The 144,179-nt window shown below is 42.0% G+C and overlaps 3 protein-coding genes across 3 annotated transcripts; 2 read left to right on the top strand and 1 right to left on the bottom strand.

Moving 5' to 3' along the window:
• Positions 1-4,220: 4,220 nt before the first annotated feature.
• LOC133215968 (uncharacterized) lies at positions 4,221-6,499 on the top strand. The gene is made up of 4 exons (XM_061360344.1): positions 4,221-4,545; positions 4,935-5,067; positions 5,719-5,780; positions 6,326-6,499. Exons 1-4 carry the CDS (start codon positions 4,225-4,227, stop codon positions 6,497-6,499), a joined length of 690 nt encoding a protein of 229 aa, XP_061216328.1. The 5' UTR covers positions 4,221-4,224.
• Positions 5,450-8,798, top strand: LOC133215969 (SUN domain-containing protein 2-like). Its single transcript, XM_061360346.1, has 5 exons — positions 5,450-6,616; positions 6,973-7,073; positions 7,624-7,791; positions 8,150-8,239; positions 8,515-8,798. The coding sequence occupies exons 1-5, from the start codon at positions 6,559-6,561 to the stop codon at positions 8,668-8,670; spliced, it is 573 nt and encodes a 190-aa protein (XP_061216330.1). The 5' UTR covers positions 5,450-6,558; the 3' UTR covers positions 8,671-8,798.
• A 15,945-nt stretch (positions 8,799-24,743) lies between these two features.
• SH3GL2 (SH3 domain containing GRB2 like 2, endophilin A1) lies at positions 24,744-111,971 on the bottom strand. Its single transcript, XM_061360343.1, has 9 exons — positions 111,876-111,971; positions 44,925-44,993; positions 42,546-42,618; positions 35,835-35,978; positions 33,906-34,039; positions 33,234-33,392; positions 31,658-31,761; positions 28,771-28,901; positions 24,744-26,221 (listed from the first exon to the last, which is right to left on the bottom strand). Exons 1-9 carry the CDS (start codon positions 111,918-111,920, stop codon positions 26,022-26,024), a joined length of 1,059 nt encoding a protein of 352 aa, XP_061216327.1. The 5' UTR covers positions 111,921-111,971; the 3' UTR covers positions 24,744-26,021.
• Between the last annotated feature and the right edge of the window lie 32,208 nt (positions 111,972-144,179).

The raw sequence follows: 144,179 nt of genomic DNA, 5'->3' as shown, positions 1-144,179 counted from the left end.
CTTTGCCTTGTTGAATCTCATACCATTGGCCACAGCCCATTGATCCAGCCTGTCCAGATCCCTCTGCAGAGCCTTCCTACCCTCCACCAGATCAACACTCCCAGCCAAATTGGTGTCATCCACAAATGTACTGAGGGTGCACTCAATCTCTTCATCCAGATAATCAGTGAAGACAGTAATCAGAACTGGCCCTAATACCAAGCCCTGAGGGACACCATTAGTGACCAGTCACCAACTAGATGTGACCCATTTGCCACCAGTCTTTGGGCTTTGCCATCCAGCCAGTTTTCAACCCGGTGATGAATTATCCTATCCAGGCCATGAGACCCCAGTTTCTCCAGGAGAACACTGTGGGAGATGGTGTCAAAGGCTTTACTTAAGTCGGGCGGGTCAGCTTATCGTAGAAGGAGATCAGTTTGGTCAAGCAGGACCTGCCCTTCATGACCCCATGCTGACTGGGCCTGATCTCTCCATTGTCCCACACGTGCTTTATGATGTCACTTAGGATCATCTGCTCTAGGGCCTTCCCCGGCACTGGGGTCAGGGTGACAGGCCTGTAGTTCTCGGGGTCTTCCTTCCTGCCCTTTTTGTAGTTAAGCATCACATTGGCCGCCTTCCAATTCTCTGGGACCTGCCCAGTAGACCAGGACTGCTGATAAGACGATGGAGAGTGGCTTAGCAAGGTCCTCTGCCAGCTGCTTCAGCACTCCTCGGTGTAACCCATGCAGCCCCATAGACTTGTATACATCTAAGTGGAGCAGGAGATCACTGTTTCCTCCTAGTTTCTGTGGACTCAATCAACTAAAATACATAGTAATATGGAGTATTTTCACACTGATTCTGTGCCAGAAAATTGAAACTGCAGAAAAAGCAACACTCTCCAGCTGCTCCATGGCGGTGTCTTCATGGGGGCTTAGCAGGAAGTGTTTTATTCATTCCATCTGGGGTCCTCTGATTCTGCGTGGTGCCAAATGTCCACGTACCAGCTTTCCCAAACTCTATTACGCCATCTGAAACTGATACACAACGATATTGCACTAGGCCTTTCCAGCAGTTTCAGGTGCTCTTTTCCTGCCACTTGTTGATAATCCCCCTCAGTTCTTGCCTGCTTGCTTGCCTGTCAGCCATGGGTAATATTACTTAGTAACTTACTTATAATCAGGGCAAAAGTTGTGATACTTTAGCAGCAAATAAAAAAAATTTTGGAGACAAAAATGCCAAATTAAACATTTGGGAAGGAATGAAAGCTTAAATAGCCTCCTACCAAAACTGCTCTTCCCCTTCTTCAGACCAGCTCCACCAGCCCCCCGCTAGAACTGGCCTACAAACGTGGGTCCCAAGTCATGTGTAGCTTTCCTGGGTTTAGCAGTGGCAGTCATTTTTCTCTTTCTTGGTAGCTGGTGCAGTGCTGTGTTTTGACTTTCAGCTGGGAACAGAGCTGAAAAACAATGATGTTTTGGTTTGGCCAAGGACTTTGTGAGCCTCATGCTCTGCCAGGGAGGAGGGGAAGCCGGGAGGAAGCAGAGACAGGACACCTGACCCAAACTGACCACAGAGGTATCCCATACCACAGCACGTCATGCCCAGGGGGTAACTGGGAGGTCCCCGGGTGGGGCTAGGTGGACTGCAGGGTTGGAGGAGGTATCGGTCGGTGCTTGGTCGGGCTGGGGGGAGCAAGTTATCGGTCGCCTGGTGATGGGGTGTTGTATTCTCTTCCCTTGTTATTTCCTTTATCATTACTATTATTGGTGGTAGCAGTAGTGATTTGTGTTATACCTTAGTTACTAAACTGTTCTTATCTCAACCCGTGGGAGTTGCATTCTTTTTTATTCTCCTCTCCGGCCCTCCGAGAGTAGGGGGAGGGCAAGAAGGGGGGGGGAGTGAGTGAGTGAAAGCTGTCTGGTTGTGGTGAAACCACGACAGTTCTTTTTGGCGCCCAACGTGGGGCCCGAGAGGTTGAGATAACGACAGATCTGACCGTCACAATGCTGATTTACTGGATATCAGAGATTCAGAATGTTGTAACTTACTTGGAGCCGGTATTTGCTGTGTTAGTGTTTATCAACTGTGGGGCTTGGGCTAAAGTTCCTGTCTCACTGTACCTTATGGCAATGACTTGTAATACGGGCGAGCTCCAGCAGCAGGGCGGGACAGCCGTGGCCGTGGACTGGTCCCTGGCCGTCCGGCTGCTCCTCACCGTCCTGGCCCTCGCCCTCACCTCCGTCTGCGTGAGGCTCTGGGGAGCCGAGGGGGGGCGGCCCCGGGAGCCGGCGGCTGCTGAAGCGGCCCGGGAGAGCGGCCCCGGGCACCAAGCGGGAGCGGGACCGGAGGCCGCGAGGGGACGGCTGCCGGTGGAGGAGGTCGGGGAGGTCGAGGAGCGGGAGGAGGCGGCTGCCGAGCAGCGGGAGAAGGCGGCGGAGGAGCCGAGCACCGCAGAGGAGCCGAGCCCCGCGGCCGAGCCCAGACCCGCGACGGCCGAGAGCATTCCCCGGAAGCCTCCCGCCGAGCCCCAGGAGGACGCAGGAGACCCCGCAGCATTTCCCAGCAAGGCAGAGGAGGAAGAGCTGGACTCAGGAAAAGAGAAGCTGGTGGTGGGAGAGCCGGCAAGCACAGCAGCTACACCAGCCCCAGTGACAAGCACAGCAGCTGCACCAGCCCCAGTGACAAGTACAGCAGCATTGTTTGAGAGTTCTGAAGGTTTTGAATGGCCTTTGGGTACCCTTGGGACCTGCCTGCTGATTGTGATGGTGTTCACTATGTTGGCACATATGCAGAGTGTGTTTTACCCACCACCATTGTGTATGATCCCAGAATTTAAGCAGAGTCGGGTGTGGGTCTTGTCTGGGGTTAGACAACAATATAGGAGGACCAAGAGATTTCCCCCAAGGCTGGAGAGTCATGAGTGGCAGGGCATGTGGGACAGTATGGGCAAGTATCTAGTCCACTGGGCCCCTCCAGTGCTTTGGAAGCATTGGAGATGGAAGGACAGTGAATTATTTTGAGCCTGGTGGGCCCATGACCCTTAAGGCCAACAGAGCAGAGATGCAACATAGAGATGGACTCATGATCGAGGGGTGGACTTAGCAATGGACACTATTGCCCATGTTATTCATGTGTGTGAGCACTGCACATAGCCTCTCGTGCTCTGAAAGACTGTTACAAGAGGTGGAGCCTGACATCATGGACCAGATGCACTCAGCAGCTTTATAGGGACTGGTCCATGCACTGCGATGAGAGTGCACTTAGATAAGAGTGATGGTATATTGAAAATGTGGGATCTGAGCATGACGTGAATGGTATGGAATAAGGGGTGGATAATGTCCTGGGTTTAGCAGTGGCAGTCATTTTTCTCTTTCTTGGTAGCTGGTGCAGTGCTGTGTTTTGACTTTCAGCTGGGAACAGAGCTGAAAAACAATGATGTTTTGGTTTGGCCAAGGACTTTGTGAGCCTCATGCTGTGCCAGGGAGGAGGGGAAGCCGGGAGGAAGCAGAGACAGGACACCTGACCCAAACTGACCACAGAGGTATCCCATACCACAGCACGTCATGCCCAGGGGGTAACTGGGAGGTCCCCGGGAGGGGCTAGGTGGACTGCAGGGTTGGAGTAGGTATCGGTCGGTGCTTGGTCGGGCTGGGGGGAGCAAGTTATCGGTTGCCTGGTGATGGGGTGTTGTATTCTCTTCCCTTGTTATTTCCTTTATCATTACTATTATTGGTGGTAGCAGGAGTGATTTGTGTTATACCTTAGTTACTAAACTGTTCTTATCTCAACCCGTGGGAGTTGCATTCTTTTTTATTCTCCTCTCCGGCCCTCCGAGAGTAGGGGGAGGGCAAGAAGGGGGGGGGGGAGTGAGTGAGTGAAAGCTGTCTGGTTGTGGTGAAACCACGACAGTAGCTAGTTCTCCCAAGAGCTTCCTGAGGGGGCCTATGTTCTCCCTAGTCTGTTTTATATTTGCTCCAGTCTCTTTGCCATCTTACTGGCTCATTGTTGAACTCTTTTCAGTAGCTCTGCAGCCTTCTTGTACTGCGGAGTGGAGAACTGGGCACAGTTCTCTAGGAACTGGAATCCTGTTCCACAACACTGGATCCACTGCACACCTCTAGGGTACATCTTGCCCCAGGAAGGTGTAGGATATGCAAAACACACCACCAAGTGAGCTGTGGAGTCTTTCTCCACACCCCCCAGACACTGCACCCACCCTATCACTTCATCGAACATCGCACTATGACATCACAACACGCAGGGGGAGAGTCTGTGAGGTTGGGCACTGTGGGCGTGGTGGAACTCACAGGGTTCTGGGGGCTGAGTGCCACTGGCAAGCAAGCTCTTGGCTGTCTTCAGGAGCTCGTCTGCCCACACAGACGAACTCTTGCAGCTTGCAGAAGCTGTAATTTCTCACCAGGATGGCGCAGAGGAGGGCTCGTTCACCAGCACGGGTGTCTGCCCGGGCAGGGAGAACAGCTAGCCGCAGCAGGCAAAGTTGTTCGAAGGCTCGGGGCACCCAACGGCAGAGGTCTGCCCACCGCACTGCTGCGGAAAATGAGGGTGAGTTCAGCGCTGCCTTTCACCCTGTGTTTGCACCAAGCCTGCCCGACTTGGCCAGGCCCAACAGCGCTGCAGAAGCAGCACCATCCTCCTGCCTGGGCCCACTGTGGCTATGTGACGATGAAGGAGCTGGGATACTGTAGTTCCTAGGGGGCACCCCAGGACTTGTGCCACCCTCCCTCCCCAAATACGGCGCATGTACCCTGCCTGCGAGGGGATCCTGCCTGGCCTTCCATTCCACACTCTCAGCTTCCCCTCTATAGGCCATAGCTACAGCCCTTGCCCCATCCCCAGAGAGGGACTGCACAGGAGCAGCACCCACCTGCCTGCAGCTATCTGGCATGTACTCAAAGAGGATCCTGAGACTTTTCTCTGATTTCTTTGCCCAGGGTTGCTCTGCAGGGTGGTATCGGCCATGGTCTTCCTGCAGAGGTGCATTTGCTCAGGAATTTCCACCATGTGAGTACAGCACGTGCTCAGTAACATCACAGGGACAAGAAGCGCGGAGCGCTCAGGGCAAGCGTAGGGAGGCTGGTGGAGGGGGGTGGGGCTGGTCGTGCTCCCCACCAGGAGCTTTCTGGCTACTTCAGGATTACTGCTCCTCAGCTTGTAAGACAAAATCCCCCATGTGCAGGGCTCTGCCCTGGATCATTGCTGCCAGCCCAACTCCCTCTTTTCCAGGAAAGGGCTCATCACCTTGGTAAAGAGGAGGATCTTCACAATCCTCTTCCTGATGATCCTAGGGGCTTTTGGTGAGTATCTGCCTGTTGCCAGTGGAGGCACGGGGGCAGGAATGCGAGCTTCAGAGTGAGAGAGAGGTGCTGGTGGGGCCCTTCCAACTCCTCCATGTCTGAATGTTAGGGAGCTTCTGAGATGTCCATGATGCAACCAGCCCGAGAGCCAGCAGCAGAAACGGGTGCAGATTCTATGATGCTCACCACAGATGGGAGGGGAAAGGGTTTGTAGCTCTGGGGCTCCAAGCACACCTGGAAACCAGGAGTGTGCAGAGCCCTCCAGCATGGGGAGAGGGTCCCCACTTGGAGTGACAGCCGTTCTCTGCATCCCCATGTCCTCAGCCAGCCTCTTGCCACCCTGCTGTGGGAGGAGACCGTGTGACTACAGGGATCATTAGAAACCCTGATAAAATATCTCTTTTGGTGACGTGAACTACAGGTGCTGCCTTCGGTGGGACCTCCATGGTGGTACGGATGCTGTGGACAGCGGGTGTGCCACAGGTCAGTGATTGCAGTTGTGGGACCGGAAAGTCCCACAAAGGAGCACTGGTGGAGGTGGGTGCATGGGTAAATAGCCCAGTCCCTCCAGTTCTAGGCAGTGACACAGAGAATCAGCCGTAGCTTCTGCCGTGACTCTGGAAGGCCCTAGCAGTTCTGGCACTCAAGAGCCTTTTCCTTTCAGGTGCTGCTGGGGGAGCCTGCAGCTGACCTGGAGTCCCTGCGGTAAGAGCCCTCTCCTCTCGCCTGACCTGCATGCAACACGTTTCATGGGGTAGTGGCAGATGAGCTCCTGCTATTTGCATTCACTTTCGTAGTGCCCAAAGCTTGTATCTTGTGCTCCTGCCTGGGCCTTTTGCTAAACCTGGAGGGGAAGGAAGTGTTCACAAGCCAGGGAAAGAGAAAAAGAGGCTGGAGCTTTGCTGCCTCTGTTCCTCCCAAGCTTGGAGGCTTTGGGAGGGGCTGGGCAACTCTCTGACAAGATCTGCTTTCCTGCTGACTGCAGAAATACACTTGCTCTGTCCTGGAAAAAAATGGAAAACTTGCAGCATCTGAGAGATGAACTGGCAAGCCTGGCTGCAGAGATCGACGCTGTGAAGAAGGTGATCCTGTACTTTGGGAAACAGGGCCGGGCCCTGTCTGGGCAGCTGGTGGGCTTTTGTGGCTCAGCCCACACACCCCATCCGTTGCCAGGGGATGCTGGTCATGCTTCTCCACCGTAAAGCCCCTTCTGGCCAGCTTGTGACGTGGTTGTTCGTGTTTTTCCCAGGAAGCTCAGCAAATGAGAGAAGCAATGTCTGCGATCACACAGATGTCTGGCTGGGCTGTGAAAAACGCAGGTACAGGAAGGCAGGGCTGTCATCGCACTGAGCTTCTGCTTAGCGCTCCCAAAAGGAGGCTGTGAGGCAGCCTCAGCTCTCTGAGGCACAGGGACATGGAACAAAACCACGGCATGCAAGAGCATGACTGCGACTGAGCAAGTCTCATGGGGTTTGCTGTCTCCCAGCACTCACAGACCTCCTGTTGTGTGTCTGAGAGAGAAATGCTGTCACCGGGCATGGGGTTCACCTTCTTTTCCTGGTGCACCCACAAAGGTGTGGTGCTGCATATGGAGGCTGGCAGGCATCCTTGGAAATAGCCTGCAGCCACCAGGTCCTTGGCACATGGAGCCTCTTGCACTCTCTTTTCCCTCCAGGGACTGCCATCAACCTGCAGAGATCATCCAGCAGCTCTCCATGGCTCTACAGGCTGTTTTGGTTCCTGTGGATTCCACCCATTCAGGAAACCTTTGTGCAGGTAGAGTAGCAGAAACTGTCAGTGCTGCTTCTCTTGCCTCTTACAAAGTTGGTTGCAAGCCCTGGGCTATCTCCCCTCAAGCCAGTGGTGTTGCTGAAGGGCATGGCATGGGTCCGGTCCCTGACACCTGAGGTCTCACAGAGGGCTTGGATCCCTCCAGTTTTGGAGGCAGTGGCCACAGAAGTGACTGTGCTGACCCAAGCTTCTTGCTCACCATCCCAGGTCACCTCTGTGTATTTCCCCATTTCCCTGCCACAGCTTGACTGTCCCTCTCCTGACTGGACAGTGAAGGGTGGGGAGAGGCTTCGGAGCTGCTGTGCAAAAAGACAGGTTTCTTTAAAGGCCTGACTCAGGTGCAGGTATCAGACGTTTCCCACTGACAGGCTATTTTCCTTTTTCCCCGGTTAGGAAGATTTATGGGGAAGTGGACAAACGCCATTCGTTTTGAGATTTTCCCACAGGTGCAGTGCCGCCTATGGTTCTGGCTGCACAGGAGAGCAGTGGGCCACATCATGCTCTCACTTTCATCGATCTTGTCGTCCGCTTTCAGCCTGATTCTTCCCCGGGATACTGCTGGCCTTTCCAAGGGTCTCAGAGTGAGGTGCTAATCCAGTTGCCTGCAAAGATACGACCAACAGCCATCACCATACAGCACACCTTAAAGGCAGACTCTCCGCTGAGGACTATCAGCAGTGCCCCGCGAGATTTCACCGTCTCTGTGAGTCTGCTGAGCACTAGGGGCTGGGACCCGGCTATGTGGGAGAGCTGTAACAGGGACTTGCTGGTCTCCGCGCACCTGCTGATATTCTTGTGCTCCCAAGCACTGCCATCCTCTGAGGGGACATTTCAAGGGACATGTGGAATGGTGTCACCCCACGCCTTGCTCAGTGCATTTTGGCCCGGCACCTCTAGGCTCTTGAGTAACACGTGACAGGGAGACTCAGTCCCACTGCATCCTGCACCAGACTGTGCGGGAGCTGCAGGAGCTGGAGGGAAACCACATTCCCAGATCTGGCACGAGCGTTTCCTCATGGCTATGTTGAGCCTGAACTGCTCCCGTGTGCTTTATCTCCAAGGGACTGGATGAAGAAGGCAAAGATGAAACTCTGCTTGGGACATTCACCTACGCCGCACAGGAAGAGGTTATCCAGACCTTCCCTTTGCAGGTACAGTGCAGCAGAATTTTCCCCAGGACCCGTTTTCTGAGGCCATCAAGCCTCAGGTTTCCAGAGCTGCCTGCCTCGCTCTCTGAGGCCAGGCTTCTGAGCTGCAGGGGCACAGGGGTCCTTTGGTGCGAGGGTGGGAGAGGGGAAGAAGGGAGAAACTGCCACCTCAGCCAGTGCAGAAGCTGGTCCTGGAGCCACACCTGGCTGGCAGAGGAAAACGGGCGGAGCCTGCTTTCACTCCCAACCCCCCAGGAGTGACCCTGGGTTCTTTGCAGGATAAGATGAGAGATTTCCGTTTCTTGAACCTCGTTGTACAGAGCAACTGGGGAAAACCAGGGTACACCTGTATTTACCGAGTGCAGGTGCACGGGAAGGTGGATGGAACCAGTGCTGACAGCCAGATTTCAGATGTGAAGAATTCACTTCAGTAAGAATTAAAGAGGAAAATGGAGAAACGAGGAGAGTGATTGGCTGTTACTCTGGGGCACAGCAATGTCGTTTCAGTGGCCTGCTCACAGCTGCCAGCTACTGCCTTTCACAGGCCAAGGCCATCCTCAAGCATCTCTCCGATACATCCATGCATGTCTTTTACTGAGGAACCCAGAACTGGGCACAGGACTCCACATGTAGCTTTACCAGTGCTGAGTAGAGGTGAAGGGTCACCTCTCTCGGCCTGCTCAAAATCCTTTGTTTAATGCAGCCCAGGATATAATTTGTTTTCTTTATGGCAAGGGTGCATTGCTGGCTCATGGTCAAGTTCATGTCCACCAAGACCCCCAAGTCCTGCCAAGCTGCTTTCTAGGATATATTGGTGCCTGGGGCTTTTCCTCCTCAGGTACAGCATTGTGCAATTCTGTCAGCTCATTTCTCCAGCCTGTTGAGATCCATCTGGATGGCACCTGCTGGTGTTATCTGCCACTCTTCTCTGTTTTGTGTGCCCTTGCTGAGGGTACACTCAGCCCCTTCATCCAGACCATACCTGGAGATGTTAAAACAGCATTGGACCCAGTACTGACTTCTGGGGTACACTGCTAATTACTGGCCTCCAAAATAGTCTTCGCACATGGAGGACAGCGGGGTGATTTGAGACAGTGTGGCTTCACCAGGGGCATGTCGTGTGTGACCAACCTAGCTGCCTTCTATGATGTCCATTATTTCAGTATAAATTCAGCGTTACTGTCTGTTGTAGTTTAAACCCAGACAGACAGCTTGTTACCCACTCCCCCCCTTCTTGCCCTCCCCCTACTCCTGGGGGAACGGAGAGGAGAATCAGAAAGAATGCAACTCCCACGGGTTGAGATAAGAACAGTTTAGTAACTAAGGTATAACACAAATCACTACTGCTGCCACCAATAATAGTAATGATAAAGGAAATAACAAGGGAAGAGAATACAACACCCCATCACCAGGCGACCAATAACTTGCCCCCCAGCCCGATCAAGCACCGACCGATACCTCCTCCAACCCCGCAGGCCCTCTAGCCCCTTCCGGGTAACTCCCCAGTTACATCCAGGGCATGACGTGCTGTGGTATGGAATACCTCTTTGCTCAGTTTGGGTCAGGTGTCCTGTCTCTGCTTCCTCCCGGCTTCCCTCCTCCCTGGCAGAGCATGAGGCTCACAGAGTCCTTGGCCAAACCAAACCATCATTGGTTTTCAGCTCTGTTCCCTGCTGAAAGTCAAAACACAGCACTGCACCAGCTACCATGAAAGAGAAAAATGACTGCCACTGCTAAACCCAGGACATTATCCACCCCTTATTCCATACCATTCACGTCATGCTCCGATCCCGCATTTTCAATATACCATCGCTCTTATCTAAGTGCACTCTCATCGTAGTGCATGGACCAGTCCCTATAAAGCTGCTGAGTCCATCTGGTCCATGATGTCAGGCTCCATCTCTTGTAACAATCTTTCAGAGCACGAGAGGCTATGTGCAGTGCTCACACACATGAATAACATGGGCAATAGTGTCCATTGCTAAGTCCACCCCTCGATCATGAGTCCATCTCTATGTTGCATCTCTGCTCTGTTGGCCTTAAGGGTCATGGGCTCACCAGGCTCAAAATAATTCACTGTCCCATTCAGCAGTTTCTGCAGCTTGTTGCTGGGGACTCCATACAGCTGCCTTCCATCTCCAATGCTTCCAAAGCACTGGAGGGGCCCAGTGGACTAGATACTTGCCCATACTGTCCCACATGCCCTGCCACTCATGGCTGTCCAAGCCTTGGGGGAAACCTCTTGGTCCTCCCATATTGTTGTCTAATCCCAGACAAGACCCAGACCTGACTCTGCTTAACTTCTGAGATCAGACAAAATGGTGGTGGGTAAAACACACTCTGTGTGTGTGCCAACATGCTGATCCCCATCACAATCAGCAGGCAGGTCCCAAGGATACCCAAAGGCCATCCAAAACCTTCAGAACTCTCAAACAATGCTGCTGTACTTGTCACTGGGGCTGGTGCAGCTGCTGTGCTTGCCGGCTCTCCCACCACCAGCTTCTCTTTTCCTGAGTGCAGATCTTCCTCCTCTGCCTTGCTGGGAAATGCTGCGGGGTCTCCTGCGTCCTCCTGGGGCTCGGCGGGAGGCTTCCGGGGAATGCTCTCGGCCGTCGCGGGGCTGCGCGCGGCCGCGGGGCTCGGCTCCTCCGCCGCCTCCTCCCGCTCCTCGACCTCCCCGACCTCCTCCACCGGCAGCCGCTCCTTGCCGGCCTCGGATCCCGCTCCCGCTTGGTGCCCGGGGCCGCTCTCCCGGGCCGCTTCAGCAGCCGCCAGCTCCCGGGACAGCGCCCCCTCGGCTCCCCGCGGCCTCACGCAGCCGGAGGCGAGGGCGAGGGCCAGGACGGTGAGGAGCAGCCGGACGGCCAGGGACCAGTCCACGGCCACGTCCGTCCCTCCCTGCTGCTGGAGGCCGCCCGTATTACAAGTCATTGCCATAAAGTACAGTGAGACAGAAACCTTAGCCCAAGCACCACACTTGATAAACACTAACACAGCAAATACCGGCTGTAAGTAAGTTACAACATTCTGAAGCTGTGAGATCAAGAGGAACAACTCTGAGAGCCAATAAATCAGCATTGTGACGGTCAGATCTGTCGTTACCTCAACCCCTCGTGCCCCACGTTGGGCGCCAAAAAGAACTGTTGTAGTTTAAACCCAGACAGACAGCTTGTTACCCACTCCCCCCCTTCTTGCCCTCCCCCTACTCCTGGGGGAACGGAGAGGAGAATCAGAAAGAATGCAACTCCCACGGGTTGAGATAAGAACAGTTTAGTAACTAAGGTATAACACAAATCACTACTGCTGCCACCAATAATAGTAATGATAAAGGAAATAACAAGGGAAGAGAATACAACACCCCATCACCAGGCGACCAATAACTTGCCCCCCAGCCCGATCAAGCACCAACCGATACCTCCTCCAACCCCGCAGGCCCTCTAGCCCCTTCCGGGTAACTCCCCAGTTACATCCAGGGCATGACGTGCTGTGGTATGGAATACCTCTTTGCTCAGTTTGGGTCAGGTGTCCTGTCTCTGCTTCCTCCCGGCTTCCCTCCTCCCTGGCAGAGCATGAGGCTCACAGAGTCCTTGGCCAAACCAAACCATCATTGGTTTTCAGCTCTGTTCCCTGCTGAAAGTCAAAACACAGCACTGCACCAGCTACCATGAAAGAGAAAAATGACTGCCACTGCTAAACCCAGGACACTGTCTAAATGAATGAATTGGTGCACACTGTAACAGATTCCGTGGTTTTGGTGGCACCAAAATAATTTTAGTCACGGCACAGCAAGCTTGTGGTAAGAGCAATGACAGAAAATGCTGTGGTAACTATCACACAGTCAGCAGGTCTTTTACCAGGATTGGTATTATTATTGCTATTTCATTAACAAGCGTTATTAAGGTATGCAGAGAGTACAGATTTTGCTGAGGTGCACAAAGGGAGTCTCATCAACTCTGAATACAAATCCGCCTCATCAATTAGGAAATAAATGAGCAGAATAGAGAGACAATGCTCAGTACTTTGCAGCAGTGAACAGTGCTAGAATCATTAAGATAAACAATACATTGGTTTTACCTTAAAAGAAGAGTAGATCATAAAAATTTCATGAAGTCTGGATTTTTATAGTTTTCTGTCCATGCAGTTGAATAATAATTCTGATTTTAAGATGCATAGAATACGTAGGAAAACTTAAAAGTATTTCAAAGGGACAGACAATAAAGAAAGTTTGAGTCATCAGATACCATATACTGCAATGCAGGCTCTAGCAGAGAATTTGGTGCAGCCAGTAAATCAGACTAAGGACTCTGGACATTTTCTTTCTCCTGAACTCTTATCAGTGGCTCTCTACCTCCAACCTTTTTGGCTCAAATTTATCTTTTCACGGCCACTTTTGAAATGCTTAGAAGCATGACATTCAGTGTATTAAGGATTAAGTAAATAAAACTCCGTAATAGGTGTTTTCTGAGAAGAAATTAAAAACATTAAGCAACTTGTTGAAGATTTCCAAACACAAACAGCGTTTCCCTCATCATCACCAAGATTCTTCTCAGTTTATTGTTTAGCTGGATCCCTGATGTCCGAATATCTACCACAAAATTAAAACTCCACAACGTTAAGTATACGAGGCCAAATGCAAAAGTTAGAGAGGCTATTCTGATATGTAGCCAAAAGATGTGAAAAGGTGTAGCTATTTTGAGACACATCTGAAACATGAGCAGATCCACGGTGTTTACAGTGAATACACAGGAGAGATGTAATGACAGGAAAAAAAATGAATGTGCAAAGAATAACCTTGATAACAGAGATTCAGAAGTTGGTATTGCTTGTATTATCTGCATCAAAATTACCTCCTTCGGGACAAACTCCTTAACAACTAGGTGTGCATCCTCTACATAAACAAGACTTATCCTGTATATAAACATGGGAAAAAAAAAAAAAAAAGAGGCTGTTGAATCAGTCTGTAGACTGGAAATCAAGTACAGGGGGCAAAGACATGGTGCAAGCTGTCCACTAATTTTGCATATCAAAACAGCTGTAGATGCCATCTTACATAACACCCAGTTTATCTTAATCTTGGCCAAAGAAGTCTTCTTGTAGCTAGGCAACATCTCCGAATTACAGAGATACTCAAAAGCTAATTAAAAAATTGTAGGCCAAATATTGTTTTTATCAGAAAAAAATGCCATGACTTTTTAATTACAAATTTTTTCCAGAGACATTTTTCTTAGATTACAAACTCAGAATACAATACCTGAAGAGTATGAAAGTTTAAAAAACTGTTTTCTAAAACAATAAACTTTACTATATTTTTAAGGTTTTTTGTTTCACATGCTTTCTTTTTTACTAAAACCTCTGTAAAACATGATATATGAAATGTATAACTGAGAGAAAGTAGCAGTCATTTTACTTCAGAGTGTATTGGAGTTCAGAACATTAAAGCTCTTTACTCTTCATATTCGCTAAAAAGCAAGAGCTTACCAAAAACAAACAAAAGAGTCTCCAGTGCTGAGATATTTACAGAAACCATTTTAAAAGAAAGAGTAAGCTGTAGTCCCTTGCAATGAGGGAGAAGATACTTTGAAGCAAGGTAACTTTTGTTCTTTGCTAATAATATAATGTCACGGGGGAAAAGGAACACCAGGTAACATGACATGCTTGAGCTGACTTTCTTAAGTGACCAAAAATGTGGGACAGGCTGCGTTAGGTAATGACTGTGCACACATGCACACATATGCGTGTGCACACACAGACACACACAGAGTTAACACAGTATAGGGGGACGATCACTTCTCTGGCCCTGCTAGCTATGCTATTTTTGATAAAAGCCAGGATGCCATTAGCTTTGTTGGCTGCCTGGGCACAAGCTGGCTGACCAACACCCCCAGGTCATTTTCCACTGGGCAGCTTTCCAGCCACCTTTCCCTAAATCTGTAATGTTGCATAGGGTTGTTGTGGCCCAAGTGCAGGACCTGGCACTTTGCCTTGTTGAATCTCATACCATTGGCCACAGCCCATTGATCCAGCCTGTCCAGATCCCTCTGCAGAGCCTTCCTACCCTCCACCAGATCAACACTCCCAGCCAAATTGGTGTCATCCACAAATGTACTGAGGGTGCACTCAATCTCTTCATCCAGATAATCAGTGAAGACAGTAATCAGAACTGGCCCTAATACCAAGCCCTGAGGGACACCATTAGTGACCAGTCACCAACTAGATGTGACCCATTTGCCACCAGTCTTTGGGCTTTGCCATCCAGCCAGTTTTCAACCCGGTGATGAATTATCCTATCCAGGCCATGAGACCCCAGTTTCTCCAGGAGAACACTGTGGGAGATGGTGTCAAAGGCTTTACTTAAGTCGGGCGGGTCAGCTTATCGTAGAAGGAGATCAGTTTGGTCAAGCAGGACCTGCCCTTCATGACCCCATGCTGACTGGGCCTGATCTCTCCATTGTCCCACACGTGCTTTATGATGTCACTTAGGATCATCTGCTCTAGGGCCTTCCCCGGCACTGGGGTCAGGGTGACAGGCCTGTAGTTCTCGGGGTCTTCCTTCCTGCCCTTTTTGTAGTTAAGCATCACATTGGCCGCCTTCCAATTCTCTGGGACCTGCCCAGTAGACCAGGACTGCTGATAAGACGATGGAGAGTGGCTTAGCAAGGTCCTCTGCCAGCTGCTTCAGCACTCCTCGGTGTAACCCATGCAGCCCCATAGACTTGTATACATCTAAGTGGAGCAGGAGATCACTGTTTCCTCCTAGTTTCTGTGGACTCAATCAACTAAAATACATAGTAATATGGAGTATTTTCACACTGATTCTGTGCCAGAAAATTGAAACTGCAGAAAAAGCAACACTCTCCAGCTGCTCCATGGCGGTGTCTTCATGGGGGCTTAGCAGGAAGTGTTTTATTCATTCCATCTGGGGTCCTCTGATTCTGCGTGGTGCCAAATGTCCACTTACCAGCTTTCCCAAACTCTATTATGCTGTGAAACTGATACACGATATTACACTAGGCCTTTCCAGCAGTTTCAGGTGCTCTTTTCCTGCCACTTGTTGATAATCCCCCTCAGTTCTTGCCTGCTTGCTTGCCTGTCAGCCATGGGTAATTATACTTAGTAACTTACTTATAATCAGGGCAAAAGTTGTGATACTTTAGCAGCAAATAAAAAAAATTTTGGAGACAAAAATGCCAAATTAAACATTTGGGAAGGAATGAAAGCTTAAACAGCCTATGAAAATTGTTTGCTTTCATCATATTTTGCTGACTGCATTGTCCTAAGTTTTGGAAATCTGTCACAACACAGAATATCCAAATAATTTGGCATTAGGACTGCTTAGTCCTTGGAAAATCTGTGTTTTGTAATCCTGATGGGTTTAACTTTAAAGAGCTTCCCTAGGTCTTCAGGAACAAAGTACTAGCTGAAGCAACTGCTGTCGCTAATGACCCTTTGAAAGGACCCAGGAATAAAGACAGCAATGATTGGTTACTAAAAGGGATTTTCCAGAGCTCACCAACAAAACATTTCTAATTTGCACATTAAAGATACTTGCAAGTAATGTGCTGACACTGTCATGCCTGCAGCACAGCTTGTCAGCCTTTACAGCAACAGCGCTGTACAGGTGGAACCAGAAGCTTTATCATCCATGGAGCTCCGTCCCCACCCTGGTGTTCCTTGCTTATTTTCTATTCCAGTGAGATAACACACACACACTCACACACACACCCTTGCTTCTGTTTGCCTGAGACTTTTGTTTTCTTTTAACCTAATTTTAAAGGATCAAAACAATAGCAAGCATGATGAAAGTCTCAGGAAGAAGTGTCTCTGTTGGCTCTTGGTCAAAAGCACATTTTACAAAGCACTGGCATTGCTGATAACATTAGCTCAGCTCTGTGGTGGTGCCATGCAGGGCACACATAGCAGTGATTTGCCGTCGCTGCTCCTACAGCTTTGATACGCTGAGTCCTCTCTGCCTTGTCTGTACCAAGCCCATAATGCCTCAGGTTATTATCCTCTTGTCCCACACAATGTCTTCTTTTGCATGTAATGCATGAGTTTGATACTCTTTTATGGTTTTGAGGGTGGGTTTAAGATTACACATGAATAGTACTTGTTTCAGCACCTTTAACAGGCACTTTCAGCTTAGCTGTTTACCAATATGAGTAACTTTTATCTCTGGAAGACCTATCTTTACTCCTGAAAACACTTTTTGATCATTATTCTTGTACTTATCTCTTACAGTCAAGTTACAGGTTAAGACCTTAGATGTTATTAGCTCCCACACCTCCTCTTACTCCTAATACAGTTTTAGAGAAACAAAATAAAACACATTTGAAATTGCTGTCATTTTACAGTGAAGAACAATCAGGCACTTATTTAGCTACTGCAGGACACGCTTTGGAAAGTATGTAATCATGTCTGCCTCAAGGGCTCAAATGTAAACTGGGTACAATAAAAAAAAAAGATTTTGCTACAAGAAGGAACCTCAATTAATATACATAAAGTATTTGAGGAACTTCAGATGAAAGCTGCTATGAACTGTCAAAACATTCATATTCTAATATATTCCCTGAGACAGTTTGGCCCAAAGTAAGGGTAACTCTCCTCCCAGCTAAAGGCTGACAGATGTTCTTCATGATGAATAGTTCACGCTTGAATGAATAATTTCAGAAGGTATTCTGATTTTTTTATTATTATTTTGTGTTTTCTGAAGGTGAGCGTCTGCAATTCTGTTCCTATAAGGGGGAGAAAAAGCTACATCTAAGCACTACATCTAAGCATGTGTGTGCATGATAGATATTATAAAGCTTTGTGCTGGAGGGATCTGCAGCTTGATGACAGCCAAAAATAATTTTATTCAGGACAGATGGGTGATGTGGGTATGTGGGTGCTAAAAAACTTACTATTCAATCCTTATGTGTGCTTTATTAACCCATTCTGAAGGTCCACATGAAAAAACAATTGTCTACATTTTGAAAATATGATACATGAAAGTAGATAAGGTGAGCTTTAGCAATTTCCCCAGCTTGGGCTTTTGGGGTGTTTGGGGTTTTTCTAAGTTTTCCTGTTCAGGGTTGGGTGATACTGAAAAAGCAAGTTTCCACAATTAGCTTTGCACAATGTCCATTAAAGGAATTTCTGTTTGCTAACAGTATGCTTTAAAACTTTGAATTTCAGAACGGAAAAGTGTGTATTTAAAAGTTAATATTAAAATTAAATGCCAGGGTGCCCTCTACTGATTCACGGCATTAACACCAAACAGTAAAAAAACCCAGATATTTGTAACCCTGCAGGAAACATGGCCCGAAGTCTAAGAGATTACCAGATGCATTTAGATTGGAACATGCTGGACTTTTAAAACAGATTTGTATCCCTCCCAAGTCTTGAAAGGCTGGTGGCAACATATGCTCTATGCGGCATTAAGAAATTCACTGGCTTATTCAGTGGCTGCCAACCGCATGGTAGACAAAACCACTTTCATACTGCAGCAGAGGGGCTGCAGTGCTATGCATCATCAGTTGAAAAAATGCTTTCCAGGGATATGAAAATAGAAGCAAAGCATGTCCTGTTGCATTTTCTTACAGCTTGTCAGGGCCCACACATTCAACAGGGATTATGAAATTCCTGATGCTTCACAGTCCTTCACTGCTCCAGGGAGCTATGACAGAAGTGGGCTGCTGGACTCTGTTAAGTTTAGAAACACAACTGGTAGTTGCACTCTGTCAAGAGGGGGCTTTTCACATGAGACCAAGTAAGAAGCTTCTTGTGGAAACTGGAAATTCTTGCTCAGAGGTGGCAGCAGGTGATTGTTAACCTTCAGGAGGAGTATTTAATAGCTGTCTGTGCCTCCAGTTTAACCCCCTGGTAGTCTTTAGGAGTGTGTATGCAATGCTGCAAGCCAGATCTGCAGACTTGTTTCTTCATACCTTTTCATACTGCAGTATTGCAAAGAGCAGCAGGAAGTGAGAGCTTTTCTTGGATTACAGGGAATTTTTGAATTCCAGAAACTTCCTTTAGACATAAAGGAATGAAAAATATATAAAATAATGGGATTATTTATTACATTTTCAGGCTGAGAAAAAGAATGGTAAAAGAACCACTGATGCTGGTTGGACTAGTACTTGATAGGCCCTCTGACATGAGGGCATGAAGGACCACATCTATAGTTAACTTCACAGTCTAGTGAAATGCTGAAGTTGTGACCTCCAGACACCTACTTATGAAACTGCAGTGCATTAATACCCCCAGTTGCCAAACGTCATCCCACTATTTAGTGGATGATACCTTCAGCTTAATTCCATTTTCAGACTCACAACAGAAGGTTAGAGTTATTAATACTGGCCTTGGGTAAAAGCAGAAATTTTTATTTGACTGGATTAATTTGTACAGAGCAAGACGAACAAATTTTTCCTCAAGTGTACAGTAAAATCTGAGAGCTTCATGCAATTGTTTCTGGCAACAATTCCCTGCCAGCACTGGAAATCAAGTCTATGCTGAGTCCATCCTAGGATTTGGAAAGAGGTATAAGGTGTTCCTTCAGTGACTTTGGGAACCCCATGAGACCCTGCTAAAATTCCAGGCTGAAGAAAATAACTTCATGATACTCTAAAGTGAAATCAAAGAGCAGTTTCTGGGAGAAGGAATGTTGAGAACGTGATCAATTTATCTATAATGTCCCATGCCTCTTGAAGCGTTCTCCTTTTAAGCAGCTTCCTCAGCTTTACATGTAACGAAGTGTAGCAGATGTTGCTCTTTTCTAATGGTCACTGTGGGTCTCACTTATTTCCGTGCGGTGTACCAGGCTTTTTATCCGCCTGCTCAGAAGTGTTAAAATGATGGCATAAACAGTCCAGCTGCCTTCTATTTAATTGATATCTGTAATTCATTCTGCTGTTTGAAGGCCCAGCTTTAAAGTGGCAGCTTACAAACTTGAAGGAGCTGATACGCTGGCTCAGCATTACCCTTACCTCTATCCCACTCATCACACAGGACCTCGGTACAACACTGGATTAAAAGATTGATGCAGGATTGAAGGGTAACGCTGGCTCAGCATTACCCTTACCTCTATCCCACTCATCACACAGGACCTCGGTACAACATTGGATTAAAAGATTGATGTAGAATTGATGAAGATGATGCACCTGCACTTTCCTTTGGACATCACCACTGATGTGTGCTGATGTCTATCAACATACTATATCTTTTTCTGATGCTCAAGTTTTCATTATAGTAACTGTGAGCTGCTAACAAGCTACTTTGGCCTACTGCAAAAGGACTGTCAGAGGCCTCCTCCTTCTCTCATGCTGAAGAAGTAAAGTTCAACATCTGCACCAAAGTTAGTCTAGATGAGAACCATGAAAATGGTCAGAAGACCATGTCTGCTATGAAGAGAGGCTGAGAGAGTTAAGGTTGTTCAGCTTGGAGAAAAGAAGGCCTAGGGAAGGCTTTATAGCAGCCTTTCAGTATACAAAGAGGGCTTATAATAAAAACACAGAGATGCTTTTTACCAGGGCCTGTAGTGACAGGACGAAGAACAACTGTTTTAAAATGAAAAAGGGTAGATATAGATTGAATGTAAGAATGAGGTTGTTTTACTGGGACAGGTTGCCTAGGGAAGTTGTGGATGCCTCATCATTGGAGGTGTTCAAAGTCAGGTTGGACTGGATTTTCAGCAACCTAATACAGTGAAAAATGTCCCTGGCCATTGCAGGGTAGGGGGTTTTAGCTAGTCCAGACCATTAGATGACACTATGTTTCTATGACTAATGGTCTGAAAAGTAACACAGACTACACCCTCCATAATTCTGCAGATGATACAAGACAGGAAGGAGCAGCTGATACACAGGGCTCTGCTAGCATTCAGGGGGATCAGAGCAGGCTGGAGAAATGGGCTTACAGGAACTTCATGTACTTCAGCAATGGGAAATGCCAGGCCCTACCCCTGAGATGAAATTTTAGTGTGAAGGTTACATGTCATAGTAGAGGTCTGCAGTTGGAATGAGAAATGAATTTGGGTGTAGGCAGTAGATGGGTATGTGGTTTCAGACCAAAGTATGTGGTCTTTGTGGAGCAGAACCACAGCACTTTAGAGTACGGCTAACAGGGTCCTGTGAGAGATCTCTCTCATGGCCCATGGTGCCTGGTGTTGGTGCTTACAATATCAGGGAGAAAAAAAAGGGAATTAGCTGTGGGGTGCTGTGCCCGCCCATAGTCCAGGGATGTCCCCAGGGTATGATCAAATGGTCCCCATTTGGAGCCATACCCTCTCTCTGCACCCATTCTCCATATTCTCAGCAAACCTTTCGCCACTCTGGTGTGGAAGGCAACAGAGTGGTTATGGGGATCATTAGAAAAGCTAGTAAAATAACTCTGGCAATACACTTTGCAGCTGGTGTGTATTTGAGGACCTCACTGCTCGCATGGATGCTCTGAGCAAAGCGTGTGCCACACAGGTCAGTGACCACTGAGGGACAGGAAAGTCCCATAGATGAGCACTGTTGGTGAGCTGGTGAATTTCTGAATCTTCCAGTTTCAGGCAGTGACCAGCAGAGAAACACTGGTGTGTTTCTGCAGGTACCTGGAAAGCAGATCTTGTCTGAGAGCTTCACAAGCCTCTCGTGGAGCCTTCCAGCTCACGGACAAGCTCCCTTTTCTTTCCGTGCTTTGTTAGTGTTTCTTTTAACTCCAGGCTTCACAAAAGGTAAGAGCGAAAGGCACAAGTATAAGAGCGTAAGGCTGGCTGCTATTATCCTGCCAAATTTGCCTCGGGCCAGGAAGAATGCTTTTACTGTGGGGACTTCAGCTTGTCCACAGTCCACAGCCCCAGCAGCATATGAAAGGTTAATGTTCTGTGCTAATGTTCTGTGGTTGAGTCCCAGAGCTGCCAGGGCTTTCTAGAACCAGTAGCTGTAAGGAGGCATGGCAGAAGCTGCTGCTTCTTTGACCTGCTCCCCTGTGCTTTATCTCCAAGGAGATACTATTAAAGGTAAATAGCATAGAATGTATCTGTACTTTACTGTGCACAGCAAGAATATATCACAAAGCTGTTCCCATCTTCTGCAATTATTTTAGGCCAAATGGTAACGAAACACAGCAAAGCCTTCTGGAAATTTCAAGTCTGTGTTTGAACTACCAGACTGCTATGAGTTTAAAAGTAAGAAGATAGTTACAGAGTATTCTAGAAATTCTAAGCTTAAGTCTAAGAGAACCTACTGCGCTTTAGAGAAAATGAAGATCCAGTTAATTTCTGTAGAATGCACTCGAGTTTATACAGTGTTTATACATGGGAATCTGCCCTAATTCATTACTTCATTTGCCCATCAGCCTATTTCTATGCTGGGAAGAAGACCCATCTGCACACTGATCTACACAGATCCTGTACCCTGCCTTTATGAGTCTAGCCAGTTTCCTCAGCTTGTAGATACGGCAAGCCTAGGATACATCCTGGAGCAGAACTAGTGCTCAACAAAGCAGTAGCCAGAAAGATTTGAAAGACTTAAACCATGAAAGACTTAAACCAAGAAAAAAGTCCACATAGCAGTTTTCAAGTCTTGCCCATGTACTTCCTGTGAGAAAAGCAGTATGATTACCTGTAGTGTTGTCTGTACAATCCCTAAGCCAAGATCCAAATACAAAATTCTGAGTATGACTACAATCTTTTTTCCTTTCTGGAGCAAAGAGGCTGTTTTAAAAGAGGAAAAACCCTCATTTGGTTTAATCACGTCTTTATTTAAATGGAATAGTTCAGGAAACTGTTGGGTTTTTTGCTGTACTTTTCAGTTTCACTTTGCAATAAGTGAAAGTCTAAGAAGGTGAAAGCTTCATGAAACCTTATGGCTCAAAAGAACTGAGAAAAAAAAAAAAAAAAAAAGAAAAAACCCCAAACAAATAAAACCAGAACAGAAAACCATCAAACTTAAAAACATTTAGCTGTATTTGGCAGCTGACAGCCCAGGGCTGGAAGACTTCCTAATTTCCTCTGTAAGAAGGAAAAGCAGTTCTACAGCCAAGTTTGGTAATTAGGAACCCATGTCACACTTCTGAAATGTTTCTGAAAGCATACACCTTAGGAAGCAAGATGACAGAAGTTGTAAATCTGACAGTGGAAAAAGGATACTGCCTCCATCAACATGTCTTACGTGCTTCTAAAAGGGAATAGTCACAGGGCTCTGTAGCCAAAGCTTTGAACTGCCTGAGACATAAAAGCAAACAGCCTTCTGCTTTCTTCCAATCCATGAATCACACCCTTCATCCTAGCACTGAAGCTTTAGATGCAAACTTTTATCAGCCACAGGAATCTCTGTTTTGGCCAAGTCAGATTTTGGTCTTACCACCTGAGCAATGAAGTGTTCTTCAGGGATTACCTGTACAGAGAACAGAGCACTACGGAAATGCCAAGAATTTCATAACATGTCAAGCCTGGGCCCATGTCATCAAGTGATGGCATGTAACAGTTTTTGACTATTCTGTGCATTCCTTCTGTCCCCGTTTGTTGAAAGGCAAACATTTCCCTACACCTTAAAAATCACTCAGCAGAGTGGGGCAGCACTGCACACAAGTTATCCTTTTGCTTTAAACCATGTAAAATTATCTCTAAGATAGTTGCCTTATGTTTGCATGCCTTCCACAGACACTACAAAATAATAATCTGATAAAACTGAGGTATGCTAGGGGGAAGAGCACCTGCTAAGCCTTCAAAATTAACATAATTAACTGTAACACAGTTAACTGTAGTAGATCACCATTAATGCATGTTAGAACTTTCAGGGCCATCTGGTTTGAAACACACTTCCAGTCACTTACAGAAACTGAACTGTGGCCAATCTTAGGATTTAGGCCAGAACTGTAATGAAAAGTGATGAGTCCTGTATCTATCTATCTATCTATCCCTCTGTCTATCATCTATCTAATCTATCTATCTTTAATAGTTTGGGTTGGAAGGAACCTTTCAAGGTCACCTACTCCAAACTCCCATACAATGAGAAGGGACATCAGGTTGCTCAGTGCCCCATCCAACCTGACCTTGAACTGAGCCGTGAATGAGGCTCTTGTCAGAGCCTCTGTCAGTGTTCATAGGGACATCCCTTTGCTAGGCCTGTGGCGTTATGTGACAAGGCACTGGCAATGGGGGCTGCTGGACAGCCTCTGTGAGAGGCTGGACCTGCCTCATGCTGGACACAGCTGGACCCAGCAGACCCACCACAGCACATGGCTGAGCCCCTCAAGCAAAATAGTGGCACCTCAGAAAAAAACTTGAAAAAGGGTAAAACTCACTGGGCAGAGTGATAAGGAGGGGAAAAATAAGAACGAGAAACACGAGGAGGAACACCAAGGTCAATAAAGGATGCTGAGGAGGCATTAGCAGGGACCCACTGCTGGACGAAGACAAAACTGTAAGGAGTGTCCTGGTTTTGGCTGGCATAGAGTTCATTTTCTTCTTAGCGCTGGTGCAGTGCTGTATTTTAGCTTTAGTTTGAGAACAATGCTGGTAACACACTGACATTTCAGTTGTTGCTCAGTAGCACTTACTCTGATCAAGGACTTTCAGTCTCATGCTCTACCAGTGAGGAGGAGCACAAGAAACTTGGAGGAAGCAGAGACAGGACATCTGACCTGAATTAGCCAAAGGGGTATTCCATACCACATCACGTCATGCCCAGTTTATTCCCCCTGCCCCCCCCCTTTTCATTTTTTGTATATTCTTTTTTAGTTATTTCAATCATTAAACTGTTCTTATCTCAACCCACAAGCTTTACCTTTTTTTCTGATTTTCCTCCACCATCCCATTAGGGAGGAGCAGCTGAGCAAGTGGCTGTGTGGTACTAAGTTGCTGTCTGGGGTTAAACCATGACAAAGAGGAAGGAATAGCAGAGAGGAACTGTTATGCAATGACCATAAACCTCCATCTTCCTGCACTGCTTAGGAGTTAGGAGTGAAGGAGTGAATTTGAGCTTGAGAAATGTGGCTGGAAAGGAACTATTTTAATGTTTGCCTTTTTACATAAATCTACTTTAATTGGTAATAAATTAGTTTTCCCCCAGTCACGTCTGTTTTGCTTGTGACAGTGACTGGTAAACAATCTCCCTGTCATTATCTCAACCCCTGGGCCTTCTTACCCTTCCACTAAGGAGGAGCAGTGAGTGAGCAGATGGGTGGGTGTTTGGCTCTTTGCCGCGGCTAACCCACCACAGTATGTGTACAACAAACAAAATAAAATGCTGTGTCATATGAAAGAAAAATAATTCCAAGTTACCATGCCTTTACGCTTTACTAGGGGGTTTGTGAACACCAGCATTCTTTAACGAGAAACAAACTGCATCCACAAGATTGCATTCTGGTCATCATGACATTAACTTTATGTGCTCAGTGTCTGCTCAGGAGGGCTGTTATATGTATGAGTTTTAACTGACTGAATGACAAAGTATTTTTCACATTTGCAGGAAATGAGGCATTTCTGTTTGCTGAAGTCAGCATGACAGATTTGAAAGCAATAAAGAAATAATCCACAACATTATCCTAGTTATTCTCTCAGCATTTATTTGAAATATCAATACTTTCCATAATATAGTTTATGCACTAAGCAGTGGGGAATTGTATTCACTTCACATCATCCAGTACTGAAGTGGTACATTCGAAGCAGCACATTAAACTTCTGGAAGAGACTGTACAATTTAGATAAATAGAACTCTGGATAACTAAACTAACAGAACTTCTGCAACCATTACCAAAAGAATGCCAAGAAGCTAGGCACAGCACTGTACACACAAAGTGCAGGAAGGAGGAACACCAGAGAACCAACTAAACATATGGGGGGAAATGTTTTTGCATATATGGCCACATGTTTTTAATTGGTCAACTCAAAAAGGTAACACACTTCATTTAGTCCTCATTGAGGAGAGAATGTGCATGAATGATGTTCGAAGAACACATGGTAGACAGAAACAAATTAAGTGAGTGGCATGTTTGGTTGGTTATTGTATTCCTCGGTGAATGAGTTTACAAAGGATATCTGGTGCTTAAGCAGCATCATTTTGTGCCAAGACTTGACAAGAAACAGTTAACAAATGCCAGTTTTATTCCCCATCTTGCCCTCTTACTGGCATTTTGGTGAGCATGCTCTAAGTACCTGAAGGGCAAATTCAGGTGGTTTGTGTCCAAGGTTTTTACTACAGGAATCCCCATTTTATGGTTTAAAATTTACCTGTGGATGGAAACAGACCTTTTAACAATAATTTAAGACTATAAGAATGAGCAGAGATCAGCAGAACACACAGTATAGTGGTTCACTTTCTGAGAAACCAGGTCTACATTTACGCCATCTCTGTGAGAACAAGCCAATTTGGTTGGAAGATACAATTCTGGTTAGTCAATGTTAGACCTGTGTGAACTGTATCATTAGGAAGGGAAAGATCAAATAGCAAGAACTCTTCTTTTTATAGAGAGCTAAGACTCAAAAGTAATACAATGGTGATAGGCATTATCTTCCCAAAACCTCCTGCTACTTCACTATGAATTACCTGCTTTGTTTGCCATCATCTTACCAGCTTCAACTCCATAATGCCTCTGGTTACCACCAGGCCAGCATGGCCAATAAACTAACCCACACTATGCTGACTCAGAAGATACCATGCATCACCACCATGTAGTATGACAACACACAAACCAAAGATGCTCAGTGGGAATCAGTAACTCTATCCACTGCAGTTTTCACTTGTAAGGTGTAAGAAGCAGCATTTTGAAGCAGTGGTACTGCACAACTATCTGGGTCGCAAGTGGTGGATCAGCCATCCTAATTGGGCAATGGAACTAGAATATCAACATAATTGATGGGAAAGAAACCTGACTGGCCATGAAGCATCCCCTCATACCAGTTTTCATCAATCTGGTTAGTGAGGGTAATGATATCACCCTCTTTAAATCCCAGCTCCCCTTCGTTTTCTGGTTCAAAGTCATAGAGAGCTCGGCAGCATGGCTGATCCATGTGAACACCTATGGAGAAGAAACACAAGGAAAACATGTGCTTAAAAATCTCAACAGTTGTATCATTTTTACCACTGTTACCTACTGGCGTTGCTGTTTCTGCTGTCACTCACATGCCAATGACCGTTCTCTGGTAACATCTAAATTTGAACTGCTAAACTTCATTAGGAGAAAGCTATCAGCTTTTGGCAGCCTTTAGTTTTCATACGTGACTACCAGTAGATGTTTGAGAATACTGAAACAACAAATGTAAAGGGTAATGGGTTAAAACTTAAACAGAGGAAGTTTAGACTGGGTATAAGGAAGAAATTCTTTCCTGTTAGGGTGGTGAGGCACTGGAATGGGTTGCCCAGGGAGGTTGTGAATGCAGTGTTCAAGGCCAGGTTGAACGAGGCCTTGGGTGAGATGGTTTAGTGTGAGGTGTCTCTGCCCATGGCAGGGTGATCGGAACTTGATCTTAGGATCCTTCCCAACCGTAACTATACTATGATTCTATGAAGATACAATCAAACCACACCTAAAAGCATGGCCACAGGCAGTATGGAATAAAAAAAAAAAAAAAAACCCAACAAAAAAACCAACAAGAGAGAAGCAAAAGCTGTAATATATTTCCACTTTTACTGGCACGGAGATGCTTTGTCTATTTACCTCAGGTAAGTAGCGTAAGGGGCAGCTTAAAATGACAATGAAGTTGTAACTGTGTCCTTGTCCTTGTATTGAAAATGTACAGTTACACTGTAAACCACTGTATATGCTCCTAATCCTCCGAATTTTAATATGAGATTTTCAAAGACCTTTTCTCCCCATCCCCACAAACACTTGATTGCAAGGCCACCACAGGGCAGATTCAAAACAAGTTTGAAATTAAAAGCTTTCTAATATGCTAGTTCATGAACATCTGAAAATAAACCCATTAGAATGGCTAATGGATAAGTTATTAGTTAGGTTAGATTTTCAGGCATTACATATAATTAATAAATAGCCCCTCCACCCCCAAGACTCTATAGTTAGTATTTCAGCTATTTCGTGTATACTAGCTTCAGGATGAGTAAGTTTCAGATTTTAACTTCCTGCATATTCATTTCAACCTCATTGTGGCTAGAAAGCCCATGTTTGAGATATTTTAAGACAAAAAATATTACACTTCTGTAGATCTCAGTAGAGCAATTACCAGATTTAATTTATTAAATTCTGTAGTGAAACCTTTTTCATTCCTTTAACTATCACTTAAGTGTATTTTGCTTTATTTGTCATGAAGACTATCTTGCTGGCATCAACAAGACTTACAACATGTGTTTGGTATCTCTGTTGCTGTAAGCTGAAATTTAGAAGACCTTAACAAATAAATTCCAATGACCAGACTGCAGCTTTGAATGAGCCCAAAAATATTTTAAAGAAATTTCAAAGAAGGTGTTTGTCTGAAACTGTTAAACACTTCAAAAGAAAGAGCCCCCATTGAAGAAAATGCTAAATACAGCTCTCTGAAGAGGAAAACATGAATGCTGCAGACACACACAGGAACATAAGTCTGCCCTGCCTTAGCACAGACAAGTGTTCATTACAGTGTGTCATGTAAGTGAAGGTGACAATTACTGGTGGTACGAGAAGAGCTTTAGCATGCAAGACTCAAACCCACGCTCATGTACAAGGAATCTCCAGTGTATCACCCTCGTCATTAGCATAGTTTACTAGGAACTTGCATGATTATCTAAGACAATTTCCAGCTGCAGGTGCCACATGGAGATATTGTTTCTGCCTGTATCTGGGAGAGCATCAAACATCAGGATGTGATCAGAAGGAAGGAAATCCTGATTAAAGATGTAGTGAAAAAAATCCAGTCTTGTAAGGTGGAGTGTGCTAGAAATTGTCACTGAAGTAAACTGGAATAACTGAGGTCAGGATTCTACAGAGGACAGCTCTCACCATGTCATGGAGTAAAAAGCCATTACAGTGAGAAACAAACAATAATGCTTTTTTATTATGTGCTGATATGAAATAGACACTACCTTAAGATAATAATTATGCAGTCATAAAAATGCTTAATCTTGCTTGCACTGCTCTCAGTTGGGCAAAGAAAATAACTTTGATAGCTTTGTTTTTCTTTTTAGTGATTTTCACTTTCAGGCTCTTCCTGTTGTACTACCTGGTTTTAAAAAGCAGGATAAGGTTCTAGGGGCTTGGGAATGGTTCAGGGTTCTGCATTTTCACAGAAAACTTCCCATTGTTCTTCCAGATTCCTAGATGTCTTTTTTATAAAGTTCTATATTTTGAGGTAAATTTAAGTAAGGCAGCATCTATTTGAGCTTCTAGGACTAAGGAAATTTTTCATGCAAAGACACATTTAAAGCAGTGGATAATCCATTCCTGTTCTCCTGCCTGAGGATGTGAGCACATCACAAAAAAACAAAGAACATTTCTAACAGCTCTCTCCTATACTGTCTTCATTCTCATTATCTCTCACTATGAAAGAATTAATCTCTAGAAGAAAGCATGGAACTTCAGCATTGTAGCAAAACTTCAGAGTTGGCTTTTCTCCTCATATTGATACTGCCTTTTACCTGATGGTTTAGGTGTAGTGGCATGGGATATTCCTCCATTGTGCTGAGTATTATCACCAGTTGTGAATTCCAGGCTCATACGGGGTTTGGGCTGGTATTCTCTCCTGGGCTGAGATGATGCCTCTTTTATTCTGCAAAAACATGAAGTTAAGTGTCAAGAATTAGCTTCTTTTTAACAGATGAGATACACCAAACTTCTTTATTTCCACGGCTGAAGTTTTGATGCACTGCTCATTCAGACTAAACAAGTTTGGGCATTTGGAGTAGTTTTTTGTTTACAGCATTAGTTTAAATTACAAAAAAACACCTGATGTGACTATGCCATGAGGCTGTTAATTTTAACTTCCCTCTAAGAACCTAGCATTTTGCCTGGCTTCCTTTTGCCTGACAATAACAAATTGCTACTAAAGGGGAAAAACTTGTTACATGATTAGCCATGCCTGAAGAAGGGCTGTACAAATATCTCTCTGCCCCAATTTTTAGCATGGTTTTTGCTTCCATCCCTGGCAAGCCTTAACTGTTCAGCTGGCTGATGCCAACTCTTGTCATTTTATGAGGAGACTGTGTGGGAATGTACTGACTTGAGCTGCAGGCTTAAATAATTTGTAATCTGGAATACTTGTTTCACAGAGGTATATAACTTCCTGACTCTCAAAATAAAAATACTATGCACCATTCATTTCAACTTATTTTTCTAATTGAGAAATCTAGAATTTCTAGGAAAGGGTACATTTTCAGATTCCAGGGTAAAATTCAGGGGTAGGATGATGACAGAATCAGAGTAGGTTGTGCAGAACAACTGCCACATATATTTCTAATACTGCACATGGGAGAACACTCGAGCTAAGACCTCCATATTTAAAGCACAAGTTGGTTTTTCTAACCTTCTCTAGATCTGCCGTACACTTGTTGTTGGCAGCACATTTTGATTTATCTATTGAAAAGATCTGCTTTTAAATTAATCAATTTTGGTATTGATGACAAGTGTTTCTGTACTGTCCAAAATATTACATGTTAGTCAGTCCCCAGAGATCACTTTTCTTCTTAACAAACAAAACCATAAGCATAGTAGAAACAGAAATTAATGTTTTTAACAGTTAACATGAATTGTCAAAATAAACTTAAATAAAAAGGCTTTGCTGTGTTTCACTCATTAACAGAAGTTACTTTTTCAAAACAGCAAAGTTTTGAAGCAAGAAATACTCTGTTTATTATACTTAATGAAACAAACACCATGAAACAAACACCAGATATGAACTAGAAGGCACCAGTTCTACTGACTTGCTAAAAATTACCCAAAAGCTCAGCATAAGCCATGTTTCTTAAGAAAAGAAACATCTCCAAGGAAACCATCCGTTTCCCAGCTGCTCTGTCACAGAACTCTGTCTTGAAAACTGCAGACTCCTTTTGCCTGATGAAAAGAGTTTAAAAGGAAAAGCCTTTACTGACCTTCCAGATTTTACTTATTTTATCGCAAGTCTACCAATGTTTGCTAAGTTTCTGCAGTCCCTGGAATCATGGCATTTTAAGGAACCTTATGCCTTCATGCAAAAGATTTTCTTCAGCTGATCTGTGACAGCAGTCTGACAATAAGGTTCTTGAAAAGCTAAAATGATTCAGAGCTGAAACTTAAAGAAACGATACTGAACATTTAGCAGAAGTTTCAAAAGGGCAAAGGATTATCTGAATTGATACAGGAAGAGAAATCTGTTGCAGAGAGGTATGTTCACTGCAATGAATAACTTACGGACTACAGAACATCTCATCTGCTTGCTCCCAAGGATTCTTTTGTAAAGTGAATTGCAGCATTCATTTGGAAGTGCTGAAAATCACTCTGTGAGCTGTTCAGGCAGTACTGCAAACTGCCTTCAGAAACAGCCTTCTGGGCAGCCTACCTACGAAACAAATTCTGCTCCTAATCACAAAGAAATGTTAAGACTTAGAATTGGATGAGGTTTTACAGACTGTGTGCTCTAAGAAAATAAACACTGACAGACCCAGTAGTACCAGAAACTAGATCTGCACTAAAGACATCATAAAACTGGAAGGAGTCATGGATGATTAAAAAATTGCCTTCACACAGTATGTGAACATTATCTGCTCTTGTGAATTACATGCAGCTTTAAGGAAGTCTTCTAGAAGTATGTGAACTAAGCAAATCTTTCCTGGATTTTATGTTTCTTTGAAGAAGAACATGTGTGTAGGAAGCTGATGAACTCTTACAAACATTATTTTCCTCACTTCATGGGGGTACAATCTGTTTTTTATGGATAGAAAAAAAAACAAGAAGTTCTAAAATATTCTAAAATGCTATTAGAAAGATATTATGTTGTACCAATTCTGAGATGGCACTTGCAGTTCCAGAAAAGGGGATGGAAGAGGTAAATTCAGTTGAGCCTTGTATCAAGTTTGATCTGGTAATTAAGCTGGAAAAAAGGTGTATCCAGTAAGGTGGCAACTGATGGGGGTCTCACTAAATGGCTCGGGAAGTTGTTCATGTAGTTGTAACGATCAATCTTTAACGCCTTCTCCTGGAATGACTGCTATGAATGCATGCAGGAATGGGAAGGAATCCAAAGTTGAAAGTCCCACTGACTTCCCATAGTTATAAGCACTTCCTTTCATTTAAATCACATTTCGCATCTTTTCTGAGCTGACATGCTTTCCTGAACACAGTTCTCATTCAGTCATGCTCAGACATACATGTATCTCTAAAACATACAAACCTCAGCTTCCAATTCCCTAATGAAATGATCCTTGTTTTCATATACATACAGTTATCAAGTTGCACAAAGCAACAGCTTTGCATCTTACTCATATGTTTACTGCCTCTGTAAAACAGAAAAACCCAACCCAACAATCAACAAAATTACACAAAGTGCATTACCTGTCTTCCAGCTTAGAAGTAACTCGCTGTAGGATCTGTGTGGCCTGTTTGTGGTACTCCAGCTGGGCTTGTACAAGAGCAGAAAGCTGGCTCACTTGTTCAATCTGAGGATTGACAACAGAACACCAGATCTTAGGCGAGAACAACAGCGAGTAAAGACCACTGTCTCAGTGACACTGAAAAGGCAGTTTTACTTATCTCTCTAAAAACTTGATTTTCATATTTGTAGTTTGTAAATAGTTACATACCAGACTTTATTCATACCCGTGTCTGTTTATGACCTGATCTGGAATGGTAACTGCAGCTCTTCTCTGCTGATGAGCTCCATGGCAGATTTGGAATGAACAGCATCCTACAGACCTACCTCATTCAGCAGAAGCTATGAAAGTAATAATGAGACTAATGATAGCACAATATACCATTTCCCTCCCTGCTTTTGAGGGGCACAAGACCAGAGTGACTATAGTCATGCTTCTGGCCTGTGAAGCAAACCAAAACATGAAGATACTACATACTCTTCGATACAGAGTATTTGTAGTGAAGGCAGATAGTATTCTACTTCATGAGGGAAGAAACATCCAAAACTTTTGTGTGGGAATGAAATTACTAGCAGTTTCCAAAATACACAATGCAGCAATGGTATAATGCAGGCCAGCACTATCTGACCCTAGAGCACTGGATGTTACTACAAGGATTAAAACTACTATCTTGGTATACTTCTTTCATTTCAGCACAGTTACATTTAATTTCTAGCATGCAAATATTTTTAGGTTTGTCATGGCCCCTCTACAGCAATCTGGTAATGAAGAATTAAATTAGGTGTATATTTAAACTTTAAATAAATCAAATCATTTACTTCAATAGAAATATTTAAACTGAGTTTCTTCTGACCAGGTATTCTATAACACAGATTTCAGCTGAAATGTTTTTTTCTGACAAAAGAAATAAATTTTTCTTTTTTCTTGATTTTATAATCTCAATATTAATTATAAACAGAAGAGCTAAAATATCTAATAGATGCTCAATTCTAAATGAGCCTGTAAGCAAAAAATAAGCTACAGAGTCAGATTTGAGCAGTCATATTAACTTCAGCTTTCCTATTCACTATTGCAGCTGATTACAGCAGAGACCATGTAGATGTGAGTTCGTCATCTCTGATCTTTACCAATCCTCTCAGGAGCCCACACACCTGAGCAAACATCTTGGCTCAAACCTTAAAACCACAGCTAAGTAAAAGTCATGACTTATATTTATACAACTCTAAGAAGGAAGTTAAATTGGTTTTTAAGTAACACTACACAGGAAGCACAAATGATGCTACAAAGGATTTATGTTCTTTAGCTCAGCTACCTATAAAATTCAGCTACCTATAAAAGTCCTACATGTGCATGCTGTACATTACTATAGCTTCAGAGCCTCTCACTGAGTCAAACAAGGAAGCAAGTGCTTCCCCATTGTACAGTGACAGGAATCTGTGTTGTGAAGTATTTTATAAGGCTTTCTGGTTTTAGACTGCTTTAGATTGCCTTCACTGCTCTTTTTCAGATTCAGCTCAAAGATTGACAAGGGATCTCACATCCATCTCCAAAAGGTTGAACATGCTTGACTCAGCAATTTCTTTTGATTCATCAAATTTCTCCAGAGCCTGGCGAAGTTCTTCATCAGGGAGCTTGCCCTGTCTTTTCTTCTTGTAATCGAAATCCAGGCGTCGGCCCTCCATTTTCTTTAGGTGATGCTGAAAAACAAGAACAGAAATACAAGCAAAGAATAAAGGATGTTCCCCAACTTTCTTTTACTGCATTGTAATCAGGTAGTTCACTAACATTTGCAAGCGTGTGCTGTTTGCTGAGTATCAACGCTTCCCCACAGGGAAGAAATACAGATCAATGAAATAGGTCATTTTACATATCATTTAAGAAGTGATGGTGTGCTGCTAACATTAAAAAAAGGCCATGCAGAATGTGTAACTGCAACTGCCATCTGTATAGTATATACACGAGTTTATAGCTTTTTAACTCTGATGCACAATTACCTGAACACTATGTTTTTTCCCAACATGTTTAAAATAAAACTGTTAAAAGCAGTTTTGCAACAGAACCGAAAAGTAAAACTCAAGTCAAAAGAGATTATAATTAGATCATCTCTAATTCTGAAAGCCCATTTTAAAACACACAACTAACATAAAACTTTTAACATATACACAGTTTGCACATTTGGTATTATTAAAATGCCACATTGAGGGCAATACCTGTATTTCTCTAAGATCTTTGTCATGCAGATTCTGAAGTGGGTCAATGAAGTTTTGTTTCACTTCCATGTCGAGAGAGTCCTTGACCTCAGAAAGCTCCTTCATAGCTTCTCCGACATCTGCAAGTGCTGGCCCTGGAAGAATATATGTCCAGCTTGTTTCGAAATAAAGTTACAAACCACTTTAGAATGAAACTGAGTCATACCATTTCCCAAGTTTATCAAAGAAAAGAGTATAATACACTTTGAAAGGACAACATGGATTTTACATGTCAGCAGCCCCCAGAGTTTATACCTTGCAACACAATTGAACTTGAGGATCTATGCTGCATCAAGACAGCTTTCTCCACACCCCATGGAAGGGTTGTATTCTATTCCTTCCTCACTCTAGTGAAGCAAACATGCTAAAACAGAATTATCTTTATTTGCTCCAGCGCTGCCATCACCAGACACTTAAAGCACACAGGAAAACAGCTCTAATGCAAGTTTAGGTCTCCCTGTTTCTATGAGTGAGACTGGTGACAATATCAAATATAAAAATTCTTCACAATTTCACAGAATTATTTAATGAAAGGTTTTTTTATTAAACTGTTGATGTCATTCACCTACTCAAGTTCATAAACTTCAAAAGCAGTTAGCTGCTGAGTTTGCCTCCAAGATTGAAGGCCATAAATATTACCACTCTGCACAAATTTACGTCCTCTGCATAAAAACAAAAGCAAGAGGCTCAAAAATACCCTCCTGGTTTGAGATGTAGGTTGGTGGGGGAAAAAAACCCACATTTTCAAAGAATACAAAGGGTCTTAAAACCTAGAAATGTGAGAAATCAGGAGTTTTGTCTCTCAAGCAGGGGATACCAGCAATGCACTGCAAAACTAGAGAGCTTGCCAGACCCAGATGAAGAGTGACAAACAGCCATAATAGCTGCTATTAGTTAAGGACATGAAAATGGTTGTCCTATATATTCTGCTGCATGCTACTGCAATCCGGGGATATACAGTTCTTCATTTTCCCTTTAAAAATGTGTTTGAAATTTAGAAAATGAGAGGCAAACAATAAAAAAATCAGTAGTCTTTAGCACAAATCAACCCATATTTGCCAAGCTAACTAGTAAATTATATAAAACAAACAAGAAAATATATTTTCCACTGCAGACATCTTTATACCAGGAGCAACACGTTATGAAGATTTAAATAGGAAATGGAATTTTCACAGACTTGAAGGTCCTGCGTATTGCTGTATAAAAATTTGGCCACAGAAATCTGTGTGAGAAAAGCTCATACAGAAAGACAAAGGATCCAGCCATGTATGTCATAGCTTTCAGTTGGACCTCTACTGTTGAAGAACACAGTGTTAAATCTCAGTTTAACATTTCTAACTCGGGTAGCTATAAACTTATTCAAGGCTTGGAGGGAGGAGTGGTTGACAGATAAGACAGGAGTATTCACTAGAACCTTAAAGTGTAGCATTTCATCAGAAGAAAGGTTTAAGTATATTAAAAATATATCAGCCTTTATTCTTTGCCTATAATGACAATAACATTTATTATAAGGATTCTGAGGACAAAAGGTTTTATTGTACAAATGCATAGACAATATTACAAATTTCTGAACACAGGCATCTTTAATCCCAATACAACCCCAGTAGTGTAGTCCATGGCAGAATGCCTGAAGCCTACATGGATATGGGTCCAAATGGAAACGATTTTACTTTCATCCACAATAAAAAAATCTCTAGTCCAAATCCACAAAAGATATTCAAAGGCCTACTCCTAGTTTCTCCTTAAAGGAGAAGTCTGGTGAAGCATAACTCTGATGCTTCTTGCAGAAGCTGTTCTTTGTAGGAGCACAACACGTCAATAATGACAGTTATATTAAATGTTGCTACCATTTTTATTGCATTATTATGGAAGGTGAAGTAATAAAGTTACCAAAGTTGCAGTCTTCTCCAAGCTCTCGTCCAAATTTGAGCATTGCATCTGCCAGCAAGGCTTCAGCCTGAGGGTAACCTGGTCCCTTCTCCTGGCCTCGAATTTTTGACATAGTGTTGATCATGCTGAGCTTAGCTCTGGAAGCTGAAGCAGGCAAGTGACAGAGGTTACAAGCATGCAATACTTTGACTGCACAGAGAGGAATGCACTCCTTAGATTTCTACGAGCTACCTACAGTGTATTTGAAGGACATTATCTAAGTTTATGACTATGCTTTGTTTTTCATCTATTATTTTTAGAGCAAAGGAATGAAGTGGTGTTGGTCTGACTTTTTTTATTTCTGCCTGTAGACCAGAGAGGACGCTGTGTCCTCAACTTTAAGTCAAAGCTTCCCTTGAAATCACTTAGACAGAGAAAGCCCAGGAACACTTTGAAGATAACACATTCAACATGTGCTTCAACTCACGTAGAAAAACCTGTAATTCCCCAAAGCCTATCTTAAAATTCTCAGGTACCAGATGGATAGCAGGTTGAGCAAGCCTTGCTTTGAAGAAAACTTCAGACTAACCTGGAATTTAATCCAAGAATAAACTGCGGTGCCCTATATGTTTTAAATGTTTGAAAGCAATGTTAAATAAAACTCATATTCCCAAACATGATGTCCAACAACCTCTGAAACTGTTCTTGCTTTTTATGGGGATCTGGGGAAACTCCACTTCAGTACAGTTTTCAATTGCATTTTAGCCTTGTATTTTATTTCAGATGCACAAATGCAGATCAAAAGAAAGCACGCAATTATCATAACTGATGAAAAACAAAGCAAACATAAACGAACAAATTTGTTTGCTGATGTGCTTTAGCGAATTTTTGCAAGTACAGAATGTGAATGGCCTGCTGAGAGTGAATTAATTAGCAGCACTTGACTTCAGATTTTGGCAGGTAAATCCTACTGCCAGCAAAGCTGATGCAGTGAGTGTTTCTACTTACATTACTGTGTGTGCTACAGTGGGGCAGCTACAAATGCATCTACCTTCCTTTTTGCAAAGGCCTGACTTACTTAGTTGCTCTTAGTATTTCTGCTTACAACACATTAGTAGCTCACACTTTCGTGTGCTGATTTCACTGGTCAGAATTCAACCTTGTACACATTTCTGCAGCAAAACATAACACTAGCAGTCTGGAGTCAACAAGTTCTTGCTCTTAATTTTTTGTGTATCAAGAGAGGGTTCTTGTTGCTGAGTATGTTTTACTTTGTGGCATACAAGTATAGAAACAGACACAGGGAAATCAGGCAAATGTCATAGTACTTATTTTGCCTGAGAAACACCTACGAAAGGATAACATTTTTTTGACATACAGTAAATATATTTTTGTAAGCTTTTTCACTACCCTTGAGTGCCACCAGATCATGCTTTTCAGCATCTGAATTTCTTGATGCCTTCTGTTTCAACTCACTATAAAACTACAATCAGCAGACTGGCTGACTGTTCAGTACAAGCAACTGCATTTTAATGAAGTGTCTGGCTTTCAAAAATGGGATCAAAGTTATGGTGGCAATTAAAAAATACAGAAGTGCAAAAGAAACTAAAAAGCAAACAAAATCAGTCAGGGTAATGAAGTCAGCAAGCTTAATTAAAACAGGAATAAACGAGAGTATTTTCAGAAATAAAATAAAAAATACTTTCCCAAAAGAGGGACTATAAAAAAATTAAGTGGCTATGTTCTGGACAGGTAAGCAAGAGTAGAAAGAAAAAGGAACAGAGAAGAAAGAAAGATGAAAGGATAGTAAGGGAAGGGCAAGAAATAAATCATAAAGAAAGGCATGCATGAAAAATTCAATGATTCATCTAATCATTTAATAATGATTACATCAGAAACCTGATTTAGTAGGAAATCTTAGAATACATCTACCAGTGGTCTAATTTCACTTTTAGAATCATAGAAGTTAGGGTTAGAAAGGACCTTAAGATCATCCAGTTCCGAACCCCCCGCCATGGGCAGGGACACCTCGCTCTACACTGTATCACCCAAGGCCTCGTCCAACCTGGCCTTGAACACTGCCAGGGATGAAGCATTCACAACCTCCTTGGGCAACCTATTCCAGTGCCTCACCACCCTAACAGGAAAGAATTTCTTCCTTATATCCAATCTAAAATTCCCCTGTTTAAGTTTTAACCTATTACCCCTTGTCCTATCACTACAGTCCCTAATGAAGCATCCCTTCTCTTAAGGTTGTTTCCAGGAACTTCCTTGGGAGCAGAGGTGTTGTGCTCAGTCAATCACGAAATCCTGTCTGAGCCCTTTCATTTCCATTGCTTTATTGTGGTACTGTATGTGCTTTCTTCCCTAAGTTATGCTTCTATTTGAGTGAGGATAGGCAGAGATCCACAAAACACCACATGGAAGTGACATCAATACTTGGGGTTTTTCCAGTTGTGGCCCCCCTCCTTTACATTGGTTTTCATGGTCTCACCAATGATTCACCTTAATATGAAGTGTTAACAGCACCATAGCAAATCATAAGACTATTGCCAGAAGAGTTTGAAAGAAACTTTAGCAGTAGGTTCAACTGATCATTCTTTGTATTTTCAATCTTGCTCAACATTCACCCTCTTTTTCTTGAAATCATGGTCACATACATCTGAATGGAAAGTCTCTGAGCCTTCAACATGTTCAATTTTAGTTACTTTCAGGTTTTGGGTGGGTTTTTTTGTTTGTTGGGGGGGGGGTGTTTGGTTTTGCTTTTTTTTTTTTTAATTGATAGGTCTACAAAGCTATATTTTCAGTCACACTGGCCTCAGCCCAAAATATCTTTCAATAAATTCACCTTTGTCTCTAATATCCTTTCCCTTCTTTCCCCTACCCTTTCTCCTTACCCCTTCCTTTTTCTTTCCAGCATTCGTAAGTTAGACAATGCTGAATACTTCATTTATTAATCCTTCAAAACACCAATGAGCTAATTATCTTTAGCACTGCAGAACTGTGTTATCCAAGAATACTGGTGTTTTCAGGGCACATGCTGTTATCAAGGAGTGTATTGGCTACTGTAATAGAAGGAAACCGAGCTGACAGTTGATTCCTGCTCATGACAGAGAGACATTAACAAAGTGTTTTTCACCAAAGTATATTCAGTACAGCATGTATCTTTATGTTTATCATGATAATTTGTTGGAAAGAGCCAGGAAAACATAGGTGCGCAGTTGTTCTATGACCTTTGTACTTGGCTGTACTGGGGAGCCTGGCCAAAGCTCTTGGTACAAACAGCTGCAGCAGGGCTTCCCAGCTTGAAGTGTGGGCTCGGATGATGATTTGGTGGTAATTGATGACATATTTCTTCTTAATCTCTGTTCTCACTATGCAGTGATTGTTTGATGCATTCCTGATTTTCCTCTGTGCTTTATTTATGTATGTATCTCTCCGAATTGCTGTAGTGTACTTATTCACTATAGAGACACATAACCTGATTTGCGCTAGCATGCTTGTTTACTTTAGTGTGCTTGTTTAACAAACTGTGCACATTATACAGCTAGCGTAGGGTCGTTTTGTTGAATACACTGCCTGTTTGCAGAACAGCTACATCCCAAACACTCTTCTCCTTGCGAAAGCTAGGTAAACTTTTAAGTAAGACAATCTTCTGTTAAATATTGCTGTTAAATAATTTTTTTTCATTACATTTCTCCCTTTTCGCAGTGATGCTTCTGGTTTTTATGAGAATGAGAAGGTAAACAGGAAATACTGGAAATCAGCATTTTTGGTGCCCCCAAGTAAACACCAAGATAGTAGGGAGTTTTTTAAAAAGGAATTTTTTTATTTTACTGAAAATATTAGTAATTTTCCACACAATTCTTGACACTATAGAGCCGTTTTGCAATTGGCATAAAACAATCTAAGATCAGGTGATAGCTGAAAAGGATCAGTCCTACTTTCCTCTTACTCCATCTGCTGTGTTAGCCCAGCTGTGGAATGAGTAACATAATCTCATTTGATATGCAAGAAATTAGATCTTCCTCCTGCCTATTACAGTTTTAGTTTCCTGATTCTACTTGCACATGTCACAAGCAGATGATGAGATGTATAGCTAGAGTATGGAAACTGCTCTTTTCTGCAGCACTGCAAACTTACCTCAGCCTCAGATGACTGAAATCACACCCTTAACTACTTCCAGAAATTCAACTTTCTGCTGTTGCTGTGAGCCTCCTCCATGATTCACAGCAATCATAACCACTCAGCTGTGTCAGGAAGGCAGCCAGAGAAGCACTAAATAGCCAAAGCTTATTACTGAGTCTATACGATGATGCACCACAGCAGCTTCAGAGTAGTTAACAATTTTATCACTAGCCCCATGTTTGTCAATCCTATGGCTTTTCCTGCAGAGTGCTTGTTGACAATGAGCAATGAATCTGCAGAGTCAAGTCATAAACAGTATTTCATCTGTTGACATAGAAACTGTTCTAGTCATCCTTATTTTCTTTCTAGCAGTTCTTGCACTTGTAAATATTATTCTTCCTTTTTTCAATCTGCTGGCAACAACATCAATTTATCCTTTTTCCCTCTGTTTCCAGCTATGAGGAAACAAATTCTTTACAGTGAATGAAAATCTGGTCTATACTTCCATGAAACTCTAAGATACTTATGGTAGGTAGAGGGCCCCATCTTACCTTCACATTGTATCTGTTGACCCCATCACTGAAGACAGCATTGACTTATTGGACCCTTATGCTCCTACATCACTACTCTTGAATTTAATGGTTTACATGATTACAAGAGTTCCAGATCCCAGCTCCTTGTAGGGATTCTTTGCCAAGAGAGAAGCATGCACCACTCTCTCAGCCCAATCACAAAAAACCTTCCTTCATAGAAACCATTCATTTACTTCTATTGTGAAGGTTCAATTTAGGCATAGAATCATTGAATCATAGAATAGTTAGGGTTGGAAAGAACCTTAAGATCATCAAGTTCCAACCCCCCTGCCATGGGCAGGGACACCTTGCTCTAAACCATATCACCCAAGGCCTCGTCCAACCTGGCCTTGAACACTGCCAGGGATGGAGCATTCACAACCTCCCTGGGCAACCTATTCCAGTGCCTCACCACCCTAACAGGAAAGAATTTCCTCCTTATATCCAATCTAAACTTCCCCTATTTAAGTTTTAATCCATTACCCCTTGTCCTGTCACTACAGTCCCTAATGAAGAGTCTCTCCCCAGCATCCCTGTAGGCCCCCTTCAGATACTGGAAGGCTGCTATGAGGTCTCCACGCAGCCTTCTCTTCTCCAGGCTGAACAGCCCCAACTTTCTCAGCCTATCTTCATATGGGAGGTGCTCCAGTCCCCTGATCATTCTCGTGGCCCTCCTCTGGACTTGTTCCAACAGATCCATGTCCTTTTTATGTTGAGGACACCAGAACTGCACACAATACTCCAAGTGAGGTCTCACGAGAGCAGAGTAAAGGGGCAGGATCACCTCCTTCGACCTGCTGGTCACGCTCCTTTTGATGCAGCCCAGGATACGGTTGGCTTTCTGGGCTGCGCACACTGCTGGCTCATGTTCATTTTCTCATCGACCAGCACCCCCAAGTCCTTCTCCTCAGGGCTGCTCTGAACCTCTTCTCTGCCCAGCCTGTAGCTGTGTCTGGGATTGCTCTGACCCAGGTGTAGGACCTTGCACTTGGCATGGTTAAACTTCATGAGGTTGGCATCAGCCCACCTCACAAGCTTGTCAAGGTCCCTCTGGATGGCATTCCTTCCCTCCAGCGTATCAACCGAACCACACAGCTTGGTGTCATCGGCAAACTTGCTGAGGGCGCACTCAATCCCACTGTCCATGTCAGCAACAAAGACGTTGAACAAGACCGGTCCCAACACCGATCCCTGAGGGACACCACTCGTTACAGGTCTCCAGCTGGACATTGAGCCATTGACCACAACTGTTTGTGTGCGGCCCTCCAGCCAGTTCTTTATCCACCGAGTGGTCCATTCATCAAATTGATGTCTCTCCAATTTAGAGACAAGGATGTTGTGTGGGACAATGTCGAACACTTTACACAAATCCAGGTAGGTTACATCATTTGACATCATCTTTGATTATGTTCTTTTATATGCCTTTTTCTCCAGTTCAACAACTCTTTTGCATGCTACCTTTTAGCTCCCTCCTTAGTAACTCTGATGACAATAGGAAATCTCTAGAGGACTTGGTAAAAACTCTTGTTATGCCTCCTCCTGCACCCTGGAGGAAGTTGCTTCACAACTTTGTCTTTATTCTCATCGTCTGCAAGGACTGCCTGCTCCTTTTCCCTCACACAAGGACTGCAGAATGCCTCATGCAGACACCCTCACTGTGCCTGATCCTAATCCCCAACTGCAGGCTGATGGCTTCATCCTGTTCCCATATCTAGGCTGGTGCTTGATGCCCAGGGCTGTTGCTGCACCAGTACTCCCCGCTGCCTGGCTGGAGGAGTGGAATCTGCCCTGGCTGCAAGGCACTGCCCTGCTTCCCCTGAGGAGTCCATAGCCACCTCCAGCTCCCAAGGAGTCCCACACTGCTCACAGTGCTGACATTCAGATGTCTGCAAGTAAATACACCTATTTCACCAATTTTGTCTTGATCTTGACTGCACCAGTGGGGATGAGATCATTCAGACTATATATACTGGTGAGACAGAGTGTTTTCAAAAAGTGCTGCAAGTACTGTAAGACTGTGAAATTACATTACCTGGATTGGGCTGAAGATACTCTATTGTCTTTGCCATTATCTCCATAACTGCCCTGCTGGTAACATCCACTTTCTAAATGAGAGTTAAACAAAAAGAAACAGGAAAAGACATGTTAAGCAAAAGGAAGCCTTTTTTCTTCTTTTTTTTTTTTTTTTAATAAATTCTTATAAATACTTTTGACTTAATTTCTGTGTCCCTAAGAAATGCCCCACTACCAGAATGGTGATAATATCAGGAAAACTACCAAAGTATGAGTTCATCATTTCAGTTCATAGCAGATCCATTCTCAAGTGAAGACATTAGTACAGAGTACCTCAGGATGTGTTGGGAACTTGATGTGACTTATTGTACAGTGCTGATACTTTCCATAACCTTGGGAAACATCCACAACATGGAAATTTTTTTGATAGAACAGTCACAAAAAACTATTTGAAGAATTAACCATCCTTGATCTTCCCCCCAGAAAAACCTGGCAAAACGAGAGGAAAGCCTGTATCAATCAAAACCAACCGCCAGTGATAAAATTAGCTTTCTAACTCTTCCAGAGCAAGTTCTGGTAGAACTGGGTCAAGGAAGACTAGGTATCACTCAGTTTCCAGTTTCAAGAAACCTATCAGCATAGATGCTCTGGCCATTGATTTCCCCTGGCTGACTCCATGAAGAAGTTATTTTATATTTAGAAATGTAAAATACTTAAACCTGAAAAGCAGTTTTTTTACTTTCTTCTATTGTAATAGGAATTCTTGTTTTCTTAAGAAGTACTCTGCATCAGCTTCCTCTTCTCCATCAGCGAAGTATGCAACTATTCTCCCTCTCAGAATCAGGCCTCAAAGAAAAAAATGTTGCTTTGGCAGGTTTGGGGCTCCCTGTAACCTGTTCTGTACTCTGCATTTATGAAGTCATATTGCATTTCTCTGCAGGGTAGCTTGTGTCCTGTAGGGTGAACTCCTTTACCATAATGGCAAGTTCCTACTTTAAAAAAGAACACCTGAGACAGGTTGTTTGCAGCACACTGTGAGTGACGTCTTTCGCGTTTCCTCTTGCCACTGCCATCTGCCAGGTCTTGCCCTCTGCTTTACACAAAGAAGCAGAAGAGGTCTGCCAGCCCTGGATGAGTAAGTAGCTGAACTGCCTGGTAGAGAGCCCAGAAATGGCTAGGAGGCTGCACAGGAGAGTGGGGGTGGGGAAACAGAAGGCCAGGGACAGGCAGAAGGAGCATGGCCACTGCCTGCAGAAACACTGGAAAGGAACACCTGGCCAGGTGGGGAGTGTGGAGGAAAGCGATGAGTTTACTCCACTCTCTTCCCAACTCTCAGTGCTTTCACCTCCTGGGCTGCCAACCCATGCCACCCACCACCACTATGTGGGACTCACCCCTGGCTGTTGCAGGGTCCTATTTTCCACTCTACACCTTCGACCAGTTTTCTGAATCTTTGTTAACATCTTCCAGTTTTGACAGCAGTGCCTATACTTGTGACACATTCTAAGGGAAGCTGGGCAGAAGGGGGGAAATCAACTGTGCAGCACTTTCACAGGAAGAAGTACAAAGCATATGACCTTCTCCTTTATTTTTTATCCAAGCTTTTTTCCCCATCTCACTATATAAATGTGCAAATAGCTTCTGTTTCTCTTGATCAGTTATGCAACACATACCTACCCTACAAGTCACCTAGCAGTAACTTGTGTTACAAGATTTGACAGGACCTGTCAAAGTCGAAGCCAGAAAAAAACTGTCCATATTTATCCTTCCAACTGAAATATTATCACCATCATACCCAGCTGTTGCTTTTTCCCTGCCTGCTCCACAGAAACACTTAAGTGCTACCACTGCCAGCTTCACCAGGCACTATGCTGGGGTTAACCTGATCTACCCATGTAACTTTGCCAGTGGAGGGTGCCTAAGAAGATCTATGAACGTCTGAGTGAATATGCCACTGAGACTGTCAACCCTCTTTGGCAGACAACTCTTTCTCCTCTTGACTGATGCTTGAGGAGCTGAGAATTCCAGGCACCCTTTACCAGTGAAATTACCATCGTAAGCAGGCTCTTTTTCAGAGATCCTCTCTTTTGAGGTCCCTTCCAATCTCTAACATACTGTGATACTGTGATACTGTGATACACTGTTTTGACCAAAGCTAATTTGTAGCTGATGTCTGCCTCAATCTCTGAATAAAATACTGGCATTACAAAGAGTGGCATATATTACATATGCCTTGGTTAGAAAAAAACACACATAAGAAATACAAACCTCAGTCTGGCTGAATAAAAGTTCAGTCTTTAAATACTATTTGAGTGATTCAGGGACAGAAACTTTGGAATTCCTGTCCTAGAAAGGAAACTGAATGGTAATGGATATACCCTAACACATTTAGACTTACCCTTTCCATTTCTTTGAAGTCATCATCTAGCTTGGTTCCTTCTGCACCTCCTACTTTTTCACTCACTTTCTGCAGTTAAAAAAAAAAAGAACAAAAATCACATTAAGCAATAACTTAAAAATCTAGCCACTGTGCTTTCCTGGGGAAATGTTTTGAATTTTTCTGTAAGTTAGTACAACAGTCAGACATATTATTCTTTCTGAAAAACTTATTTCAAACTCACTTTAAACTACTTTAGATTGGATATAAGGAGGAAATTCTTTCCTGTTAGGGTGGTGAGGCACTGGAAAAGGTTGCCCAGGGAGGTTGTGAATGCTCCATCCCTGGCAGTGTTCAAGGCCAGGTTGGACGAGGCCTTGGGTAATATGGTTTAGAGCGAGGTGTCCCTGCCCATGGCAGGGGGGTTGGAACTTGATGATCTTAAGGTCCTTTCCAACCCTAACTATTCTGTGATTCTACACAATGAGAAAATAATATGTTACTGCTTAAGTTTCAGAGACCCAATCTCCTGCTGGTGTCAGAAGTACATTATTATCATGTCTTTGCAAGATCACACCTCTATTTCTCTGTTGAATGAATGTTTGTATCTTGGAACTTATCAAGCAATTAATCATCAATGACGAATCTGGAGTCAGCAGACAGAAATATCCATGGTCACATGTAATAACGAAAAAAGGAGGTGCTCTGACATAATAAACTGGGGAAGGAATCAAGGCTATAAAAAATTTCTCATCAGAGCTGAAAAATGGCCCAGCTGCTTTGCCCAATGTGTACCAATGCAACACCAACAGTAATACTCATGTCTAAGCACAGAGCAAGAAGCTTCCAAGGCTGGACTCCAGCCACTCAGAAGACAACAGACACCCAGAACCCCACGACTAAGAGCTCTCAGAAATGTAACTGACTTAAGCCACTACCAAACCTTCACCATTAAGAACTGAGTTTCTAAGTAAAAGTAACAGATACAAAAAAACTCTACGGACCATGCAAGACCTTGAGGTACACATGAGTTATATATAAAATACCCATTTGACAGCTCTATTAGAAAGAACCAAAGGGACCTTTGGTTTCATGTCTTTAGAAAATACTCTTTTTTTAATAAAATACTCAGTTTGATAACTAATTGGAAAATGAACCTGTGCTACTGCTTCATTTCCCTGATTCAGTGGAACACAATGAACTGAGTTTCCACTTACTGTCAGTAAAAGTGACAGTAACAGACTTGAACAGTAACTGCTATGCAGCACCATTCAAAATGGATTATAGCAACTGCATTGTCAGTCACAGTGTTGTAGTGGTGTAATTCCACAACTAAGTCAGGTGCATATGATCCAGTGAATGGACTGATCTTTCACTGGGTTGTCATAAGAAATTCATTAGACTTATGATTTTCTGTTTTCTGTCCATTTATAGTTCTTTGTAGTGAACGCCATGTAATTCTTCAAACTTTCCTAGGTGTCTCTGAATCATCTTTAGAATGTTGTAATGAAGGGCAACTACTGATTTCACTGAAGTGACTCCTGCAATAAAACAGGAGAAACAAAAGAAAAATCGCCATTATTCCCCCTGGTTTCAACCACTGTGTTAACTTTTCTTTAGCTTTCTTTTTGCATGAAAAGGAGGGAAGACTCAGTTCATGATTCAAATGCCATTAATAAAGTCCAGACATTTGGTTAATTTTAAATTCAAACTTCATTTCACTCCAACAAAGCTGCAAGTGCAGCATGGGTAAGCATTTACTCATGCAGGCTATAATTATCTGTGCAATAGGAAATGGCTATCAGCTCTGTTTATTTTCTGTCAGCTCCTCGCAGATTAGTAGCCAAAACGGAGCATTAATGAGACCGGTATTATAAAACATCCTGAAAAAAAAAACAAAACCCAAACAGCACACAAAGACTTTTACTTATCCCTTTTTCCTGTACAGAAGAGATGTGCAAACCCATGCGGACACTCTCTGAATGCAGATGAGTTTGCATGGTCTGTATTACTGAGTTTGTGCCTTGCAAGGTTAGTGAAGTGCCACAAAAAAAACACAGATTTCAAACTCAGCACTGTTAGGAACAATTCTGCAGTGGCAAAGTGATAGATTCAGCGTCCTGAAAGGTGCTATTCATTTGCAGTTTCTGTGAAAAAATGGTAGACAAATAAATCATAGAAGATCAGAGGCTTTCTTCACCAGCCCTTGAATGAACCTTCTGCAAATGAACCCTATTCAGACAATATGGCAAAATCTGCACAAAAGCTTTCTACCACCAGGATTTCATGTCCTGAAAACAACACTAGTACTTACATATTCAAACTAGATTTTAAATAACTAAACTTAAACTCTAAAGGATACAAAGTCCCAAAAGGTAATTAATGTTCCAGCCCTTTTTCAGCTGTAGCTTTACTTCTCATCACTTTGAGGTTCTCTCATAGTTGATGAGGATTTGCAAAGTAATTGCAATTGTAATCCCCACAGATGCCCTGAAGTTCCCATCTCACATCTACAAACCACAGCAATTATTCCTTCCTTTCATATTCATCATTATTTAGGTGAGGAATGTATGGCACTATTAACAATGCAGATCTTTAGTCTGTTGGAATAGTCACTGCTGTGTCAGAAAGTCACATGTCATGGGTTAAGCCTAGTTGGCAACCCAGAGAAAAACATGCAGCCACTCTCTCACCACCACCACCCCCTTTCCTCCCCCAGCTCCCAGATGGATGGGGAGGAGAATCGAAAGAATGTAACTCCCATGGGTTGTGATAAGAACAGTCCAGTAACTGCGGTGTAACACAAACCACTGCTGCTACCATCAATAATAATAATGATAAGGGAAATAACAAGGGGAGAGAATACAACTGCTCACCACCCGCCGACTGATACCCAGCCCGACCCTGGCAGTGATCTAACCCTTCCAGGTAACTGCCCCCAGTTTTACATCCTGGGCATGACGTGCTGTGGTATGGAATACCTCTTTGGCTAGTTTGGGTCAGGTGTCCTGTCTCTGCTTCCTCCCAGCTTCCCCTCCTCCCTGGCAGAGCATGAGGCTCACAAAGTCCTTGATCAGAGTAAACATTACTGAGCAGCAACTGAAAACATCAGTGTTATCAGTGCTGTTCCCAAGTCAAAACCACTGCACTGCACCAGCTACTAAGAAGGACAAAAATGACTGATACTGCTGAACTCAGGACAGCAGGTCATCCTTCTAAACATGCTATAGATTTTTGGTCACTTTGTCAATATTAGCCTCATAATCATCATTGTGAGTCACTCATTTAAGGTTACTAACAGAACTATATACTAGCAAGAAAATTCATTTGTAAAGCTCTGGGTCAAGTACTGTTACAGGCAAAATAGGTGAATCAAAGAAGAGAGACAAGCTGTAAAGTCTTCAGTTCTGGAGCTGAGTGACTCATCTTTCAAGGTAGTTACACCATAGGCCCTCAAAGAAGTACCTTCACCTCCATTATCCAGGCAAAAATCGGGTTTGGGAAAGCACTGACAGACTACAGGAAAGAGTTGAAACAAAATCCCACTTGAAAATTTAAACTCAGCACTCAGAAATAAGAACTCAAATTAAGGGTTCAAATATAAGAAAACAAAAATCCTCAAAAGTTTCTGCCTCTTAGGTTAGGGAAAATCTCTTTGCAAGGCCATAATCTAAAGTGGGCAGTTGGGAGCAGTGGGCCTGAGAAAGGCAGTCTAAAGAGTGTTTAATTTGCAACAGAGCCCACATCTATGTCCATCACTGTACTAACTAAATTTAGAGATATTCTGCAGCCCATTTATATCCATCCTCCAAATCAACTGTTAAAGCATTTAATTAAGGCTACCGCTCTTACCATTCTCTAAGATTGCCAGATTTGATTACAAGAGGTCATGAAGCTATGCCAGTTTCATCAGCTGAGGATCTGCTCCTGCTCCGAAGATTCAGCAGCAGTCTAACACAGCCAGCTAACAATTACAGCTAGCCAGAAAACAAACTGTCCTTTGCTATGTCATTTGAGTCAAGGTTTCAACATTTTGGTTCTTGCTTTAAAAGAACCAAACAGCAGAATGAAAATTAGACCCTTTGAAAATGGTAATACTACATCTCAGTCTGGTCATATGGAAGAATTAAGACCCAATCTGATACCACAGCCAACATTATTATTTTGTGATCATGCCTTCTCTTCTGATGTTGATTACCTATTCCATCTTGCCCCCGAAAAGCCTTTGCAACAAAATTATCATTAAAATATCAGTATATTTTAATGAAAAATAACAGATTCAACATCCAAACATTGAATAAGTGTTGCTGTGCTCTGTATTTGGAGCTATGAATGCATGCCATAAAGGAGAAGAGACTGTTACTCTCTCAGTCTCACCATGGTGTGACTGCTTTGCAAACAGCACATTCAATTTGCATCATAGGGGAGGGCAGTGTATTGTGGTGGCAATCTACTCAAAGCTGGTTTTCTGCTTCCGTATAAAAGCAAACGGCCTTCTGTACATGCTGCCAAACTTTCATGAAATTAATAGAGCTGCAGTCTCAGGTGACTACTATTTGTAGTTTAATGATGATCTTGCTGCATTTCTGTACTGTGCTAGCCTTTCTGGTAGCAGTTTGAACTGTGAGTTGCTCAGAAGGCACTCCAGTACAATGCAGTACCATAGTACTGAATCTCACAGAATAGCTATATAATCCACATTTGATTTACATTAGTATCTTGCAAACAGTGACAGACAGCAGCATCAGGTTGATATTATCAGTTAGAGGACTGCTGTATGGGATACTGTACAAGTGATTATCAGTGTGTATTATAAAAGGCAACTGGAATTTTCAGCATATTTGTAGTGACTGCACAAGCATATTTTTGTCCTGTGTGACATGCTGAATGATGACACAGCATTACAAAAAAATAAGGTTAATTGCACAACTATATGAAAATGGAACAAACAGCTCCGTAAGTAAGACCTACTAGTTTTTTTTGTTTCATGTGAAATCCATTTACCAAACCATACTCCTGTCCCTATGGCTTATATTTCGGATCCTGTCAGTCAAAAACCTGCCTTTTTAATATGGTCTACCAGGAAAGAAACAAGCTTCTTTTTTCTCCTGAGTGTAGGATTTATGCAACTTTTGTTGCCCCTACTGAAGCATTCTGACCAGCAGATGTTAATATTCTGCCTAGGTGGAAATGGTATCTTTATAAAATTGGAGTTTACTCTAAAGCACATAGCACTTGTTTTCAGTCACATAAAATATTGAGAACTCAACTGTAAAACATGACATTGTTACGTGTAAAAAAGATCTGTATATTTATGATGCACAAAAAGGTATTAATTACATCTTTTCCCCCCCACAGAAGTCTGTACACTTAGTGAAGGTTTGCCAACACTGTAGGCTTTTCAGAAGGAGAAAAGAACATCTATAAAAAGCACAGTCTCTAATCAAGAGTATGCATTTTTTTTATTATTATTCTGTCACTTCACATGCTAGAGTAAGACAAAACCTCCAGACTGTTTGATCCTGCAGAGTTTGGCATTTATGGTATCAGAAATTGTTACCTCAGAACACATGTGAAATCTGAAAATCATGTTTATGGTCATATAGCGCTGGTTCTTTGCAGATAATGAAACATACTTCCTTGAGCCAAAGGAATTATTCAGCATAGCATCAAGAGAGAAGTTTTTTTCTGATTTCAGATAAATCAGAATAAGGACTAAAAGAAAAATCCACCTCAAAAGCATATGTAAATGAGCTGTATTTTAGACTCCTCCAAGTAACACCAGAATATAAAATAAAAGAAGGACATTTTCCAAGTTAGTCTGGAGGTAGCTTATCTTCAAAAACATGAAGAGGCTGTAGAAAATATCAGTGTTGGTTCACAACACCTTATCCTGTACTGGAAAGCAAACTGACGTGTAATTTCCAGTGAGGCAGAGTGATCTTGATGAAGCATTTACGGAACAGCTTATTTACCAGCTGATCCAGTATCATTAGTATTGGAGAGCTACAGGAAACTCAACAGATGTGAGAAATCTCACCAGAAGCCAGAAATGCCTGCTAAGCCTCACACTTACACTGCACTAATTTCTTAGAGCAAAACCCACACTTCCATTAAACACAAAAGATTTCACGAGAGAGGAAAGCTATCACCCAGTCTCTTGCATTTAAAATTCTTTGAATTTTATTCTATTTCTCTGTTAGTTTGTAAACACCTTGTGCAAAATCATGACTGTCAATAGGACATGCCATGAGAATGTAGAACAAGTCACTTCAGCAGTAAAACAAACATAGGATCCAAGCTTAATATACATTTAAGATACAGTAATGCCCATTTACACTTCACCGGTAAATTTCTCTCCTTCAGTGGGATGACTACAAGAACAGACCACAATGCAGTCTGGAGGTCATCAGCACAAGATCCTTCCCTTGCCGAACTGAGGAACACAGTGACTCCAACTGAGGAGGACAGCTACCAAGGTCACGAAGGGTTCATGAAGACAGTGTAAAATGCAAAAGGGAAAGAACGAGAGAGCCAGGAATCTCCAGAGAACTCCCCTGTTTAGCTCATGTTTGCACTGAGACTTTGATTATGCCATGGAAGCTTTGCTTTCTCCTTGGCAGAATGAAGAAATACACTTGCCTACCACATGGGAAAATTGTGAGCATTAATTTGCACCTGCTACTGCTTGCCATCAGGAGTGTATCTAACAAATGTTTGTGATGTGGTTTAGGTAAGCATCTGCCAGACAAGCCTGAGATTATCTTTTCCCTTCTGTCACTCAGCAGATACATTTAATCAGGCAATAATATACTCCCTCCCCCGAAAGCACTGAAATAACTTTCTTCCTGCTAGAAATGCTTGTTGGCTGGCTTGTTCCACCACATCAGCCACAGGCTGGGTAGGTTTATTCTCGCTTAAAAGTTCCCTTGACTCTGCTGTTGCATGCAGAATGTCAACAAAAAAGTACACTATTCAAAGATCAGGAAGTGAACTGAATTTTGGAAACTCAAGAGAAAAGGAAAGGGTATGACTGGACTCTTAAAAGGCTTGCCTTAATCTTTCACAAAGGATCTTCTAATTACCCTTTACATGTATATATACAATAGCTTGGTCTTGCTAGTCCTCACAGCAGCTAGTAGCAGGGCACATAGCCCTGTTAATAGCTACACAGTCTGAAGGCACACCAGAAAGACAGGAAAGCTGGCTATAGATGTGACATACATACAACACAGGAACTGCGTTGTATGCCAAAGACAAACCCATTGCTAAAGCTTGTCAAGTCATGAAGGAAATTCTTCAGGGGATAGGATCTTCAGCAGCACAATATAGCCAAGTGGAACTATTTCTCCCCAAGGATAAAAAGAGATCAGTATCCCAACCCCCAGCACTGATGCAGTGTTACAAATACGTGTTGTGAACCTGTCCTGTATTCTTACTCTCCTCATTTAGAACCAATCCCCAATTTGCCTTTTTTTTTTTTTTTCCTTTCATTTTCAGCTAAAGCTGCCGGGGGGTGGGGGTGGGGGGGCGGGAAGGGGGGGTAAGGGGGGGAAGGAGGGTGTCTGGATCAATCCTTTCTTCAACCAGTCCAATATAGCATTTTGCTTTCTGACTACTAGCAAGGACCACACTGCAGAATTCCTGCAGTTCCAGCATCACAGGGAGTCATTCAAATTCAGCACTAGCACATATGAAAGTATGCTGCAAGCGTCTGCACTGACAGGAGTTACTGCAGAGTCTCTGCTGCAATGCCACTGCATTACATTGGAGGCTGTCCATTGGTAAGTGAAATAAAGCAGGGTGAGAGGAGGAGAAGAACTGCTGATGAAGTGCTGGTGTAGTAGTGCCCTGCTCTGCAGAGACACCCACCATGACAGATGAGGTAAGCATTACCCACAGCAGGCAAAAATTTTAATCAGTATCACGCATTCCAGTAACAGAGATGTGCTGATAGCTGACACACTGCAATGCACTCACAATAACCAAGATAATCCATTTCATGCATTTAAACTTATTTACTGAAGTTTCACATGTTTTACCAAGCATATACTTTGGGATGCTGGTTCTTTGCAAAGTTTAAGTTCAGCCAGAAGCTGGTCACAACCCCAGCAAACAGAAACTGGCAAGAACTCAAAAGCTGCCAGAGCTGAGGACCATCAGAACACTGTGTGCTTTTTTAACACTCTCTGTCCCCAGCAAGCCACCAGTATGAGAAACAGGGAAGAAATTGGCATTTAAAAGGTGGCTGTGTTAGCTAAATGTGCCAATGTCTGCTGTTTTTTTTTTTTTTTTTGCAGTACAGAAAAAGAGCAGGGAATCTGTTCCCATATGTTGTCTTTTCCCACATGGTATTTCGTCTTATGACTAGCATAACCTAGTCCCTTCAGTGGACCTGTAGGCAATAAGATGCTCCCAAGGTTTTCACTCCTGTGCAAAAGGACCTGGATTCAAACCCACAGTTATTACAGGCTGTCCACACAACAGTAGTGGGAACTCTGCCCTATGCTGCAGGGCCACTGAGAAAGAGGACATCTGTGCTGTTTGTTTCCCTGAGTGACAAAAAATTTGGTAGCTGCGTGAGTATCTCTTCAGTGCAAGTGGCTCAATCAGCTGGGTGGCAAGAAAACTCGGAGAGGAGCAAAACTAATACCAGAAGGCTAAGAGTTTTGGGGATTCTCAAATTTCTTGCCTAGAGAGGTGCTCAGCACCAGCTTTCTCCTCTGGAGTGCTATCAGTTGCCAGCTCTTGAGCTGTCACACTGTGTTACTATATTATTTATTCAAATAATGTTTCTGTATTTTAGAAGGAGAGTGTAAACCATGAAATTACGTATTTGTTCACACTTTTATACTTCTCTGTCTCCAAAGCAATTTGTTTTAAGCTTAAAGGGGAAGATGCTTCCTCTGGTAGACAGAACTGCAGTGTTAAATTCAAATGCTGCACTTTCAGGTAGGTAAGCTGTGGATCTAAAAGGAAAAAAGAGGGAAAGACAACAGCATGTATCCATCCAGCTAGTATCCTAATCTGGAGACCATGTACAGTAAGCTTGTGGATCATGACTCATTTTATCTCAACTACATACATTAACACATGCTAGCCCCATCTACAAGGGTTCTAAGTTCAGCAGAAACAATGATCTCTGCCTTCCTACTGCTTCACTTGGCACGTACAAGCGTGCCTCACCACACAGCAGATCATATCTGGGTAGACGTGACAGGTGGCTTAAACCACCCCATAGTTTCTTAACTATGCCACCAGGCTCCTGGAGCTCACCTATGCCATTTCAACACGAAACCCTGTTTCCTGCAGCACTGGTTTCAGTTGCCAGCTGGGAGGCAGAGTTCACATTCACTCCTCATGAAGAGTAACATTCAGTCTTGGCTACTGATCCAGCTAACTTATATGCACTGAATGCCAATTCTGAGAAACATTTGAGCATTTCACATGGCACGTATGGCAAGTGAGGAGCAATAGTGCACAGTTTACACCCGGCTATGATCTCCACGAAACATGAAGTCAAAATATCTGATCAATACTATGCAAGCCAACCACACAGTGATGTAGTGTTGCTTGGTAAAGCAGACTCTACTACACATAACTTTGTTTAGCAAAACAACTACTCATTTTAACTGAATATTAAAGCTTTGGGGGCATTGTAATTTAATTTTCTCAGTACAGGAATAAATTTTAAGTTCAGCAGAAATAAATAGGGCATACTCAGACCCCCCAAAATGGCAAAATAACAGCACAAGAAATTTGCAGCAATTAAATCCCACTTAAGGCATAATTCATAACTCTGCATAACGTATACCACTCTACATGCCTTTTGCTGGGTGGGTATCAGTCTAGTCCTTAACATCTGGAAATGCGGGAATGCCAGGAACATTCAGAAACTGTTAGAGGCCAAGAAATCAAAAAATGGCTTAAATATGATTCATTGGTTTAACAGCTGTAGAAACTGCATTATTGTGAATTTTTCCCTTCTGAATTTGAAAGTGCATTTGCTGGAATCTGTCAGTGAATTAATTTCTGTGTGCCAAAGGCAGGTCATCAAAGATAGTCTGTGAAAGAAAGCATGTCTATATGCTGTTGCTGGTACAGACGTACATTTTATTTCCAGTGTGCCTATTGCCATATGCCTAAAATGTTGCAGTCTGTAAAGCACAAAAAAGTGCCTGTCCAAATTATTTGTATATTTTCTTATGCTACTGGCAATGTTGATAATTTATTAATTATATATGGAGCAACCCAAAGCTATCCACTACTTCCAGTCTGATAGCAGAGCATTTAGAAATTGCTGAGATCTGCTTTAAGCTTTAGCTTTTTTACACGAGCACTACATAAACTAAGCTGAATGCCCTTTCCTTAAACTCACATCCTGTGCCTCACTGTATAAAGGCAGTATGTGCCAAAGCACTGTAACCAGGGGCAGGACAGGACTACAAAAGAACTGTAACACTCAGACAAGCTCTGGGTATCTCTGAGGTGATGCCCTTGATTGACTGAAATGACTTTTTTCACTTCTGAGATGTATGCAAATGAGAAAGGAGAAGAGAAAGGGGACTGGATGAGTTATGACAGAATGAGACATACTCAGATAAAAGAAGAAAATGGCACAGAGGTCACCACTTAGGCTGACACTGTTCTGTGTATGAGCACGCTGCACATCACAATGGCCAGGGGCAGATGCAGCTTTGCTTCTCCATTTGCAGCAAGGTCAGCAGGGGGACCCTGTCAGAGTCCCTGGCAGGGAGAAGGAGCAACCCCTTCCAGCCGCAGCCCTCATGGATTAATATTTTAATTTGCAGACGACAGTTTTCCTCCTTTCACCATCGTGTGTACCTGCTACCAGTGACAAAGACTTTTTAAATGTAAGGAAACAAAGCCTTCATGAAAGAGACCCCAGACTCAGCTCTGACCTAAACGACAATACGGCGATTCACCAGCAGCGTCCCTGAAGTCCAGTTACACAAACATGCCTCCATCAAGAAAAAGCAGAGCTGAGCCCACTGCTCTCTCCCACTTACTTAGAAATGCTAAGAGGTACCAGAGAAATGAGAAAAATGACTATAATATCCCCTGGGAAACAAACTGTACTGTAGCAATGATCTCACTAAGCATCTTATGACCAGTGCCAGGACTGATTATAAAACATCATGGATCGACACAACAAACTCTGCTTTAGATGCACTAATAATACGTGGCTGTGGTACTAGCTGGGATTCAAGATACTGATGCTTTAAGAAGGGTCCTGTGACAAAGGGAAATTAAAATATTTTGCTGTTTTTTTCACCAAATTTACAAAGCAGTGTCTCATTATCTGAAGGGATACAGAGATTTTTGAGAGATAACAATGAAATAACTCACAACTGGTTTGAATGGTGAAATACAGATGAAAATAAAATAAAAAAAATGATGTTTGGCTTGGTAAAAGGCCCTGTGACCAGCTCAAAAACTGTCAATATTTTCACCTTTGACTATCTCAAGATATTTACAGTCTTTTAAGGTCTTTTACAACCAGTCTTCCAGTCTTTTACAGCAGCCAAAGCTCTGAGCTTCGGAATACATACATACCTGAAATTTCACAGAGAAGAGAAGAGAAATGCTCCTCGTAGAATGCAAATTCAGCTGTTTTTTGCCAGGTTATACCCCCTGTAATTTTAACATCATATGAGAATAAACTATTGCACTGTCTTGGAAGTGTTCTTAATCTGATGTAAAAATTCTCCAGAAATCTTAAATATTTAACACTGCTGTTTCTTGCTTTAAAATACTTTGCTTGAATTATTAACCAATAGTGACATACAGGCAGAAATTATACACAAAGGAGGTTGACTTGAAATGTGTAAATATGTTTTGCTAGTCTCGACCTGTCTTAGGGCACCTTCCAATCTACAGAAGATCCCAGACGAGCCTGCACAAAACATTCAGTGGCAGTCAGAAGCCCCTGGAACTCATCACAATACCACCTTCAGTTTACCGAGACTCTGAGCAGCACAGATTTTTCACTGTTACCTGTTTATGATGGTGCACTACATGTCATAGTTTTAAAGATACTGTAAACTCATGTATCCTCACAGCTTGGTAGAAAGCCAGCAAATGAGGAAAGTCCATATTACAAGTGATATCATACCCATACAGACAGCTTCAGACACCACTTCTGCTCATCTATGGATGGGTCTCTGTTACACCAACAGCTTTATAGCTTTTTTCCAGCAGTTTGTCTCAGTGACTGAGCATGACCTATGCCAAGTCATTTAATCACCTGTGATCACATTTCAGCATATTTGCATTTTCCCTACACCACATCAGCAGAAGGGTGGATTAATCAGCTGGGATCCCAGGAGCCACTATGCCTTGGAGTTAAGAATGTTTGCAAAGTACCAATCATTTTTTTGGTAGAACGGCAGCAAAACTTGCTTCTTGGCAACCATGCGAGTGCTTCCAGAGCTGATCCTTTACCACAGAAATCAGCAGAAAAATTGCCATTGGCTTTACTGAGACAGGATCAGCTAAAGCAGCAGAAATTATGAGGTTTTAAACACCTGACCTGCTCAGAGGACAAGGGAAAGGCTGTGGATGTTGTTTACCTGGACTTAGTAAAACCCTTGACACCGCTTTCCACAGCATTCTCCTAGAGAAATGGGCTGCTCATGGCTTGGATGGGTATACTCTTTGATGGGTAAAAAACAGGCTAGAAGGCCGAGACCCAAACAGTATTGATGAATGGAATTAAATTCAGCTAGCAAGGTCACAACTGGTGTTCCCCAGGGCTCAGAATTGGGCCCAGTTCTGTTTGTATCAATGATCTGGATGAGGGGATCAAGCGCACCCTCAGGAAGTTTGCAGATGATACCAAGCTGGATAGTAGTATTGATCCAAAGAGGCCAACAGCATCCTGGCCTGTAACAGCAACAGAGTGGCCAGCAGGGCTGCGGTACTGAACATCTGTTTACTGTACTGGGCATTGGTGAGGCAGCACCTCAAATCCTGTGTTCAGTTCTGGGCCCCTCACTGCAAGAAAGACGTTGAGGTGCTGGAGAGTGTCCAAAGGAGACCAGATTTCAGGAATACCAGCCCAAAACAGAACAGTAATGTCAGACATTTTGAAAGAAACTTTTAACGATATGTCAACCTTGTAGTGGTTTTGCATTTCATTATTATCAGCTGCTGTATAACAATTGTACTTAAAAACTGTAAGTGCAGTACTTAAAGCCATTAGTCTCTTTGCTCTAAGCACCACTGTAATTGGTTAATAAGAATACATAAAAGCTTTGCCTACTCTAGGGAGTCTTCTGCAAAAACAACTCCTTTACGGCTAGGAATACCCTGGCTCCAGCAGGCCTTCCAATGCGGGGAGTATGCTGCTGACAACTGGAACAATGCTGTTTCCAACCCTGTTCAGAAATGGTTTTCACTCTGCAAAGCCTGGTGACCTACCTACACCTGGTCTCTCAGTACAGTCAGCAAGGTGGAATTCAAACAGTTTAACACTTCCGTTTTGTTAGATTAAATAAAGTAAGGATAATTTAGACTTGAAGACGGCTGCTGGAATTTAAAAAAGCAGTAGCATAAAGGCATGCTGAATTACACCTACTTTTCCACATGGAAGGTGAGAAAAAAGGAATGAGTAAAAATATAGCAACTCTTTAACTATGAACATCTTAAATATTCAAATAAAGGCATTTTGGTCCTCTAAATTAAGTGCAAATGTGGAAGAGTGGAAATTACGCAAAATCCAATACTATCACCATGACAGTATGCCACCTGTTTCCTAGGGGAATCATTCTTAATAGTTAGCTTTACAGGATAATGGCATTACTGTATCCAAAGAAAATGTGTTTCTTCTGCTTCAGAATAAAAACTATTTGTGTCTTGAGCTTCTATATTGCCAACATTAATTTGGTGTGAAATCTGCAGCGTAGGTGTACATCATGTAGTCACATCCGCACACAGGCATTACAATACATATGAGTACAGGTGAAGTTTGGTTGGTTGTTTTTTTTTAAATTATAAAACCCCATAAATAAATATGAGTATTTAAATGAAGACATGCAAGTGCTAATATTTCTTTCCTTCACCATTAGCAATGCAAAACTGAGGATTTTATCAGTTGAAAAGTATCTAGAACTGAAGCAGGGAATATGGAGTCAAAGAAGAAGTCATAGGAGTTTTTGCAATATCTCATTTTTCATACTTCAGTTATACCAAATATATCACTTACTCTGAAGTTCTGTAAAATGGTGGACAACAGATAAGCCATGTTGTGAATAATCATGAACCTGTGAATATCATTTTCTCAATGTCCCAGATCCTTAGCTACTGCGTAAAATTGTAATACCCAGAATAATAAACTGGTTTTACATCTCTCCTTAACGTATGCATGAGCTATGATGTGATCTACAAATCAGTCATGGTTTCCCTTCTGATTATGATCCAGTAATCTCATATTCCAGCTACCCTATGCCAACATAAGCATGAACAAACACTAAACAAGAGCTATGGAAAGATTTTTGACAAAATCTAGCAGCACTTTTCAAAAGCCAGAAGAACACCACACACAAGTGACACTGTGAAAATAAGGTTGGTACACACAATCTGACAAATCACAGCAGATCAAAAAAATTGTATGGGTACACATATTAGTGGTGTTCTCAAGAAAGACTTTTTACCCACTTCTTACCCTCAGGGAAGTCTCAGGTTCTCCGTTACCAGTATGGTGGACAAGACAAGGTGGGCCATGACCCACTGAATTCTGTATTAGGACTTTCAAAAGAGCCACATGGGAAAAAAAGGTATGACCTTAGCAGTGGTGTGGAAACAGCAGCCTGGAGAACACCACAGCACCACAGAAATATTCAGTAAGACAACTGGTACTGCCACCATGCTTCTGAAAGGGGACAGCATCTGGGGGTGGATTAGGAAAATAAAGACTAACAGCATGTCCTTTTAAAGATGCCAAAAATGCACAGGCCAAAGTCTTCTTTCTAAGAGAAGAAAAGCTACCCCCAGCTATACACCATCTCCTGCTTTTCACCAAAAACACGAGGCACTATCTAGCAGTGAAACTGTCAGAAAAATTGCTATCGGCTCTTGTGGCCACCCAACCATTTGCTATCATTTCCTATCAGTGCACACCACACTAGAGTCTGTCCATGAATGAATTCTGCCACGAGCCACCCTGACTTTGTATTTTTATGGTTTCAGTATCAGTACAACTGGAGTTCTTTGCTGAGATAACCTAGCAGTGCACTCCACTCTTGTGACTTACGACCTATTTTATTTAGCAAAAAGTGAGACCGTGAGAAGGCTTTGCTGCTCTAGTTTCCATTTCATTCTAAAGCTTATCTTACCACAGCACAGACACTCTGTGGGATAATGCTACTTTGAATTACGGAGAAAATTGAAGAATTACTGTCCTTAATGCAAAAAAGCATGTAACTGCTCTTATAACAAGCAGTGTACTGATCGGAAGGAGCAACTGATTAAGTTTCTAATTCTTCTTTTCTGTATAATGTTCACTTGCAAAGTTGGGTTCTTCCAGTTCACTTTTCCCTTAACACATGAAGTTGTTTCTGTCAAAGAGAGCAAAATGAATGGTTAGAATTGCAAATCACAGAATGGTTTGGGTCAGAAGGGACATTAAAGCTCATCGAGTTCCACCTCCCCTGGCAGGGGCAGGGACACCTTCTGCTAGACCAGACTGCTCAAAGCACTATCCAACCTGGCCTTGAACACTGACAGGGATGGGGCATCCACAGCTTCTCTTGGCAACCTGTTCCATTGTTTTACCAATCTCAGTGAAGAATTTCTTCCTAGTGTCTAATCTAAATCTTGCCTCTGTCAGTTTAAAACCATTGTGAAAAGTCGCTCTCCATCTTTCCTGTAGGACCGGTTTTAAGTACTGAAAGCTGTTCTAAGGTCTCCCCAGTGTCTTCTCCAGACTGAACAACCCCAGCTCTCTTAGCCTGTCAAAAGTCACCATTGCAACTGCTGAGCCTGACAGGAAATACATTTCTAGCATCTACTGGCAACTGGCAAGGTAACAGATACAGACTACATTTTTTAAAGTTCAGAGACCTAATAAGTGTTTTCTTCTCTTATAATGTGTGAGTATCAGTGAAAAGAAACACCAAAACAGCCAGTTTAAAGTAAGGACATTATGACCTGAATAACTTGCCAACAATAAATTTTATAATCATCACAGAATTTGAAGCTGGAAAAATAACACAAAACAATCTTCCGATTTTGCTGTCTTGACACAGGAAAAAAATCCTGTTTGAAATCCAAAGAAATTTTACCTCTGAGAGACTGCCGGACTAGGACTAGATGCACTAAGTATACAAGCTGACAGAGCTAGTCATTTCTTGAAATGAGGTTGCTAATGTTCCTGTGTCACTGTTCTTTGTCTGAAGAGTAGTAGCTACATTTTTCTCATTTTTTCTCTCACATATTTGAGCTGTAAGTCTGCCTGGGTAAAGCTGAGACTATTTTTATGCAGAGTATATACCATTATGCTACTTCAGTCTACCAAGACTACAGGATTGACATTGCCTAGGCACTAGTGCTGAGAAGAGATATACCTTCATTTTGTCAGGCAAAATGCAGTTAAACTTCTCCAGCATCACACTGCCCAAGGACACATCTGAAAACTCAAACCCTCTTGCATTCCTCCTCACACATAGCCTTCTGAAAACTGCAGACAAAAGCAGTAAAAATGGAAGCTATTATGACACTGGGCATCTTGTGTCAGACAAAGAGATGACTAATCTGAGCTCTGTTTAAACAGTTCAAATGATACAGCATGATGATGTCTTTTTCTTCCCTGGAATCTCTTCTACGTAACAGCTTCTGATTACTCAATGCCCTTTGTAAGGACAGTTGGGAACCCACAAGATCAATGCCCTTAATAACTGCAGAAAGATTTTTATAGTTTAGAGCATGTGAATGATAACCAGAAATAGTAACTGCTGGTACAGGATTACTGTGAAGTAAATTTGGACATGTTCAGAAATTTCTCAAACAGTTTGACAGATAATGCCAACTGGCCAAAAAGGCTTTTTTTTTACAGGATTCTACCAGTTTCATTATGACATGACAAACGTTTTCTCCATGACAGGACTGAAATTCTCTTCAAAACAGGTCATATAAGTTACCCTGTAAGCTCACTTAAGAGCTGAAGAGGCTAAAATATGGTTCCCTGACATCTCACAGCTTAGTCCCTCAGTAAAAAAAAATATGCTTGGCTTAATTAACATTTGGAGGTGAGGGACAGGAAGAAGAAACTCACATAAAGTGGAGGAAGTCCAAAAGGAGAAATTAAGGTAATCCAGTTTATGAGAAAAATGTGTGTGAGCAGAACAGCACATATTTAAGTAGCTACTCTCAGGTTTATCCACAAAAAATTCTCTGCTGCCTCAGAACTGCTTCCAGCATCATTCATGTTAGGAAATTTTCTGTGATCTTGAAAAGCCACACAAGACAAGAAAATCATGCTCTAATTTGACTAATTTGTACCTTAAAGAGTTTCTAGGTGTGTTGAGTTTTTAACAAACTCTGCGAAAGACACCTTCCTCTGGAGGTTGATGACAAGTTGCTTTGCAAGATCCTTTCCTATCATGATATTGACAACACTGCAAACTAAGTCAGCAGTTAATATGTGCAGGTTAAAAAGTAAGGTAAGAAGAGTAAAAGATAGTATTATAAGTGCAGAATGTGTAAATCCCTCCATAAGCATAAATAACAAACAAACAAAAAAACAGGCCTCATTTGCCTTACCATGGCATCACTGAAGTTTCATTCACTTCAAAAGCTACCAGAAAGAGCTGCAGTAACTAAATACGCAAAAGAAAAGCAATCTGTTTGCACAGCAAAAATATCAAGAAAAATTCTTCATGATCCATGAACTTTATTATATAGCATTTCTTAGTTTAATTACGCATTAAAAATCCATTCACCTGTAGCTTTTGAGAAGTTAAATGATTAACTACTTACTCAGGCAAATGCATTCTGGTACTCATTACAGCTTGTTACAGTTAAGACACAGACAATCTTGCTTTCTTTTGTATGTAACCACAAGTTATAAACTACATATTTTAACTGCTCCGTAATAAGATGTTTAAATTACTTCACGGTAGCCTGCTGTAGCTAATAAAAGGTTTTACTTTGACATTATGGGCCTTTACAAAGCATAAACTAAGTGCCATTTACTCACAGCAGAATAATAATATTCCATTACTTCTGTGGGTCTTTCCAGTGGAGAAAATTGCAAAGGTTATCAGGCAGGTTTTGCTGGTTTATAGAGCCTTTAGACAAATGTACCACTGCAGTGCATAGGATTGCTGGGTTTTACCCCAGGTGGTATGTATAAAATCTGTAAGGTCTATGTCAGCAAGTGAAATCCTGGTGTCTAGATGATCCTGCCCTCGTGCTTTATCTTCATTTCTGTATGCCTAATTACCTCACAGAAAACCTTTGACCAACAGACACAAGAAAACCTGCTCTGATACTAAGATACTAAGGATGTTGACAAAGCTGCAAAGTCGTGATTAGTGACAATCGTGTTTTGGCTGACACTGCTGAGGCACGTGTATGTCTGTACTACATAATGCAGACCCACATCAAAGATATCCAACCACATCTGGTAAAGCTGGCATATCAACAAGAGCATAGCACATTGCTGTAGAGAGCAACTGACCTCAGCTTGTTTGGGGGCATGGTAGATGTGGTCCCACAGGGGGTGGTAAAGGATGGCAAAGCAGTGCAGCAAGCCTGGCAGGTCTTACAGGGCAGTAACCCCTGAGCACAATGGGTAATGGTCATGACTAATGGTTTATACTCTACCTATAGGATGGTAGCAACTGGACCTCCTCAAGGGTCTGCCCTGGAATCTCATCAACTTTTCATCATCTTTATCGGGGACCTGGCTGCCTGTGGAATATATATACACTGCAATCAGTATATATAAAGTAGATTGGGTAAAGTCCTGATTTTGTACATTCTACTGCAGTGGATATATTAGATGATGTCTGTCTAAACCAAGAATGGGATCCCTCATCAAAGAAAGCTCAGAGAAATTTAAGAATCTCTTGGTAGAGAAAGCAAATTGCAAAGAAAGATCTGTATTTGAAATTATCATAACTGCAAAATTACTACAAGAACTATCTATTTGCTTAGAAAACACAGTGAATAAATAGCTGATTTTCTGGGGAAAAAAAAAAGAGAATGCAAATGCTCACATCAATTTGCAGAATATGTAAATACTCTAAAACTCAAGTTACAAACTTGTAAGTGAAATTTGCATTTTAAATTTGTAAGGAATACATCTGCATTCCTAAATCAATACCATTAAATAATCAGATCAAACCTTTGCCCTACGGAAACTAAATTTTGACCAATGCAATTATCATACAAGCTGCGAAGGCAACAGTATTTTGTGGTAATCTATGGTAAAGCCCATCAGCACAGATGATTTTATGTACTTCATGAAAAGCATGCTGTTTATTGCAAAAAGCATACTAAACATTTGTATTTAAACTTCAGACTGTGTTTCTAATAGAATCTGGCTGAACACTATGCAGAGAAATGTATCATACCAAATCATATTACATTTTATAAAACTGCTCAGGACTTTCCATTGATTTATATGTGCATGTAAAAAAAAATACCTAAATATGTCTTTAGATTGCATACATTCACTACAATTTTTCTATAAAAAAAATATCATTAAAGAGATGAAGGACACAATTTTCAATGTGCAGGCTATCGCTAAGCTAACTTTTAATTGCTCTCTGCTGCAATGAAACTGGCAGGTCTCACTGATTTGAGATTCTCTTTCCTGACAGGTGAGCAGCTGTGGTATGCACGTAATGCATCCATAAACCAGATCTAAATTCTTGTCTTCAGGCTCACTAAGCTGACTTCCGCATTAGGCCAATTTCAGTAGCAACGCCAGTGGCACAGGTTCCCTAAATTAGCATGGCCCAAATTAAGTATTTAGAGAAGGAAAGCTCTTCAGACAGCAGTACACCACTAGGCCACAACTGCAGTGCAGACCTATGAAAGCATTATCTCAAAATGCATGCAGAAAAAGAAATCTGCTAGCTTCAAGCCTGATAGTCAGCAAGCACCATAGGTTAACATAAAGTTTCAGAAGCACAATATGTCGTCTTGTATTGATTTATAAACTGTGAGTATGCATTAAAAAATAATAATAATAATCTGAGATTGCTACAATCCACTCAAAGAAAAAAAATAAACACAAAACGCCCAACTTTTTAAAAGTTGTACTCTCCAATAGTGATATCTTTTGAAAATGCTGGGAGGTAAGACTGGCTGCTCAAGTTAGTAAAGAGTGAACCTTTTTGCTGTTTTTCTTAAAAGAGCACTATTTGAAGAAATGGTGAATTCATGCCAAGAAAGGTCCTAAGCCATGCAAACACATTTACTCAAGCAAAGCAATGGACACATGCTTTCTTTTTAAAATCTGTCACCAATTTCACATACTCCATTCTTGTGTTAGACCTACATAAGGATTGCACAGTGAGGAAACAGTATTCATCATATAGAGAATTGGACAACATATTTAATAAGTATTGCTGCACAGAAATCAGTATAGATACAGGTTTACTGCAACAACTCAGAAATAAAATGTGCCTTCGTTCAGAACTTATTTCACTTTTTTATTACAATTGCTCAATTTTAGTCTGTATAAAAATTTCTCCCTCAGAAAGAAATACATTTCCAACATAGCCGTAGATAGGTTTAAAACCACTATACACACCACAACTTCGTCTGTTTTTCTGCCAGTACTCTCAATGGCATCTAAAGAGCAGAGAATGTCCAGGTATTCTGTTAGCCATATATTCAACCTGATATGGCTTTCTCCAGTGTTTGGATTTGAGCAGCATTCCCTGAAATATCATAATTCAGCCTTACACAAACAATTTTTCTCTCACTTCCCACACAAGTAGCATTTGTTACTAGTTTGTCCAATTTATTATCAGGTCAGCCATGACTGTTTTAGTGTTGTTTAGGAGGATGTCTAAGGAGCCATGAGTCACAAGAGAGACCTTACGCAATGCCATGAACAAAAACAATGGGATGCAAGGCGGAAGAAAAACCAAAATGCTCAATCTCTGTGGATAACTTTCAAAGCATCTTGGAATAGTCCCAGCCCTGCTACAAAATTGATCCTGATAAATTTTTTTGTGCACAAATTTTACCACTGTTGAAGTAATTGCTGCCCTACCTCTTCTTATTCCAAATAGGAGGCACAGGGTATTTTTAAAAGGTGTCTCTGTAAAAGATGCAAGAGTATTTGACATTCAGCCCACTTCAGACCTAAAAATTTTCAGCTATAGGCAGCTTCCTTGTCTGACCATCCTGTACCACTAACTTCTGGTAAAACGATAATCCAAGGTCTAATGACAGCTGAACTCTATTCTTCCTCCTGAGTTTCCCCTGCAGCTTTTTTTAGTGTCCACAGTTACCCAGTGCTCTTCTCAGCCACTTACCTACCCATCTTCCCTTCTTCAAATGCCAGCTTATCTGTAGTGCAGACACTTCTCTCCCACCCTCCCACAGGTCTCTCTCCTTTAAATATCTGTACAAAACCAGATGAACTATCTGCCAGTGATCCCAGGTATTGAACAATTTTACTAACTGCATCTCTGGTGGACAACCTATGTGCAGCAGGAGTGTCACTAAATGAACAGAAATGACAAATACCGAAGGTCCTGCACATAAAATATCCAATCTGCTATTCTGATGAGACAGAAGAAGATGCATGAAAACCCTCAGAATGTTTGACTGCAAAATTTGACAATTTTATATCATTTTCATCAAATATAACATTGCAAAGACACATGACAGAACACTTTTTAACAAATCAGAACTCAATAAAGAGAGAACTTTTACAGAAAAGGAAGAAAACCCTCAGTACTCGTCTCAAGTCTTAGCCAGTCACCAGTGCTGCACTGCTTTGGGCACATTATTTCAGCTGTCAGTATGTTAATTTCTCAGAGGAAGGGTAATAATACTACTCTCCTTTGTAAAACATGTATGTAATGACAGTGCATTTAGTCTTTTATACAGGATCCCTGTTTACACTTTGAGATGACAACTATATACAGTGTATAGTCACAATATATACTCTTAATGATTTAAAAGAAAAAAAGCATCACATAAGGATGTACAGCCTTTAATTGCTGTTTTCAAGTTAGTCAGCTACTGTCGACAACCTATTCTCTGATATTCAAGACACTGATACAGAGATCTTACTTTCTTGGAGAATATCAGCATTATGTGAAGCACTACAGTTTAAAGACACAGAACATACTATGCTATAGTCTGCTGCAGCTATTAGAGACATGGTAAGAATTACTGTTTGCCTAAAGACAGTTCAGGATTAATGATGCTCCTGTTTAAGACAAACTACTCCCTCATTTGAAAAATTGTAGATATATCTCTCTACACATCTTAGCTTCCCCTACATCAGCTATATGAACTGTGGCAGAGCTATGACTCACCGAATGCTATCTTTGAGCTGTGTTTCATAATCACGACACTGCTCTTGCCTTGTTACAGATGGTGGTGGGTTTTTTCTTCTTGGACACATCACTGATTTACTGCAAGTTCATCACACTGCTAACATCTAACACTGAAAGTTTTTTTAGAACCTTATATATAAAGACTTTTCAGAGAGCAGCTATAAAACAAAAATTTAAAACAGCAGTAGATGCTAAATGTCAACCTGTAGTAGACAATTAAAGAGCATATGGAGGCTTTGTGCAAGTAATTTTCCCTAAAACCTCCCAAAACGTTTACTTTTTGCAGTTATTGTTGACTTTCACTTCAGTCCTTAATTCAGACCCTATTTAACCCTAGAAAGGAAAATGTGTTTGGTTTCAAGCCTACTTTTACAGACCACTGGCTCATACAATGAAATCATTATCCAGAGTTAATAATCTCTGGGAAAGGTCCCAGAATGGCCGAAGTGCACTATTTTAGATGGAGAGACTGCTGCTGGTCATGATCTAGTGCTATCAACCACATGTCATTGCAAAGACTTCACATGCACTGATTAATACTCTCAGTGCCCTGGAAGTAGCAGAGGTGATGTGATCTGAAAGCCTGAAGGCTTTAGAGATTTTCAGGTCACTAACAGCTGCCCTGCCAGACATTGTTATGCTTTTTTTTACATGGCAGCCCTTTAAAACAAAAAAAAAAAAACCAAAACAAAAAAAAAAAAAAAATAGGGGGAGAGAGAGAGAGAAGAGAGAGAGAAGACAGAAGCGGGAAGTCATCTTAAAAGGGGAAGAGGTACAAACCAGCCAGGGAGGTAGAGAGGATCAGGAAATGGGTCAGGTCAGACTCTTGAAGGATGAAACAAAGCACATATTCCTTTGTGTGGGATATAATGCTATTTCTTTCATTTCTCCTTTTTTTCTCCACCATGGATTATGACTGCACTTTAGCCCCACTTCTGGAGAAAACAAGCAGCTCAAAGGAGTTCACTATAACATCCAATTTCTCTTCAGACGTTAAAAAGCTCAGGGTATTGTCTTTGTCAGTTCCCTGAGCAACGCCTCAAGCTGGGTTCAAGGACAGTTCCACAATACTTCTGTACCCTATAATGTCATTTTACAGATCTAAAACTGCCAGTAAAGTTGTTAATATTGCTTCCAAGAAACAGATGTTAAAATTTTACTTTTTCTCACTTCTGAAATGAAAGGCATATCTACTGGAGGTACAAGTGAAAACCACAGAGAACAGAACTGTAAAGCTAGTGAAAACAAGGGTCAAAGCTGCAGGGGGCAGGGAGGGAAGATAAACAAAAGCAACCAGTACCAAACTAATGAACGATTAAAATTAAGCAGTGCAGAAACAAGAAGAGAACAAAAGAGAAACTGGTAGATGCAAGAATAAAATAGAACTTTAATGGGGTAAGGGAGATACCAATGCATGCAGGAATTTTTCAGCTACAGAAATCTAAAATGGAAAAGGATACGTGAAACAGCAATGAGGAGCTGTACAGCTCATATTCACCAGCACAAAAAATACCAGCTTGAGTGGCTTGAACATGACAGAGGAGTGACCCAGACAGTCTAGGAAATGACTGCTAAGAGGTGGTTTTCAGGTAAGGAGGCAATACAAGCAAAATCTTTAATAAACTAAGAGAATATGCACATTTGTACCTATTCTGTGGTCCACATTTCAGCTACGCTGGGCAAGAGGAAAATTTCTAGTATTTTTATTTGAAAGAGACTAGACCAAATTATTCTGGTACCTCCCTTCATAAACTGAAGGTCTATGCTCCACTTACAGTTCAATACAGACCTGGATCTACCTCTGCACCAGGCATCACAACATCTAGAGTAATAAGAAATGACTGGTTTGAATTTGGCTAGCTGAAAGCAGCCTGTTCTGAGACTTGTAGCATCAAGGACATGACCAAGTCACTCCAGCCAGCAAAAAGATGTGTCGCTCATACTTTCATGAGGATCTTGGTGATTAATAATGCTGACACAGCATTCTCAAAGCTATGGGAGGACCTTTTGCAGAGCTGAATCTTTCATATACTTTTCACTCCAGTTTTCATTTTGTGACTGAGTTAAGGTTTCCAGAGAGGCACCAGATGAATTAAAATAGTTCTACTGATTAGAAACCATGTAAGAAAGGGATGTGTTGCCACAGATCCAGGAATAAAGTTTTTTATTACAAAAAATCCCAAGGGCTCTTGACAGGGATGAGTATTTTTTTGTGCTATTACAATAGTCAGATACAACAGAGTATTTGTTGAAGAAGCAGCAATCATTTATTTTTTAACTCGGACCTAAATACAGTAAATACTGTGTTAAAATGCTTTTCCATGTCCTTAACAGAACTCTCCCTTTTTTTAATAACCATCTAAAACAAGTTTCAAGTTATTATTTTTCTTCAGTCTCATAAAGCCCCAATACATTTTTTCTATCCAAGCAGTATCTAGAGCCACTGGCTGTGGATTATATCACAAGCAAATACATCCAGAATGGATTCAATGTTTATTTCTGTTTCAGATTAATCCCTCTGTGAACTGGCTGGCTGTGTAACAGCAAGAAAAGATGTGCATGATTATAACACTATCTTTCTGCAGTACTAGCATTAGAACTTTTGTGAAGAGAAATTACTAAAGTACTTTGTCTAGTTGCACAGGAAGTGTGCAACCATCAGATGTTTTTCCTTTGAAGATGAAATGAAATTTACGGTAACATTTGGAATCTGAAACAGAACTGGTTTTATATGATCTATTTAGCTCTTCCCTACCTAAAATGTTTGTTATGTTTATTTTTATGGTGGAAGAGATCTTTCTGGCAACAGAAAGAAAACTGAATTTTTGCAAGACCTTGAACTGAAAAAGCATTTTAACATCTGCAGTCCCACCTTCACCTAAGCACTTGGCAATGGTCTTAGCAACACATTACAATAGGTTTTGTTTCGCAGACTTCCTGCATATGGAATAATTCTGCTTGCACTTGTTATTCTTGCACACAGTGGATGGGGAGCCTTTGGGTCTGAGAAACAACTGTAACTTCTTAGATGACACAGACTGGTAATACACTAAGTTGTGCAAAAGTTCCCCACAAAAAATACAGTATTCCTCTGGTGTCAGTTCAAACCATAAGGACCACCATCAATTTTGGGGTCAGAGTTTTTGCCTTAGATCATTTTAGCTTTTGCACCAAGTACAACAGTCCAGCCATTCACCTCTAATGGTCTTTGGTTTTATTTGGTGTTTTTTATGCCAAATCCCTCATTATGTGTACTTTGCATTATGGTACAGGAGTATCCCTGCCCATCATCATTCCTTTGATCTTTCCCTGATGCTTGGTAGGGTTTTCTGTTTACTGTGATTATCAATTAACCTGATTATAAGCATACCCCTTCCTCTCAAATGAAGACAGGAACACACAAAAATGCCAACCCAGGGTTCCTAGTCAAAAAAATCTTCCCCACCTTTTTCTCCATGACATATTTAAAATCTTACAACTAACTCCACTATATAGTTTTTGGAGCATTTTCAGCCCTAGAGTACATTAGAAAGAACTTTTAGATAATGTCGGTGTCCCAAACCAGCTGACTGCCAATCCATTAAATAACTCCAAATCATCACATACACGTGCTCCAACATCCCACATGCAGGACTCATTGTACAGCATGCCCTGCAGAAACACCTGCAAACTCTGGGCAAGTTTGTAAATCCATAGGGCTTCGGTTCCGAAAGTAAATGCTGTGGTTCCACTTTGCAACACAAATGCTGAAGATTTATAGGAAAGCGAGGGTCACAATAAACACTCGCTTTACCTCCTGACAGGTAAAAAGTGGTCTTTGTAACAAATAGTAAACCATTATTTTTGATCCCCAAATTTGCTCTTCCGAGGAACAAGACCCTGCAAACCTTTACAGATGAATGAATAGTGCAGGATTCATTTCCAAAAGTTAAAATAGTATAACTTACTGGAATAAAAGAAATGAGAAACTAATTAATTACCTTGTATAGCAAGAATGCTGAAACAAAAATAATTAGTACAGTTCTTTACACTTTCCTGAGAAAGTCTAGAAAATGCTGGTTCACATACAGTTAATTCAGTCAGGGACAATTCTATCAACAGGTAGAAACACCAGAAGGTCTATGTGGAAAATGCAAAAAAGAACAATATATTCTGAAGTCTGCAGTGTAAATAAAACATTAGCAGATTCTTCTTGACAACACCAATCCATTTAAATACCAAACAAACTCTGAATCTAGAAACAATACTGCTGGAAAACCCCTCAAGAAATCCAAATTCATTAGCAAGCAATTTCAGTTTATGAAACTGGCCCACAGGGAACACAGCTGAAAAAGTGCTCTCATTCTGCACATGTGGAATCAGGGTATTGATATAATTGTACACTAATACATCACATTAAAAAAAATCATGTCATAAAGAGAGAGGAAATTACGCATTACCAGATTCGGTTTCTAACGCAGCACAGGCAAAACCCTGTAATGAACTCTTAACATTTCTGACACACCAGAACACAGAGTCTAGCAAACAGGCACATTAGAAATAACACTTCATTCTTTTTTAATTGAAGACTCAGACAAACTATTACAGAGACTGTTTTGGGGGGGAACAAATCCCTACAACAGCCTAGATACATACAGACTGGTAACAGCAGAAGCTTGTTTATAAGCTGCTTATCTCACCCTGTGTTCACAGTAACAGCCTGGAAGTAAAAAGACTAATTAATTCTCTATGTGGTAGGTTTTATCATTTCTCTGAGCAAGGATAAGCAGGATAGCAGAATGCTGTGCAGTGGATCAAGAGCAAATTTCTGAAGCAATTCCTTTGACCACTCAGCAAATTTGCTGATGATACTAAGCTATGTCAGTTGACATGCTGGAGGGAAGGGATGCCATCGACAGCTACCTTGACATGCTTGAGAGGTGGGTCAATGCCAATCTCGTGAAGTTCCACAAGGCTAAGTGCAAGGTCCTACATCTGGGTCAGGCCAGTCCCAGGCACAGCTACAGGTTGGGCAGAGCAGTCATTTAGAGCAGTCCTGCGGAGAAGGACTTGACTGATGAAAAACTGAACATAAGCCAGCTTCAGTGTGCGCTTGAGCCCAGAAACCAACCGTATCCTGGGCTGCATCATAATCAGCGTGACCAGCAGGTTGAAGGAGGTGATCCTGTCCCTCTGCCCCTCTACTCTGCTCTCATAAAACCCCACCTGGACCACTGTGTGCAGTTCTGGTGTCCTCAACATAAAAAGGACATGGAACTGTTGGAACAAGTCCAGAGGAGGGCAATGAGGATGATCACGGGGCTGGAGCACCTCCCGTATGAAGACAGGCTGAGAAAGTTGGGGCCGTTCAGCCTGGAGAAAAGATGCATGGAGACCTCATAGCAGCTTTCCAGTATCTCAAGGGGGACTACAAGGATGGCTGGGGAGGGACTCTTCTTTAGGGAATGTAGGGATAGGAGTAGGGGTAAGGGGTTAAACAGGGAAAGTTCAGGTTAGATATAAGGAAGAAGTTCTTTCCTGTGAGAGTGGTGAGGCACTGGAAATGGCTGCCCAAAGAAGTGGTAAATGCTCCATTCCTGGCAGTGCTCAAGGCCAGGTTGGACAGAGCCTTGGGTGACATGGCCTAGGGTGAGGCATCTCTGCCAATGTCAGGGGAGTTTGTACTAGATGATCTTAAGGTCTTTTCGAACCCTAACCTTTCTATGATTTTATGATAAAAGCATCATTACTTTAGTTCCACCTATACGATTCACGTTGAAACAAGCTGGTGACTTAAAAATCAAACTGTTAACCTCATTACCAGTGCTGAGTTATTTAACGACCTTCAGATAGGTCACTTAATATCCTATCATGTAAAGCAAATCATGTAAAAACCTATTTACAGGTCTTATCCTAGGTTACATTAATCGATTTGTCGTATGTCCTTTTAACACAGCTTTCCTCAAAGCAATTTCTTCCAACGCAGAATCACAGAATGGGGCAGCCACAACTTCTCCAACCTGCTCCAGTGACTCACCACCTCATAGTGAAGATTTTTTTCCTAACATCTAAACTAAATCTCCCCTCTGTCAACTTAAAACCATTCCCCTTTATCCTGTCACCTCATTCCCTTGCAAAAAGTCCCCCTCCAGCTTTCTTGCAGGCCCCCTTTAGGTATGGAAGACTGTTAAACGATCCCCAGAGCCTTTTCCAGGCTGAACAAACCCAACTTTCTCAGCCTGTCTTCATAGCAGAGGTATTCCAGCCCCCTGATCATCTTCATAGCCTTCTTCTCGACTCACTCAAACAGGTCCACATCCCTCTTGTGTAGGAAGTTCCAGAGCTGAATGCAGTACTGCAGGTGGGGTCTCATAAGAGCAGAGCAGAGGGGCAGGATCACCTCCTTCGACCTACTGGTCACGCTCCTTTTAATGCAGCCCAGGATACGGTTGGCTTTCTGGGCTGCGAGCACACACTGAAGCCAACTCGTATTAAGTTTCTCATCGACCAACACTCCCAGGTCCTTCTCACCAGAGCTGCTCTCAATTCAGTCTCTGCTCAGCCTGCATTTGTGTTTGGGATTGCCCCATCCCATGTGCAGGACCTTGCACGTTACATTTCTGAACTTCATAAGGCTGGCATGAGCCCACCTCTCAAGTGTGTCAAGGTCCCTCTGGATGGCATTCCTTCCCTCCAGCGGGTCAACTGAACCATGCAGCTTAGTGTCATTGGCAAATTTGCTGAGGATGCACTTAATACCAATGTCCACATCACTGTCAAAAGATGTTAAACAGAACATAAAAGGATCAGTTCAACCTACAGGACTGATTTCCCATGTTTTTCTCCTGTACGTAGTTTGTATCATTTCACATTGCTTTAGCACGAGTGTAAGGATTACAACCATTGTGCATTCTTAAAAGCAGATACTGAAAATGCAACATAAATTTGTTCCTACCACTATCTGCAAAAGAGAAATAACTTTATGATCACATTCTATGCAGAAAGTCCACTGCCTACAGAGACATGCTGCTGAAGACATAAAAGCCAAGACAGATGAGTGCTTTATTTGCTCTCTATAGCAAAGACTTTTAGTGTTAAATCCTCTGTTCTTTATACCAAAGAGAACTTAGCTTCAAGAAACTATCAGTCCTTGTTCTCACCTTTCTGACTTAGGTAATTGTGGCACTGGATTCTCAGCCCTCTAGAGACTTCAAATTCTGCTTTGTTTTCTAGAAGACCTGCTTTTCCATAGCCTCTCTAACACGGCACTGAGCAGAACTCTTTAATCTGTTGTGGAGTGATTTCAAGTTGATGTGCCTATTTGGCAGGAAAGTCCTGAGACAGGGATTTATCAGTCTGCTATTTCTCAGTTTCAGTATTGTAATTCATTATTTGCAAGGCTCAGTGTGACTTTCATAAACTCCAGTTATACAGAGTACACTTCATCAGCTCCCCAGCCAGGAACAGCAGGTCAGCTCTGCTGTCTCTCCTCTGCTGAAGTTTTCAATTAGCTCAAAGACCAAATTGTCTTGTGAGATTATCAGTGATGGAGGTCCCAGATCTCCCTCACAACTTTGCACAGTTCATAGGTGTCATACATGTCACAGAAGAATAGTTTATCTGAAGAAACATACAACCCAGTAAGCTATGACAGCTCTTGCTCCAAGGCTCTGTATACTGCAGAAACAGAACCTTGCCCACCAAGGTTGCTCAGAGGCCTGAGTCTGTGATGTGATCACTGCATATGGAGTTACAAAGCAAAGACAGTATCTGGGCAGTGGAAGTCCCTGATGCAAACACTGTCCAGTGATGGATGCTTCAAACTTTCAGAACTTCAGAACTGTCAGAAATTGGGCAGGTACAACCAGAAGTCAATTTTCAGGTCTGGATAGCCTTATTTTAGCAACTATTCTCCACTCAGTTTTAGGTAAATTGAAATTAAAAAAACATCTTACTGTGAGAGCTCTTTAATGTGAGGATAATGAGGCTAGGGAATAGGTTGCCCAAGGAAGCTGTGAATGCTCCATCCCTGGCAGTGCTCAATGCCAGCCTGGACAAAGCCTTGGGTGACATGGTTTAGTGTGAGGTGTCCCTGCCCATGGCACAGTGGTTGGAACTTGATGCTGTTAAGGTCTTTTCAAACCCTAACTATTCTCTGATTCTGTGATTCTATTTTCACAAACAATTTTGCCTGAATGTTTCAGAATACCTAAAGTGTGATTTACATGTGATAGCTATTGCAGCACACTGCATAGCTCTACAAAGAGACACACTTCCACGTTATCACTTTCGAGGTGATAAAAGTTTATCAGCTTTTAAATAGAGGTTGTTACTTGATCATTAACAAATATTCTGTGTTAGTTCATTGTGTGGCTTTGTCTTAAGGATTCAGTGAGCCAGAATTTAAAAAAAACCTTTCAGACAAGAGATAAAATAAAGGTAAATTCTTCTAAACCAACAAAATAAGGTGCTCCCAAGCAGGTATAAAACATATGAAAAAATGGAAATTCCACTTTCCATTAAGAACTATAGGATATTTTGCATTATCATGTTAGAATCACTAACGGAGAAGTATACTGACTTTCCATCAATAAATATAACTTGACTATATGCAGGGTTTCCTCCCACTGTTTTTTCCCACTGTTGTACTCCAGCATTAGTGAGTACTAGTACTCCAACATAAGCTGATTAATGAGCTTCCTGAGCCATTCTGGAATACCTAGAAAAACATCAGTGTACTTTATTTCAATAAATTGGATGAAAAACAATAGATCGTAAAAGCCTAAGCTATTCTTATGAAAGAATAATGAGACCTTTAGCACCACAAAGCATAGACTTTGAATATCTTCCGTTGTCTATCTTATGTATTTACCCTTTTTCCATTTTTGCCCTCCACATGGATGTTTTTCTTCATACATGAGACAGGTTTCCTTTATGCTGGTACAGCGGTTTGTAGTTAAAAAATAAAAAATAAAAAAAATACCAACAACAACTTTATAGTATAAGGGATGGTACTGGAAATGAAAAAACTAAGTACCAGAACTTTATCAGAAGTATTTCAGAAAAGGCACACCAAAAGCTGGTAGTCCTCACAAAATGTAGTATTAGAAGTGATGGCTCCATCATGGGTATATTTGGATATATGTAAGTGTCACAGAATTGCAGTTATGTACCAATGCCAAACAGGAAGGAACACAGTGGTCACATCTGCAACCGTTCAAAAACAAAATCAGAGACATACATCACCCTTCAAAGCAAACACAATGCAGCCCATGCTCGCCTTTCACATGCTCACAATACAATTGTCATCAAATTCAGAAATTACTCATCTGTCATGGAGGTGTGAAGTCAGATATACAAGAAAACATGATAATGTCCAAGTTCAGTAAGTAAATGTAATTACATAAGTAATATATGAACTGTACCACCACAGTCATATTAGTCTGCTTGCCGACACTCATGTAAAATACAAACATGCAACACATAACTGGCCTGTGTGCTGCCTCAAGACATTCTGTGCTGATTACAAGGAGCTGTTCCTTGGCTGGATTTACCTCTTATTTTTTCTAACTGAACAAAAAGAAAAAGCAAACTAATTGGAGATGCTGGTTCACAGACAGGATTGTTACCTCTGTGGGTCTTTCTGACAGACACCAGCTGGACCTAACTATGAAAGGAGCTGGGTGAAGGAGACCCCAAATTTTGGCTATGCGGACCGAGCAAGACCAGTGGGGTCTCATAGTGGTTTCGCCCCAGAAGCAGAAAAGGAAACATGGTTCTTATGCTCATCTCCTCCTGCCATTTGAAAGCCACTGCCTAATATTTGCATTCAATTAGAGAGGCCATTGCTTTTTAACCCATCACACTTCACACTATTGTCAGTACAGCTTGAGGTGTATGCCTCTAAGGATACTGTTTATGTAAACTGCTAGCTGTGTATCAACAAGGAGGAACATTCCGACCTACCACAAATGCAGATATATGAATACTGTACAGAACAAGTAGTTTATATGAGATGTCCCTTTTTGTTCAGAAAATGGTTTCACATAGAGCAAGTAACTAAGATGCCATAAATTTATTAAAGTGCTGTTGCCTGGATACAATTTTTTTCCTATTTCACTCCCAAGTTACTTTATAAGAAATCTAGCCTTGTTCTTATTGTTCAACTGAAAAGTAAAAAATCCTTTATCTTCAGGGAAATAATCAAGCAATTGTCTTAAATTAAAAATATTTCCATTTTGACTGGATATATATTAAAAGTTTTGATTATAATATCAAGTAACCATAAGTCTATCTATAACAATAAATCTTATTTTTAATCAGTTACACACAGTCCACAACTATTTCTGAAATACTGTCTATATAACTTTGTATTTTGCAGATATAAAAAATATATAAATTAAACTGCATGCCTACAATTGTTTTAAAGATAATGAAGGATTTACAGAGACATATTCAAAATGACAATAAATGACATTATTATTTACCAACCTGACTCTCTGTGCATATCCATTATGATACATGCACCTTTATGATTTTTGTGCTAGCTGCAACTTCACTATAATTTTTTCATCCACTGTACAGAGTGGTCATTGTTCATTTGCAAAAAAAAAACCTAGTTTTAACTTTGTTTTAGCTTTATTGTGCACTCTCTGGACAACTGTCTTACCATAAAACTGTATCCTGCAAAAAGAATCAATTCTTCATAATGTTGTTTCCCAACCATATTCATTAACATCTAAACCCAGTGCTACAAAACCATGGTGTAATATATTTTAATAACAACTCTATGAGACTGTGAGAAAACTTAGTATTTCATGTTTGAAAATTACAGTTCCCGATATTCTTTTAATCTAGTATGCACATACTGATGAGAATACATCATCATAAAGCAGAAGTATGTTACTCTTTAAAAAACAATAAAAAGTAAAAAAAAAAAAAGTTATCAATTCCTGACTTTGTATTATTCTCGGTTAGTCTCATCATCAAGAGCACAGCAACAGAAATGCCACCACGGGTAATCCTCACTCCTCTCTCTAAGGCTTAAGTCAATAAGCACAAAATTGCTTATGTGATTTCAGCCATGAAGTGTGTACCAAGTACAGAGGATAATCAAGAGCAGAAAACTGAAAATCAGAAAAGAAAGAAAATAGAAAAAATAAGAAAAAGGAAGAAACAGAAGCAGAATGTGAGAAAACAGAAAAGAGAAATAAAGGGAAAAAATCCACAAAACATGTCACTTTAAATAGTCCTTGCTGGCACATCAATTCCTTTACCTACTGTTTGATGAACAAGCATAGCCAAACTAATTTCCTGAACTACAGTTTGCTGCTAATTTGTTACACAACCTGGAAAAAGTAGTCTTTAATGAAGTTATAGTTATTTTTACTATATACAGTCACCTGCAGTATAAGCTGTCCAGTCACAGTCACCTTATTCTGTACTCCCAAGAGTGAGGGTTGTCATGGCTACTGCTACTTCAAAAGTCTTGACTTTATATGACTAACATTTTATGTTTAAAAATAGTATTACATCAAAACCTAAGAGACAAAAAAGACATCTCTGGGCAAGCAGAATAAAAATATGGCCCTTTTTAAAAAAAACATAATCTAAAACAATTACAATTTTATTATACAGAAAAAAAAATCTTAATTGATTTTCCATATATCTAGCAAAAGCACTCAATGTATTTAAAAAGATAACATTTCTAAGACCATGATGGAACATAGGATAAAGCCCATTTTTTTTTTAATGCACAAAACCTGGAAAAGTTACCACACTTCAAAGAGTTGTTACTGCATGATCCTGTTGTAGTGTGTTCCGCGTGCAAGCACTTTTAACTTTTTTCTTTTACGCCATGCAGACTTTTCGTCTATGAATTTGTGAAAGTCTTGCTTTATTAAGACCCACAAAATCACGACTGAAATAAATCTGAAGGACAAAAGTAAAACATAAAAAAAGTCAAATTATTTTTCTACAACTGTGTTGCTTTCACTTTTAGGAATGTACATGTTTTCTTCTCTTTTGGTCTTAAAGGACTCAGCTCTACTCAACACAAGATGAGTCATGAGGATTTCTCCCTGCCGAAAGTGACAACTTCAGAGACCTTATTACTTTTTAATGATGTACATAAAAGCTTACTACTCACCAACAGCAGTGAGGTACATTACTCCACCTTAAGACCTGACCCTCATTTTCTTTCAACTCTTTTGTCAATTCACATTTCTTCCTCTTAATGATACTGATAGGACAGGAATTGGTTCGAGACCATCTTAAAAATCTGAATGTGCACAAGTCCATGGGTCCTGATGAAATCCATCCACGGGTCCTGAAGGAGCTGGCGAATGAAGTTGCTAAGCCACTGTCCATCGTATTTGAAAAATCATGGCAGTCAGGTGAAGATCCCAATGACTGGAAAAAGGGAAATATAACCCCCATTTTCAAGAAGGGGAAAATGGATGACCCGGGGAATTACAGACCAGTCAGCCTCACCTCTGTGCCTGGCAAAATCTTGGAGCAGATTCTCCTGGAAGGCATGCTAAGGCACATGAAAAAAACAAGGTACTCAGTGACAGCCAGCATGGCTTCAACAAGGGGAAATCCTGCCTGAAAAACTTGGTGGCTTCTATGATGGGGCTACAGAACTGATGGACAGCGGTAAAGCAGTTGATGTCATCTACCTGGATTTGTGTAAAGCATTTGACGCCGTCCCACACAACATCCTTGTCTCTAAATTGGAGAGACATCAATTTGATGGATGGACCACTCGGTGGATAAAGAACTGGCTGGATGGCTGCACACAAAGAGCTGTGGTCAATGGCTCAGTGTCCAGCTGGGGACCAGTAACGAGTGGTGTCCCTCAGGGATCGATGTTGGGACCGGTCTTGTTCAACATCTTCATCGCTGACATGGACAGTGGGATTGAGTGTGCCCTCAGCAAGTTTGCCGATGACACCAAGATGTGTGGTTCGGTTGATACGCTGGAGGGAAGGAATGCCATCCAGAGGGACCTTGACATGCCTTTGAAGTGGGCTGATGCCAACCTCATTAAGTTTAACCATGCCAAGTGCAAGGTCCTACACCTGGATCAGAGCAATCCCAGACACAGCTACAGGCTGGGCAGAGAAGAGATTCAGAGCAGCTCTGCAGAGAAGGACTTGGATGTGTTGGTCGATGAGAAAATGAACATGAGCCAGCAGAGTGCGCTTGCAGCCCAGAAAGCCAACCATATCCTGGGCTGCATCAAAAGGAGCGTGACCAGCAGGTCGAAGGAGGTGATCCTGCCCCTTTACTCTGCTCTCGTGAGACCTCACTTGGAATATTGTGTACAATTCTGGTGTCCTCAACATAAAAAGGACATGGATCTGTTGGAACAAGTCCAGAGGAGGGCCACGAGAATGATCAGGGGACTGGAGCACCTCCCATATGAAAATAGGCTGAGAAAGTTGGGGCTGTTCATCCTGGAGAAAAGAAAGCTGCGTGGAGACCTCATAGCAGCCTTCCAGTATCTGAAGGGGGCATATAGGGACGCTGGGGAGGGACTCTTCATTAGGGACTGTAGTGGTAGGACAAGGGGTAATGGGTTAAAACTTAAACAGGGGAAGTTTAGATTGGATACAAGGAGGAAATTCTTTCCTGTTAGGGTGGTGAGGCACTGAAATAGGTTGCCCAGGGAGGTTGTGAATGCTCCATCCCTGGCAGTGTTCTAGGCCAGGTTGGACGAGGCCTTGGGTAATACAGTTTAGAGCGAGGTGTTCCTGCCCATGGCAGGGGGGTTTTAACTTGATGATCTTAAGGTCCTTTCCAACCGTAACTATTCTATGATTCTATGACTCTATGATAGGACATACACAGTAAAGAAAGGTTTTACAATTTGGGAATTCAAATGCCAGCTGAAGTTCACTAAGAATGTATCTTCCATGAAATTAATTAAGCTATACCATTTCCACATCACTTGAAATCTGGCAGCCAGAGAGAACCTAAACCCACTTTTTAGTTAGGATGGTTACTATTTATGCTACATTTGTTCCTTGCTGAAGCCCTGTCTCTCTCTACCTGCTGCAGATGTGGCCTGCAGAACAACGAGTAAGGGCTGTGCAGAAGCATCTCTGTGAGTTTTGAGGGGTTTTCTTTGGGCACGAAAGGAAAGGTCAAGACCCTTCTACTATTCTTCACTGTATTTGGGGAGGTGTACAAACTAAGATGATATTAATAATCTAGCTGTAACAGTCTGTCTACCATTGGCAGCTGCACTATTTATAACATGAATTTAAAACAACTTGGTTACTCATTACTTTAAACCAAACTGAAACAAGCCTTGCTTAAATACAAATGTGTTCTAGAAATATTGTGGTTCTATAAAGAGTTTAAAAATAATCTTAAAATTAAAAAAAAAATCAAATATAATTTGCAGCAAAGATTATAGTAGTAATTATTACCTAATGAGAGTACATCACCTCTATTCCTAGAAATATATTACAATAAGATGGTTGCTAGGCATCTGCAACAAAACCATTGTCTTTGTTAAGATGTTGACCAGCAGCATGCAAAATGTCAGAGATACACCAAGAGAAGATGAACATTTTAAGGTGAAAATTTATCACCTAGGGTCAAGATCTGTAAGATGCGGTAGGTCATTTTGACCCACCTGCGTTTATCTGATGGCAAAGCCAGCTTCACTCAGAAGCTCTCCCAAGCAAGTAAGACTTCTTGTTGGACTTTACAGGAAGGTGTGGTCTACCAGAACTGTCTAAAGACCCGAAAAGGTCAGCTACACTTCTGAATATGGAAAGATTAATCTGATGATGCAGTGTGCTTTCTAAAAATGTTGTATTAGTTGCTTTTTAAGCTGGAGGGGCTTGATGCTGTTTCATTCAACAGCAATGTTTCCTCTTGTTTTGTGTTTTTAGATTTAGGGAACAACCCCTCGAAGCACAGAATTAGTGACATGTTAAATGAAGGTAAGGCTCTATTTCTTTGGTGGTTTGTGAACTTTACCATCTTATATCTCAATGAATGGTAATATTTACACATTTTTGTTTCCGATCTGGATGATGCAGTTATACGTCAAAAGGGCAAAATGTTCAGCACTTATCTATTTTCACACTGATTAGCTTTCTAATCTTGTAAATGCTCCTGATACCAACAGCAAACAAGAATCATAAGGGCTAACCTTTATTGCCACTTCTGACTTTGGATGAAGGCGAAGACTACAAAGGAAAGCTGATTTTGACCTCTAATATTCTGTGCAATTTCAACAGCACTCTTTCAGAGGAAAAAAAAAATCCTGAAAAAAAACAGAAAGAAAAAAAAAAAGACATCAAACCAAAACTTAATATGAATAAGAATGAAGATGCTGGTTTATTTCCGAAAGTATCTATCTGAACTGTAGTATTTAGGACTTTTCTCCTCAATATGCATTCAAAATATGTCATTTTAGAAAAGGAAAAGATATCTTCTTGCATTGTAATCCAAAGATATTACTAAGATACTTGTAATTGCTGAACAAGACTCTGTTGCTCATCTGCATGTAGACAGGCTGATACTTTCTAGTTAATCTTTGGGCTCTAATTCTTTGAGGAAAAAAATATTGTCAGTACCAATATAAAATGAAGAACGGTATGATTAAAAAGAAACAGCTAATGGCTAAGCTAAACTGCTTCTTAAAATCAATGTACATGTAAATGCCTAGAGGGGCTTGATTTATTGGAAATATTATCTGGCCAATATGCCGCAAGTGGGAAAATGCCTTACACATATATGCTCCTGGCAAACAAAGAAGCTCACATACCAAAGATTTACACAGCTGTGCGTAGCATCTACTACTGGAAACCAGCAATGCTGAGTAATAGAAAAAAAAAAGAAAAAAAAAGAAAGAATATTTCACGTGTTTACTGAAACACCCATGCAAAAATTGAGCACATTACAGGAAGAGTTTGACATGTACTTTCAAGACCTGTATCATTACTATATTCTTTCAGGTAAAGTCCAACACAAAGCCTTTACTCTTCAGAGACCTATATTAATTAAAACATGCTGTAAAGACAGTAACACTTTCTCCACTCTCACTACTGATTTTAAAAGGAAGGAACACTGATAAACCATTGTCTTGAACGACCATTTGGCATTTGCTACTCACATCATTGCAAAATACCCATTGATACTAGGAAAAGGTATGAAAGTTAATTTAAGCATTACTCTGTAAGAATATACAGCAGAGAAAGTAAGTGATAGATTACAGCAGAGCAACTGGGTCCACACATCCCACAGAATGAGATAAGAACTTCTGGTTTTATTCAGACTTCTGGTCTTCGAATTTGTCTTTACTGCCATTACCCACTTTCAATTTGACAATGCAGCTTCACATTAGTTCTAGTGAGAACATGTGCATTACGAAGCCCTCTTAGACTGCCTGGTCTAGTACTGCCGTAAAGAACTATACAAGGTACTAGCTATATCCCAAATATCCTTCTGCAGCATTAAATTCTTAGCTGCTTTTTAAAGTTGATTTTTAAAGAATGCAGCAACATAGGAAAACTGAGATTCTCAGAATACTACCAGTATAAACATGAACAAAACACTCAAAGCCAAACCCACATGCTCCAGACCCAGAAGCTAACGCAGACATGTAGCATCACATAAAAAATATGAGAAGCTTGGGTCTTAATTAGCCATGAAAGCCCTGAAGAGGAGGCACCACCACCAGAATTGTTTTTCTTTCCATATATAACTAATCAGTAAAAAAAATGTGTTAATACATACCCGTCATTATTGCTGTACAGCTATGGGCAGTTCTGCACCTAGCCCATGAACTCTGTTTTCATGCTATATACACTATTATGGTATTCTCCATTAGAAATGCCAAAGAATACAACTTACATAAACTGCCTCAGAAAGAGACAGTTTTGGCCATGGCCCATTTCCCCATTAAAGTTAAAATACCACCAAAGTGGGGCAGCAGCTGGCACTCACTGCCAGGAGCAGAGAGGCTGCTCGTTAGGGTTTAGCAACCTGCAGTCCAGGCAAACTGCTGTCTCCACATTTAAATCCAGAATTAAATTTCAGAATTTCAAGAATTCCAGAATTTCAGGGACAGATTTCAGCAAAATTTGCTTTTACATGCAGCTGTAAGGACAAACAGTCTGCAAAATACGTATCATTACCATCTGCACTGGAGAAAAGAATCTGCTTGATTTTTATTTCTTAATTTAAATTTGAAGCCCAACACTGTTAAGTAATAAATCCTTGCATTTAGGATGCTAAAAAAAAAAAACCACAAAAACCCCTCAAAACCAAAAAAACCATACAGCCCCCCCCCCAACCACATTAAAAAAAAAAAAAAACCAACAAAGCATAAAAGACTATTTTAGCTACCTTCTGAAGTAAAACTACACAGCTGAATGGTAACCATCTCTTAGCATTAAAATGCAGCACATTCATAAAACTTTGTTAGTTAAGAAGTCATATTATATAGAGAATTTCAAGATCCTCTCCTAGCCTCAGAGAATGGTAAACCTATGCAGGGACAAAAATGGCTTGTAATTAAATGATCCGTTTTCAGTGATGTGCCCCAAATAAAAAATAACAGACGGCTGTTTCATTACTGATTTTGATTGCCATCAATGCCTATGCACAAAGCTCTTCAGTCAAGGAAATAAGTGTGGCCTGCAGAAATACTTAAAGTCAACTAGGAGGGAACTGTTGCTGACTCCTCTTCAGTCTGGAGGAAGCAAAATTCATATGACTGTGCCCAAAAGCTCTGATAATCTGCTGTCCAAGACCAGTGCAAACTGCATCTAAACAGACCAGGAGGAATCAGAGGGGAATCCAGCCTAGTGATCAAAACACTTTTTTTCTGTTCTTATTCCTTAATACCAGAATATAATGGTCCTCTCTACTGCATCTACCATTTCAGGTCACATTGGATTTAGATTATAAAGCACTGTGCAACTATCGCATTTCTATGAAATTCTGAATTTTTACTCAAAACTTCATGATTAGGCAGGTAGTGTGCTCCCATAAGCAGTTCAGAAGCACATTTTTTTATCATCTAAAACAGGATTATAAGCATTCACCCTTGAAATTAAAGATATAACAATTTAAGAAGATTCATTGCTAAGAGGCCCATTATACAACTGAAAATGTATCTTCTGGCAAGTAATTTCAACTGAAGAAATGATATAATAAGAAGATGAATGTCATATATAGCAATGGCTAGGTGAGATACTTATTTTATGTAGCACAAAGGTAAGCATAATTGGAATGAGTCATTAAGAACACATGACTGCAGACCTATAAGCCTCTCAGCTTAATTTGGTAGCTAACAAGAAAACTTGATAGTTTTTTGTGAGGCAGTGAGGTATTATTCCAACTTCTTACTAAATTTATTTCGCACTTGTTGAAATACTGCAATCAGTGTATTTTTATTTTGCTTGACAAAACTTCAAGCATCTCAGAAATGCACTTTGTTTTAGCACACACACATGCGCGCACACACACACACACACACACACACAAAAGAGTACTTAACAAATGATTGATCCTTACTTAGAAGCATGGTAAGCCATGTTATCAGTATAGAGTACCTATGGCAAAAGGTTTCTTATTCTAGAGCATAGAGATGTGTTCTGGAGTATTCATAATGTTCTAAACTTGTTCCTCATTGTCATTAATTCAAAATAAACATTTAACCAAGTCCTTAGATGGCAGAAAATCTGGATCTCAGAGAAGCTTAGTAATGACTGTATCAGAAGATGGTGCAAGGATACCGTCTATCTGTAAACTCTACACCACTGCAATAAAACATGAGTTATGAGGAATCTCAGGATGGGTACACTTAGTTTCATAAGCAAGTAATTAAAACTATTTACCTAACAGATACTCCTTACTGCATATACTCTGGTGGTTTCATGATATGACCATATTACATGATGTAATAAGGAATTTCATTAGTATTTCTTCGGCCTATGGTTTTCTCTGCAGAAAGTGGTAAAAGACTTATTTCAGAGGCACAATGGACAACATCCAATTATTACTGCAAATTGGATTCCAAGATGAATGACTGATATGACACAAATTTTTTAAGAGGGAGACTGAGGAAAAAGGATTTGGTTTGCTCTTGGACATAAAAGTCAGCAACATGCCATTATTAAGAGTCTGAGATACTGGTATTAGATACTGAAAAAAAAAAAGTTCTTCTCATTAGCTGTGCTTCTTTCTTACCTATGTCTCGATAAAGCAACAGAGATAGGTAGCTTCTGGCATACAAGCATATTTCAAAGTACTGAAATTTAGGCACTTTATGTAATTCTGGACTCAATGTAACACTACATTCCTTCAAAATACTGAAGCTCCCACAATCTAACACCTTTCAAACTACTGCAGTACAGTTGACCTAAGTATGGATACATTGAGATGACAATGCTACAAATCGGCTTTGTGACTTCTGCTTGTAAAATTAAAACCACCATGGGAAAAAGTAGGCTACTACTGAGTCTTCTGTCACATACCAAGCCCCATGCTCATTCTTATCAGGTAAAGAATGCCAGTTACCATGACAGTAAAAAGCAGTTATCAGTGTGAAGTGACAAGACTGTATGGTTCTCCTCCTAACTTCTCCTTCGGTTATGGTTTTAACTAAGATGAAAATTAACTCAGAATCCAGTAAAATGTGAAGAGACAGCATCCTCTTGGGTCCCTGACTCACAGGCACGCTGATAACTGAATAAGAGAGTGGCAAAGTAAGACTTTAACTACAAGCCATTGCTAATTGGTAAGGGATTGACATAAGATCCATACAGTTCCTGTCATAAAATATAATTTCAAAATTAAGCTGCATGAGAAATCTAGAAAGCAGAGTGGGAATAATCCTTTCAGGAAATTAACGTACAAGAACTTAGGAAAACAACAAAAGCCATTCAAAAGGCAAGTTGTTCTAAACTGCATATATCTCTTTTGATGTATGGAGTGATGTTTTGGGTAGGTTTCACAGACCTGCAAATAAAAATAAAAAATAGCGTTTACACCTTTTTAAATCTAGAAAGCATGTAACAATATTCCAACGATGTGCACTTTCCTGTGTGCTTTAAAATCAAATCATACAAACCCTCTGGAGTGGAAATTACTGATGTCTTTCCATTTTGATATAAATTGACACAGAGAACCAGAGAGCTAATGGCATCCTTAAGATTTCAGTTTTCCATGATTTTTGGTTTCTGCTAACCACAGAAATTTCAAAGTTTATCCTTCATTCATTTTTCAGAAATAAGCATTAGTTTTTGAAGTACATTTTTGCACATACTTTGCTAAAGGCTGAAAAATACTGACCAGCATTTCTGCCAATTTCAGTATGCTTCAAAAAGTCATGAATGTTTATTTCCTAGCAAAAAAATAAAAAAACATAAACAAAAAACCCCCAGCTAAGTACCTATGAAGAAGACATGTAAAGAAACAGTCTCAAGATTAGTGACATAATCATAACACATCAAAATTAGAAGACAGTTGAATCAACTTTACATATTTGACCCAGATCATCAGACTGCAAATGATTTTTCCCAGTAGTGTTAGGCACATATCAGAGTTTTACAATTTCCTATTCACTAGCACAGATAATCTCCAGGAAGGTTCTGCTGAACACATGCTTATTCCAGAAGCTGCAGCAGTTAAATAACAAGCTAAGACAGCTGGGTTCAATTTAGGTTGAGGATTACTCAATCATTCAAAAGATAACCACTGTTAAGCCGGTGAAATCCAGTACTGCTGCTATCACTGAACTTAATTGCTAAGTGCAGTTTTTTTCTATTTAGGACATTAAAGAAGTATTTTTAAAAGGCTACTATTTTCCAGGGTGGGAAAAAACAAAACAAAACAAAACAAAACAAAACAAAACACAAAAACCCCAAAACCACACACACACACAAAACAGCAATAACAAAAAATACAAAAAAGCCCACAAAAATCCAAAACTACACCACCAAAAACATATACACAAAAAATTAAAACAAAACAAAATCCAAACAAATCACACATAATTTTAAATTCTAAAGAATAACGATTTGTTCTCAAAATATAACTACTACTCTGAAGATGCCACATAAGTATAAATTAAAGAGATTAAAAGCACATGCATTTGACATTTTCAACTTTTTTGAGAATGTTATGCATACATTTGTTATATTTAACTCTGTAACTGATTCACCATTTCCTGCCTAGAATCTTTCCATGTGGGGGAAAGACTTTGGGAAGGGACTACTGTGTAGATAATGGAATATTTTTTTCTTATTTAGCTCATAAGTGCATTATAGGAGGAAACAGCTACTCAAGGAGGGTTACTTGAGGTTGGGTGTAGTATCTCAAACTATGTACTTCCATTTTCCAGCTGTCTCAATTTCAGTTTCTATCTACTCCTTTCCTGTCAGAAATCTCAACTGATTACACATGGACTTGTACAAAGGCACAGAAAAATTCTCTGCCATGTTTTTCATAGAGAAATCTCTCTTCAAAGTACGAGTGCTAGGGTTTGATATGATTCCATATAGGCTTAAAATAAAAATCTCTATTTTTTAGTACAAAGTTGCCAATTTCTTATTTTAGTGGGTTGGGTTTTTCTTTTTCTTTTTTCCATCCAAATAATAAATGGGATCCCAGATTCTGGTGAAATACTTACAGCCAGCTAACGGTGAAATGCGTTCATCAATTACTCATATTTGACGCATAGCATTTCCTGGTATCTAACATATTAAGTCCGTTCTTAACAAATTAACACTTCAGTGCAATTGTAACTTGAGAAGTTTTTGTATATTCAGAAATGGAAACAAATAATTTTTCCACTATTAACTGGCTTCTAGGTCTGAATCTAAGAATCAGAGTGTGATAATGATTTTTTACCCTTAGTTCTTATTTTTCATATTTAAGTCCTAGCGGTACTTCCCTGGAAACTCACTATGTTTAACAATATCTTCGTAACAGAAGCTTTTCCGTAAAACGACACTCTCCTTCACACAGAAGCAAGCATATTGATGGCATAAATAAGCAGTCAATTTCAGACCAGTGAAAGCAAGCACATAGGTAAGCCTTTAAAGATAAGTAACCTACATGCATTTAAATACTGTGCTTTTCCAATGCACATTAGTCTTACAACAATCAAAAGTTTCCCTAACAAAACATGTTGAAAAGAATTTCTGCAAGATCTGAAAGCTTTTGAAACATTATTTATCATCTCTAAGTAGTTACAGAAGGGCCACTGTTCTATCCTTGCTTATGACTGCAATGGAAGTAACCCTGGGATAAAGCAATGCATGTTGTACACTGGTAACTCGCTGTCTACTGGTTAACTGGTTGTGTTACAGCAGTATATTCTCAGATTCCTTGATATTCCACAGAATTCACACTGGTATTATGATACATATCTGAGGCACCATTTTCTAGTAGATTAGGAACCAGGAGAAATGACTGAAGGGACTAATAAGAGACCACAGATTTAAAGGGACATTGTCATGGCTGATAAACTCAAATGTAATTCCTTGCTTTGTACTGTCATTACAGTAGTGCTGTGTCATAAGAAGCTGTAGTTGCAAGAAGCATACTCCAGACACAGCATTTTGACAATAGGTCTACAATCAGAAGCCAGTAAAGAGTTTCCATATACAAGCGTCTTGCAGGAAAACTGTCTTTAAACAGTATCAAAGCATTGCACTATCCCAAGATTCTTTCAATTCCTGTTGTTCTCATTCCTTTGATTAAAAGCAAAAGCCTTGTAAGCAGCCTTTGAGCACTTTTAACACTGATATTGCCTTAAAAAGCAGGGCTTAATAAAGGAAATAAGATATATAAACTGCAGAAGGGACACAAAGTTCACAAACACCTGTGGCACCACCTGATTTAATTTCACTATAATTAAAAGAACTATTAAAACACCAAACAGCAGGGTTCATAAAGCACAAAGAAAACAGTTTAGAAATCCTTTCATGGTTCAATTTTAATGACAATCTTTAAGTCAAACATCCAAGAATTCCAGAGTCTTTGTTACTGGAATATTATGTCAGCTTTTGGTAACAATGATGCTCTTAGGTATTTTTAAATTATAATAAAAATTACTAGTATTTAGTAGCTAAGCAAAAAGGACTGGAGACATTTCAGGTAAAATCCGTATGTCACCAAGGTACATGAAACTTTAGAAATGGCAAAACACTGACAACAACTATCACATGATATCACCTATTCACTTTTCATGTATGCAACTGTAAATAATTAAAAAAATTACTTTATTCTAGATGCCTTGGCTTCTTAGGAGATGTCCTTAACGTCTTTTATAAAAGATCATATGAAATGGAAAAGCTGTTTCTAAACAAATGGATAAATACAGGCCATGACAGCAGTGCCACAGCACAAGCCCAGCACAGCCAGCCCAAGACCGGCTGAGTCCCCGGCCTGTGTCTGTGGGACATGACGTAACCTGCAGATAAGCCATATGCAGCTTATCATACCCTCTCACTAAACACAGCCTTACTTCTTATCAGGCAAATGAATAAAAGTAGCTTGTACCATCTTATGACCTGACAATAAAGCAGTTCAGAAGGGTAGGGGAAAGACTCTCCTACAAGGTCTTCATAGGCCGTAATTTGTCTGACCAGGCGACCTGCAGCACACAATCCGCTGCCCATGCATGCTGGGGCACTGCCACAGCAGCGTTATGTAACCACTGTAATACTCTTACACTGACCGGGAAGGCCAGACACTGGCAAAGCAAAGCTCATTCAGCCCCTCCTCCCTTGGCACTTATAACTGATGGTAACTGCAACTTATGAAGTCAGGGCCTGACCCAGTGTTGTGCTGAAATCACTGAGCAGCTGCCAGCGGCCCATCAGGATGCAGGGCCCCGACCCCCCTGGATCCCACAGAGCACCGTTTTCCGTGGGGGGATGCAGTGCTGCCCTCCACAGTCATCCCTCTGCCTCGGGCTGGCTCACATGACACCGAGCACATAGGGGGTGCTCCCAGTGCAAGACAGAAGAGATACAACTGCGCACAGGCACAGATGTCGCAGGTGTCAGCAGTGACATCTTTAACATTTTCCTAACAACTGTTACACTGACGTGCTGCTCTATACCTAAAAACAGACTGATGCAAACCAACGGGGTTCTTCGAAGAATGGGAATTCAGCACAGTCACTTTAACTCCCAGCAGGAAAGAATATGCTAATTAGTGCTGCTGAGACAGCCTCAACAGCATATTTGACTATTTGGAGATGAGGAGAGCGACAAACCCTCCACAGAAACAATGTGTTCCAAGTACGGCTCATCAGGAACTGAAGTACTTGTGTCTCTTAGAAAAACAGTGGAGATTTCTTTTTTCCTGATGTCACTGTCCCAGGGTTTATCCCTGTTTGAAGCCAAACAGCAATAAAAAGAGTACAACTTGTTTTGAAGGGATGGAGAGAATGATTCCACTCTGATGCACTTAGAACAGCTCCTTCTTATCCTCTATCTCTACAGCATGTAAACTGGCCATAACCCCAGCCAGGTAGCCTCTGGATCCAAGATTAACCTGAACCAGGGGCACTTTAGTCACGGATGTTTGTCATTTAGCACTGAACCGTCAGCCACAATAACAATCACCATTTAAGCAGGAGCCAGAGCCAAGATCTCTGGCTGAGACTATAACAAGTCTTTCCCTTATGTGCATATTAGAATGAATTTATTGTTTTACACTGAAAAAATGAACTTCTTGTTTCAAGATGTTACCTTGTGTGAGAAGTTCATTCTTTTATAGCCAGAATAGCAAAGAGAGACAAAGTAGAGCAGAAATATCCGTTTTCCTTGATGAATTACTGCAGGAACCAGTGTTTATCTGACTTCAAATTCCCAAGTGCTTCTCCTTCCAAACTGTAAGTAGTGAAAAGGTGAAGGAATAGCAAGCATAAGAAATTGTAGCTGTTTCCTCTGTACGCTAAAAATGCCATGTCCGAAGAGCAAAGTGTTATTAAATTCTTATTCCTTTGCAAAAGTGTGAGGTTTAAATGGAAAATACATTTACACTGTCAATGTCACTGTTTCCCTCAGGCAGTCTCAATTCACATCACTATTCAAAGCACTACCCCCTCCTCTAGTCAGCACAAAGAATACACAAAATATGACACATTTTTAATGCAATAAAATACCAGTTAAATAACTTTGTTCCTAAGCCATTTTTCAGCTGCCAGTGGATAATGAGATCCCCAGCTGTGGGTCTCAGCTACCAGGCTCTCAACTCACAAGAGAGACAGACTATGGCACAAGATGCCTGGGGAAGTTGGTAATGAAAATTCCTTTATTTCTAACCAGCGCACATTTAGTCCTTGAGCAAGCGCCCTGTCACTGAAGACAAGTGCAATTTTCCCCACCACTTTCAATTACAGCCCTAGGTGACAATAACAAAGTCCTTTTCATTTCCTGGTTCCTGTGACAAGCAAGAAGTCCAGGTTAGTTTGGTCTGAGAACGTACTGAAATGACAGCAACAAAGGCTTTATTGACTTTATTTTCCCACATGACATCCTTGTCTCTAAATTGGAGAGACATCAATTTGATAGGTGGACCACTTGGTGGATAAAGAACTGGCTGGATGGCTGCACGCAAGGGGTTGTGGTCAATGGCTCAATGTCCAGCTGGAGACCAGTAATGAGTGGTGTCCCCCAGGGATTGGTGTTGGGACCGGTCTTGTTCAACATCTTTGTTGCTGACATGGACAGTGGGATTGAGTGCGCCCTCAGCAAGTTTGCCAAGTGGTTCAGTTGATACGCTGGAGGGAAGGAATGCCATCCAGAGGGACCTTGACACGCTTGTGAGTTAGGCTGATGCCAACCTCATGAAGTTTAACCATGCCAAGTGCAAGGTCCTACACCTGGGTCAGAGCAATCCCAGACACAGCTACAGGCTGGGCAGAGAAGAGGTTCAGAGCAGCCCTGAGGAGAAGGACTTGGGGGTGCTGGTCGATGAGAAAATGAACATGAGCCAGCAGTGTGCGCAGCCCAGAAAGCCAACCGTATCCTGGGCTGCATCAAAAGGAGCGTGACCAGCAGGTCGAAGGAGGTGATCCTGCCCCTTTACTCTGCTCTCGTGAGACCTCACTTGGAGTATTGTGTGCAGTTCTGGTGTCCTCAACATAAAAAGGACATGGAACTGCTGGAATAAGTCCAGAGGAGGCCATGAGAATGATCAGGGGACTGGAGCACCTCCTGTATGAAGATAGGCTGAGAAAGTTGGGGCTGTTCATCCTGGAGAAGAGAAGGCTGTGTGGAGACCTCATAGCAACCTTCCAGTGTCTGAAGATGGCCTACAGGGATGCTGGGGAGGGACTCTTCATTAGGGACTGTAGTGATAGGACAAGGGGTAACGGATTAGAACTTAAACAGGGGAAGTTTAGATTGGATGTAAGGAAGAAGTTCTTTAATGTGAGGGTGGTGAGGCACTGGAATGGATTGCCCAGGGAGGTTGTGAATGCTCCATCCCTGGTGGTGTTCAAGGCCAGGTTGGACAGAGCCTTGGTTGGCATGGTTTAGTGGGAGGTGTCCCTGCCCATGGCAGGGGGGTGGAAGTAGATGATCTTAAGGTCCTTTCCAACCCTAACTATTCTGTGATTCTATGACTAAGAGCTCAAGGTTTTTCAGAATCACAGCCAAGCTTAACTCTGAATTATCCTAAGATACAATACACAATCATGCTAAGCTGCACAAGCACCTTTCTAGGAGCAATTTAGAAAAACTTGTTTGGTACCTTGCACGGTCTGTATGAGTATGGAACTTCCACAAATTCTCACTAGTGCTCTCACCACTTCAACCCACCAGCAGTCTAAAATTCATTTCAGCAACATAACATTCCTGGTTATGATTTTTTTATAAGCCCTAATGACAATTTCTCTCTTTCAAAGAGATTCAGTCGGATCTAGAATGACAGGGGCACTCTTACCACTGGGATCACTCAACTTTCCTTAAGCATCCTTGTAGTCTTTCAGCAATGAAATCCTGGGTATCTGTCCAATGCAACATGTTTCCAGCCCCTCCTTAATGCAGCTGCCACAATGTGGCAAGGCAGAAAACAGGCTGTTCTGAACTCTTCAGTTCCCTTTGAATTACTGGCAATAGGCTGCACTGGTAACAAAGTGAAAAAAGATAGTATAACGTAAGCACTCAGAATAGCCTCTTCCCTTTCCTATTACATCAGAGTTTCATCTGTTTCCTAACGAGAGATGATACTAAAAGCTAAAGTATACCGCTGTTAGTAGAACTTCGTCAAGCTTTTGGTCTGGCTGTGACAACGCTATTCCCAGCTTCCACAATTCTCTGTGGTTTTCTTTCAGTGGAGAATAAACAATTAAGCAAACTTCCGTTTCAATTTTCCCCCCCTTTTATTCTGCAAAAGTAAATATTAGTAAAAACTAAACACAGAAGTATTTGGTTGAAGCTCTGTATTTCATCTCAGAAACAGGTGCTCCTCATTGTTGGAAACACAGATAATTTTGTTCATCTAGTAGGCAACCACCAGCATTATTTTTTTTTTTTTAATATACCTCTTAGTGGAGAAAACAGAAATTAAACCTTTTATCTACTGCTGAAAATGGTGACTATTTTCCACTAGTTCAACAGTACCAATTAGGCAAGTTCTTCTTTCATTGTTAAAACTGTTCCTCTGAGTACCTGTTAGTGAGAAATTCATACAACTCCATCAAAACAAAAATGAGCTCTAGAGAAGGTACTATAAAAAGACTTAAGAACAGTTAACGTCATATGATAGAAGGAATTCAAGTTCCTATTAAATTTCACTAGACTTCACCACCATGGCAAAATCAATCTTAAATGATACTATTACTATAACATACTATTACTATGACCAGCTTATTTCAGCATGGCTACTATTATGTTTTCAGAGAAAAGCAGGTATCATATTGATACTTGTATGAACACTCTGTATCTTCCCATACGGTTCTGTCTTTATACACCACCAAACCAGATACATGAACAGTATTGGATTTGTCTTCCACCTTATAGCAACATGATTATGCCAAGATGGATTTCTAAAAAAGTCTGAACTTTCTTTTCTTCTTTCAACATGTGCTGCTAATTCCTGAAAACCAGTTTTCCAGTGCTTCTTTCAGACCAGTATCAGGAGAGTTGAAAAGAAAGATGGAACACGGAAATACAAGACATTTCACTCTCCCTCTTGTAGCAGACATTTGAAGTATTTCTGAATGGAAAAGGGATGTAAACTTATTAGTGTTCTGCTAGAAGACAGAAGTCGACTACAGTCAAGCTTCTTTATACAGAGCATTTTCTCAGGCTGAAATAAACAAAAACTAAAGCAGAGCTCAGACTAAATGCAGCTTCCTTTCAAGGAGAAGTCACAGGGGAACAACATCCTCTGGGACAACACCACATAGTACACTCTATGCTGGAAATCACAGACTTGACTGAAAACTCTGAAACAGGCATCACTGTTTCAATGTCACAGAGCAGTGTTCAAGTAAGCTCAACGGAAAGAACAGAGGGGAAGGATCAATTTTCAAACCAGCAGTGCTCCTGGGAAGCCTAGAAGAAATGTGACCTTGTAATGTCCCACAGATAGGCATCATTAACATACTCATGCAAATTTCAGGTCAGTACTGGCTTTTCAGCCGAGTATCTTCTGTGATTCTCAAACTGCCAAAGCTCAAAATAAATATACTAACGTAGTCTCAGCCATAAAGCCAACAGATCAATGTACTTATTTTTATTGTCTCATTTGAAAACTCCCTTGACAAATGGAGTAACTTTTTTTCTCTTTTTTTTTCTACCTATGGACTGCAAGAAATCAGACCTCATTTAACCCTTAGGTACTTGGCATAGCAAGTACCTAAATCTCAAGCACGCATGCTGAGATTTGGGTATTTTCAACATGACCAAAATGCCAAATGCACTTTTCTATATAAAGTTAAATTACAAAATTATTTTACTGACATTGTTGAACTTTCAAAGTACCCTGCAAACAACTTCCCCTTCTGTCTTAATCAGATATGCTATTCCTACAAACAGTTATCTTGAACAGATATCCCTTTGTCAGTGCTGGATTCTGCAGAGGTTAGTGCTCAAAAGCAGTTTAAAATTATTTACTGAATTAAGCTGAAATTGTGCTTGCTGCAGACTAGAAGCATGCAATGCAACGGCTTAGATGTGCTATGACACTTTGATAATGAGCACCAGTGACTGTGTCAGAGCCTGAAATGTGTCAGAAGTTTAGCCATCACTACATCACAAAGACACTCTCATCGCACAAAACAAGACTGAAGACTAATATTGTTAATGTAATTTGTACTGTATAGTCAAAAATATGTGTGTATTACTATACATGACTAATTTCTTAACTGTTTACCACCATTTCCTTAAGTTACTCAGATGAAGATAATGGGGATTATTGTGATGTATCAGCATTCTCTATCAAGACTGCACCCTCATCTGGAAATGCATCAGCAATTTTCCTCCCTCAGACCAACTCTGAAGATGTGTAATTTTTAGACCCAGAATTTGTGTTTGAATGTCTGTTTCTCCTTTTTAGACAGCTTACAACAGAAACTTAAATTTTCAAGATATCTTTTTTCTGTTCCTATGAAAAAGCCACTATTTATGTGAAAGGACTTACTTAACACACCTTTTTTAGGGAAATTAAATCCCCAGTTCTCATACTTGCGCAACCAGAGAGCTTCCACAGGAAACTCTGAGAAGAAGGATAAAAAAGACTTATCTGGTTTAAAATGCCAGTGAGATGGCACCTACCAGTCTTGCCTAGTAATCCTCACTGATGTGCTCATCTTCAAACTGTTCTTGCTTCCTGAACACAGCGTTTTCCAGAGTGATACTCCATCAAAGCTGTTTCTTTCTTTTTTTTCCCGACAGTAATTCTGCTACCACTTGCATCCCTGATGTTCAGTGGTCCCTCACTTAGCCATCTGAATTAAACCTGAGTTTGCTGACTGAGCAGCATCAGAACTTCAGGGAAAGGCCCAGATGATGTGGTCCTCTATGCTGCTGCGAAACGAGTTGACAGAACTGTTCACAAGGTAGGCTCCCTTGCTCTCACAAAGCTATACCGTACTTGCTTACAAGCAGTGTGTGGATTGCAGTGTCACTGGATGTCTTTCTTGCTTCCAGAGCCTTCCACTTCTGAATAGCTTCTTTTCCTCTAAGAAACTGAAACTGCTTAAGAAATAACAGCAAACAATCAATGAATCCCAGGCTTAAAAAAAAATGCTTGCAATTGCAAACTGAAAATTCTGTGTTCCAATCAAATACTTACAAGGACTTTCTGTCATCCTCACCATCCCATGGTTAAACGCTGCAGTCTACGAACACCTGACAAAATTTTTGTGAAAACATGTAGTACTCAGCAAAAATTGCTCCATTTTGTTGCTGGTGTTAAAGCATTACTCCTGTTATCACATGATTACGTATTAGCAAGAACCACCTCCACAGGACAAATCAGCCAGTGGCCTCACCAGCAAAATCAAGAAATACTGGAGTATTTCATACATATATCAGTGAAGATCAGGGAGGAAAATCGGTAAAAGAGGTATGCCTTGCAATTTTTTTTTTCACTTAATAACATGGAGAATACTTACTCCCAAGCACATATCTCTACTTTAAACATACCACAAGCCTACCTGAGCTTTAACTATTGTTCAATTATTGTTTACCAGTGAAAAAACATACCATAACCCTCTCAGTTTGACTTACCTCTTACGTCAGAATCACAGACCACCACAGTAGTTCATGCCATCACTGGATAAATTACTTAATGTCCTCACCAAATTTTTAATGTATGTGTGTTTTGACTATTCTTCAAATATGTCAGAAGTAGCTTCAGGAAGAATCACTTATTTGAGAATTCAAGTTCAAAGTAAATCACTATGCAGAACTTGAAGCAGAAGAAGAATCTATTTAGTTCCCTAAAATACGCAGACCAAAAAAAAAAGATCTGTAATACATTACAATCAAATAATAATAAACACGAGGATTTTAAGAACTTAAAAATTTACATACATCTTCTTTACTTGGAACAAATTAAAACTACAGAATTTACCTGTACAAAAATATTTACTAAGTTATGTATAAATATTTATTTCACAAGCTTCTGTTTATTTCAAAGTATCAAATTCTGTCTTCCTAGCCTTATGTCAAAACCTTGAGCCTAGATGAAAACTCTGAAAGCACAAGTGAATTTTTCAGCAAGTACTACATTTTCATCACCTGCACTGAATACCAGCCCGTGCATTCTCTAAGAACCTGGAGATCTGGGTTGATCTCTAAGGCATACACAGACACTGCACCCCCGGGCCTGGTCTATCCGCCAAGCTAGCCATAACTCTTTACTTCAGGCTCTTTAGTCAGTATGAGTGACACTACACAATCATCCTCTCGTCCTTCCCTTTTCACACCTTCCTATTCAGGCAGAACTACACTGCATACTTGCCCTCACACAACTATGTAAGTGTTGGCTGGGAACTGACATGACTCCTGGTCTTCAAACCTCTGACCAAAGCAGCTATTTGAACAGAAGTTGCACAGCAGTTTTCTCTTCTACAGTTTGTTTTACTTTTATGGGCTTCATAGTGGCTTTAATCACAATGGTATTGTTAATACAAAAATCACATGTATTTGCCAGGGTTATATACCAATATTTCCATATAGGTCCAGTGATCCTCATTTAGCTAGAGCCTTCCTTTCCCACTGCCACTAAACATCCTATAGTCAGAGTCTCTGACATGTAGAGCTCATTTTGTGAAATTCACCTGGAGCTCACTCCCTCCATGCAGTGCAGAAGAACTGAGTTGCAGCCTGCCAATTTTGTAAGACTACTCCAACTGGCATTAAGATACAACCCAGCACACATTAATCATCTCTGCAGTTTTACACATGGGAAGACAATTCACAAAGTAGAACTGGAGGATGTGAGTTTTTAAAACAAACTTTGTAGGGGACTCAAGAATAATTTTCTTGACAGTCTTAAGAACGGGTTAATGAAGTTTCATGCACAGCTGTTGTGAACATAAATAGTTAAAAGCATATTATGCAATAGAGAGGATGTGTAGCACTTACATCTATTATGCAAGTTTTGGCTACTGTCTCCCACAGTACTCTTAGCATAGAATCACAGAATAGTTAGGATTGGAAAGAACCTTAAGATCATGCAGTTCAAACCCCACTGCCATGGGCAGGGACACCTCACACTAAACCAGGTCACCCAAGGCTCTGTCCAGCCTGGCTTTGAACACTGCCAGGGATGGAGCATTCACAACTTCCCTGGGCAATCCTTTCCAGTGCCTCACCACCCTAACAGGAAAGAACTTCTTCCTTATATCCAATCTAAACTTCCCCTGTTTAAGTTCTAACCCATTACCCCTTGTCCTACCACTACAGTCCCTAATGAAAAGTCCCTCCCCGGCCCCCTTCACATATTGGAAGGCTGCTATGAGGTCTCCACGCAGCCTTCTCTTCTCCAGGATGAACAGCCCCAACTTTCTCAGCCTGTTTTCAATAAGGAGGTGCTCCAGTCCCCTGACCATCCTCGTGACCCTCCTCTGGACTTGTTCCAACAGATCCATGTCCTTTTTATGTTGAGGACACCAGAACTGCACACAATACTCCAAGTGAGGTCTCACAATAGCATCTTCTAGACACGATGTCCAGCATACAGCTGGACAAGTCCATAACACATTAGGTAAGCAATTGGTTGACAGGTCAGGCTCATAGAGTTATAGTAAATGGATGCACTGGTGGCAAGTCACCAGTGGGGTTTGAAAGGGCTCAATTTCCTGCTCTTTGATGTTTTTAAAAATGATCTGTACAAAGGAATTGAACATACATTAATTAAGTTTGCCAATGATATTAAATTAGGATAAGCTGTAGACTCCCTCGAGGATAGAGAGACCTTACAGAGCGATCTAGATAGACTGGAGGTGGACAATCACCAACTATATGAAATTTAACAACAGCGAGCGCAAGAATCTATGGTAATCCTGGTTATACATAAAAGATGCTGGAGAGCAGCCCTTTGGAAAGAGATCTGGGGGTTTAGGTTGATGGCATGCTCAATATGAGCCAACAGCATGCCCTGGCAGCTGAAAGGGCCAACTGTGTCCTGTGGTGCATCCAGCACAGCATCACTAGCTGGTCAAGGGAGGTGACTGTCCCACTCTGCACTGCCCTGGTGCAGCCTCACCTTGAGTGCTGGGTGCAGTTGGGGTACCTCAGTATAGGAAGGACAACAAACCATTAAAGTGTGGCTGGAGGAGGGTGACCAAGGTGGTGAAAAGCCTCAAGGGAAAGACTGATGAAAAGTGGCTGAGGTCACTTGTTGGGAAGGATATTATCCCAACACCAACAATGGAATGAAAAGGCCACATACTTACTCTATGGGGAAGTTCACTTTCTTGATTTTGAAATCTATTTTATTTAGTGTTTTCCTAAAAGCTACAGAGCCTGGAGGCAAATAATTACTTGAAAATGTCTACTTCATGGCCTTTGAAGGCGAGCATATTGCCCCTGCACTTACTGGAAGGTTTGGAAACATGAACATCCAAAGCTTTAAATCAAGAACAATACAAAACCAGTCCAGAAGTATTTTGTTAAAACTCATGCTTTTAATCCAGCATCTCAGTATCATAATGGTCCACCTCATGATTTTTAAGTGTTCACAGCTGACTATGCTATGTATCAAAATAGTAATGCTGTCTCATTAAACTACCATAATTTGCAACTTGGATATGCAACATAAAATATTAATCACCACTTCAAAAGTCACTTTCATTCTGTAATTTGTAAGAGATAATGCTCTCCTTAAGTCGGCTCCAAAAAGCAGCTAGTATCCACATTTTCCCCTTTTGTTTGTGTTTGAAGCAAACATATACAATGGAAGCACCATTTTCTGATATTTTGCACTGATCAGATGTTGGCAGTAGCTTGTCATCTTCTCTGACCTACTACTTCATTCTAAAGTTTCCCAAAGAGATACTGCAGATTACCAATGGTGGGAGATGCACATTTAAGTATTGACTATGCTGACACATGAAAAAAATGGACACATTCACAAAAGCACGTATCTACCTCCCTTGTCTGAGTATAATGTACACAACCTCATAACTGGGAGTGCTTGATACATATCATATACAGATCTGTGAATAGGCGATGCATTGCAGTAATTTCACTGCTAGCACCACAGGGACAAGTATAGCAGAGGAACATGAAATGAAAAAGGCTTGCATGTCTACAGGGACACTCTAATTGGATTCAAGAATTTTAAATCCATCTCCAAATGCAGAGAAGCAGGGAATGACTCACCAGCCTTTCCACAGAGCATGCAGAGATGAAATCAGCAGGGAAGATAAGGGTTATGTGGGCAGAACTGCTAAAAAACAAACACATTTGTAGTGTAAAAAAGCAAGTACAAATAATGCATTCATACAGCTCCTAAGACCTTCACAGTCCCTGAGAGAAGACCAGGACCATAACAGAGAAAGAGTAATTGCTACATACAGCATCACCCCAAAAGCAGCAAACTGCCAAGGCATATGACAATACAAAAAGCTGGGTTAGTCTCAGTTTCAAGCCACTTTTCATGATGCCACTCAAGCAACTGAGTTAACAGAATTTGAATACCAAGTTAGCATTGTATAAAGGAAGTGTCTGTCACACTGTGATTTTGTCCTAAGAGCAGCAAGGACACAGGTAGAGAATGGCGTGTATATGTAGGATGACACTGGGATACATCCATTTGCCTTACAGTTATTTGCAGCATGAGCTGTAGCAGTCTGAGGGCAAGGCAATCTCTGTGCTGTTACCTAGACTCATGCTCTCCTGGACCTCTGGAAAAATACAGCATGGGTTATATTCAGGTTGCAGTCCTCTGCTTGGACGATTCTGTGCTAGTGAATAGCTCATATTAAAGAACAAAGATTATTACTTGCAATGCTGCTCTGCAATGCCATTAAGTCTTACGCACAGAAAATTATAACAGCCCTAAAAAACACAAGTAAACAGAAGGACAGAGCCTTCTGTGTATAAGCACAGATAAGCATCCTTTCTGCAACATGACAGTGAAGTACACCATGAAGCTGACGTTTGATTTAAAAAGATTTAAGGACAAAAAAAACAAAACTATCCAGTTTATACAAACAATTAAACTGTAACAAAAAAGGTTTTCTGAAAAATTTAAAGATCCATGCAGCCTAGAAAATTTTTATATCTACATGCCCCTACCATGAAAGACTGCAAAGATCACAAAGACTATACAGAACCAGAGAGACATATAATGACATATGCAGTAAAATAGTGTATTTGTTGCGGTTACACCTACACACCATATCCTCTTATTACAGGGATACAAATGTCCCATCACATAATGAAATGGACTTATGACAACTGCTAATCATTTCTTCACCCCATTCATCAGTATGTGCAGGCTTCAGTGAATGCTGAGCTCTGGTTGTCAGTACTGCCAATAGCAAATACAGGCTAAACCAAACACAATACATCTAATTGACCTATGAAAAGTATTACCTACCTATATATTTTATTGGCATGGCCATGCCATTCTATTCTCATGCCTCAATGGAAGCACAAAAGCCACACAATTAGAACTTAATAAAATATTAAGTGCAAGAGCACAGGTATGAAAGCTGACATATCAAGAACAATAGCATAGCTCTAACACTACTCAGGGAATTGTCAGTGTCTCTTTAAATCCTTTTGGAGCAGTACAGCAAACTGGTAACAGGTTTTTAAAAAAGGGCATTTTAATTTCTTTTTCCTTCAACTTTTTCTTTAGCATTGAATGTTGACAGTGTGTTAAAAAAAAAAAAGTAACTATTATTTTTTAATCCTGAATTTCAGCTTTTTTTTGTTCTCAAAACTATTTGTAGTGTGCCATTTAGACCCTGCATGCATTAGAAAAATTTCTGACATTAAAAATCATTTTATCTTCTTCTATTTTTTAAATCATGATCCAAAAATAAAAGTCTCCCCAAAATTGCGTGGTCAAAATACAAAATCCTAAGTTCGTTCAAACTGTTCTTTGACCAGTGGTCTTTCAAATCTTTTGAAAACAAAGAATCCGGTTCAAAGATCAGGAACAATATACTTGTGGGTGGGTACAATGGTTAAAATGGCACTGTTTCACTTACATAGTAGCAGTATGACTTCTGTACTTGAACCACTTGGCCAGCATAGATATAGAAGAAATATCCCATAGTCTTGCCACGTTCCTGTTGAGTGGTTGCAGTCCTCCTGATAGTGCAGGGCAAGATGTGCACAAAAGGCTACATACCAAGGAATGACTTCTTCCTTTCATTGTAGCAAATACTGTAAACCATAGCCTCACTACCTAGGGTTTCTCCAAGACTCACGGCTGACAAACACATCTTAATGGTGCTCCAACGCATATTCAACTGTTCCAATAAGAACACACCTCTTCACACTAGCTGACGTAGCTTTTGCATGAATAAAATAGAAGACACCCTAAAGTGCTTTTCTGATCTGATTTCAAACCTGAAAGTCACACTCATACATCTCAGGGCCAAGCATGTTCCACCCATTCATCTAGCAAGTTAAAAAAATCAACACAAAAAAGCAAATTCCAAAAGCATTCCTGTGGAAAAAACTGTAACCTCTGTGTCTTAAGCAAACCCATAACTAACAGGAAGTACACCAATCTGTTTCAAGAGAGCATGGTTCTCAGCACACATATTAGCAAAACTATAAATTCCTTGATAAAGTATTATTCATGAGAAGCGGTGTTTACTACAATTTGTCAGGCTTTTGTGAGAACTTTGGGAAAGAGTAGCCAGACAGTCCCAATCTTAAATTATCACAGAATGGTTTGGGTTGGAAAGGACCTTAAAGTTCATCTAGTTCCAACCCCTTGGACACCTTTCGCTAGACCATGGTCATTTCTGTGCAAACACTCTCATTCCAATAGAAGGATGGGGCTTAGGTGGCTGTCCTCAGATCCCTTTCCAAAGAAAATCAGAGTTGAAAAGCTGTCCTACTGGGAAAAGAAAACCCACCCATTGAAGAGTTATACTTGTAGAACTGCAGCACATCAAATTCAGCCCTTGTATTATGATGCCTTAACTTTCCAAGACAAACATGCTCTAACTGACTCACCCAGAAAAACGTTATTTTTTATATTTATACCTTATGAATTATTAATTTGCTTGCTGCATCTAGATCGATTTTGCATGAAAATAAGTTTTGGCACATACCTTGAAGACTTAAAATCATGCAGACTGGAAAAGAACTCTGAGTAATTGGCTAGTGCTGCTGAAAAGAGCAAGTCCTGTATTCTTCTGAAAGCCATAAAAGATCAAATCAAGAACAATTTTCATGAGAGTTTTATTGTGGTGGCAGTCAATCCCACAGAAGCAGAACAGAAATTATTTCCAGTGCTCAATGATACTTAAATTGTGTCCTCAGTGTTACTACACAACACTAAAGGTGAAAAACAAACCCTATTTCAAGATGTTCAGATAACCTGTCTTTACATTTAAAGGCTTTTGCACCCAATAATAACTGATATTTAGGAGTCAAAAAATAACAATTGATAGATAAATAAATTGCACAAATTACTAAAAAGATCAAACTGAAATCCACGAAAAAATGAAGAAGGCAGAGTAGGGTGTAAACATTTTAACAGCGTAAAATGCTTTCCTGACATCAGAGTAGGGGATAAAGTGGGGGGGAGCCAACATTTTGCTCCATTTTAGAACTTCTGCTTATGAAGGATTCAGTATGGTATCCCCATTTGACAAAGTGATAACAAACCCAAGCAACACATGACCAAATCACAGCCCAATGGAAATTACATCAATACAAAACCTATTTTGCTGACAATGAACCCAGCTAGTGGCACTTACCTATTCTGAAATAGATGTGGATTCACTTCATCAGCGCTCGTCTGGTGACAGGCCCATTTAGCCAAACCAGTGGTTGAACTTTTCATTCTTTCAAGAGACTTTCTCTGGCATCACACCAAGCTGCCAGTATAGGCTGCCAGTAGCAAGATTACACTGCTGCTGCCTCAGCAGCACCTTTGCTGGGATGAAATAACACCCCTTCTTTGGTGAGGGAATGGTGATGGGGAAAGGAGGCAAGAGCAGACTGTTGCCCCTCAGTGTGCCCCAGTTTCAGGTTACATAATAGAAAAAAAAATTTTAAATGCTTTTTACTCTTATAGATACAGCCTCCATCATGGCCACAAGGTCATCATCAGAATCATATCTATTACAATTACACATCCATGAACCATTCTGTCCAAAACTGACATAGTTTTCCATTCACAGACAAATGAAATTATGCTGAACTTCAAACATCCAATTCTTACTTTTTATTCTCCCCCATTCAGGTCTATAAAGCCTCTATAAAGAGAAAGCTTGTGAAAAATGTTACCACAGTAAATATGAATTTCTGTCTTTCCTCTCCAGGAAGGGGGGCAAAAAAAAAATGGTTATTTCAATTTGTATCACTTCTGTGACAGGTTGGAAGGATTCCTATGACATGTGCTACAACCTTAGGTTTAGAAAAAGCTACTGTTTTGTCTCCAAGATTAAGTGCAGGATTAAATAAGTACTAAAGGCTAGATAATTCAGATGTGGCAAAGATCATGACAATAATACCATGCTGTAGCTCAGTTTTCTTTTGTCAGCATACCTCCATATATTTAAGAGAGGATCAGCAGCATCATTATCCATCAGCGACCAGTAAGTGAAAAGATAATGAGTACCAGAGTCACAGAAATTGCTAGAAAGCAGCACAAAGCAAGACTTTTTAGTTCCAGAAGAAAAAGTTGTTGTAAAGGTGTTTTCAGCTGCCCCTGAAGATACCACAGACCTCCACTGAGAAGAGGGCCTCAGGCTTGCTTCATGAGAGCACTTCCCACCAAATGCTGCCAATTCTCAGGTTCTCTTCAGATGTACTCACAAAGTGACAACAGCTCCTTGAGGCCTGCAAAGCAGATTTTCAACTCCTTCTCTCCTCCTGAACTTTGAAAACTCAAAGACTTCTCTGACACACTAGTAGGTCATGACAGGGTTCAAGCTCTTCGACCCTCCGTTCCCCACAACAAATGTATAAGACAACCCTAGCACCTCCCTTACATTTGCACTTGACAGCTACATAAAACTACCGTATTTTCTGCACAGTTAACCTCTGCAAAATCCACATCAGTTAAACCTGTTCATGCTGCTTTAGCGCTTTTATGACACATGCCATCAATCAGTATGCTGATGGCAGAAGGGCATAGTTAGATGTTAAATATGCTGGTTTGCATGAACGACCAAGAGCAGCCAGTTCTTTTTCACTGTGTAATACTTCCAGTGAAAATGGAAGTCAAGACATAAAATATGATGCAGGCAGCGTTTTAAGCATAGCATCCACAGATATTTGCCTCCACAGATGTGCAAAAAATTGCAGATGCATGTCAATCAGTGTTCCATCTTTATATATACATACATAAAATGGGAAACTGCATATACTAGGTAGATACTGCACTGACAGACGCTTGAGAAATCTCCCCCCCCCCCCCCCCCCCCAAGAAACCAACTCAATTATCTTTTTCTACACAAAGCAGAAGTTCCATCTATCAGGGTTAGAAATTGGAGCAGTTTCAAGCCATCAACAACTCAGAAGGGTTACAGAGCATTCAACTAAAGGGCAATTAAGATTAAGGTCAATTTTTCACCCTTTCAATTATGTAGTATCAATGAAAGGACACAGGAGAATGATGCCAAATGTAAATACTGTATCTGGCAACCAAGCTACAGTGCATAAACAGAATTTCCCTACCTGCTATGGAAATAATCCCCTCCAGAACTTAAGTATTTTTTCTAAAACCAGTCTTTATTCCCAGATTAAAAGTTTCCTCCCATTCCTTCATCTTAAAATGTACCACTTCACACTGAGAGAAACCAATAGAGAATGGTTTCTAACAGCCTGTTTGGACTCTATCAGAGCCACATCACCCTGCCAATGGCTCTCTTTCCTTTACCTGTTCACAAGTTTCCACACTACAAGAGGAGGGAACTAAGTCCAACATGCTCTTTCAGTATGAAAGGAAATGATGGTCACAACTGATTTGTTGCAGTATGAGTTTAGCAACTGTAGAAAACATGTATAAAAGAGGACTGCTTCACCCATTCCAGTGATAAATCCTTTACAAACTTCTGACCAAGGAATCTGAAAAACATTCAGCCAAATGAACCTCAATATAAAAATCATTTGATAAAGACATTTATTTCCATCATACTCATATACCCACCCATTTAAATGGAACTGCTCACAAGTTTATGGTGATGCACATACTCAGGTTTGCTGGACCCATGCTAATAGAGAGACACTCTTCTAAGACACTTTCAAAACAGGATATCAACGTTTTCAAACTCTGCCTCAATCCTAATGCGCTCTTTTTTCCAAATGAACCTATGCAGACAGGTTTGAATGAATGCAGAACCCCAATGAAACCCACAGGATTTTGTGGTATGTGGGTAATAGGACAGCAAGGCAGGAGCCTCATTTGCTTTTTGTTAAATGCTAGAGTCATAGGATTATAGAATTGTGTTGGAAGTAACCTTAAATATTACCTAGTTCCAAACCCCCTTCCACAGCCAGGGACACAGGCTGCATTGTTAAAGAGACCATGGTATTTTACACCTCAAAGTCGGGGAATACAACAAGCTACTGACAACTACGAGTGGCGTGGAAGTGGTTTCTTCAGCTGTTTCTTTCAGTAATAAACCTGTTTCTCTAGAAAACTGCATAAATTGGTGACTTCTGTCTTGGTATTGGGAGAAATAAAGTCATGTGCTATTATAAAAGCAAAATACAGTGGCAGAAAATAAATTACAGGCTTTCTGGTTCAAATCACCTCAGTTGGACTACAATTTAAATGCCAGTCACATTTATTCACTGGTTCCCAGGGGAACATCGGATGTGGTCATTCCCAGCATTTTTGTTTATTTCTTTCGTTATGAAATTATTACTTTCTGAAAGCTTAGTTTTGACTCACTAGAGCCGTATTATGCAATGAATGCAGTCATGTGGAAACAAAGCTCAGGCTATTTTAAAACAACTCTGTTCACAAGCCCCAGACTGTCAAATCTGTATCGCCCAAACCGATTCTGGTGGGTTTAATACTGTACACAAACCTGTAGGAAGCTATTTCTCTCAGTGACAATGGCACAGCACTAGTGGCAGAGGAGTTTGCACGCCTTAATGAAAAGAGACCATTTGGTTGCACAGCACAGTTGTCTGTTTCTGGAAAAACACTCTTTAGAGCAATCTTCTTAGCTCTAGGATGTCTGACAAATTTGCAGCAGCACGGTTAACATTCAAATGGGGATACTTCTCAGGTGCTCTGTAGGCAATCGCAGTAAATGAATGATCTAACCTGCCCCATACTTGTCAATCTAAAATCTTGCAGTTCTACATGAATGTCATGACTTCCAGGCTCACACTCCTTTGACAAACCCAGGAATATTTCCTTCTAAACTCCACAGAGGTAAAACCACTGAAGTTCTTCTTTAAGGCAAAAGGGTGAACACTCCATTCATTCTAGAAAGAGCAAAGTTTCCTCCAGTTTTCAGTGATTCGCTGCTGTTGCAGCTGGCACACAGAATTTGACAGGCTCCAAGTTCTTCAGCGTGGCTTCTAGTGAAAAATGGAATGGCAGTATTTCACATAGGTAAGCCTGACATTTTACAAGTCAAAAAATGATGAATGAAATTACAGTGCTTACGTTGTGTAAAACAATCCAGACCTGTAAGTCACATAATTTTAAGCTGTGCTATGGAATGCAGACTTCTAGATGGAAAACAAACAAACAAACAAACCAAAAAACCCCACCAAAAAAAAAAAAAAAACCACACACACTTCTTATAGCATTTAAATTGTGACAAAAATCTTATACTTCTATTTGGAACTGTATTTTGTATTCATAATATTTTATGTTCATAATAAGGATCATCGGAAGGGTTGTGGTTGGAATGGACCTTACAATCACCTGCTTTCAACCTCTGTGGAATGGGCAGAGACACCTTCCACTAGAACAGGTTGCTCAAAGCCCAACCCAACCTGGCCTTGAACACTTCCAGAAATGGGCCATACAACTGTGTGCCCCAATAATGAGGCATCCACTGTAAACTGTGATTAAGGGGTACTATTGTTGCAAGTGTTTTTAGCATGAAAGACAGAAATTAAACCAAAGACTTCACAATGCTAAACTGGATTAAAAGACACAGCAACCTGCAAAATAAGTTGAAACTGTTTCTAGCATGACTTAGGACTCTCTTATAACAAGTATCATACACAAGTTCTTACATGAATAAGAACCAAAGGAATAATTCAGAATTTTTAAAACTTCAAATTTGTTTAGTCCTATCTGGAAAGCTTCATACTGGGAATATCAATCCATTTTTCACCTGGGGATTAATCCCTAGGCAAAAGGATTACTCTCTAGAGCAAGGTCAGCACGACTAAGTCCTGGATTTCTCACTCATACTGAAAACAAGCCAATAAACAGATCAGTCTTGCAACGTACTTGTGAGTCATTCTCATACATGAATATGTCTTCATGGCCTGCCTACAAACACTCTGTTAAAGTCAGGCTTGGCCTAAAAATCCCTGGGTCATCTGATGCCAGGCTGCTAAATCTGGCATCTAGAACTTTGTATTTTTGTTCCAGCCGGCTAAAACTCTTCCTTCCTTCTAAATTACAGTATTGCTCACAATCACTGCAGCAGTGTCATCTAAAGGACAGAACAACATTCACAGACCTTTCACACCATGCTCCCTCCAAAAAAATTACTTACCTTTGCTGCTGTGGACACATACTTACTAGCTTACAATAATGGAGAACTCAGACTTCTATTATCAAAAAGTGAACTTCATCTTGTCTGCTCATTAAAACTGGATGATGCAGACACTGTAACTCTTATTTTTGATACCAGAACTCAGCACAGCAATTATGATTCCTAGACTTCTGACAGCACTGTCGGTAGCAGTGGGAGAAATAACCAAGTAGCAGCAGCAGATGGGCGCTGCAGGATGGGCTCATGTGCCTGTAACTGCTCCTTACCGCATCTGTCATGAGGACAACAGGTTTCTTGTGAAGCTTATTTTACCAATGATGCAGCACAATGTAGTATGAAAAGTGAGACACAATCTCATTCAATGCCTGCATGAGCCACACAGGACTTGACATACCCCACTGCATTCAGAGTTGCAAAGGGTATTGGTGAAATTGCAAGGCATCAAGAATCAGAATTTGAGCCAAATTCTTGCACCAGGGATCACACTTTCAGGAACAGTTCCCCACAGTACAAAAGAGATTAGATGAAAAAGATGAGCTGGACGAGAAAATGAAAAACAGGTGTGGGAAGGTGTAACGGCAGCTTTATCTTACATGCCGGCACCTACATACTGGTTAGTTACCAGTGCTTACTGTTACCTGAAGACGCCTGCAACGGCTATTAGTAGGAAACTAAAGGGGGATTTTGCATTGAATTGCAAACTAACAAACAAAAAAAAAAAAGGCACATCATACTGGGTTTGGTCTCAAATCTCTAAATCGAAAGAAATTCCCCTGACTTCCGTGAAACGATTTTAGATTTATCCACAAAGCACGCTGAGTCAGAACCTGAATCAGAAATTGTGCCCTTACAGACTGTAACACACAGATTTTACATTATGAAACAACTCAAAAGACTGGTGAAACATCCACCCTGACCTTCCCGCAATATCACACCATGCCTAAAGCAACAGGACCAAACGTCATTATTCAGATTTCAGCCGTACTCTGGAATCAGAAGAGGAATAAAGAGAAAAAAGAAAAGACGAAGGTCGTGTTTATTGTTGATTTACACAGTTGAACTGAGGAAACGCAGAGGGAGACACGCAACAGCCCTCGGTAAAAGAACGGGAAGCCCACGGCGGGTGCTTGCCCCGGCCGCCTCCTGCGCTGGCCCGAAGCCCCGCGCTGGCTCTGCGGGGCAGCCCAACACCCCCTCCCGCGCGCCGGGAGCCCCTGCCCGCCTGCCGCAGCGCGGCCGGCATCGGGGGCGGGAGGGCAGCACCACGCATTCGGCGAAACGCGCGCAAACGCGTGGTCACCCGTGCAGACCCCACGAGCGCAGGCACATTCACGCACCGTGCACGCTCCGGCACGTCCACGCAAACCCGCGAACTACTCGCGCACCACGCGTATCCGTAGATGCGTACGCACCCCGTGCACATCCGCACATCCCGCGCACAACACCCGCGCACACTCACAGGCAGCGCACACGCGTGCCTGCCCACGCGCACTCATGCTCCATGCACGCAGCACACCCGTGTACGCACACGTGTGCACGGAGCCCCCGGCACCCCGCTGCCGAGGGTCTGTGGGGGGTTACTACCTGGGTGGCTTTGTGGAACTGCTTCTTGAGCCCGGCCACCGACATGGCGAGGACGGCGCGCTGCGGCCAAGACGAGAAGAGGGGAGCCGAGCGGAGCCGGGGAGAGCCCGGGGGAGCCGAGCGCAGCAGCGGGGTGCTGCTGAGGTCCACCCGCCGCGCAGCAGGAGCACGGTGACCGCTTTCCCACACCTGGTAGAGGATGTCAGACAGCGGCGGCGACGGTGCGGAGACGCTGTGACGTCAGGGCGGGATGCACCGCCTTCCACCGGACGCGCTAGGCCGCCCCTCGCACCCTCCCGCGCGTCCGGGGGGCTCCGGTGGCCTCCGTCGCAGCGCACAGCCGGCGGCTGCGGGGAGCCGTGCCTGGCGCCCCCGCCTGCCCCTCAGTCCCCCTGCTCGGGGTCTCTCCAGCACCAGGCTTGCGGTCACCCTGCACGCCCCCCCCTCGGGCTGCCATCACGGCTCCCCGCGCCGGCGTGAGCCACAGGCGGGGGGCTCCTCGGCCATCTTCTCCCTCCTCTCAGCGGTATCAACGTGGTCTGGGTATGTGGAGAAAAGTTTGTAAGCAAAGCGTCTTCTTAAGGGGAGATTTGGCTGAGACCGCAGATGGTAGCCGAACCCTGGCTAACCGGGATCCCTCAAAAAGTGCTGCTTCTTTCTCCTATCTTAACGTCAGTGATGCATAGAAAGCAAATTTAAAGCCTGCCCCTTGTAACCTGCTGGTGCAGCTGTTGGCTTGAAGGTAAAAGCCTAGGAAACAGATAAAAGTAATGTACTTTAGCAGTTCAGTGTTATAAACACTAGCAGAACAGTAATTAACTGTTATTAGGCTCTGCCAGCAAAAGGCTAAACAACATGAGCAATGTGGTCCAAATATAATGATCCTTCTCTGCAGTCTGGACCAGACGCTGTGTATGTGTGCTGAAAATTAGCACAACTGAGATGCACACTCACACAAAGCTTTGTTGAAACCAGACCAGCTGGTTGAAAGCAGCCATGCTATGCTGCCTTTTTAATTCCATCACAGCAAACAGTCAACACATGCTAGTTAAATGGGATGACAGCATCTTCAGAAGTACCAACAGCTGTTTCTAAGCTATGTGTGGACTTGTGGTGCACTATACAGGCTGGGTGCATCCAGCCAAGCTACACTGCCACACTCTTCAGGCCCACGTCTTGTCAGCTCCTTGATGTATGGGAGATGCAACTATACCAGGTACCTGGGCGTCCAGAAGCAGAGCGATACTTCCAGATCACTGACTTTTACTGACTTGATACAGTTCTTGGAAGCAACTTGCAGTGAGGGAAAGGATCTTGAACACAACGCACGTCAGCGCTTTTGGAAGCGTTACCAAATCTGCCATCATGACAAATAGCGAACAAAGAATAACCCTCTGCTCATTATCAAGTGGCAAATTATAATATCCTTTTCCTAGACACACTTGGGGGCACAGCTTTCTGGCCTAGTCCGAAGTCTGTGTAGAAACAATTCCATCCACTTTAGTATTACTGGAATCATAGGATGATTGGGTTTGGAAAGGACCTTAAGATCATTTAGTTCCAACCCCCCTGCCAGGGGCAGGGGTGTCTCACACTAGACCATGTTGCCCAAGGCTCTGTCCACACTGGCCTTGAACACTGCCAGGGATGGAGCATTTGCCACTTCCTTGGGCAACCCATTCCAGTGCCTCACCACCCTAACAGGGAAGAACTTTTTCCTCAACTTCCTCTGTTTAAGTTTGAAGCCATTACCCCTGGTCCTGTCTCTATAGTGCCTGACAAAGAGTCCCTCCCCACCATCCCTGTAGCCCCCTTCAGATACTGGAAGGCTGCTATGAGATCTCCAAGCAGCCTTTTCTTCTCCAGGCTGAACAGCCCCAGCTTTCTCAGTCTGTCCTCATATGGGAGGTGCTCCAGAGCCCTGATCTTCCTCGTGGCCCTCCTCTGGACTTGCTCCAACAGCTGCATGTCCTTCCTATGTTGAGGACACCAGAACCACATACAGTGCTCCATGTGGGGTCTCACAAGACCACAGTAGAGGGGCAGGATCACCTCCTTCAACCTGCTGGTCACGCTCCTTTTGGTGCAGCCCAGGATACGGTTGGCTTTCTGGGCTCAAGCACACACTGAAGCCAGCTCATGTTCAGTTTCTAGTCAGCCAGCACCCCCAAGTTCTCCTCCACGGGGCTGCTCTGAATCACTTCTCTGCCCAACCTGTAGCTATTTCATATTATTTTAAAGGATGGAAAATGAGACTGCATGGAGAGGAGTAGGAGTTCCTCATGCTAGCCATTGTGCTTTTGACAGAAAACTTCCATTGTACCTACATTTGAGAAAGGGCTTTTTAGTCTGCAAACACAGCAAGAGGTAAAAAATAGACCTATGAAAATTATGTCATTCAATTAAAGCGAAGAATGTATTTCTGTCTTACTAAATAACTGCAACTGAATGGTTACGTTTAAGGATCGTACATTTGTTGACTATTCCAAAAGAATACATTCCTGTTTGCCACAAAATTTACATGAAAATTACATGAATAAAAGAATAAATCAGAGACAATGTTGGCACAGAAAGGTCCACTACATTCAGTTTCTGGGTGATAAGCTGGAGATGCAAGGCCTCATTTTCAAGGATATTATGCCTCTGCAGCTCCCACTTCTTGTTGATTGAAAATACAGATATGTTGCCTGGCTATAAATCAGCCCAAATAGTGGTTCAGTGCCCTGACTCACCTTATATTGCTGACTGTGCTTGTTTGTATTCTCACAGCTGAATCTAACACTTTCACTTGTGCTCACACTTCTGTTTTGCTCACACTTCTTTTCTTCTAGAACTTCTATATTCCTGGGAGTGGAAAGTACTGTCTTTATTAAAACACAATTTATGTGTGGCAGTGTCAATAGACTTAAAGCTACTTTGGATAAATTAAATGGTGACACTTGTCAGCCAAAGAGAACTTAATTTACTGTCTGCTCTTCAGTTTTTCATGTCATTTATGACTTCTCCTGGAAAAATCTACATGAATAATGCTTTGAAATCAGCATCACTGAGATGAATTCTTTCTTTAATAAATTGTAGTGAACAATGACAAATTATGTTTGCCTATAATATATCTCATTTTAAAATAATTTGTATGTATTTATGAGATCTAATATATTTGCATCTATATATGTTCCAACTCTGAATCCCATGTTAACATGAATAAATGTAATAGGGTGAGTACTTCCTTTTATTCCATATGGCAAAATAAAATTCTAACAGTAAAATAAATAAGGAAAATGTCATTGTTGCATATCCAAGCAATAACCAAATGGAGGAAGTGCAAGCCTTATCCTGGCTTTTGTGCACATTGTTATCACTTTAGGTTGTTAATCACTGTCACTCTTACATAACACGTAGTTGATTCTGCAAGTTTAGAGCTGCATGCTACTCTTCCACCATTTTACATTGTCTGATGACTTTAAAAGCAAAAATCTTTAGTAACTTAAACCTTTCATGCAAGTACAATGGCAAACAGTACCTAGGAAATAAATAACCTGTCACAGAAAGAATTGAATTTTTGATTATTGAGGAGCTGTAGTGTGACCTTGTAAATACTGATGGTGTGGTGAAGATTGTATAAGAAACGCTTTTATTAACCTACATGAAAACATCATTCCAAAGAATTTGGAAGAACAAGATTATTCTGTATTCTGCCAGTTGCCCAGCCATGAGCTTTTCAGTTTTTTTAAAGCAGGCAAAGAAAAAAACAGGAAAAACAAAATTTGAATTATTTTGTACTTGATCTTCAAAGGAGCAGCTAATCTGAGGTAGTTCTTATGTAAGCTGCTGATTCAAGGTGCCTGATATTCAAAACCTCTGACAAGTAAGCATTGTCAGAGCTACTGGGACATAACATTTCTGAAAACCGTACATTGTTTTTCTCTAGAAGAATGCACAAAATGTCACAATATCTTTGAAAATGCAAGTCATGTATACTATGTTGCTTAGCAAAACATGGTATAAAAATATTGTATGGCTATCTAGATAGTAGATTAATTCCTCATAGATGTAAGGGTAGCAAGTTGCACCTCACTACAATGTTAAGCCCAATGGCAGAACAGTTTTCCCATTAATCTTTTGCAACATTAGAATGGTGGCTGTCACCAATGTTTTCTTTAATACACAGTCTAAGCCTTCCCCCAGTCAGTTTGCACCCTTTTTTCCGTCTGTGTTACTTCATTTGGGTACAGAGAACCTAACATGCCCGGGTTTTCTTTCCTCATTTCATTCTTTTACAGTGATGATTCATGCCTATTGCCTGGCCATTCTTAGACTGATTCTCAAGTTCTGCTTCATATTTTCTCCAAGGAGCTTAAACCCATTTTACAGACAGAGAATAAAGGGGCAACACAACTGGGTCATTATTGGGGATTTAGGGGTCAGTCTGCTTTCCAGTGTCAGATGAAGATGCATCACAGAGCTGCAGACAACTTCAGCCTGTAGAGATACCATATCTGCTAAGGTCTTATCAACAAAGATAGAGGTAGCAATCTAGGAAATTTACAGCAGTGAAATAAGGCACTGTTACAATTTAACCCAAGCTGGCAACAGACTTCTGTGTAGATGTTCGCTCGCTCCCTTTCATGCCCTGCAATAGGATCTGGAGGAGAATCAGAAAAAATGTAAAACCCAGTTTCTGAGTAAAATATAATACTAATGCTAATGTGTTCGTATTAGTACAATATACTACTATACGTTATAATACTAATACAATATCCTACCAATACTAATTAAAATGGAAATAACAAAAAGAGACAGATATTAAAGAACAAAACAAAAACCAGACAAATAACCCAAACAATGAACAGTAATGCACAATGGAATTGCTCATCTCCCACTGACCAATACCCATCCCAACCCGAGCAACGATCGGTCCCTTCTGGATAACTGCCCCAGTTCATATACTGGGCATGATGTGCTGTGGTATGGAATACCCCTTTGGCTAGTTTGGGTCAGGTGTCCTCCCTCCTGGGTTCTTGTGCCCCTCCTCTCTGGCAGAGCACGAGGGACTGAAAAGTCCTTGATCAGGGTAAGTGCTACTGAGCAACAACTGAAACATCAGTGTGTTATCAGCATTGTTCTCAGACTAAAGCCAAAACATCAGCACCAAATGCACTGTACCAGCTACTAGGAAGAATATTAACTCTATCCCAGCCAAACCCAGGGCAGAGAGAATAGCTGCTATGCTTTTGTGACTCTTTGAAAATAGATGTTTTAAAGATGCAACACTGCTGCACAAAACTAGGTGCTAAAGCCTGCAAGAATTGAATCTGCAGCAGTATTTACAGTTAGTAATTCACTAACTTACACTGGAGAACTTCAGTGTAAAGGAAGAATGGCGCCATTGTCTCCTAAGTTTGCTTGGTAGATCTCACATCCAAGCTCTGAGCAAGTTAAATAACTGTTTTGGAAACTGTGTTGCTATGTTGCTACTATGCAAGGTGTTCTCATTCTGGAAGTCATTTTGTGAAATAAATGAGTGGAAAAATTCATTTCAGTAGATCCCAAAGAATTTGATCTGTACAGTTTTTTGATACAAGCTGCTTTTTACAAGGGTTTTATTTTTTTCTTTAAGACTCAGTTAATATTTCAACAACACAAAGGGATGTGAGGCATAATAATATCACTTAATAAGTTGCCTAATAAAATAAAATGCTAAAAATACAATATAAACATTAAGTACTTGAGCCAGAGAATGCAAAATCTAATTCCAGAAGATGGTGTTCCTGCATATTCTAGGTCCTTGAAGAATGTGCAATGGAAGCAAATCACTCTGTTCAGCACTTGGTTATAAAATCAAATTGAAAAACCAACGGTCAACATAATAAAAAGAGGAACCATCGGCTGTTATGAATACAAGTTTTTAAAAATAAGTAACACATAAATACCAAAATATACTTAGAGTGCTCATTCACATTTCACTGGGGAAGAGTTTGGAAAATCATGAAGTTACTTATGGTGTTCTGTCAAAGATTTTATGTGAAATTTGTGTTTATGTTATCCTCACAATGCTTATATAAGACTGAAAAATATAAACCAGCCTCACAAATGGGAAGGTTAACCACAATTGCTCAGGAGCTGGTTAGCTCAGTCAGAAATTAAACCAGAAACTAAAACTTATGTATCAGAGTCTGACCTGGGTTCAGCAGTAGCAGTCATTTTTCTCCTTGTTAGCAGCTGGTCAAGTGCTGTGGTTTTGACTTTCAGCCTTGGAACAGTGCTGATAACACCGATGTTTTCAGTTGCTGCTCACTAATGTTTACTCTGACCAAGGACTTGTTTTCATTAATCTTTTGCAACATTAGAATGGTGGCTGTCATCAGTGTTTTCTTTACTACACAGTCTAAGCCTTCCCCCAATCAGTTTGCACCCTGTTTTCAGTCTGTGTTACTTTGTTTCGGTACAGAGAAGTACAGAGTCTCATGCTCTGCCAGGGAGGAGGGGAAGCCAGGAGGAAGCAGAGACAGGACACCTGACCCAAACTAGCCAAAGAGGTATTCCATACCACAGCATATCATGCCCAGTATACAAACTGGGGGCAGTTACCTGGAAAGGCTAGATCGCTGCTCGGGTCAGGCTGTGTGTCAATTGGCGGGTGGTGAGGTGTTGTATTCTCTTCCCTTGTTATTTCCCTTATATGTTATTTCCCTTATATTATTATTATTGATGGTAGCAGCAGTGGTTTGTGTTATACCTCAGTTACTGGACTGCTCTTATCTCAACCCATGGGAGTTACATTCTTTCGATTCTCCTCCCCATCCCTCCAGGAGCAGGGGGAGGAAAAGGGGGAAGGGGAGTGAACAAGCGGCTGCATGGCTCTGAGTTCCCGGCTGGGCTTAAACCAGGACAGTTCTTTGTGGCGCCCAACGTGGGCACAAAAGGTTGAGATAATGACAAATCTGACTGGAGTGTGTCTAATCATATTTCTGATAAGCATTCATTGTTTTGGATTAATAGTCACTCACCACAATGCTGGTTTATTGGCTCTCAAAGTTGTTGCTCTTGATCTTGGAGTTTCAGCATGTTGTAACTTACAGCCAGTATTTGCTGTTTTAGTGTTTGTCAGCTGGGGGGCCTGGACTAAGGTTCTTGTTTCATTGTACTTTAGGGTAATGACTTGTAATGCAGTAGACTTACTAATCATGAAGCTTATCTGGCTTGCGTTCCCAGTGTGGTCACCACCTCTCTACTTTGGGAGGTATATAATAGAACTGTTTAGCAGTTACACATATTTTTTCCACTCCTTGGGTGGTCAACCCAGAAAGGAGACATTGCCTTACCTTTCCAGCCACCCCACCAGACTACTTACAGCATCATTTGAGAATTCTGAAGGCTTTGAATGGCCTTTTGGTACCCTTGAGACCTGCCTGCTGATTGTGATGGGGGTCACCATGTTGGCACACATACAGAGTGTGTTTTACCCACAACCATTTCGTCTGGTCTCGAAAGTTAAGCAGAGTTGAGTTTGGGTCTTGTCTAGGGTTAGATGACGATATAGGAGGACCAAGAGAGTTTCCCCAAGGCTGGGCAGTCATGAGTGGTAGAGGGTGTGGGGGCTAGTATGGGCAAGTATCTAGGCCAGTGGTCCCCTCCAGTGCTTTGGAACTTCACCCCTGAACAAGTACAAAATCCAGAAAAACTAGTAAAACACTTATATGAGGTGTGTTGTCATCCTGGTCATACCAGAGAGGGACAAATCATGGCAACGTGCTGGTGCTTGGCCTATGCTTACAGAGCCCTGTTCAACACTATCCAGCACCTTCAAAGGGAGAAAAATGTGCTCTACACCGCAGCTGGGTAGAATGGCCCTACCTGGAGCCTCTGATAGAAAGTTCCAGGGGAGACTCGAGGTCGACCCCTCAGCTTTTGGAGTTGGGGATACAGAGGATCTGAGGCCAGCTATACCCCAGCTGAAAAAGATACTGGCAGCCTATGAAGGGGTTTGAGCTGCTCCACAAGTGATTGGCATTGAAGCACAGCTCCTCCTGGCACTCCGGTTGCCCATGCTGGGCGGGATGTTCAAAGGCAGAATCTCCTCTAAACATCATGCAACTGATGCTACGTGGAGTAAGTGGGCTGCACTAATTACACAATGAGCTCAAATAGGAAACCCCAGTCATCCAGGCATTCTAGAAATCATCATGGACTGGCCAGAGGGCAAAGATTTTGGAATGTCACCACAGGAGGAGGTGATGCATGGTGAAGAGGCCCCACACCATATAATAAACTGTCAGAAAGTAAAAAGCAGTATGCCTTGTTTACTGATGGGTCCTGCTGTATTGTGGGAAAGCATCGGAGATGGAAGGCAGCTGTATGGAGTCCTCAATGACAAGTTGCAGAAACTGCTGAGGGAGAGGGTGAATCGAGTCAGTTTGCCGAGGTGAAAGCCATCCAGCTGGCCCTGGACATTGCTGAACGAGAAAAGTGACCAGTACTTTATCTCTATACTGACTCATGGATGGTGGCAAATGCCCTGTGGAGGTGGCTGCAGCAATGGAAACGGAGCAACTGGCGAGGCAGAGGTAAACCCATCTGGGCTGCTGCACTGTGGCAAGATACCACTGCCCGGGTGCAGAACCTGGTGGTGAAGGTACGCCATGTAGATGCTCCTGTACCAAAGAGTCGGGCCACTGAGGAACACCAGAACAACCAACAAGTGGATAAAGCTGCTAAGACTGAAGTGGCTCAGATGGACTCAGACTGGTAACATAAGGGTGAATTATTTTTGGCCCGGTGGGCCCATGACACTTCAGGCCATCAGGGCAGAGATGCAACATATAGATGGGCCCGTGATTGAGGGGTGGACCTTACAGTGAACACTATTGCCCAGGTTTTTCACGAATGTGAACCATGCTGCAACTAAGCAAGCCAAGCGGTTAAAACTTTTTGGTATGGAGGACGATGGCTGAAGTACAAATATGGGGAGGCCTGGCAGATTGATTATATCACACTCCCACCAGCCCTCCAAGGCAAACACCATGTGCTTACCATGGTGGAAGCAACCACCGGATGGCTGGAAACATACGCTATGCCCCACGCCACTGCCCGGAACACTATCCTGGGCCTTGAGAAACAGATTTTGTGGCTACATAGCACCCCAGAGAGAATTGAGTCAGACAGTGGGACTCATTTCTGGAACAAACTTACAGACACTTGGGCCAAAATCATGGCATTGAGTGGGTATATCACATCCCCCACCATGCACCAGCCTCTGGAAAAATTGAACAGTACAATGGGCTGTTAAACATTACACTGAGAGCAATGGGTGTTGGGACTTTCAAATATTGAGATACACATTTACCAAAAGCCACCTGCTTGGTCAACACCAGAGGATCTGCCAACAGGGCTGGCCCAGCACACTCAGAACTTTTACATACTGTAGAAGGGGATAAAGTTCCTGTGGTACACATAAAGAATTTGCTGGGGAAGACAGTCTGGGTCACTCCTGCTTCAGGTAAAGGCATACCCACCCTTGGGATTGCTTTTACTCAGGGACCCAAGTATACATTGTGGGTGATGTGGGAAGATGGTTAAGACCGATGTGTACCTCAAGGAGATTTGATTTTAGGGGAAAACAGCCAAAGAACTCAATTGTATGTTATTGCCTGCTATGTAGCACTTTATAGCCCATCAACTAGATGTCTTCAGTTCATTAGCAACTGGCCCTGACTTCCCTCCGACCATCATCCCAACAAAGAATGAACTTTGACAAACCCAGATGAGCTCAGCAGTGACCAGACAAGTTCCTTAGTGTCAGCAGCCCGCAACAATCCAACACTGCACACAGCCTCTCCTGCTCTGAAAGGCTGTTACAAGAGATGGAGATCAACATCATGGACCAGATGAACTCAGCACCTTTATAGGGATTGGTCCATGCACTAAGGAATGGTACCTGTTTGTGTGTGTGTGGATGTGTATATATACATATATATATATATGAGACAAGAGTGATGGTATATTGAAAAATGTGGGATCTGAGCATGATGTGAATTGTATGGAATAAGGGGTGAATACTATCCTGGGTTCAGCAGTAGCAGTCATTTTTCTCCTTAGTAACTGGTACAGTGCTGTGGTTTTGACTTTCGGCCTGGGAACAGCACCGATAACACCAATGTTTTTAGTTGTTGCTAAGTCATGTTTACTCTGACCATGGACTTTTCTGAGTCTCATGCTCTGCCAGGGAGGAGGAAAAGCTGGGAAGAAGCAGAGACAGGACACCTAACCCAAACTAGCCGAAGAGGTATTCCATACCACAGCACACCATGCCCAGTATATAAAATGAGGGCAGTTACCCATAAAGGCTAGATCAGTGCTCGGGTCAGGCTGGGTTATCAGTTGGCAGGTGGTGAGCGGTTGTATTCTCTTTCCTTGTTATTTCCCTTATCATTATTATTATTGATGGTAGCAGCAGTAGTTTGTGTTACACCGTAGTTACTGGACTGTTCTTATCTCAACCCGTGGGAGTTACATTCTTTTGATTCTCCTCCCCATCACTCTGGGAGCAGAGGGAGGAAGGTGGGGGGGAGTGAGTGAGTGGCTGCGTGGTTGTGAGTTACCGGCTGGGCTTAAACCATGACAGAGTCCTCATTAGAAACCTAATCTGAGCTACTCTACTATAGATCACCTAGCAAGGATGAGTGAATTCATGGAGTCTAAATAAGCAGGCATTGAATAATTGAATAAACATGAAACCAATGCTTAATTTGAAAAGGGGTGAAACATCATGGCCATGTAAGTGTGAGACATAAGGGAAACAAATAAACAAAAAAATTCCAATACTGCATTATCTCTTTAAAAACTTAATTCCTCTATTGACTAGGAAACATCTTGACAGCTTCTGAAGTTAAGAAAGTACAGAAGACACAAACAATAAGTTCCAATCAAGGGAAGATGGGAACATCTAACAAGCAAAGAAGCAGAAATGAAAAATGCGTGTAACACACCATCCTTTTGTTAAAATTACAGAAGCCATTTCATTTCACTTGACACAAACAGAGCAGTTTACAGAGTAAAAAAAATGAATTTTCTTGTTTGTTTCAAGAAGACATAGATTGTCCAGGTTCAGTTCTGACAGCAATTTGCCCTTCCAAATCATCCATCTCCAATCTCATGGATTTACAAGTTCCTCTTGTTTCTTGATAGACGATTGACAGATGAGGTTTCCTATGAATTCCAAGAGTTCTTCTTTCTAAAAGTACACAGAGCTTAATTGGACACAGTACTGATACTCTGAAAATATATTTCCTCAAAATGTGTTTATTGAGGTACTGTGAGATTTTTGTCACCATGCCCAACAGAAAACAAAGAAAGATCCATGTTCTTTCCATAGTACCTTGCTAACAAGCATTTTTTTTTCATTTGTCTTAGCTTATCACAGCCTTTTATGACAGCACTTTTTGGTAAGATGATTGCGAAGCACTGTCCCGTCTGCTCCCAAAGATACTTATGTAGTTCCCTTCCGTAATGAACGAGGTATATTCTTAATCCTGCTGTTCTGTACGTATGTCTTGCTTTGTCCATTTAAATTCCATATTGGAAAAACGCAGGACAATGCAATTACGAATCATGTCATTGTAGTTTACCACCAGCTGGTAAGTTTTTGTGAGCTGCTCCACTGGTTATGGAGAGATAGCACAGACTGGTTCTTTTCAAGCATCAAGTCTCCTTTAATTTCTACTTTGTCAGCAGTTAAATAAGTAGTTAAATCCTTCAATCACTGGATAATAAATAGATCTTTAAGATATACAAATGAAATAAATTTTCAGCCATCTTAATTTTTCTTTACTAGTAGTTTGTATCTATGTTTTGTAGCACCAGCACCATTTCATTATAGCAACCAAAGGAATATTAGCAAAATGCTTACAGACAAGACACAGCCTTTGGCCAGCAGATCTAGCACCAGTTTTTTATGTAGGACAGGTAGCAGCCAGAATAACCCAGTTTCTGAGATGCCAGAACAACTTGCACAGCTGCTCTGTTTGTATACTTGCTGCATTGTCTAGACATCGGTGTCTTAGTAAAACACAAGTAGTGAGAGTGAATTTTGGATACCTTCAGGTTATTCCTTGTGCACACAGTGGGCATGCCTGTACATGCATGTGTCTGTCTATGTGCAACAGAACAGAAATATGCCTTAGGTCTTCTGATAGCTTAGATTTTTGAATTGAAAATTTAATCAGTCAGGCTTAATTGCTCATAATGTGTCACTTGCCTATTTACAACAAACTATCAGCTACATGGACACATCTACTCCCAAAAGGCAGAGCATACCAAAAAAGTAAGTAACCATAGTTTGTTCCTGATGAAATTAATGGGTGTTTCTTGTGACTTCTGTGTTGGTGGGCAGTCCCTCACAGTACTGTATCAGCAAGGGTGTCGTAAATAAAGCACTGCAGCAAGCAGTCTTGTTTCAGGTAACTTAATGTAATGTATGCTTTGTGATATATTTCATCTGTTTGGTTCATTACAGCTTACGTTACATATAGATAAATAACTATCTGCTCAGATAGAGATTCTGCAGAATGAGAATTCATCACAGTTGCTTGGATGTATTAAGATATATGTGCGGAGTTTTTCACTTCTGTGCTATAACTCCAGTTGTATCTAAGTGAACATTTTATATTTGCTTTTATTTTCAGTCCACTGGAAATGTTTTAAAGTATTTTAACCCTTAGAAACTTAAAGCCTATTATATTTGTCTCACTGGGATCCCTTTGAAGCTAATAGAAACTAATCTAGACTTTCTAAAGAAACTCTTCTTGAGGGACCATACTAGGTGATATCTTCAGAGATTCAAATTTCCAGTGCAGTCAGCATGAAATGTCTTCTTAGCAAATAATATTAGAATATGAGCTTTAATGGTCAAACAGCTGTTCCAGCTCTGCAGCAATAGCTGAAGCAGTGAATTCAGGTTCAGTGACATGCCATTAGCTCTTAACCTCTGTCAATAAAATGCACAATTTCTTGCCCCCATGCCTGTGTTTCACAGTATTGTCACAAATCTGTGTGAGGTTTTGCGTACCGGCTGATCCTTCTGTACTATTGAATTTCCAATAATAGCTGTAATCAGACAGCATGAAAAGCATTATGTCCAGTTGTTCATATTGCTGTTCACAGGTTCAGAGGATATCCCATCTTTACTGGGAAGAATTATCTGCCACCCTTGATGCAGATTGGTAATGAAGTTCAAAGGTGTTATGACCTATCCCTAGAGATAGTTAATGCAAGAATAATGTTAAGGCATTAACACAAGCATATGGCTGTGCAAACTCAAAAATTAACATTACTTTGATCTAATTTGTCGTGGTTTAAATCCACCCAGACAGCTTTCACTCACTCCCCCCCACACACACACACTTCTTGCCCTCCCCCTACTCTCGGAGGGACGGAGAGGAGAATCAAAAAGAATGCAACTCCCACGGGTTGAGATAAGAACAGTTTAGTAACTAAGGTATAACACAAATCACTACTGCTACCACCAATAATAGTAATGATAAAGGAGATAACAAGGGAAGAGCATACAACACCCCATCACCAGGCGACCGATAACTTGCCCCCCAGTCCGACCAAGCACCGACCCATACCTCCTCCAACCCTGCAGTCCACCCTCTCCTTCCGGCTAACTCCCAGTTACATCCTGGGCATGACGTGCTGTGGTATGGAATACCTCTTTGGTCAGTTTGGGTCAGGTGTCCTGTCTCTGCTTCCTCCCAGCTCCCCTCCTCCCTGGCAGAGCATGAGGCCCACAAAGTCCTTGGCCAAACCAAAACATCATTGTTTTTCAGCTCTGTTCCCAGCTGAAAGTCAAAACACAGCCCTGCACCAGCTACCAAGAAAGAGAAAAATGACTGCCACTGCTAAACCCAGGACATTATCCACCCCTTATTCCATACCATTCACGTCATGCTCAGATCCCACATTTTCAATATACCCTCACTCTTATCTAAGTGCACTCTCATCGTAGTGCATGGACCAGTCCCTATAAAGCTGCTGAGTCCATCTGGTCCATGATGCCAGGCTCCATCTCTTGTAACAGTCTTTCAGAGCAGGAGAGGCTGTGTGCAGTGTTCACACACATGAATAACCTGGGCAGTAGTGTCCATTGTTAGGTCCACCCCTCGATCATGAGTCCATCTCTATGTTGCATCTCTGCTCTGTTGGCCTTAAGGGTCATGGGCCCACCAGGTTCAAAATAATTCATTGTCCTTCCATCTCCAGTGTTTCCAAAGCACTGGAGGGGCCCAGTGGACTAGGTACTTGCCCATACTGTCCCACATGCCCTGCCACTCATGGCTGTCCAGCCTTGGGGAAAACCTCTTGGTCCTCCCATATTGTTGTCTAACCCCATACAAGACCCAAACCCGACTCTGCTTAAATTTTGGGATCAGACACAATGGTGGTGGGTAAAACACACTCTGCATGTGTGCCAACATGCTGATCCCCATCACAATCAGCAGGCAGGTCCCCAGGACACCCAAAGGCCATTCAAAACTTTCAGAACTCTCAAGCGATGCTGCTGTACTTGTCACTGGGGCTGGTGTAGCTGCTGTGCTTGCCGGCTCTCTCACCACCAGCTTCTCTTTTCCTGAGTCCAGATCTTCCTCCTCTGCCTTGCTGGGAAATGCTGCGGGGTCTCCTGCGTCCTCCTGGGGCTCGGCGGGAGGCTTCCGGGGAATGCTCTCGGCCGTCGCGGGGCTGGGCTCGGCCGCGGGGCTCAGCTCCTCCGCTGCCTTCTCCCGCTCCTCGCCCGCCCCGACCTCCTCCACCGGCAGCCGTCCCCGCGCGGCCTCCGGTCCCGCTCCCGCTTGGTCCCCGGGGCCGCTCTCCCGGGCCGCTTCAGCAGCCGCCGGCTCCCGGGGCCGCCCCCCCTCGGCTCCCCAGAGCCTCACGCAGACGGAGGCGAGGGCGAGGGCCAGGACGGTGAAGAGCAGCCGGAGGGCCAGGTACCAGTCCACGGCCACGTCCGTCCCGCCCTGCTGCTGGAGCTCGCCCGTATTACAAGTCATTGCCATAAAGTACAGTGAGACAAGAACCTTAGCCCAAGCCCCACACTTGATAAACACTAATACAGCAAATACCGGCTCTAAGTAAGTTACAACATTCTGAAACTGTGAGATCAAGAGGAACAACTCTGAGATCCAATAAATCAGCATTGTGATGGTCAGATCTGTCGTTATCTCAACCCCTCGTGCCCCACGTTGGGCGCCAAAAAGAACTGTCGTGGTTTAACCCACAGCCAGACAGCTTGTTACCCACTCCCCCCCTTCTTGCCCTCCCCCTACTCCTGGAGGGACGGAGAGGAGAATCAAAAAGAATGCAACTCCCACGGGTTGAGATAAGAACAGTTTAGTAACTAAGGTATAACACAAATCACTACTGCTACCACCAATAATAGTAATGATAAAGGAAATAACAAGGGAAGAGAATACAACACCCCATCACCAGGCGACCGATAACTTGCCCCCCAGCCCGACCAAGCACCGACCGATACCTCCTCCAACCCTGCAGTCCACCCAGTCCTTCCGGCTAACTCCCAGTTACATCCTGGGCATGACGTGCTGTGGTATGGAATACCTCTTTGGTCAGTTTGGGTCAGGTGTCCTGTCTCTGCTTCCTCCCAGCTCCCCTCCTCCCTGGCAGAGCATGAGGCCCACAAAGTCCTTGGCCAAACCAAAACATCATTGTTTTTCAGCTCTGTTCCCAGCTGAAAGTCAAAACACAGCACTGCACCAGCTACCAAGAAAGAGAAAAATGACTGCCACTGCTAAACCCAGGACATAATTGCAGGAAGAATGTTTCTGAAACTTTTGTGGATCAAAAAGGCCAAACAAGGGACAATAGATGCAATGAAAGGGTGATTGGTGTATTTAAAGGCTTCAGCTGAGATCCCTCTCCTTCCTTACTAAGGTTTGTTTATTTTTTATTTTTTTTTACTATTTAGATAAGGATTACCAGGATTATCACCTAAGAATGCTATATAGTGTACCCTGTAACTAAGTACTGAGTTAGGGACCTTAATGACAGTCACAAGTGCATTGAGTTCTCTAGCCTTGGTTTTCAACCAGGAAAGAAAGAGGCCTTTGCTATGCAGCATGCATAATACTCACATTAAGTGGAATATCCCTACACTCACTTGGTTTGTTACTGTAGAAGTACCTGTGTTACTATGAGCCTAAAATGCTCCAGGTTCTCAGTCCTTTGTTACCCTCCTCTTAGTGAACAAACTCGCATAGATTGATGGGTAAGAGAAGCTGAAACAGGGAGCGCATCCAAACCAAAGTTTGGCGTCATCCAGACAGCTTTCAGTTTATAAGGTCTTTTCTGTCAATTAAGTGACCAGTACATTTCTCTCAGCTATCAAGATGATTAATATCCCACCATTTCTCTGCACAAGAGGGGCATTCAGAACTCCAGTGTAGGGGGTTTTGTCCCATTTGTAGAATCAGACTCAAGCTATAACAGCATTTGTACAGAAAGAGAAGACTTGGCGGCCAGTGCATTGCCAGTGGCTACACTGAAGTCCTACCATGAATGAAACTGGCTTATATAATTGATTAGGAATCACAGTCTGGACTAACATCAAGGCTTAAACTAGGACTTTAAAAAAGGAATGAATTGTGCTGTTTCTACACAGGCCAAATGGGTAACAAAAAAGTCCCCACCTTCACTGACTATACAAACCAAGAATCAGTCTGGTCTCAAGCCATGGGAACAAAGATTACTTCTCTTTTCCATACAGTGTCTGCTCCTGTGCTACAGGGCTTCTTGGGCATTCTTCCCAGAAATGTGACAGAATAACTCACAAAAATGTTGTGGGATTATCTTGCTGTATTTTTCTCACAATTTTTCTGTTACCTTCATGAGGGTGTCATTGCAGCCTGAGCAGGCGGAGTGAAACAGGCAGTGCTCCTGAGTGCCTCTTCTGAGCTTGCACAGCATTGTAGAGGAGACAGAGCCTCATAAAAGCACGCAGCAGATTCCTGCCCGAGTACAATGTTTCTTTATAAAGGCTCCAGTATGTAGACTTTATTAACTTCGGAAGTGCAATAATGTAGATAAAAGTGCAAGTGTCCAGTGCTCTGTAAAAATAAATATAAATGCCCCACAAGAAGTGGCAGAAAGAAGCAATGAGGGAAGAGTGAATCGTGAGCAACATGCAGACTTGTCAGTCAACCCATCCTCTGCTGAGCAGCCGGAAGAGGTCATGTATATTATCCAGTGTGGGTGACTGATAGAAATAGTTAACGAAGTGGATCCAGGCGTTATTGCCTTGGGCCGGCTTAAGCCTTGGGAATGGTAAAGAAAATACCAGGTGCTGTCGCCCTGGATAGGCTCAAGCCTTGTGAGCCGTGAAGAAAACACGAGGTGTTAATGGCCTAAGCCTTGGGAACTGTAAAGATAACAATGAAGGGTAAAGATCGGTTTGCAAAACAAAGCAGGCAGTTTGCAAGATAAAGCAGGACGTGCATCTCAAAGACAGACCAAACTGTGAATATTTGTAACCCTTAGTAGTTTTGCTAAATCGGGATGATAAGGGAGTAAAAGAGTGGAAAGTTACTGCTTAGCACTTAGTAGATTTCACCAGAGCTGGAGTTCGTCTTTGATACGCGGCAATCTAGCATATGTTTTATAAAATCATCTCATATTCTGTGATACACGGCCGCTTTGGGGCACTGGATAGCTCATTTCATCCCTTCCCGTCTGGATTATAGCGAGAAATTACAGTTTTGTGTTTTCTGTCCCAAATCCAGGATATACACCCACAACAAACATTCCAGAATACAATAGTGATGCTTTTGAAGAAAATACAGAATTTAGCTAGTTCTTATGAACCTGCTTATGCCAGACGTTTAATATCCCCTATTGTAAAGATTCACAACCACTTCTACCTGTAATTTGAGAACCATGCATTCTTTCTCCACATGCTATAACCACATTTCTCTATTTTTGTGCCGCCATCTGTGTAACATTCAAACCACTACTCCTTGCACAAAAGAAGTTAGGCAAAAAAAGTGTCTTTTACTATTCAGTGGTGGATTGTACAGTTCAAAGACACAGTATTTAGCAAACTCATAAGCATTTTTCCAGGTTTTCCGATGGGCTGCTCTTCCTCTACGTTGGGTACGAGCAAACCCACATTCTGCTGAAATCAGTGCAACTATGATTTGCATGAAGAAGCTGCTGCTCATGAAAATATTTGCATGAAGCAGTACTAGAGGCTATGGAAATCCTTAAGGTAGAAAGAAATGAGGATCTTCGATTCATGTAAGCATATTGTATTGAAAATAAGAGGAAAAAAATAATGAAAAAATGTAAATATTCAGGACTGGTACTCTAGTACTGGCTTCAGATATATACAGCAGAGACATAAATCATAGAATCAAAAGATTATTTGGGATGGAAGGGACCTTAAAGATCACTGATTCCAACCAGCCTGGAATGGGAAGGGGCACCTTCCACTAGATCAGGTTTCTCAAAGCGCTGTTCAACCTGGCCTTGAACACTGCCAGGAATGAAGCAGCTACAGCTTCTCTGAGCAACCTGTGCCAGTGCCTCACCACCTTCACAGAGAAAATTTCTTCCTAATGTCTAAGCTAAATCAACCCTCTTTCACTTCAAACCCCTTGCCCTTCATCCTGTCACTACACTCCCTGATAAAGCGTCCCTCCCCATCTTTCCTGTAGCTCTCTTTAGGTATTGGAAGGCTGCTATAAGATCCACCTGGATGCTTCTCTTCACTAGGCTAAACGACCCCAGCTCTTTCTTCACAGGAGAGGTGTTCCAGCCCTCTGACTATGTGCCTGGCCCTCTCTGGACCAACTTGAGCAGGTCTATGTCTTCTGTATGCTGAGGGCCCCAGAGCTGAAGGAACACAGTGCTCTAGGTCGGATCTGACAAGGGTAGAGTAGTAGGGCAGAATCACCTCCCTTGACCTGCTGACCATGCTCCTTTTGATGCAGCCCAGGATATGGTTGGATATCTGGGCTGCAAGTGCACATTACCAGCTCATACTCAGTTTTGTGTCCACCAATGCTTCTAAATTCTTCTCTTCAGGACTGCTCTCAATCCCCATATCCACACATGTTTGCGTCTGTGTTTGGGAGTTCCCCAACCCAGATGCAGGACCTTGCACCTGGCCTTGTTGAACTTCATGGGGTTCACATAGGTCTCTCTCTCCAGCTTCCTCTGGATGGCATCGCTTCACTCCAGTGTGTCAGCAGCACCTCACAGCTTCTTGTCATTGGTGAAGGTACATCTAAACCATGTCTACAGTTCTTTTTTTTTAAGTAACAAAGGGAGATATTTACTTCCACAGCAGAAGTTACCTCATTTATTTTTCTGTTTTTAGAAGGCATTAATTGCCTTCAGATACACCTGTTCTCTCAATGAACTCTAAAAGTTATCTAGACAGCCAGCTTAGATGTAGACTTTTTATAAAGCAGATGCCTGAAAGTAGGTGGCAATAGCATTGTTTGGGACACAGGACAAGAGAAGACAGGGTGGGTGGAGGGGTACTTTTTCTTTATTAAAAGTACAAAAGATATGCAGAAGACAGATTTTCACAGTGGTACAGACGTAAACAGATATTTTTGCTTTTTTTCTGTCTGAAGGTTGTATGATTAAACTGATCACTGGCACTCACATATCAGACAATGTTAGGCTATCAAGGCAGAGAATTCAGACAGGATTTCACAACTTGCCTGATAAGCCCACAGGATGCAATTCCTTTCATAGAGAGACTGCAATATACTATGAAGGAATTATTTAATTAAATACATTAATAATGGAGGCAGAAAGGAGAGACTGAAGAGCTAATTAGAGAAATAATTAGAGATAGAAGCGTTTTAATTTGTATTGCCTATTTTATATTTGATGAACCCTTATGATGTAGAAGTTCCTTCTCTTTTTTTTCAGTAATATTATGCTTTTTAGTTTGCAGATATTTCAGATACTCTTCAGTCTAATTTAGCATTTAAAGATTGAAGCTACTTGTTGCAAAACTCTTTTTTTTTAATTTTTTTTTTTTTTTTTTTAGTTTGTAAGTGACCTACATTTCCTGTTTCATATCAAGTTTAAAGAGGCAAGTCTTGAACTGATGCTTACATCATGTGCTGGTTTTGTCTGGGGGAGACTTAATTTTCTTCCTGATAGCTGGTATGGGGCTATGTCATATGCTGGAAGCAGTGTTGATAACACAGGGATGTTTCAGTTATTGCTGAGCAGTGCTTACACAGGCCTTTTCTGCTCCTCACCCTACTCCACCCCAGGGGAGACTGAGGGTGCAGGAGGAGTTGGGAGGGGACACAGCCAGGGCAGCTGACCCCAACTTAACCAGAGGGATATCCCACACCATATGGCATCATGATTGACTTATAAAGCTGGGAAAGGAGAAGTAAAGGCAGGGATGTCTGGAATGATGGTGTTTATCTTCCCAAGTCACCATAACACGTGATGGAGCCCTACTTTCACAGTATCACACAGTATCACAGTAGGTTAGAGATTGGAAGGGACCTCAAAAGATCATCTAGTCCAATCCCCCTGCCGGAGCAGGAACACCTAGATAAGGTTACACAGGAACGTGTCCAGGCGGGTTTTGAATGTCTCCAAAGAAGGAGATTCCACAACCTCCCTGGGCAGCCTGTTCCAGTGTTCCGTCACCCTCACTGAGAAGAAGTTTCTTCTCAGGTTTAAGTGGAACCTCTTGTGCTCCAATTTGTACCCATTACCCCTTGTCCTTTCATTGTTTGCCACTGAGAAGAGCCTGGCTCCATCCTCGTGACACTCCCCCTTTATATATTTATATACACTAATAAGGTCACCCCTCAATCTCCTCTTCTCCAAACTATAGAGACCCAGCTCCCTCAGTCTTTCCTCATAAGGGAGATGCTCCACTCCCTTAATCATCTTAGTTGCCCTGCGCTGGACTCTCTCCAGCAGGTCCCTGTCCTTTTTAAACTGAGGGGCCCAGAACTGGACACAATATTCCAGATGAGGTCTCACCAGGGCAGAGTAGAGGGGAAGGAGGACCTCTCTCGACCTACTAACCACCCCCCTTCTAATACACCCCAGGATGCCATTGGCCTTCTTGGCCACAAGGGCACAGTGTCGGCTCATGGTCACCCTGTCGTCCACCAGGACCCCCAGGTCCCTCTCCCCTACACTGCTCTCTAACAGGTCGTTCCCCAGCCTATACTGGAACCTGGGGTTGTTCCTGCCCAGATGCAGGACTCTACACTTTCCCTTGTTATATTTCATCAAGTTATTCCCCGCCCAGCTCTCCAGCCTGTCCAGGTCCCTCTGGATGGCAGCACAGCCTTCTGGCGTGTCGGCCACCTGTCATCAGCAAACTTGCTGATAGTACACTCAATTCCCTCATCTAAATCGTTGATGAATATATTAAATAATACTGGTCCCAGTACCGACCCTTGAGGCACTCCACTAGATACAGGCCTCCAACTAGACTCCGCCCCATAGACTACAACTCTCTGGCTTCTCTCCTTCAGCCAGTTCACAGTCCACCTCACTACCCGATCATCCAGACCACACTTCCTCAATTTAGCCGCAAGGATGCTGTGGGAGACCGTGTCAAACGCTTTGCTGAAGTCGAGGTAGACCACATCCACCGCTCTACCATCATCCATCCACCGTGTTATTTCCTCATAAAAGGCTACAAGATTGGTCAAGCACGACTTCCCCTTGGTGAAGCCATGTTGACTGCCCCTCATAACCCTCTTATCCTTGATATGCCTTAAGATGGCACCAAGGATAAGGTGTTCCATCACTTTCCCAGGAACGGAGGTGAGGCTAACCGGTCTATAGTTACCCGGGTCCTCCTTCTTGCCCTTTTTGAAGACAGGAGTGACATTTGCTTTCCTCCAGTCCTCAGGCACCTCTCCCGTTTCCCAAGACTTGGTAAAGATGATGGAGAGCGGTCTAGCAATGACCTCAGCCAGTTCCCTCAGCACCCGCGGGTGCATCCCATCTGGACCCATGGATTTATGGATATCCAGATTGCTCAACTGGTCTTTAACCCATTCCTCATCAACTAAGGCAGACCGCTCCGTTGACCTATCTTCATCCGGGGTCTCAGCGGTACAGGGCTCTTCAGGACTGCCTCCAGCAGAGTAGACAGAGACAAAGAAGTCATTCAGTAACTCTGCCATCTCTGTATCTTCTGTCACCAGGGCACCCGTCCCGTTCATCAGCGGGCCTACATTGCCTCTGGTGTTAGTTTTACCTGCCATGTATTTGAAAAAGCTCTTTCTGCTGTCCTTGACCCCTCTCGCCAGCTTTAATTCCAAGGAGGCCTTAGCCATCCTAGCAGCTTTCCTACATCCTCTAGCAGCAGCCTTATATTCTTCCCAAGTGGCCAGCCCTTCCTTCCATGACCTGTAAACTCTCCTCTTCCACTTGAGCATACCGAGCAATTCCCTATTTAGTCACGCAGGTCTCCTGACCCTCTTCCTTGACTTCCTACGTGTCGGGATGCTCCGATCTTGAGCTCGGAAAAAGCAGTCCTTGAACGTCAACCAACTATCTTGGGCCCCTTTCCCTTCAAGCAGCCTAGCCCACTGGATTTCCCCTAGCAATCGCTTGAAGAGGCCAAAGTTTGCCCTGCTAAAGTCCAGGGTTGCGATTCTACTTGCTATTCTACTGACCCTACCACACAAGATCCTGAATTCTACCATCTCGTGGTCGCTGCAACCAAGGCAGCCCTCAACCTTCACTCCTTCAACCAGACCCTCCTTGTTAGTGAGGATGAGATCCAGCAGCGCACCTCTCCTGGTTGGCTCATCCACCATTTGCATGAGGAAGTTATCATCCATACACTGGAGGAACCTCCTGGACTGCGGCTGGGTTGCCGAGTAGTCCTTCCAGCAAACATCAGGGAAGTTAAAATCCCCCACGACGACCACGGCCTGTGACCGTGAGGCCGCTGTCAGCTGCCTGTAGAAGGCCTCGTCAACTTCCTCACCCTGATCCGGTGGCCTGTAACAGACCCCCACAACAGTATCGCCCCTGCCAGCCTGCCCCTTAATTCTCACCCACAGACTCTCGACTCGCTCATCATCTGTCCCCGGACAGAACTCAACGCATTGTAGCTGCTCTCGCACGTAAAGAGCAACCCCACCACCCCGCCTGGCTGGCCTGTCTTTCCTGAAAAGGACATAGCCCTCCATGACTATATTCCAGTCATGTGAGCTGTCCCACCACGTCTCTGTAATTGCCACCAGATCACAATCTCCCGACTTAACACAGGTTTCTAGCTCCTCCTGCTTATTTCCCATGCTGCGCGCATTGGCGTACAGACATTTCAGGGAGCGAGCCGAGCACACCGATTTCACCCTAGGATTACAGGAGGCCTCCCAGTCTTCATCAATTCCGGAGCGCTGTCCCACTGAGGCAAGCCGAGCTACAACCCCATCCCCCTTCAAATCTAGTTTAAAGCTCTCCAAATGAGCCCCGCTAATTCGTGCCCCAGCATCCTTTTACCTCTGTGCGATAAACCTTTCCCACATGCCAATGTCCAGGCCGGTGCCCTATAAAACCAGCCGTTATCAAAGAATCCAAAGCCCTGCCTGGAGCACCAGCCTCGAAGCCAATCCTTTATGGACTGCATTTTCCCATTCAGTCCCACATCATCAACAGAAGATGGAAGGAGCGAAGAGAAGATCACCTGAGCCCCAGAGGCTTTCACCATCCGCCCCAAGGCCCTATAGTCTTTCTTCATCCCCCTCAGACTGCGGGAAGCAGCTTCCCCCTCACCCGTCTGGAAGACCAGCAGCGGGTAGTAGTCTGTCGGGCGCACCAGGTTGGGGAGCACCCTGGTGATATCCCTGATCCGGGCTCCAGGCAGACTACACACTTCCCTGTGATGAGGGTTGAACACCTGCCTGACCATGGTGAATGAATTCCTTGTTTTACGTTGCTTGTGTGTGTGGTTCTTCCTTTACCTATTAAACTGTCTTTATCCTAACTCTAGTGTTTTCTCACTTTCACTCTTTTTAGTCCTTCTTCCACACGACCAGGGGCGAGTGAGTGAGGAGCTGGGTAGGGCTTAGTTGACAGCTTGGGTTAAACTGCAGCATATTATATCTGGAAGAAAAATTCTTGAAGTAACAAATTAATAACTAGAAAATATATGATGCCTTTGGAAGCAAAAATCTGTTTCTAACCATACCTTTCCCCCATGGATTGAAAGAAACATCGTTTGTAGTGTTGTACTCAGTACAACATCTGTGCTCTTTCCCACTGATGTCACATTCGCTACTGATCAGTAAATGTCTTTTATATATAGAACCAATTTACACTGATGTTATTCTACACTGTCAAAACGATACCTCAAAACCAATAAAAACTATGCTGTTATAAATACTCAAGATTTTAAAATAATACCTTTGCTGGAAAGTGTTTCACTTTCTAAAGGAAATATTAGGTGGGATGGAGGAAGAAAGATGGCAGGCTGAGGATGCTTTTAGAGAGCAGGTGAGTTTAAAAGAAAAAGAGATCTGGTTAACATTTTAGGAAAGGGATGGTGTCTTCTCTCCCACTTAAACTAATGTAGTTATGTTTTGCTGAAGTCCCAGTGAGACTTCCATAACTGATAAACACCATATATCTAAATAGTAAAAGTGATCTGTATTTGATGGAGTACACATCATCATCATCATGGCTTGACTTCGCGAACGAAGATTTGGGAAGGGCATTTACCCACGCTTACTACAAGCTCGCTGATGACTAAGAAGGCCAATGTGGGATAGGCAAATCCGGCTACAAAAAGCACAGCAGAAGGTCTCCTTGGGTGAGACAGGTGGGGCGCGATTCTTCCTGTGTTGTCTTTTCTCCTCGAGACTAGTTCTTCGTGAACTCTCAAAGGAGTCAGCGGCATTATGTATGGTGTGCCTCCAAGTCTCCCGATTGGAGGCCAAGGTGGACCACTGATGGTAGTCAGTATGGCCAAGGCTAAGGTATTGTTTCAGGGAGTCCTTATATCTCTTCTTTGGGGCACCTGTCTTGCGGCTACCGGTGGCAAGTTCACCGTAAAACACGATCTTGGGGAGGCGGTGATCCTTCATTCTAGAGACGTGCCCTGCCCAGCGCAGCTGCAATTTCAGCAATATGGCCTCGATGCTGGTGACCCCTGCCTGTTCAAGGACAGTGACATTAGACACATAGTCAGTCCAATGGATGTTTAGAATTGTACGGAGGCAGCGCTGATGAAAGCGTTCCAGGAGTCGCAGGTGATGACGGTAGATGACCCATTATTCAGACCCATATAAAAGAGTAGACAATACGTAATATTTTGTTAAAATCCACATAAGGCATATTTTATAGGTAGATTATTAGAACAAAGTATATGGTTCGGAAAATTAGGCAAAATTTTGGTACATTTAGGTGCTTCGATGACTTTGTGCAGAAGACTTCTTTTTCAAATATTCCAGTCTAGATATCTAATAAGAGGGGGTACCTCACTCTGCATACTTGAGGGACCTTCTAAAAGATGGTTTTAAACTTTCAGGGATGCAGTCCTTGATCAGCACATCATTAAATACAACAGGATACTAACATGCTACTCTGAACTCTGCTTCTATTACTTGTTGGTCTATGCTTTTTAAATTAAATGTCCATTTGAAAAGGAAGACCCATTTTAAGAATCCCCATTTCTGTGCACATTTTCCTTTGCAAACTGAATTTAAAGCTGAGCGAGAAAGTCAGGCCTGTTGTAAGGGAGATGGAAGCAGTAATGAATCAGTGTCTTCCCCCAAGACTGCATTTGGGTTCTTGAAACGAAATATAAAAAAAACCCCAAACCCACCCTCAAAAAACCAAACCCAGACAGGTTCTTTTCTTCAATGAACTATTCAAAGCATTAAAAACTACTTCCTTAATTTCTGTTTCTGAAGAATAATGACTTGCCTTAGGCTGGCATCTTTAGATGGTCCTTTCCTTCTGTTGTTTGGTATTTCAGAGCCCATTTAGTGTCTCTAGAACTGTTCAAAGTGGTACTGCCCTGCACTTGCCTCTGACGTAATGCTTTAAAATTGGAAACTGACCTTGGATCATGGGTCATGTAGCACAGTACTGTCACCAGACCATTCTTACTAATGTAATTCTAAACATTCTGTCAACATTACATACATACACAGACTAAATACAAGACAAAATAGGCCAGCTGCTCCCAGATGTTGATGGAATGCCAAGAGTTCAAGCTGATAGCCTGAAATGAACAATTGAAGGAAGCACTTACGCTTTCCCATTCAACATCCAAGACTTCAGGCAGTGCCAAACTATAAATATCTTCAGCTCAAGCTGCTTAAATTCAGTGGATTACCATAAACAGTGAACAATCATTAGTGCATGAAACTCTCACATCATCACGATTAGTGGACCTCTTAGAAAGTGAAAAGTATGAAATAGTTGCCACTGAGGAATTAAAATCTTTGAACTCTATATTGTGATTCTGTGCTCAAAGAATAATAGGCTAAGATTTTTACTGCTTTGTTCGTACACCTCTTAACTGGTTCTTTTCTTAGATCACTTCCAAAATCTCATCATCATTTTTTCTGGAGTTATTCACAGCATGTGGGAAAGGGCCAAGCACAACCGTTATTCTAAGGAGTACTTACATGAAGCTTCAAATCCAAATCTTCACGAATCCTATTCAATGTGATCTCTCCATTACATTGGTTTTAACATTATTTTTATCATATGTTTAGATAGTTCCATTTATGCCAACACAAAAAGAAGCTGAAAAAGAGAAGTATATCAGATAAGGCACCTAATTTGTATTAATAATCTGAAGAGCAGTCTTTCACATAAATTTTTCAAAGCAGTCACTGACAAAATCATAGCCATGAAAACTGTCTTTCCTTGTGTATTTCCTACTGATCCTCATTCACTAAACAAACAATTTTCCTACTGTCTTTTTCTTTTTGTTCTTTCATAGTCATTCTTTCCCTGCATATTTTACCTTTTGGGTGACATGTTATACATTTGTTTTGGTTCCCCTTGACAGCTGTTGACAGCTTTTTCGCTCTCCAATTCACATGCTAGGTTTGACTGCATCTGTATGTGATATTTGACCTTTCCATTTCTTTCCCTTCAATCACAAGGTTGTGGTAGGATGTTACCAGTATGTGATGGGACGGTACTGTTTTTTTCTCATGGTGGAGAGAGAGGAAACTTCAAAGATTAATGTCCAAATCCTCAAACAATCTTGCTTAAAAATAATGGCCTGTGATTATGGGTTCTTTCAGAGATAAAACTCAGGGGTTAGTGACTCCAAATACATTATCATCTTAAAGAAGTTGATTGCTGCTGTGTCTGGTCTCAATCAGCCCATAAGTAAGATTTTTATGTACATGCTTCTGCCAGATAATGGTTCCAAATATTATTTTTTTATTTTTTAAATATGAAAGTCAAGGTATTGCAAGGCTTCCCATGGAAATTTGCACATTGCCTTTCTCAGCAGACGAGAGCAAGATTACTGAAACGTTTTGATTACTGAAAAATGATTCCTCAAAAGCAAGAACTAGCATATTACTTGTGCAAAAGTAGGAGTCATTTCCAAAGAGGAGGAGACAGGATTATAGATTATCTCCAAAGCTGTCTCCTCTTTGGTGAGTGCAGTGATCTTTATCAGAATCAAGTTTCCGAAGAGAAAAATGAACAGAACAGAATAGTTCGCCAACTTTGCATCCGTTATGATCTAGTTATTAGGGTTATCCGCTAGTTATCAGTGCATAGACACCTATGCTTTTCAGCTGGAAATAAAGAGAAGGGCTTGTCTTTTAAAACAAATATACAAAGCTTTGTTTTCCTTTATTTCTACTCCATCTTTACAAATTTTGTAGCAGTATCCCATGTTCAGATTTTGAACTAGAACACCTGGTTTGTGTTAAGAGCAATTTCAGCATCACTAGGTAACCTCAAGGCACTCTCTTTCTTTATGGCAAGACCTTTACTATGTTCAGACAGACCCTGGCACTCCAGTATCTTTTTCCAAGAAAAAAACCTAACAACTGATGTGCTGTTACTGAGATGTTTTGAGAATTGGTCTGAAAGGAGGAAAGATTTTTCAAACACAGATAGTTTTCTTTTTCCATGGTAGAAGAAAACATTTTGAAACTCTATGTTACAAAGTAGTTTTGAATACCGTTGTAACAGCAGCTTAAATGAGATTGGGCACTCACTATTTTAATGTCTGCAATGCCATTGGCACATACTGAAACTGGACATTATATGCTACTTAATCTTCCTGGAGCTAACAATTTTTCTATTGAACTTAAGACTGACTTGTTCCTTTGTGAATATTTCTACCAGTATTAAAGACCTCACAGTGTATTCCTACAGGAGGGTATATTTGCAGGAGGCACCTGGAAAGTTCCACGGTATGCTTATTTCCCTTTGTATTGGGTTTGTCTGACCAGGTTTTGGTAGTGGGGGTGAGGGGTTCTAGAGGGGTACCTTCTAAGAGAAGATTCCAGAAGCTTCCCCCATGTCCAATGCCTCTGGAAAAACACATTTAAGAAAGGGAAGAAATAAAACTTTGCAACAGCAGCTGAATAGAGGAGTGAGAACATGTGAGAGAAGCAGCTCAGCAGACACCAAAGTCAGTGAAGAAGGTGAAGAAGGGAGGAGGTGCTCTAGGTGTAGGAGCAGGGGTTCTCCTGCAGCCCATGGTGAGGCAGCCATGCCCCTGCAGCACATGGAGGTCCATGGTGGAGCTGATTCCACCTGCAGCCCTGGGAGTACCCCGCACTGTCCGAAAGAGGCTGTGGCCAAACGGAAAGCCCACGCTGGAGTAGGTTCCTGGCAGGATCTGTGGCCCCATAGCGAGGGAAGCCTATGCTGAAGCAGGTTTGCTGCAGGACTTGTGGCCCTGTGGGGGACCCACACTGGAGCAGGCTGTTCCTGAAGGGCTGCACCCATGGAAGGGACCCACACTGGAGCATCCTGTTCCTGAAGGACTGCAGCCATAGAAGGGATCCACACTGGAGCAGTCTGTTCCTGAAGGACTGCACCCAGGGAAGGGATCCACACTGGAGCATCCTGTTCCTGAAGGTCTGCACCCATGGAAGGGACCCACACTGGAGGGGTCTGATCCTGAAGGGCTGCAGCCATGGAAGCGACCCACACTGGAGCAGTTCATGAAGAACTGCAGCCTGTGGGAAGGATTCATGCCAGAGAAGTTAATGAAGAACTGTCTGCTGTGGAAGGGACCCCACACTGTAGCAGGGGAAGATTGTGAGGAGTCCTCCCCCTGAGGAGTGGGGTGCAGCAGAGACAACGTGTGATGAACTGACTGAAACCCCCATTCTCCATCAGCCTGGGCTGCTGGGAATGGAGGGGGGAGAGAACTCATGAGTATGGTTGAGTGCAGGAAGAAGGGAGGTCTTTCTAAGATTTAGATTTGTTTCTCATTATTCTACTAAAAATTAAATTAATTCTTTCCCTCACGTGAGTCTGGTTTGCCTGCAACAGTAATTTTGCCCTGTTCTTATCTCAACCCACTGCAAGCCTTTTGTTATATTTTCTCCCCTCTATCCAGCTAAGGAGGGGAGTGATAGAATGGCTGGGCACCTGGTGTATAGCCAGGATGAACCCACCACACCATTACAGTGCTGTGAGGTAACTTACCAAATCTTCAGTGTAGACATGTCTGCAAGGTCAGAATAAGAGTTGAAACTGTATGTGAAACCGAGGGCTGTGTTCATAAACGTCAGTATTTTAACAGTGGAACCATCTTGATTTTCCCTGCTACTGTGTCCATACCACATAAAAACTATATAGTATTATACAGGTTCCAATCAATTTTGCTTTTTGGATCTTCTCCAGCCTTAGCACTCTAAGCATGCTTAAAGAGATTTAAAGATACGTCTAAAAGCAACCAGCCAGGGTGTCCCCTCAGCAAGTTCGCTGATGACACCAAGCTGTGTGGTTCGGTTGATACGCTGGAGGGAAGGAATGCCATCCAGAGGGACCTTGACACGCTTGTGAGGTGGGCTGATGCCAACCTCATGAAGTTTAACCATGCCAAGTGCAAGGTCCTACACCTGGGTGGGAGCAATCCCAGGCACAGCTACAGGCTGGGCAGAGAAGAGATTCAGAGCAGCCCTGCAGAGAAGGACTTGGGGGTGTTGGTCAATGAGAAAATGAACATGAGCCAGCTCCAGTGTGTGCTTGCAGCCCAGAAAGCCAACCGTATCCTGGGCTGCATCAAAAGGAGCGTGACCAGCAGGTCGAAGGAGGTGATCCTGCCCCTCTACTCTGCTCTTGTGAGACCTCACCTAGAATATTGTGTGCAGTTCTGGTGTCCTCAACATAAACAGGACATGGGACTGTTGGAACAAGTCCAGAGGAGGGCCACGAGGATCATCAGAGGACTGGAGCACCTCCCGTATGAAGATCGGCTGAGAAAGTTGGGGCTGTTCTACCTGGAGAAGAGAAGGCTGCGTGGAGACCTCATAGCAGCCTTCCAGTGTCTGAAGATGGCCTACAAGGTGCTTATAAGGATGCGGGGGATGGACTCTTCCTTAGGGACTGTAGTGATAGGACAAGGGGTAACAGGTTAAAACTTAAACAGGAGAAGTTTAGATTGGATATAAGGAGAAGTTCTTTCCTGTTAGGGTGGTGAGGCACTGGAGCAAGTTGCCAAGGGAAGCTGTGAAGGCTCCATCCCTGGCAGCGTTCAGGGCCAGGCTGGACAGAGCCTTGGGCAACACAATCTAGTGTGAGGTGTCCTTGCCCATGGCAGGGGGGTTGGAACTGGATGATCTTAAGGTCCTTTCCAACCGTAACTATTCTCTGATTCTGTGTTTTCTGTGTTCCCCAAAGTGAAATCTTTATTCTACTTAAATCAAAGGGGGATCTTACATCTGATGCCAAAAGAATCTGATGTATGTCTCCATTCTTGCCACATAGAAGAGCCTGAATTTAGAACCTCAGTATTACATCTGGGTCTTGACAGGATGCTTTGTTTCACAAAGGCTTTTGCAGGTAAACACAAAGTAAGTATATCTCTCATAGGAAAACTGAGACATGAAGGTAAAGTTCCTGCCACTTCTTCCTCCTTCCCAGTCATAAGTCTTTCTGCCCTCCTTCTCTCCCCTTCCATGCTGTGACTGGCTAGATTTCTGCATCTCTACAGCAAGCTGGGCCAGGACACTGAAACAGCTGAAAAGTATCCAAAGGAAAGGAAAAGGGTTCAGTTTTCATTTACCTATTTAGGCTCTAGAATAAACCCAAAGGGAGTAGAAAGACACGCAGCCAAAGCAGGGAGTGCTGGAGAGACTGTCACTTTCAATGGCAGCCAGCTTTCCTGTTGATATGACTGTAAAACCATAATCTAAGCAATATGTGGTCACCACTTAGAAAGGAAAGAAACCATAATCGGGAAGATGGAGCAGTTAAAAGCCCCACTGTAGTTTAAAATCTGTGCAGATGGGTACAAACTTTGGGTCTGTAGAGATGGGTATTGGAAAAGTTTTAAATAAAAGTTCAATTTGCAGGCAGAAAATAAGACAGTATTTTAGTTTAAAATCTGTCTAGATTACAAATTTCAATACTACTACTAATAATTATTAAACTGATCAGAATAATTATGGCCAAACAATATTCTCTTAAGAAATTCTTTTTTTATCACTGACACCTTGTATTTTTTCATAAGCAGAATTAGGACAGATAGCTTGAATGGGCAGCAATATGAATCCTAGAACATATCTAATACTTAGAATGCACCCAATATAAATTTTAACTGACAGCATTTATCAAATGGTTTGTATTTCTTCCTTTTGCTTTAAGGTGGCTGTTATAGCAAATGAAGGCTAGAAAAAGATGAACTTATTAGGAAGAGTCAAGGGCAGACAAGGGAGAACATACACATATGTATTTCATTATGCCAACGAAAATGATAGATAAACAACTGCAATGTCAGAAACAATTTATTGCTACTCAGGATTGAAGTCTACTGAAAGTTGCATGAGCATTGATTAGAATTATTTTGTGGGACCATCTATACACATGTTGCAGTTGATTTATTTTCCTCTATTTTGACAGACTTCTGTGTAACCCCTGTAAAGTAAGTGCCATTGGATATTTCACAAGAAGGAAGGTTTGTTTTTCTATCCATCCACATTTTCTTTTAAACCAAGTCATTAATTACCCAGGGGCATCAGCAACTGATGAAAAGGTGAAACACTTTTCATTTACTTGTGGAAAGTCACTGTATTTTTACCAGTGTTTTGCAATTTATGATTCCAA

The sequence above is a fragment of the Neopsephotus bourkii genome, unplaced genomic scaffold (genome assembly GCF_033783945.1).
Source record: "Neopsephotus bourkii isolate Nb327-2 ecotype Australia unplaced genomic scaffold, CSIRO-AGI_Nbou_v1 NB_1020, whole genome shotgun sequence".
NCBI classification, from domain to species: Eukaryota; Metazoa; Chordata; class Aves; order Psittaciformes; family Psittacidae; genus Neopsephotus; species Neopsephotus bourkii.
This window is presented reverse-complemented; position numbering and strand designations above follow the sequence as displayed.

Bases quoted from the DNA above. Each gene is read 5' to 3' on its own strand.
- LOC133215968 (XM_061360344.1), top strand. From the start codon at position 4,225: ATGACATCACAACACGCAGGGGGAGAGTCTGTGAGGTTGGGCACTGTG. The intron at 4,546-4,934 runs GTGAGTTCAGCG...TTCTTTGCCCAG, and splicing joins CACTGCTGCGGAAAATGAGG to GGTTGCTCTGCAGGGTGGTA. The intron at 5,781-6,325 runs GTCAGTGATTGC...GAAAACTTGCAG, and splicing joins GGACAGCGGGTGTGCCACAG to CATCTGAGAGATGAACTGGC.
- LOC133215969 (XM_061360346.1), top strand. From the start codon at position 6,559: ATGAGAGAAGCAATGTCTGCGATCACACAGATGTCTGGCTGGGCTGTG. The intron at 7,074-7,623 runs GTAGAGTAGCAG...GTCCGCTTTCAG, and splicing joins TTCAGGAAACCTTTGTGCAG to CCTGATTCTTCCCCGGGATA. The intron at 7,792-8,149 runs GTGAGTCTGCTG...TTTATCTCCAAG, and splicing joins CGCGAGATTTCACCGTCTCT to GGACTGGATGAAGAAGGCAA.
- SH3GL2 (XM_061360343.1), bottom strand. From the start codon at position 111,920: ATGTCGGTGGCCGGGCTCAAGAAGCAGTTCCACAAAGCCACCCAG. The intron at 35,979-42,545 runs GTAATGTAATTT...TGCCTGCTTCAG, and splicing joins GTATCTTCAGCCCAATCCAG to CTTCCAGAGCTAAGCTCAGC. The intron at 33,393-33,905 runs GTATTGCCCTCA...CTTGTTTTTCAG, and splicing joins AAGATCTTAGAGAAATACAG to CATCACCTAAAGAAAATGGA.